The 144,179-nt window shown below is 37.6% G+C and overlaps 1 non-coding gene across 1 annotated transcript; it reads left to right on the top strand.

Annotated features, from left to right (window-relative positions):
* The first annotated feature begins 46,082 nt into the window (after positions 1-46,082).
* Positions 46,083-46,193, top strand: LOC116477516 (U6 spliceosomal RNA). Its single transcript, XR_004250488.1, has one exon. It is a non-coding gene; the product is annotated as a U6 spliceosomal RNA (small nuclear RNA).
* Positions 46,194-144,179: the final 97,986 nt, after the last annotated feature.

Below are 144,179 nucleotides of genomic sequence, written 5' to 3'. Positions count from 1 at the left end.
AACTCCAAAATTAAAATATGTTGTGCTTTCACAGTCATTTGCAGACAGAGTGAGAAATTATATGTGGTCGTGCACACACCTTCCTAGTCGAGATCAAATAAGAGATACTCAGGTACTCTGGCTTCTGGTTTCTGCTCTCATACTGTGTCCTTTTTTGCTGTTGTCAAGTTATTCACATTTGTGTGCTTTTTGTTGGTAATTCTACTTTTTAAAGTGGCCTGCTTGCATAGTGCTGAAGTGCTGCTTAGGGTTCCTTAGCTCAGAAAGGCTGGGACATAACTTACAGAGAAAACACATATGTTAGATAATATTCATTCTGGCATGAGTTACAGTATTGCTGGCTGTGGGTTCAAAGATAATGAATCAACAATATGTATTAATATTAAATAAAGGTATTTAAAAAGAAATATGTCTAAAACAAGGTTATGTATTGATCAGATGATGAAAATGTTGTGACCAGAGGCTTGCAGGGACCCAATTCTGTATTTCCCCTAGCAGCCATAGCTCAGTATTTGCTAATTCATGGTTTGCAGTTGCTTTATAGAACATAACTACCAGGAATAAGAAGAATTGACTGCACTTATTTCTCCTCCTCTACTTTGTGTTCCTGCCTGGCATGAAATGAGAGAGGGAGCAAATACATAAAACGCAGAAGAAATTTACCTTCATGAACTAAGATTCAGGCTTAATTCATGCAACACAAACATTCCAGCAGCAATCAGAGCAATGAAAGAAAAACTTTTGGGAGGAATGTTGCAGAACAAGGTGTAAGAAATGTTGAGACTGGGGAGTTATCCTCCTCCTCACTGACTGTGTTACAACTGAATGTTGTGTGTAACTCGAGAGTCATGTTTCAAGTAAGTATTTGCTTGATTGTCTCACCTCAAAGACCACATGTTTCTTAAGGGCAAAGACTATACCTTATGACATTTGAGTTTTTGCAAGGCCACATCAAGATATAAGTAAAATCATCATCAAAATCTAGTCATTATTCATATTTCAATGACTCTTCTTCTGCCGCCTAAAATATTCTCACAATTATTCCTGGGAATCCTGGAGGATATTACACATGAGCTCATGGATACTTCTGGCTCATTAGATTTACCACCAGACCTAATTTTTTCACTGTTGCTTCTTTGGCGTTGATTCTTTCTCCATGTGTACCACCATGTCTACTGACGCTGTATCATTTTCACACATCACTGCTGATTCTGCTGGTTACCGACACTATGTCGCTTTGCTTGGGCAGCGTCATCTCCACTCCCAGCACTGTTGACGAATTGGCTGAATGACTGACTCTGCTGCTCCCTCTGTTCAACACCATTGCTCTGTTTTTCAGGTACTGCTCTCTCTAGCCAGACACCCTACCCATAAGAAACTTCTGTGTGTCAAGTTTGTGTGATTGTGATGACGTGGAATAGAATCCCCTTCTCATGTATTTTATACCTTACTTTAATAGAAAATCACCTCTTAAACCACAGTCTTATGAAGATTTCAGAAAAAGAAAATCCCTGCTTTTAATCATTTGCTTATACTAGAAATCTATGGGGAATTTATAGTGAGCAACTAATTGTCACACATCATGCTATACAAGGAATCTTTTTCAACTCTGTATTATGACACCTTGTTCTGGGTCCAAAATTGATTGTATGGTATTATGGCTAAGAGTGTAGATTCTGGCCAGGCCCCGTGGCTCACGCCTGTAATCCCAGCACTTTGGGAGGCCTAGGCGGGAGGATCACGAGTTCAGGAGATCAAGACCATCCTGGCTAACATGGTGAAACCCGGTCTCTACTAAAGATACAAAAAATTAGCCAGGCGTGGTGGCAGGCACCTGTAGTCCCAGCTAGTCGGGAGGCTGAGGCAGGAGAATGGCGTGAACCCGAGAGGCGGATCTTGCAGTGAGCCGAGATCACGCCACTGTACTCCAGCCTGGGCGACAGAGCGAGACTTCATCTCAAAAAAAAGTGTAGGTTCTAAGCCTTATTGACTGTGTTTGGACATGGACTTTATTATACAGTTGTTGAGTGAGCTTTGGCAAATTATTTAACCTCCTTGTGCCTCATATCCCATTGGTATAAAATCAATATTACAATATTACCAAACATATCACATTGTTTACATGAAATATATACAGTTATTTGTATATCAATTGTATTTCAATAAAGCCGGTAAAAAATTCAGCCACATAATATGTGTACTCCTATAAAAAGTGGTACCACCTGCAGAGATCCGTGGGATTAAATTTGCTTGCCTGTGTACATGGGCAGCATTTAAATCAAAATGACATTATTAAATACTCAACGAGTTTTAGTTATTAGTTTTCCTTTAGGATGTGTTCTCACTTCATGCAAATTGATGTGAATTAGATTTACCTCATCAGTTCCCAAGACATGCCTAGATATGTCTAAACGGTAGGTTTGGACACATACATCACTGATTCTTCCAGCACCTGGCAGCTAGCATATATTAAGTGCTCAGAATATGTATGCCAAATAAATGATAGGTACAGATATGCAGAAGGCATAAATAGGTGTAGAAAGATTATATGTCACTAATACACTAATATGTCATTAACACTAGTGATCTTAGTAGCAGAGCCAAGGGAATTCTATTCTGCCTAGTGACAAGCAAAGTGCCTGGCATATTGATGGTGCTCAATAAATATGTCTTAAATTTAAAATGATATCTAACACTTATTGAATAATTACCCATTCTGTGAACTGTTGAACATCTGTATCTCATTTAACTGTACTATATAGTTTGTTCTTTTTGCTATTTCCGTCTCGTTGATGAAGAAATTAAAGAGAAAGTGTGTGTAATCTCTCTTGACAGCAAGATGTCTCTTAAGATGACACGGCTAAAATAGGTAGGTGTGGGGAATCACAAGTTGACAATTTGCATATAACAATAGCATAGTCTTATACATTGTTAACAGGAAAAATGCGAATGAATGAATAAATAAATGAAAGTTTAATAAGGGTGTGAATGTTAAAACTTGAGCCCTTACGTCAACTTGTCTGGATTTGAATAACAACTCCCTTGTTAGTTAAATCATTATGAAAAACCATGTAATTTTACTGTTCTTGTTTCCATACCTTTCAAAAAAGGATAAACATATGTCATGTATGTTATAGGTTGCTATGGGTTTTAAAAGAAAAAAAAGGCAAAACACTTATCCAGTGCATGGTACATAGCACATGTTTTAAAAATAGCCACAATTCTCATTTTACTTGTTCTTGATTTTACTATGCTCATATTTCTTATTTTCATATGTTGTTTACTTACAGTCAAGGTGAAAAGATTAAATTACATTTATGATACATGTTTATTTTAAAGGTTACCCATTCAAACTAGTTATAAAATAGTTTGATAGTTAAGAATGTAGGTGTCAGTTCTTTGGAATGCAAGTCAATTGATTGTATAATTATTTAGAGAAATAGGGATTCTATTCAACTATTGTGGACACAAGTGTAACAACAGAATAAATACATACCTATACTGTTCAAACAGAGTTTGCTTTTGTAGGAGCTAGAAAAGATGAATCAGATTATTCTAAGAAATCTTTGTGTGAGAATAACAGCAAAGCCCTACAATGTTATTTGCTATGGTCATGTCTGTTCTTACAAAGGGACTTTAAATGACATAGTTTACAAAAATGGCTTAGGACAGAAATAATACACTTTCTCCTGAGAATTATACAGAACAAGAGAATATTTATTTCTCTGTTGTAACCACTTTGATCATTTCCCTTTACAATATAGACGTCAGCAAAGATGTCAACCTGAAGCAAATAGTTCAAGATACTTTCTGATTTGGAGTAGAAAGGCAACTGTTCCCAGATGTTCTGAATGTGGTCTGCACAAATGAACAGTTTCTTATGGCAGAAAGATTATTATAATAATTCCTGGTCTATAATTGTGAAATTGTGCCATAATTAATATGTTTTAGAAATATGAGTTCACATATACTTTGCTGATAGGCTTTTATATAAATGGATGTTCTAATTTAAATCTATACTTTAAATTGTGACTGAATTCTTAAAAACTGCAAGTCAACATAAGCCTGAAATTAAAGGCTCTCATTATACCTAATCATTGATCTCTCCAACATCACAGTCTTTTAAAATTTATATATAAATATACATGTTTCTTTAGACTACATTCATATTATTAATTGTCAGTTGTATTCAAATATTTTATTCCCACTACTCTAAGAGCACCTCAGGAAAGGGAACTTGCTTTATTCTTCTAAGATCTATTCCGTTGTTCGGCACATTTGAGATGTGTAATGTTAATTGAAAGAAAATCAATAATGTCACAGGTAATTTATGCTTAGTAAATTTATGAGAGTTGAGAAAAATTGAAATACTTATTAAAAATACTAAACATTGTTCATTATATTAGTTCATATATATTTTTATTTAAACATCTTAATTGTACAAGAAGTAGGAATATTCAGGAAGCTTACTGCATCCTATACTTTGGTAAAGGCACAGCTGGTTCTTCATGTCACTAATATGATAGTTTTTATGATAAATATGACAAAACATCTGTGTCTCTTAAGGCACGGATAGCTTCTCTTATAAATAACAGGCACTTCTAGGTGAATCAATACACCAGGAGGTCTATGCAGCTAATTTAAAGTAGTGATGAGTAATATGAAGAATGAGTAAAACAAAGTAAGGGAATAGAGAGTGAGTAGAATTGTAGTGGGCTTTCTCTTTTTAATAAGGTGGTCAGGGAAAGCCTCTATGAGGAAGAAATATTTAAGTAGAACCCTAAATGAAGACATGAACAGCAGGGTGACATATGAAAAGAGAGAACATTCTGGTGAAAGAAACGGAAGTTCAACTCTCTGAGGCAGGAAATGACTCTAATTTCTTAACAAATTTAGGAAATTTCAAGAAGGACAGTGTGATCCAGACAGAGTTAGCATAGCTAAAGCAGGAAGAAGTTTAGGTTAAAAGTTAAATAGTATGAGGCCTTGTAGCCTGCATTAGGAAGTTAGACATTGTTTTAAATGTGATAGAAAACCACCAAAATGTTTTGAGTATGGTAGCGAAGTGATGTTATTTAAGATTTTAAAAGACTACTTTAATGGCAGCATGGAGACTGAACTAGATTAGAATTAAACTATTAAGGTGGGCATTGATGTAGATGATGGAAGAGATGACAGCAGCTCAGACAAGGATGGCAGTGGCAACGATGAAGGAAAAATGTTTGATTCAGGACATACTTTGAAAGTTGATTCATCTATATATCCAAAAAATAGAATCAGCAGGCCAAAGAGATATCTGCACTCCCATGTCTATTGCAGCATAATTCACAATACACAAGAAATATAATCAACCTAAGTGTGCATCAGTGAATGAATGGATAAAGAAAATGTGGCATGAACACACATGGATTACTATTCAGTCCTAAACAAGAAAGAAATCCTATTATTTGCAACAATATAGATGAACCTGGAAGATATTATGTTAAGTGAAGTAAGCCAGCCACAGAAAGACAAACACAGTGTCTTTGGGGGATTGATTCTAGGACCATTATCTCACCCTGCGGTGTACAACCAAATCCATGCATATTCAAATTCAGTGTTGACCCTGAGGAACCCGTGTATACCAAAAGTCAGCCCTACTTATGTTCATGTTTTGCATCCATCGATTACTGTATCTGAGTTTGGTTGAAACAAGTCTGCATATAAATGGACCTGCACAGTTCACACCCATATTATTCAAGGGTCAACTGTATAGCATGCTATCATTTACATGTGGAATCTAAAAGTCAAACTCATAGAAGCAGAAAGTAGAATGGTGGTTACCAGGGATTGGGGGAGGAAGAAATGGGGAGATATTTGTCAAGAGATACAAAATTTTAGTAAGACAAAAGGAGTAAGTTCAAGAGACCTTTTTTACAACATGGTAATTATAGTTAATAACAATGTATTTTATACTCGGAAATTGCTGAGAGTAAATTTTAAGTGTCTTCATTACAAAAAAGATTATATTAATATGTGAGGTAATGTACATGTTAATTAGCTTGATTTAGCCATTCCATGCTATATACATATTTCAAAACATCATGATATGTACCAGAAATATGTACGATTATTATTTGTCAGTTAAAAATACATTTTTAAAAAGTTAATTTGTCAAAATATATTAATTGGGCTCAGGATAAAAGTGGAAAAAAAGAATGAAGGGTGACTTCCAGGTTTGAGCAATTGGATAAATGGTGAATGGTAAGATAGAATAAACTGGAGCAGAAATTTGTTTACAGAGAAAAGTAATGTTTTGGCTATGTTAAGACTCTATAGAGGAGATGTTGGCAGGTATTTAGTTGTAAGCTTCTTGAGTTCAGTGATTATTATATACATCAGTCTACGTGTGTGTGTGTGTGTGTGTGTGTGTGTGTGTGTGTGTGTGTGAAGTTCTCACTCTGTCACTCAGGCTGGAGTGCTGTGGCGTGATCATGGATCACTGCATCCTCAACTTCCTGGGATCAAGTGATCTTCAACTTCCCAAGTAGCAGGGACTACAGATGTGTGCAACTTTGCCCAGATAATTTTTGTGTATTTGTAGAGACGGGATTTCACCATGTTGCCCAGGCTGGTCTGGAACTTCTGAGCTGAAGCAATTGGCCTGCCTCAGCCTCCCAAAGTGCTGGGATTACAGGTGTGAACTGCCAAGAAAGAAAGAAAGAAAGAAAGAAAGAAAGAAAGAAAGAAAGAAAGAGGAAGGAAGGAAGGAGGGAGGGAGGGAGAGAAGGAAGGGAGGGAGGGAAGGAAGGAAAAGAGAGAGGAAGAAAGAAAGCAAGAGAGAAAGGAAAAGAAAGAAAAATAAAGGAAAAAAGAGAAGAAAGAAAAAAGAAAGAGAAAGAAAGAAACAAAGAAAAAACAAAGAAAGAGAAAGAGGGAAGGAGGGAGGGAAGAAAGAGAGGAGAAATAGAAAAAAGAAAGGTTATTGGAAAACAGCATGAGCTGCTGAGCATTTAGAAATATGAAGAGATACTCCAGCAAAAAACATAAAGTAGTAGTAAGAAAGGAAGGAGGAGAAAAATACATGTAATGATACATATAATAAGTCAAGTGAAACAAAATTTCAATAAGGTTGCTAGAAAATTTTCAAATACTTCTGAGTCGTAATAAGATAGAGACTGAGAATTGACCATTAAATTTGACAAATAGTTATTATTGATGATTATTACAATAGTGAATTATGGTTGCAATCTTCTTGGAGTAGAACCAAGCACGAGGTGATAAACTGATACAAAAAGTATTGAATATTCTGTTCATAAGTTTTATATAAAGATAAATATAGAAATAAAACAGCAGTTGTGAAAAGACGTCAAGCCACAAAAGATGCTTTATGGTGCTGTGTTTTTGGGATTACCTTCTTTTTATAAATTTTGGATTTTCTCAAGATTAGATTTTCTTCCTTCAGTACCATGAATACATATGTTAGCATCTTTAGAAATTCCCACTCTGGACCTTGAGTCTATGTGGTAGTTTTTCTCAACATCACACCTCTCTAAAGCCTACATATATCTATCAATAATTATCTTTTCCTGCCTGACACCTCAGTGAAGCTCTCTTTCATTATTCCACCCATTACAACCATGCTATTATGTGAAAACTTTTTATACTTTTAAAAATCTTTTTTTATCCTTATTAACATACTGAATTGTATTATCACCTACTTGCTGGCATGTTCACTATATCTAGATCCTTAATGCTGTGGGCTTCAAAGTCAAATTGCCGGTGTTCAAAGTCTAGTTCTGATATTACCATTTGTGACATCTTTGACAAGTCTTTTATGCTTTCTAAGTCTCAGTTTTACATACACAATTTAAGGAAAATAATAGTAAGCATATCCCAAACTTATTTTGAGAATTTCACAAGACGCTATGAAAACTACTGGCACAATGTAAATTTCAGTAAGTGCTATTTTTTACTATTTTATATATTTACTTCCTTACATTATTATAAATTCTTAGTTCCCTGATAACTGGATAATGCTTTGTGCTTAACAAATGGCAGTTGAATGGAAATAAAATGTACCCACACGTTCATTCATAGAATTCATTCAACAACTATCTTTTGGGTGTTTATATCTTCCATTCACTGTTGTGAACACTTTATAAACATCAATGAGCAACACCACCACCAACAAAAATAACAACAACAATAACAACAACAACAAAATCCCCCTGTGGCTTTGCTAGAGTATCAGCAAGAGGAAAGAAAAGAAAGAAAGAAAGAAAGAAAGAAGGAAGGAAGGAAGGAAGGAAGGAAGGAAGGAAGGAAGGAAGGAAGAAGGAAGGAAGGAAGGAAGGAAGGAAGGAAGGAAGGAAGGAAGGAAAGAAAGAAAAGAAAGAAAGAAAGAAAGAAAGAAGAAAGAAAGAGAGAGAGAGAGAGAGAGAAAGAAAGAAAGAAAGAAAGAAAGAAAGAAAGAAAAAGAAAGAAAGAAAGGAGAGAGAGAAAGAAAGAAAGAAAAAAGAAAGAAAGAAAGAAAGAGAGAGAAAAAGAAAGACGAAAGAAAGAGAGAGAAAGAAAGAGAGAGAGAAAGAAAGAAAGAAAGAAAAAGAAAGAAAGAAAGAGAGAGAGAAAGAAAGAAAGAAAAAGAAAGAAAGAAAGAGAGAAAAAGACGAAAGAAAGAAAGAAAGAAGAAAGAAAAGAAAGAAAGAAAGAATTTTGAAAGAAAGAAGGAAAGAAAGAGAAGGAGTGGGGGAGGGAGGGAGGAACGGAGGGAGGAAGGAAGGAAAGAAGAAGGAAGGAAGGAAGGAAGGAAGGAAGGAAGGAAGGAAGGAAGGAAGAAGGAAGGAAGGAAGGAAGGAAGGAAGGAAGGAAGGAAGGAAGGAAGGAAGGAAGGAAGGGAATGTTAAAGAATGTAATGCGGGAGGCTGAGGCAGGAGAATCGCTTGAACCTGGGAGGCAGAGGTTGCAGTCAGCCGGGATTGTGCCATTGCACTCCAGCCTGGCGACAGAGCAAGACTCCATCTCAACAACAACAACAAAAAAAGAATGTAATCACTTACTCACAATTTCCAAATGCAGAATCTTAAAAAGATAGAAGATTGGGGCAAACCCTGATGAAATTAAAATGAGGCTCTTTATCCCACAATTGCAGGGTGCTGAAGTTCCGTATAACATGCAATATGCACCTGTATTGCCTTTATAACATGTAAGAAGTTCTGATGTCCAAATTATATCTGGCCTCAAAGATTGCAGTTAATTGAATGTGGACTTGTATTATATGATGAAACTTTCAACTGAGTCATTACAGAGTTACTATTTAAAAAAATGTTTATTGGGATGTTCATTTAAACAAACAATTGAAATGTAGCAAAGGTCTGTGTGACAAAGGAAGCAACTGAGCTTTGATTTTGGAAAATTTAAATCTAGAAGTTATGATGGGGCAAAAAAGCATGATTTGTGTTTTAGATTTTAGAAAGCATTTGCAGATACTTTTATTAGAACAAAATCATAAACCAATTTATTCTGGATATTTGTTAAGAAATATAAATACAAAACCCAATAATATTTCTTTGTAGGGCCACTTTTTTAAGAATAAATGTTCTTAACACAAAATACATATTCTGGTGCAGAGCGGAATTGAAAAGGATTCCATACGGAAAAGATTTACTTCAGAAATTAGAGAACACCTGTAGTGACAATGGCTGCTATCCTAACCCAGGAACAGTTTTTATTCACATAACTCAGATTGTGAAAGAAGGTCTTACTTTTCCTTACAACACTAAAAAAGACTGCCACCTGCGTCTCACCGCATATCTGTAAATAACAGATTGCACCAATTATGTTAGTGTTCTGTTGCTGTGCATTAAAATAAAATGTAGCAATAGGAAAGATTTATAGGCAAATGCCTCCTTTAGAATTCTAAAGCTGATAAGCAGAGAAGTATGAATTATTAAACCGAATAGAAGCTTTATGGAAAGGCTTGTAATCAAGCTTTGCTTGCACAGAACAAGAAACCTGTGACTAATTTCAAATAATGTTGTTTGCCTAACAAAATGGGACATTTAAAGGTCATCTCTATAATGAAAATCTGATTTCAAAGAAAGGAAACACTGTTACTTTAGTCTTATATTTCATTTAGAACAGACATCATATTGAATAAAATACAGCACAGTGTCACTGGAAGTTAAATGTTTCTGATGATAGTTTCAAATGACTTTAAATAGTTGATATGCAGTAACTGGAGAAAACCTAAAGGTTAAACCTTAAAATTGTAAGCAAAGTTTGGATGGCCAAAGTTCAATAAGCACAAGTTTTTACCTTAATTTTTAGTATAACCATACTAATTTCCAAACATTTGTGTTATTAACTTGGCATGGTTGACTCCTCTGCTCTGCAAATTTCTTGTAGGAAAAATAAATTGAGGCAGTTTATTAATATTGGAAATAGAAAAGGCATTCAAAATAGTACAATGTGAGATTTCATATAAATTTAAGCACTATATTAGGTTACACTTACTAAGAGAAAAACTTTTTCTCCTTTTTTTTATCATGCTACAACTTAACTCTAAGTCAAAATATGTGTAAGAGATAAAATGTAAAGTAAATTATTTGTTTAGTACTCTCATTTATTTTCTTTCTTTCTTTTCTTTTTTTTTTTTTTTTTGAGACGGAGTCGCTCTCTTTTGCCCAGGCTGGAGTGCAGTGGAGCAATCTCGGCTCACTGCAAGCTCCACCTCCCGGGTTCACGCCATTCTCCTGGCTCAGCCTCCTGAGCTGCTGGGACTACAGGCTCCCGTTTCCACGCCCGGCTAATTTTTTGTATTGTTAGTAGAAACGGGGTTTCACCGTGTTAACCAGGATGGTTTCGATCTCCTGACCTCATGATCCGCCTGCCTCAGCCTCCCAAAGTGCTGTGATTACAGGTGTGAGCCACTGCGCCCGGCCGAGAAGAGGTGTACTTCTAACGTTCACATCTGAACATAAACACCATATAGATTATCTGGTTTACTCTCCTTTATTTCATGGACTCCATTAGTTCTGGTATTTATTTATATCATTATAGTTCTTAGTTTCAGAATATCATAAAGTAACAATAAAAATGGATTTGTTGAGAAGTACTGAACTAATAAATAAGAATTGCATTATTATCCACAAAGATAGCTGAAAATGTTGCTGTAAGAGTTGGTACCAAAATTATTCTTGGAATTTTTGCTTTTGAAATCCAGCTACTGTGGTACAAGCTCAAGCCATGAGCTTGATAATGGGAGATAATATAATGGAGAACTAAAATCTTCCATTCTCATACGAGCCCATATGAGTCTTTAAACAACCATCTATATTCACCCAGAGCCATGTTATTAAACCATTCGCTTAGAGCCCAATGGGACTGCAACCTTAAACAAGAGTGACTATACCCGTCAGTGTTGAACAGAAACCTCAAGAAAAGGCCGGGAACAGTGGTTTATGCCTGTAATCCCAGGACTTTGGGAGGCCAAGGCGAGTGGATCACGAGGTCAGGAGATCGAGACCATCCTGGCCAACACAGTGAAACCCCGTCTCTACTAAAAATACAAAAAAAAAAAAAAAAATTAGCCGGGCGTGATGGCGGGCGCCTGTTGTCCTGTAGTCCAGCTACTCGGGAGGCTGAGGCAGGAGAACGGCATGAACCCCGGAGGTGGAGGTTGCAGTGAGCCAAGATCGCGCCACTGCACTCCAGCCTGGGCGACAGAGCGAGACTCCATCTCAAAAGAAAAAAAAAAGAAAAGAAAAGAAACCCTAAGAAAAAAATGGCTAGATGATTTCAGACAATCAAGAGACTCTTGAAAATAAATGAATTATTTGTTTTGTAAATCTGTGAAGTTTTGAGGTAGTCTATCATGCAGCAATAAATAACTAAACCATACGCATTTAAGGTAACACATTATTATATATATATATTCAGGGTATTGCTACATCCCTCAGACTTGATGTATATTTAGCAAAGGTTTTTATGAAGTTAAAATAAATGTATATTCTGCAGTTGTGTGCTATGTTCTGTATCTGTTAATGAAGTCACTTGAGAAAATCGGGTTTTTCAGATCTTATGAATTCTTTCTACTTTTTTTTGTTGCTCATTCACTTACTGACAGAGGTGTGATAAAGTCTCCCATTTTGATGAGAGACTTGTAGATTTGCTACTTCTGTTTATTCTTGCTTTACAATGATAATACTATGTTAATAGTTGCATAATATTTGTGATTGTTACATTTTCCTGGTTTATCGGCCTCTATATTATTTTGAAGTATTCCTCTTCATCTCCAGGAGTAATTCATGCCCTATGGTTTATTTTGTTTGATATTTATATACCTCCTCTGTATTTCTTTTTTTTTAATTCATTGCATGACAAATGTTCTATACTTTCATTTTCCATGTTCCTTTTCCCTTAACTTAAAATGTCTTTCTTCCACACAGAATATAGTTTTTCTTCATAAAAAATCATTCTGATGGTGGGACACGGTGGCTCATGCCTGTAATCCCAGCACTTTGGGAGGCCAAGGCAGGCGGATCACAAGGTCAGGAGTTCATGACCAGCCTGGCCAATATGGTGAAACCCCGTCTCTACTAAAATACAAAATTAGCCAGGCATAGTGGCACATGGCTATAATCTTAGCTACTCGGGAGGCTGAGGCAGAAGAATTGCTTGAACCCGGGAGGTGGGGGTTGCAGTGAGCCAAGTTGTGCCACTGCACTCCAGCCTGGGCGATAGAGCAAGACTGTGTTTCAAAACAAAACAAAACAAAACAAAACAAAACAAAACAAAACAAAACAAAAAAATCATTCTGATAGTCTGTGACTTTATAATGGAAGTTTTACTTTATTTACATTTGATGTAAATTGATCCAATTTGTTTTCTACATGTTGTATGTCCTTCCCTTTTTCTTTTTATCAGTCAAGTTTCAGTAGGGTTTCATTGTCTCATCTATAGGGTTATTTATTACAAAATATTTTTATTATTTGTTTAATGGTTTCATGAACAAATGCACCTTAACTTAGTAGTATCCAATATAAATAACTAATATATCACATCCCAGATGATTGTCCGGCCTTATAATACATTAACTTCTTTTACTTCCTCCTGCCTTGGGTGTTCTTTGTTCACATATTCATTTCTACACTGATTTTGACCTACATAACAAACTACAATTACTGTTTCCTACTGTCAATATTTATTTAGATTTACTCATATCATTAGCATAGTTACCATTGCATTCTGTCCTTTCTACTTGACATAATTTTTCTCCTGTCTGAAGAACACTGTTTAATATTACTTTTTGTGTGGGATTGTTGATGATGAATTTCCTTTTCATTTTTGTTGACTAGAGATACTTCTATTTGTCTTCACTTGTGAATAACATTTTTACTGAATATAGATTTCTAGACCAGTAGTTTTTTACATCAATTTTGCTAAGATGTATTATTTTTTCTTCTTCAGTGGTTAGTAAGTTGATCATTATGCTTTTGTTCACCTAAAGATAATCTTTTTTCTCATTCTTAAAGATTTTATTTTTGTCTTAGAGTTTTAACAGTGTTACTACAATGTGCATTAAGTTTAGTTTTATCTGTATTTATCCTACATGAAGTTTGTTGTGCTTCTTAAATGTGTGGCTTAATATCTTTCATCAACTTAGGAATATTCTTAGTGATTATCTTTTTGAATATGAATTGTTTCTATTTTTTTCTAATCTACTTTTGGTAATTCTTGTGTTATTTTATGCATCCCATATGTCTCTTGCCTTTCTTTTTGTTTATCTATCAGTTTTCTTTCTCTCTGTGTTTCAGTCTAGACAGTTTTCCAGTGCATTGGTAATCTCTTCCTTTTATTCTAATACACTAATAAACCTATTATTTTTTAATTTAATGGCATTCATGTATTTTGTTCTAAAATTTACATTATATTGACCAGATTATTGAAATACACACACAGAGTTTTATATATATTGTTATATATGTATATATTTTCCCCAGCAATCTGGTACATTTCTCCATCTCATCATTCATATTCTTGACATATTAATCACAATTATATTAAAGTTTATGTTTTAAAATTTCAATATCTGAGTTGCTTCTAAACTATGTTATCTGTTTTTCAAATCTTTTGTTTTTTTACCCTTAGAATACCTGATAACGTTTCACTGTGTGTCAGGCATCGTGTTTTAAACTATTATAGATGCTTTGAATGATATCTTTCTCCAGGAAACATTCACTCATTTTCTTTCAGACTTCTAGAGTAAAGAAAAAAAAAAAGGCTCACCTTAATCCATAATGGATGAAGCTAACTAGAAGTTGCATTTATATTCAATGCTTGATCTATTTTAGGTCTACCCCACACCAACTTGCCAGGTCTCACCACGTCCTGAACTCCAATTTATTGTCAGAACCACTAAATATTCAGCATTGTAAGATTGTCAAAATATCCATTTAGTGTTTCAGCTACTTTTTACCAGGTTTCTTAGTATTTGTCACAGTTTACATTAAGAGTTTTGAAATCATCTGAGGAAAAGTCCAGGTAGAGCATCATATTTAACCTCTATGCATCTCTTCTCTGCAAAATCTTGACTGCACAAGTCTTGACTGCTAACAAAGCCATGCCCAAATCCCATTTTCTTTTCTCCATGTTTTTAAGAATTTGCAGAAAGCTCTACTGGTTTCTTGACATCAGAGTAGATGTGCTCTGCTGAGCTATTTAGTCTCTCACTAGATGCCACTTAAGACTTGGAAAAGGTCCCAAGAGGAAAAGTAAGGTGCAGGTTATTGGTCTATTCTCAATAAGTTTCCCATCTTTCTGGGGTTATGGACTCTCTTGTCTTAGATGCCACAGGAGCCCTTGAAACCTTCATATGCATGTTAAGTTTTTTTTATTTTAAATTTTGTTTTATCTTTCTTCAAATTTCCTTATGTACAACAACAGCATTGCCCAAGGAAAATACATACCAACATAGCTAAAAGAGGAAATTTTGAGACTCTGTATTAAATTGAAGAAATCTCTTCATACATATAATTTTACAAAAATCAATTTAAGTATCCAGAATACAGCATCATTATAAGAACTCAATATTTCTCCCTGATTTTCTATCAAATGCTGTTCGATTACGTAATGCCTTAAAATGAGGGTTTTTTTTCATTTTTAACAATAATACATTATTTCTTTTCATTGAGACTCTTATTATCTGCAACTCCATTTTTTTCTTTATGAATATAATTAGATGAGGGGATTGGAGTATTTTCTAGAATGAATCTAAGCCAAAAGTCTATATTTAACTTACTAACACAATGTATATTTATAAAGGGACAAACTAAGTGACCAATAGAACAGAATAAAGTGCTTCAAAGGATCTCAAATACACTTGTGCCATAGAGAACATTGGCACATGGTACAGATAGTATGGCCAGTCACTGGCAACATAAGGGACTGCTTAACACATAAAGCTGGAAATAACACCAGAGGACTACCTGTGTTATAAAACTTGAAATAAGAAAAACTAAATAAAAACACAAAAGTTACAGTAAAAGCTCATTTTAGGGTGGACAGTAAAACTGGATAGGTGCAGTTCCAACAGGTATAGGTAAGTTTTTTGGAGTATTCTAGCTGTCAGTTTGAGTGGTGGATATGAGAAATTATCTTTATTTAACTGAATAATTGGATAAATTAATGGTAAAAATGCATCATGAATGTTCCAATAGTGATAATGTGTTAAGTTATGATTAATTCAATCTGTGCAACCAAGCTACATGATAAAAAGCAAGAACAATTGAATGACAATTGTCATCCAGTACTCTAACTCTCTCTCTTTACTGCAGCAAGTGGCTTAATTGCTGCAATCCTGACAATGTCACAGGACATCTAGTATTTATATATGTTGTAAAAAATGCATAGTTTAAAAATTAAGAGTAGTCCTAATTAGAAGATCTAGAATCCATCTTCTATGACCTCCAAAAGCATTAGACAACATAACTGAGTTTGTAAATTTTGCTAGCAGTAAGATGTAGCTTTCTGACAAGCCTGTCAATAGCATCAGTAGCTTCATATTAAATCAATGTCCATTGCCTATAAGAAGGATTTAATTTATGTTTCAATCTTGGCAGTTAAGATTTGATCAGTACATTCTAGTGGATGAAGAATGAGGCTCTCTTTATTTTCTTTTTCCACCATAGAGAAACATCATAAAAGCTTTGGGAAAAGGTATTAAGGAAAAAAAAAAAAAAAGCTACGACAGTTCCCTCATGGTTTTCGTAGTCAAGGATTTATTTATAATAAAACATTCACAATTTTGCAAATGAGTACATAGACATTTTAGTATTTTTTCATTTAGAAAGTGCAAAATGGGGCCAAGTGTGGTGGCTCACGCCTGTAATCCTAGCACTTCGGGAGGCCGAGGCAGGCAGATTGCCTGAGCTCAGGAGTTAGAGACCAGGTCAGGCAACACGGTGAGACCCCATCTCTACTAAAATATAAAAAAAAATTATCCAGGTGTGGCAGCGGCTTGCACCTGTAGTCCCAGCTACTCTGGAGGCTGAGGCAGGAGAATTGCTTGAACTCGGGAGGCAGAGGTTGCAGTGAGCCCAGATTGCACCACTGCACTCCAGCCTGGGTGACAAAGCAAGACTACATCTCCAAAAAAAAAAAAAAAAAAAAAAAAAAAAAAAATTGCAAAATGACCAAAACTCCTACATAATTAGGATAACCTTTGCCTTAGTCCGTTCTGGCTGCTGTAACAAAATACCTTAGACTGGTAATTTATAAATCATAGAAATGTATTGCTTACCATTCCAGAGACTGGGGAGTCCAAGATAAAGTCTCTATCAAATTTAGTGTCTAGTGAAGTTGCTCTTTGTTTCACAGATTGCACCTCTTGTTGCCTCCTGCATGGTAGAAGGACACAGCCTCCCTCAAGCCTTTTTTATTAGATCACTAATCTGGTTCATAAGGGTGAAGCATTCATAACCTAATCACTTCCCCAAAGTCCCTAACTCTTAATAATACTATATTACTATAGTATATTAATGAACTCCTGAGCTCAGGCAATCTGCCCACCTCGGCCTCCCAAAGTGCTAGGATTACAGGCGTGAGTCACCACACCTGGCCCCATTTTGCACTTTCTAAATAAAAAAATACTAAAATGTCTATGTACTCATTTGCAAAATTGTGAATGTTTTATTATAAACAATTCCTTGACTATGAAAACCATGAGGGAACTGTCCTAGTTTTTTTTTTTTTTTTTTTCCTTAATACCTTTTCCCAAAGCTTTTATGATGTTTCTCTATGGTGGTAAAAGAATAAAGAGAGCCTCATTCTTCATTCACTAGAATGTACTGATCAAATCTTAACTGCCAAGATTGAAACATAAATTAAATCCTTCTTATTGGCAATGAACATTGATTTAATATGAAGCTATCAATTCGGTTCTAACATACGAATTTTTGCAGACACCAACATGTAGACCACAGCAAGTTTGAAGTAAATCTATACTATAAAAATCATCATATTAAGATAGATATGAAATGTTAGAGCACTTATGAGAGTGACATATAAGTTTATTCAATGTAAAAATATGTTTAATCAATATATTGATACTTAGAACCCCAAAGTATTGAATACAGTCTCTGGCAACTTTTGTAACTAGAGTAAATGAAAGTGGTTCTGCAAGAGAAATTATAAATGTCAGTGCTCAGGCACTATTGTCTGTTTGTATATCAATATTAATTTTATTAATATGAATAACTCTTATCAACCTTTCAGAAATGGAAGAAAAATTGACTCATATTATTAATGAGCTAATACATCAATATATGCACACACATACACAGAAATAATTAATAAAAATATATAACTTCACAAACCAAAATATAGGACTGTATATGTCACTAAGAGAGGAAACAAAGATATTCATACATTCAAAACACTTACCTAACATTATGCTTTGGCTTACATAAGGCAGTTTAAAGTGGGAATTCTTAATGTATTTTGGGACATAGTTTTGATCAGAAATACTGCAAACACTTTCAGTATCTTGGATAGAAACTTGTTTAGGGCTTTAAAAACAATTTAAAAATCACCTAAGAACAACAACTGAATATATGATTTTTAAAAAAAAAAATTGTTAGCAGTATTGCATTTATTTTTGGTTTAGAAATACATATTTCTAACTCCAAGTGAAATAGTTTCCTGAAAAAATAAGTTAATCTGTATGTATTTCAAAATGCATTTATTTTTAGGATTAATGACATAGTATTTTATTAAGCTTTTTTAAATGGGCAAAAAAATTTAAGGTTTCTAGGGCTTTTGTTGTACATATTAGGTTTTATCTCTCCTAATTTTTGGTTTAAAGGTTGTGGGAAGTTATATGTATTCAAATAATAAATGGCCATCAAAATCCATAAAATTAATAATCATTTACTTACTGACCAAGCATAAATAATAGAAAAATATGAACTATAACCAGTTCATAAAAACTGCTATGAATTAATCTTCCCTTCCCTTGCATTCTATTTTGTGTTTATTCATAATAAGAGTTTCAGCCTTATTTGTGTCAACTATATCCCCCATCTATCTAGATATAGTAGATAGGCATTCCAAATCCCATCCTGAGTTAACTCCAAATGATTCTTATCAATCAGGGATTAATAAAGTACTCTGGAATTCTCAGAGGGAAGATTTTCTTCATTTATACCTTTGTATATTTGTCCATTTGTCCATCACAATTTCTGCTATGTAAGGCCTTGGGTATCTGATTATGGATTTGATGAGGAAGCTATTGAATTATTACTAATTATTGTTGGACTCATATTTAAAAAGCTCTGGATCAAATAGGACTTTACCAAATTACTATTTTTAAGTATAAATATTTAAAAATTACATTTTTAATTTATTATATATATATATGTATTTGGAGGCCAAGACAGGCAGATCATGAGGTCAGGAGATTGAGACCATCCTGGCTAACACAGTGAAACCCCGTCTCTACTAAAAATACAAATAATTAGTCGGGCATGGTGGCAGTCACCTGTAGTACCAGCTACTGGGGAGGCTGAGGCAGGAGAATGACGTGAACCCAGGAGGCGGAGCTTGCAGTGAGCCGAGATCGTACCACTGCTCTCCAGCCTGGGCGACAGAGCAAGACTCTGTCTCAATAATAATAATAATAATAATAATAATAATAATATACATATGTAATAAGCAATATTTGCAATATATATGTAATATGCAATATTACATGGTTGTGTGATTAAGCAATTTAATTTCATTTATATAAAATATTCTGTTTAAGAAAATAAATTTTCTTTCAACTATTTTCAAAGAAATTTTGGATCTCTTTCAGTTGATGAATATTGTAATAAAGTAAATTATATTGAATAATGTGCATTATAATAGTAAGTAATTCTCATATTTAAAAAAATTGAACCTACAAAGACATTCCAATGGCTACTATTCATTTTGAGGTCCATATACTATTCTTTTAAATAAATGTATTGTTCTAAAACCTAAATCACTATGTTTCAGTTTTTAGCCCCAAAATACAGTTGAGTAGATGGTAGAAAGGATGTTAAGACCAAGAGGAATAACTTTTAGTTGACGCCTCCTAGAATTGACCAGGTTTGTGATTCTACTCTATAATGAATGTCACTAAGAAACCTCATACAATATACACCTTTAGGTAATAGTTTGCTCTGAGTAAGAAACTTTGTTTAGACTTTCTGGCAAGATGGCTGAATAGGAACAGCTCCAGTCTGCAGCTCCCAGCAAGACCAACGCAGAAGGTGGGTGGTTTCTGCATTTCCAACTGAGGTAGCCGGTTCATCTCACTGGGACTGGTTAGAAAGTGAGTGCAACCCACGGAGGGTGAGCAGAAGCAGGGTGGGGCATTGCCTCACCTAGGAAGTGCAAGGGGCCAGGAACTCCCTCCCCTATCCAAGGGAAGCTGTGAGGCAGTGTGCCATGAGGAACTGTGCTATATGGCCCAGATACTATGGTTTTCCCATGGTTTTTGCAATCCATAGACCAGGAGATTCCCTCGTGTGCCTGCACCACCAGGGCCCTGGGTTACAAACACAAAATTGGGCAGCTGTTTGGGCAGACACTGAGCTAGCTGCAGGAGTTTTTTTTTTTCCTTTTTTGCACTCCAGGGGTGCCTGGAAACCCAGCGAGACAGAACCATTCACTCATCTGGAAAAGGGGCTGAAGCCAGGGAGCCAAGTGGTCTTGCTCAGAGGGTCCCATTCCCATGGAGCCCAGCAAGCTAAGAACCACTAGCTTGAAATTCTTGCTGACAGTACAGCAGTCTGAAGTTAACCTGGGACAATCGAGCTTGGTGGGAGGAGGGGTGTCCACCATTACTGAGGCTTTAGTAGGTGGTTTTCCCCTCACCATGTTAACTCTGATTGTGCAGAACTCACCACAGTGTGGCCAAACACCTGGGGCCAGACTGCCTCTCTAGATTCCTCCTCACTGGGCAGGGCATCTCTGAAAGAAGGGCAGCAGCCCCAGTAAAGGACTTGTAGAAAAAATTCCCATCTCCCTGCTACAGAGCACCTGGGGGAAGGGGCGGCTGTGGGCACAGCTTCAGCAGACTTAAATGATCCTGCGTGCCTGCTCTGAAGAGAGCAGCAGATCTCCCAGCACAGCTCTTGAGCTCTGCTAAGGGACAGACTGCCTCCTCAAGTGGGTCCCTGACCTCTGTAGCTCTTAACTGGGAGACACCTCTCAGCAAGGATCAACAGACACCTCATACAGGAAAGTTCCAGCTGGCATCAGGAGGGTGCCCCTCTGGGATGAAGCTTCCAGATGAAGGAACAGGCAGCAATCTTTGCTGTTCTACAGCCCCCGCTGGTGATACCCAGGCAAACAGGGTTTGGAGTGGACCTCCAGCAAATACCAGCAGAGCTGTGGAAGAGGGGCCTGACTGTTAGAAGGAAAACTAACAAACAGAAAGCAATAACATCAATCTCAATGAAAAAGATGCCCACAGAAAAACCCCATCCAAAAGCCATCAGCATCAAAGATCAAAGGTAGATAAATCCACGAAGATCAGGAAAAATCAGCACTAAAATGCTGAAAATTCCAAAAACCAGAATCTCTCTTCTACAAACGATCACAACTCCTCTCCAGCAGGGGCACAAAACTGGACAGAGAAAGGCTTTGACAAATTGAGAGAAATAGGCTTAAGAAGGTGAGCAATAACAAACTTCTCTGAGCTAAAGGAGCATGTTGTAACCCCATGCAAGGAAGCTAAGAACCTTGATAAAAGGTTACAGGAATTGCCAACTAGATTAACCACTTTAGAGAAGAACATAAATAACCTGATGGAGCTGAAAAACACAGTGCAAGAACTTCGTGTAGCATACACAACTATCAATAGCCAAACTGATCAAGGGGAAGAAAGGATATGAGAGATTGAAGATCAACTTAATAAAATAAACCATGAAGACAAGATTAGAGAAAAAAGAATGAAAAAGAATGAATAAAGACTCCAAGAAATATGAAACTATGTGAAAAGGCCAAATGTACAATTGATTGGTGTACCTGAAAGTGACAGGAAGAATGGAACCAAGTTGGAAAACATACTGCAGGATATTATCCAGGAGAACTTCCCCAACCTAGCGAGACAGGCCAACGTTCAAATTCAGGAAATAAGAGAACACCACCAAGATACTCCTCAAGAAGAGCAACCCCAAGACACATAATCATCAGATTCTCCAAGGTTGAAATGAAGGAAAAAATGGTAAGGGCAGCCAGAGAGAAACGTCAGGTTACCTACAAAGGGAAGCCCATCCAACTAACAGTGGATGTCTCTGCAGAAACCCTATAAGCCAGAAGAGAGTATGGGCCAATATTCAACCTTCATAAAGAAAAGAATTTTCAACCCAGAATTCCATATCCAGTCAAAGTAAGCTTCACAAGCAAAGAAGAAATAAAGTCCTTTACAAAAAAGCACATGCTAAGGGATTTTGTTACCACCAGGCCTGCCTCACAAGAACTCCCAAAGGAAACACTAAATATGGAAAGGAAAAGCCAGTACCAGCCACTGCAAAAACATATCAAAGTATAAAGACCAATGACACTACGAAGAAACTGCATCAACTAATGTATAAAATAAACAGCTAGCATCATGTTGACAGGATGAAATGTACATATACAATATTTACATTCAACGTAAATGAGCTAAATGCCTCAATTAAAAGACACAGGCTGGGAAATTGGATAAAGAGTCAAGACCCATCAGTGTGCTGTATTCAGGAGAACCATCTCATGTGCAAAGACACACATGGGCTCAAAACAAAAGGATGAAGGAATATTAACCAAGCAAGTGGAAAGCAAAAATAAGCAGGGGTTGCATAGTCTCTGATAAAACAGTCTCTGATAAATCCTAGTCTCTGATAACACAGATTTTAAACCAACAAAGATAAAAAAAGACAAAAAGGCATTACATAATGGTAAAGGAATCAATGCAACAAGAAGAACTAACTATTCTAAATATATATGCACCCAATACAGGAGCACCCAGATTCATAAAGCAAGTTCTTAGAGACCTACCAAGAGACTTAGACTCCCACACAATAATTGTGGGAGACTTTAACACCCCACTGTAAATATTAGACAGATCAATGAGACACAAAATTAACAAGGATATTCAGGACTTGAACTCAGCTCTGGACCAAGCAGACCTAATAGACATCTACAGAACTCTCCACCCCAAATCAACAGAATATACATTCTTCTCAGCATCACATAGCACTTATTATAAAATCGACCACATAATTGAAAGTAAAACACTCCTCAGCAAATGGAAATCATAAACAGTCTCTCAGACCACAGTGCAATCAAATTAGAACTCAAGATTAAGAAACTCACTCAAAACTGCACAACTACAGGCAAACTGAACAACCTGCTCCTAAATGACTACTGGGTAAATAATGAAATTAAAGAAGAAATAAATAAGCTCTTTGAAACCAATGAGAACAAAGACACAACGTACCAGCATCTCTGGGACACAGCTAAAGTAGTGTTTAGAAGGATATTTATGGCACTAAACCCCCACAGCAGAAAGTGGGAAAGATCTACAATCGACAACCTAACTTCACAATTAAAAGAACTAGAAAAACAAGAGCAAACAAATTCAAAAGCTAGCAGAAGACAAGAAATAACTAAGATCAGAGCAGAGCTCCAGGAGATAGAGACATGAAAAACCCTCCAAAAATCAATGAATCCAGGAGTTGGTGTTTTGAAAAGATTAACAAAATAGACTGTTAGCCAGACTAATAAAGAAGAAAGGAAAGAAGAATCAAATGTACATAATAAAAAATGATACAGGGGGTATCACCACTTTTCCCACAGAAATACAAACTACCATCAGAGAATATTATAAACACCTCTATGCAAATAAACTAGAAAATCTAGAAGAAATGGATAAAGTCCTGGACATACACACCCTCCCAAAGGTAAACCAGGAAGAAGTCGAATCCCTAAATAGACCAAGAATAAGTTCCGAAATTGAGGCAGTAATTAAGAGCTGATTATGCTACCAAAACAGATATATAGACCAATTGAGCAGAACAGAGGCTGCAGAAATAACACCACACATCTACAACCATCTGATCTTTGACAAACCTGACAAAATCAAGCAATGGAGAAAGGATTCCCTGTTTAATAAATGGTGCTGGGAAAACTGGCTAGCCATATACAGAGACCTGAAACTGAACACCTTCCTAACATCTTATACAAAAATTAACTCAAGATGGATTAAAGGCTCAAACCTAAAACCATAAACCACAGAAGAAAACCTAGGCAATACCATTCAGGACATAGGCATGGGAAAAGACTTCATGACTAAAACACCAAAAGCAATGGCAACAAAAGCCAAAATGGACAAATGTGATCTAATGAAATCAAAGAGCTTCTGCACGGCGAAAGAAACTATTATCAGAGTGAACAGGCAACCTACAGAATGGGAGAAAATTTTTGCAATCTATCCATCTGACAAAGGTCTAATGTCCAGAATCTACAAGGAACTTAAACAAATTTACAAGAAAAAACAAACAACCCCATCATAAAGTGGGCAAAGGATATGAACAAACACATGGCAAAAGAAGACATTTATGTGGCCAACAAACATGAAAAAAAGTTCATCATCACTGGTCATTAGAGAAATGCAAAGCAAAACCACAGTGAGATACAATCTCATGCCAGTTAGAATGGCTATCATTAAAAAGTCAGGAAATAACAGATGCTGAGAGGATGTGGAGAAACAGGAATGCTTTTATACTGTTGGTGGGAGTGTGAATTAGTTCAACCATTCTGGAAGACAGTGTGGTGATTCCTCAAGGATCTTTAACCAGAAATACCATTTGACCCAGCAATCACATTACTTGGTATATACCCAAAGGATTATAAATCATTCTACTATAAAGACACATCTGCACCTATGTTTACTGCAGTGCTATTCACAATAGCAAAGACTTGGAACCAACCCAAATGCCCATCAATGATAGACTGCATGAAGAAAATGCGGCACATATACACCATGGAATACTATGCAGCCATAAAGAAGAATGAGTTCATGTCCTTTGCAGGAACATGGATGAAGCTGGGAACCATCATTCTCAGCAAACTAACACAGGAACAGAAAACCAAACACTGCATGTTCTCATTCATAAGTGGGAGTTCAACAATCAGAACACAGGGACACAGGGAGGGCAACATCACACAGCAGGGCCTGTCAGGGGGTGTGGGCCAAGGGGAGGGAGAGCATTAGGACAAATGCATAACACATGCGGGGCTTAAAACCTAGATGACGGGTTGATGGGTGCAGCAAACCACTATGGCACATGTATACCTATTTAACAAACCTGCACGTTCTGCACATGTATCCCAGAATTTAAAGTTTCATAAAAGAAAAATTTTTTTGTTTAAAATTCTGACTTCATTTGGTACACCCCGACTCTTAGAGTGACCATGTATCAATTAAAATGCATCCATCTTCTAAACAGAAACTGCTTCGAAGATCTTTTATCATTCTTCGAAAAAGAATGCATGAGTCACTGATTACAAAGCATTCCTCAGCTTTTCCCAGTTCCTTTTATCTTGTGAGGAGATTAATAGCCATCCTTGAGACACCAGGTGCTTTCTATTTATCAAAGAGAAGCCAGTGGCTGGTAGCTCCCCTAGAGGACTAAGAGAAGATGTACACAGATCTGCTTGGTTGATAATCTGAAGGAGGCAAAGCAACGCCTTCCACAGTCGGATGAGTCTCTAAAGACTGTGATGATTTTTTTCTCACTTTGGTTAATACATTTATCAAATATTTAATCATAAGCTGATCATTATTTTGTGTGTTTATGTTCCAAAACAGCATCAATCCTGCAGCCAGACCTGCCTCACATCACTTTCATGAGAAACTATATATGAGAAACTATAAAAACATTGTTTTTAGCAGTGTTTGTTACTTTCCTCATATTAAAAAAAATAAATTAATTCCTTATCTTCAAGATTGTGCAATCTCAAAAAAGTGGTGAACATTAGAGAAATAATTGATCTATATTTTATGACCAACTTCCTGCTTGAAATTTATTTATAATGCTTGTGCCGTAATCACTCTAAAACTTATTTGTCAAAAACAAACTCATTGTCTCCCGCTCCAAAAGTTTGCTTCTCCTTCTGCCTTCTGGTCTCAGATGATAAAATAACTTTACAGTCAATTGTTGGAAATAAGAATCCTAGCCATCTTGACTTGTATCTTTGCTTGAATTTTTCTCAAGTGTTACATTAAAAATTGAATACCAACATTATCTAATACCATTTCTGAAATGCCTCATGGATTCAGCCACTACAGCACTTATCACACCTCCTTTCTAGGACCTCAGTATCTTTTCTTCAGGGCTTCCCAACCTGAGTATTGATTCCTTCAGCTCTTGGAATTTGAAAGTATGGTAGGGGCATGTTAGGGGTCTGAACACAATCTCATATGTTTGTGTTGGCAGTAAGTAACATCAGGCTTTTGTGGCCGACCACACAGAGCATCTCCAAATAGATGTAGTGACATCAGCTACACAGTACATCATTGATTATTACACACAGGAAAGACAGATGTTTTCAAGTGCTCAAGAGGCAGAATTTAAAGTCAAATACATGCCAAGCTTGATGGTAGGATGGCTCCGTAAGGACAGGCAAGAATCCTTTCAGAAACAATTATAGGCAATGACCTCCAGAGTCCAAAGTGTCCTTTCTGGGCACTGCTGTGTGTGCAAATGCTATTTATGTGCTTCATAGGGCTTCTCAGACATGAAATCAATGCTTTTTAAATCATTCTTCTATCCCTGGGTAGATAGGAACATTAGTGAGTAAAGTGTATATAATTAAAATATTCACAGGGAAGACTGAGAAAATGTATTTATTAGGTGATATCCATAAACAAATAATTTAAAAATGCCATTTCATATGTTTCTCTAGACACCATTTCCTTAGTGTCTCTCATTTTAAGGATGTCTTCATCTCATTTTTCACATATCTTATACCCTGCCTCTTTTCTCCCACTTCAGGGTGTTCCGGAGAATTAAAATTCTTCCTATCCTTCTCTTTCTTCTATTCAAATTAACTCCTACTATACCCAATCCTTGAAATATGACAATACACTGAATCTTCTAACCTAAGTACCTATTAGGTTATTCTGCCACAAAAGGTCTCATTAGGAATAATTCGATTTATAATATTTTAAACTCATTTTCATATTGCTTCCCCGCTTCAGGAGCCACTCAAACTTGTTCTTCTTCCTCCGTTCAACCTTTCCTAATTATTTCCAAGAAAAGGCCATTTCACTTTTTTGTTGTGGATAAACTCACCTTTCACTGTATTAAGGACTTTAGTTCATTAATTAAGCCTACTTTGTCTGTTACCATTCTGATTAGTATATAATCATGTTATGGGATATTTTATCTTAACAGAAACAATTTTTTTTCATATAGTTCTATCTCCAGCTATTACAGTTTTCTCTCTGCTTTTCTTCAAACAAAAGTCCAGTAACTCCCTCTTATTTTGGGGGATATATTCTAAGACCCTCAGTGGATGCCTGAAACCACAGATAGCATGGAACCCTATGTATATCATTTTTTTCATAAATATACATACCTCTCATTAAGTTTAATCAGCAGACGCAACCTACGCAGTAATTTTTACATTTTTTAGTTTAAACCAATTCCTGAATCTGTGTACTGTCTCTAATTTGAAGTAAATGGCTTTGTGTTTCTTGTTTCAGGGACTTCCTGCTGAAGTTGTCATATAGCCTCAATGCATTCTGACATAACACATACTGTCAATTGAAACACGTTTCTGTTTATGTCTTCCATCCAGAAATTTAATGCCTTTTCCATCTTAACTAAGCACTTATGCACTGTTGCCATAACTTTTGCAGTTTGAGGTGGAACAGCAATACTAGCACAAATTCCTTTTACCTTCTTCACAGTTTCACAGATAGAAGATGCATTTCTTACTATAGATCTTAGCAACCTCAACATATGACTTCTTTTATTTCCATTAAGTCAAAAATTTTTACATTTTCACTTAAAGAAAGCATTCTCTTTGGAGAAAGAATTCAAAAGCTATTTAGCCATGGAATTCAATCTTCATGTAAACTATAATTTGGAAGAAGATTTTAAGTTTAAATTAAGTGTTTTAGTTATTGTTTTACATAAACTAGTATGTTTATTGGGGCACTATTCACAATAGCAAAGACTTGGAACCAGCCCAAATGTCCAACAATGATAGACTGGATTAAGAAAATGTGGCACATATACACCATGGAATACTATGCAGCCATAAAAAATGATGAGTTCATGTCCTTTGTAGGGACATGGATGAAGCTGGAAACCATCATTCTGAGCAAACTATTGCAAGGACAAAAAACCAAACACCACATGTTCTGACTCGTAGGTGGGAACTGAACAATTAGAACACATGGACACAGGAAGGGGAACATCACACACCAGGGCCTGTTGTGGGGTGGTGGGAGTCGGGAGGGGTAGCATTAGGAGATATACCTAATGTTAAATGATGAGTTACTGGGTTCAGCACACCAACATGGCAGAGTATACATATGTAACTAACCTGCACTTTGTGCACATGTACCCTAAAACTTAAAATATAAAAAAAAAATTACAGGATGTTGTTGCCAAAAATTTAATGAGAAAATATAAGAGGATAGTAGAGAAACGTCTTCACCTCTCATTCTTGACAGTAAATTTGTTACAATTCCATAATCCTGCAATTACATTGGAGAAACTAAAAGCTGGAATTAGATAGATTAATCTGTACTGAGGTAAAAGTTAATTATAGTATTTTATAAATTCTCATATATGGAGGACTTATCAATAAATTTGTATTTCATATGTTATTATAATAATTCCTGGAACATGTAAATACACCATTCATGGAAAAGAATGTAAGATAAGGTCAAAATTTTAATAGATTCAGAGTAAATCAGTTTATCATATATTTTTATTATTAGTATTTGAAATTAAATTCCATCCTATGTATATACTATAACAATATATTCAATGTCATTTAAAACTATATGTGGAATTACATAGTAGGAGTCCAGCTTCCTTGACTGAGAATATAGATATTCCCAAAAGATATATTATTCCAGTATATACAATGAATTTATATTAAATAATTTGAATAGATTTTATGAAAGACTTTTGGGTGAGAATTACTCAAACATTATTATATTAAAAAATTCTTGTTTCTGTGGTGTCTGATGTAAGAAAACTCTTTCCCAGATAATTTCCAGACCCAAGCAGCTAGTGGAAAATTGTCACTGGATGTACAATCACCAGCCTTAGACCTTAGTTTGATTGACTGGAGAGTATTAACTGAAGTAGGCATCTGTTATGGATAGTGGGTAAGGCAGGACTGGGAAAAAACTGAGAATGACAATCACCTTGTGGGTTTAACAGTATTATATTCATTTTAGAGTTTATAAAGAGATTAGACACCAAGGTCTCAAATATTTAAATGACTTATTTAAAGTTAAACGACAGCGAGATTATCAATTTTAGCTTTGAAACAACATCGTTTTATTCTAAATTTAATATAGCTGCCTCTTGACGTTGTATTTATGAATATTGAAACAAAATGTTAGCTCATTCTGGTTTGTACTGTAAAATGTTGAATGTGAGAAATGCAAATACCTTTGTAAAAATGCAACTAAAATCTTAATTTTGATTCTTCCTATCTTCTTAAGATAGAAAATTTTTCTTAAAACGTATATGTTCAGAGATATGTTCTAATTTTCTTCATTTTGTAGTCAGGGCATAATTTGTTAGCACTACTTTCACATTTTAGTGTACTTTTTTTCAGAGTGATCAAAAACTTTCTTTACAAAGCACCAACAATGAACAAATTTTTTCTAGAAGAAAGCTAGTTTAGAAATGCAGAGGATAATGGATTAATGATTCAAAAAGAAGTCTTTGAAAACAAATTTTTTACCTACCTACTCAAGTTCCCCTTGCTGAGAATAAATTTTTTGAATAAATAGCATGTCATGTCTGGATCTAACTGGAATTAAGGAAGATTTTCTAAGAGTTTCTTTACTTCTTGACTCTTCTTTATCCTAAGAAAATATCTTTTATATATAAAGATGAATCCAGCTGATTCCCTGTCATTTGATTTAATTTTAGCCCTTCAGTCACAAGCAATGCCCAGTGAACTGCAGATTCTCATCAGTTCAGAACAAGGCCACACATGGAGACAAAGCATGATGAATAGTCTGTTACTATAACCCAGAGGAGATGACCTTGGCATTGGTGAGACCCAAATTAGTATCAAAGCTCATATTTCATTGAATATCCTCTCTCATAGCCACAGCTTTGACCAGATGTATGGAAGCTAAGAAAACAACCTCTTACCTTTAGCAAATATGAACTCGGTCATAAAACTTTTACAAATAATTGAATTATATAAAAGAGCTTATTCTAAGGTTATTTTTCTTTCTTTTTTCCCTTCTTTTAGGACTCAGATCCTAAACAATTTCATTGTAATATTAACAATTACATGATTCATGGTACATGATTTTAGGTTTCTTGGTTGTTACATAACAGAAATTTAGAAGTTTTTGTAAATAGACTCCATTATATTTCAAGTGATTTTTACTTAATGATTTTTTTAAACAAATTCAGACAAACAATACTTAACTGGCTTCTAGAAAATTGTTCTCATTGATATATCAGTACCTTTCATTTACCTTTTAAATAAGTCCTCGAGAAATAAACTCAGGACAATTTTAGTTTGCGTGTGTGTGTGTGTGTGTGTGTGTGCGCGCACATATGTGTGTTCCTTCCCAAAACCGTCTTTGTGGACAGTCCAATTCTAAAATGTAATTGGAATTCTGGAATATTGTTGCATGACATTCTGCTGAAATTTGACTACTGAATCCATTTATACAACCCCTTTAGATAATGTATGCATATTTTCCTTTTTCAAATAGAAAGAAGTAAATGTGATGTGAGTACTGTTTCAAATAATAGTACCAGAAGTTTTTTGAAAAGGTCAATTTTGCTGATACAATTTTGGAGTCTATTATGAATAAATTGCCCTTTCTCATATATCTTCATTACATGTTATGCTTCCTAATTTCCACCATTTCCCCCCAAATTTGAATAAAGTAGAGCTATTCAAAATATTGGCTAATAAAAGGAAATACACTCCATTTATTAACTAGAAAAGTAAGTTCCTTTACTAAATTTAAGTTAGATGATATACCAATATATTATGAAAATTGGTTCTGTTAATTTTTCCTTTCAAATTATTTTCTCTATTACAAGTTCTACACCTTTAAGAAAGATTTTTAATGATGAAAAAAATTACAAAGCAGCTTAATAAAGCTTCTGTCTTGGCTTGGCTTGTGCTGCTATAACAGAATACCACAAACTGAGTGATTTATAAAGAACATAATTTTATTTAGAGGCTGGCATCTCACAAGGGCTGTCCTGCTGCCTCATCCCATGGCGGAAGGGGGAGGGGCAAAAAAGAATGAGACAAAGAGCAAGAGGTGACCAAACCCATATTTTAAAATAAGAAAACCATTCCCATAATAATGGCATTATTCTATTCATGCAGGTGGTGCCCCCATGACCCAAACGTCTCCCATTAGTTCTCATCCCCTAATGCCATCACATTGGGAATCAAGTTTCCAGTACATAAATTTGTTACTGAAACACCTGGCATTTTGTCTAGGTTCTGCTGCTCACTGCACAAAAAGCAAATCACAGAGACAAGTATCGCCAAGGAAGAAGGCTTTAATCAGGTGCTACAGCTGAGGTGATGAGAGATCAGTCTCACATCCGTCTCCCTGACCAACTAAAACTAGGGGTTTATATAGCAGGGAAGAAATGTAGCAGTGTTTTGTAAAAAGAGGAACTAGAAAAGGGCAAAAAGGCAATCATGATGAATGAGGGATCCTGCATCTCATTGTCTGAATGCAGTGATCTGGTGAGTTTCAGTTCTTTGAGTCTTTTCTTTGAGAGGCCCTAAGGTGGTTTCCTGAGGAAGGAACTCAGATAAAACAAATGTAAGGTTCAAGCTTTAAGACAAGAAGGGTCAATTTCAATGTTTATTTGAAAAACTATCTATGTGACTACTGGGTCAGTTTCAGAACTTTGGGGGACACATTCAAACCATAGCAACTTCCAGTGAGGAATTACACTTGCTCAAAACTATCACTGTGAGGTGGGGTTCAATTTATCCAAAGCCATTCCCCAGAGGCTGGATTCTGAACGAGATAGCCTCTTACAGAACATCAGGGAAACCCACTATAAAATAGTTTTTAAAGTAATTAACCCTATAGAGTTCTGACATGGAATATCAAGACTGGAAACAACTACAATGCTTGCATCCCAGCTGATTACATCAAGTCTGGAACCTACACTCTCATAAATATTGAACAGTAAGTCAGTAGAATAGGGCTCAAGACCAGTATTATGCTCAACTGTTCTGATTATGGATTCCAGTCACTGCCCACATCAAAGGAGGGAATGGCTCTTCCCCAATCACACACGACAAAGGGGAAGTCTCTCATGGTGTCTAATGTCTAGCCCTGTATTCCGTTCCATAATGCGCTGGGTAGTGGGAGACCTGCACATGGGAGATGTGTATATTTGATACAGGCAATTGCCTTTGTTGACATAAAAATTTCATTCCATGCAATTTCTTAATTCTAAAATTTCATGGAGAATATGTTTAGTTTTTTAAGTTTGATTTTAAAGTTTGTATTCTCCATAGTTCTAGAGCAAGGGTTTTCTAGCAATGTAAAGAAAAATATTTTCGTACGATATCAAAATATTTTGTAATCACTGTAATCTCCATTGTCAACCATGCATTCTGTGATAGATAATAAAAGAATGTTGTTTTAGATAACTAAATAGTCTGATAACGTGTTACCTAATCCATGAGTAAATATATTAAAATAACATCTGAAAAAAATCTATTGTTTAATAACTTGTGAGGAAAACAAGAGTTGAAAAAAATGTTGATGACTCAGAATCCATCAACATAAATCATTGGCACAAAAGAAAAAGATTAAACTTTCAAACAATTAAGAATTATGTTTCAAGCCTATACCATTTTATCATGATTTCTTAACCTCATGCTTCTGTATCTAATAAATTTGGATTTGACAATCCTCTTTCTATATAGACCACTGTTCTTAACAACAACAGCAAAAATTCTGTGAGCTTCAAAATTTGAGTCATTTTGAATTGAAACAGACCCTTCATTAATTTGTCCATTTATAAATATTCGCACACATTTATACTATGGAAAGCACCATTCTACACTTTTTTTTTTTTTTTTGAGACAGAGTCTCACTCTTGTAGCCCAGGCTGGAGTGCAGTGGCGTGATCTCAGCTCACTGCAGCCTCCGCCTCCTGGGTTCAAGCAATTCTCCTGACTCAGCCTCCTGAGTAGCTGGGATTACAGGCACCCGCTGTCATGCCTGGCTAATTTTTGTACTTTTAGTAGAGACAGGGTTTCGCCGTGTTGGTTAGTCTGGTCTCCAATTCCTGACCTCAGGTGATCTGCCCACCTCGGCCTCCCAAAGTGTTGTGATTACAGGCGTGAGCCACCATGCCTGGCCCATTCTACACTATTAAAGGCACACAAAGAATCTAATGTGCATACTTACTTAAAGAAGACCAGGGAAATGGTTTACAGACAGTGATCACAGCTTTATTTGGTATGTAATCAATTTAGAGTTTCTGTATAGAATTTTAAAATATTAATTAGAGTAAAATAGGATATGTTAGGATACCAGATTATGAGATGAGACAGATGGATAAAAAAGAGATTTGGATAGGATAAGGTAGTGAGAAGAGACGAGAAGAGAAAACAAGAGGAGAGGATAGGAGAAGGGAGGAGAGGAGAGAAGACCCATGGGATATGTGTATTTTGCAATAGCCAGTTGTTTTGCTGACATACTAATAAGGCTTATTCTCATTCCTTGCAGTTTCTTAATTCCAAAATGTCACAATTTTTATTGTGCTCTGTAATAACAGGTATACTGTTGTAAGACTAGAAGACAGTAGACCAGAGTAGCCTGAATGGTAAAGGTGAGAATAAGAATGCATACTCTGGATTACTCTATAAAATGTATTCCTTACTGAAAGTGTTAGTCAAAAAGTATGAAAGCTATAGTTGTGGTGCAAACTAGATGAATGCAAATAATTATGACATGAAGAAAATAGTAAATGTTTAAAGAGTCAAAATATGAGGATTCAGAGATGGGAAAAGATTACTTCACTTGGGGAAATGTGATGATCATTCAAGTACCCTTGGTAGCATTTCTCTGAAATAGGAAAGACAATTTCTTCAGAGAATTAAGGGGAGGAGGCAGTGAGATAGTTTCAATGGAATAGGAAATGATCACCCTATAAATATTCCTTTAAAAAGACGTTATTTCCTACAAACATCAATAATAGCAAATACATACATAGAATTAAGATCAAAGATTTGATAAAATGTATTTCTTTACATTTTAAGTCCACTTTGTAATAATAATGCCATAAATAAAAATAATTATCACTTTTCACTCCCTAGTATGTCTACAATATCATCCTAGATACTTTGTGTAATTCATTCTGTACAAAACCATTATGAGGTAGGTATTTCCTGTAACTCCCACTTCAGGTGATGAAAATTAACTCTGAAAGCTTGGGAAACTTACCTCTCGGTCATTCATGTAGCATGTGGATGAGTGGGTACAGATTTTATATGCAACTATATTTCTCCCAAGCTGCTGTTCTGAACCACCACATTCTTCTACTCTTGGAAAGTATAGGGATAATTGACTAGAGAAAAAAAATATTTCTAAGTACATACAGATGCGTTAATACAGTGATCTTTCAGTTATAAAGAAACTAGAATATGTGAGAACTGCCTACTCTAAAGAATCTCACAGTAACTAATCTACTCCTATCTTTTTATAGGTTTTCCAACTTGGTTCAAACTAATGTGAACTTTCTGGATCAGATCCAGTAATCCACAATGCACATACAATATGAGGAATAGTAGCTTAACCTCACTTTTCTCTAGATGGATTTCTGGGTATGAGTTTCAAGTCTTTTGGCATCAAATACTAAAACCTCCAGTAATCCCAATGCAGATGTGCAACAAGACAATTTTAGCTACAGCCTCATGCATAAAATATAGCTCAATTTTTATAAAAAAAAGTTTGGAAGAAACATATTGGGATATCTATTTACATTTTAATGGGATATGGGTCTGGGGCTACATTTTCCATCTTATGGAACTAGTTTCCTAGTAAAGTATTTTGAATCCTGCTGACATTTTGCCTTAGTGCCTCTCAATCATTTAAATATAACATTTTAGTTTACATAATCTTCCAACATATTTAATTTTGTTCCGAATCTCAAAAATTAGCCCCTAGAGTATAAGTGAAACATGTAAATATGCATCTTATAAAATGCCAGAAATAAAGGATCAATGCCAATAGAATGAGAAAAGCATATTAATAATTTTCACAACTACTTACAGAGCAGTCTGTAAAAAGCAGCCTGACAGAAGCTCAGCCATTTCTCTGACACTATGATCCTTGAATCTGGGGGAGATTTAAAGTAATGAGGTCGCCACTATTTTTTAATATGCTCCACTCCAGTTAGAGCCTTGGGTTTTTTCTTCAATGTGACATAAACCTATAAAATTCTCTTTCATTCAATCCTGCTCCTTTTTATCTAGGTGACACCTATGAATTAAAAAAATAATTTGTGCAATATGCATCTGTATAACTTTTCTAAAACAGTTGAAGCCTCACTGTGCATGTCCTCCTTCCTCAGCATTTTCTCTTTACACCTTTCAGAGAAATTCACAATCTTGAATCTGTTTTTATCATTACCAACATATCTTTATAATTGTCCTACCTGTGCGTTGTTTTGAATGTTTTGATAATATTTTAATGGCATTATTTTATACATATATATTCATATCTATAAAAATTAACTCACTGTTCTTTTCAGCAACAACTTTTGAGCAATTTTCAGCAATGAACTTAAGCATTTACATTGAATTGACTTATTTTAATTTTTGTATAGTGTATTAGTGCAAAAACATTCCTATATTGTTAAGTTGTTCTCTTCTTAAATAAACATTTAAACTTTTTCTAGTTTTATAATAATGTAAATGTCATTCTTGTGCATGTTTCCTTGTTCACGTATGTGGAAAGTTAGTGAATAAACAAAGAGAAATGGCTGAATTAAAGATTATTTGAATATACGAGTTGATTAGATATTGCTATGCCTGTATTTCTCCCCAGTGTATTTAAGCCAATTTACTTAGCTTCAGTCAATGGATGAGCATATTGGATTTTTTTATTTTTCATTTCAGGTGATGTTTGCAAAAAGTTTGTTTCTCTTTTACTTATATGGTGTTTTATGTTTTGTAGCACTTTTGATCTGTTCTGAATACTAATCTATGTTCAGTTATAGGCATTGTAATATTTTCTTCCAAATTTGTCTCTAAAACTAAATGATAAAGTCTTATGACAGAGTTCTTTTTTCTTGATATTGTTTGAATGTATTCAAATCAGGAATCTTTTTAAAAGTTTTATTGTGAAATAATTTTAGATTTTCACAAGAATTGTAAAGACCTTGCAGAGTTCCTATAGATCTTCACTCAGCTTTCTATACTGTAAATATCTTAACTAACCAGGGTACATTTTTCAAAACTAAGAAATTAATATTGGTCAAATGCCATTAACTAACCTACAGACTTGATTCCACCAAATTTTTTACTAATTCTATTTTTCTTTGCCAGGATACCATGTTGCATTAAGTCATCTTGTCATAGTCTTCTTCAATCTGTGACATTTTCTCATCCTATTCATGTTATTTATAACCTTAACATTTTTGAAGGGTAATTATTAAGATTTTGTAGAATATTTTTCAATTTGGGTTTGTCTGAAGTTTTCTCATGGTGAGACTGAGTATATGGATTTTGAGAAAACTGTCCTACTCATTGCATCAAACCAGGGGTATATGATATTTATGACTTAGAAACTTTGATCATCAGTGAAAGTAGAGGTTGTTAGGCATCTCTGCTTTAAAGTCAACATTTTACCTCTTCATACTCTATACCTTAGAAATTGTATTCTTTTTAAATTTTTACTTTGCTTGTGTTTCTTTAGAAAAAGTTGCCTATACTGATATGATAAAATATTATTATAGTTTTGCTCTCTCTGTTTATTAAACTACATGAAATTGGTGTTTGCTATTGATGAGAGTTATAGACCCAGTACATTCTCAAAAGAGATAATCAATTTTTCCATCAGTATTAATTTCTCTTTTTCTTCCTTTCTGATCTGCAAGTGTATTTCTGCTGTGTATGAAGTTTCCATAGGAATGTGGATATTTCTTTCTTGGATTTCAGTTATGTTTAATTGGGAAATGTCTATACCCCTCCAAGATGTTGACAGGGTGGTAACTAATATGATTTTATAGTAAGTTTTCTCATGTTGTGGAACAAGTTCCTCCATCATGTGCGTTTTAAAAATTGCCTTTGTTATATTCAGTCCTTTGCCCATGCAAATCAGTATTAGAAAGACCTGATAAACTGATTTCATTGGCAGATTAAGTTAAGGAGAATAAAGGCTTTTCTAATTTTTTTAATCTTATTTATAAGTGTAGCAAATTCCTTCTATTGATGTCATTTTCTTAATTATTTCATTTCTATCTATATTTTAATTAAAATCAATAATATTATAGGCTTTATGATTTTTTTAGATTTATTAATACTTTATATTTTGCTGTTATTATAACAACAAAATATGTCACATTTTTTAAAAAATTTAAAAATATTTTTAAAATATTTGCTGCTAGTGCAGAGGAATGCATTTGATATACTAATGTTTATTGTACATTTGGCAAACATGTTAAATTGTCTTAATAATTTAAATAGATTGTTTGCATACTGTCTTGAGTTTTTTACTTTGACAGTTATATCATCTATGAAAAATAATAATTTCTTTAACTCTGTAATTTACCTTCTGCTTATTTTATTTTTATTATTATAATGACTAGATATCCAGGGAATTTTTACATAGAAACTGAAATGGTGTGCATCTTTGATTTGTTCTAGATTTTAAGTGGAAAGCTTTTAACATTTAATAACTATATTTAATATATTATGTAGATTTTGAAAATAATTTTTATTAGAATAAAAATGTTTCTGTTTTATATAATATGGTTAAGATTTTAAAATTCGTTAGGTGTTCAATTTGATCAAATACTTTAATAAAATAACTATTCCTCATTGTTCTCCCATTTTGATGAAAAACTCTAATAAATTTTTTTTTTTTTTTTTTTTTTTTGAGACGGAGTCTCGCTCTGTCACCCAGGCTGGAGTGCAGTGGCACGATCTCGGCTTACTGCAACCTCCGCCTCCTGGGTTCAAGCAGTTCCCTGCCTCAGCCTTCCGAGTAGCTGGGATTACAGGCACCTGCCACCATGCCCGGCTAATTTTTTCTATTTTTAGTACGGACAAGATTTCACCATCTTGGCCAGGCTGGTCTTGACCTCCTGACCTGATGATGCACCCACCTCAGCCTCCTAAAGTGCTGGGAATACAGCCATGAGCCACTGTGCCTGGCCAAATTTTCTTATTTAAACACAGCATAATCATGATCCATTACTTTTATATCCCTTACTAGACAGGTTTTTAATATTTATTTAGAATTTTGCGTGTATTTTATAAATGAAATTGATCTATAATTTTCCTTTTTATACTGTCATTACCTAATTTTGATATTAAAGCTGTAATCACCTCATAAAGGAGAGTTTTTCTTTTATGATGGGTTGTGTTCTGGTACATCCTGTACAAGTCTGAAAAAAAGGACCATCTTAAATTAGATCCCTGAATAAAAAATATTATTGGCCTGGTATATTTTTGGCTAGATAACTGCACTATGAATTAGTTTTAAAAGAGTTATATAGCCATTCAGGCTTAATTTTTATTCCAAATAGGATTGGTAATTTTCATTTTTTTTTTCTAGAAACTTGTTTCCTTTTTATTCTTTGGCTGAATTCTGAATGCATGCATATAGCAGAGGAGAGGCAATTGCTTCTTGGCCTTTTGGCTGAAGTCAAGTGGAGGAGAGACAATATATCAATGCTAATTGCTGAGTTTCTCCAGGAAATAAAATATGTAATAATTATTTGAGATATATTCAAAAATCCATGTTTAATCACTGAAACCTGTAATTATGTTATCTAATATGACAAAGGGATGTTGCAGATGTGATTAGGCAGATTGAGGTAATTATTGTGGATTATCTGGGTGGCTCTAATATAATCACAACATGTCCTATTAGAGAGACATGAAGGGAGTGAGAGTAGTGACAACAAAAGCAAGAGATTGACTCAGGGTTTTCTTCAACCTCCTCAGCCTAATGTGGGAATATAGATTGGATTATCAAAAAAAAAATCTGTGAATAAATCTCTTGTTTATTGAGAAATCCTAGTGACATATTTGCAGGAAACTATAAAGGTCTGGGGGAATGGGGGAGTGGGGGAATGTTGTACCAGCAGAAGCACTGCCAGATTGGACTAAGAGGGAAAGGCAGAGGGCGTCGGGGGAAGAGAGAGAGAGAGAGAACCTTCTAAGCCATCAGATCTCGTAAGAATTCACTGTTACAAAAACAGCAAGGAAGAAAATCTACCTCCATGATCCAATCACCTCCCAACAGGTCCCACCCTCAAAGGTGGGGATTACAATTTGAGATGAGATTTGGATGGGGACATGAGCCAAACCATATCATTTCACCCCTGACCCCTCCAAAACCTCACATCCTTTTTACATTTCAAAATCAATCATGCCTTCCAAACAGTTGCTCCAATCTTAACTCATTCCAGCATTAACTCAAAAGTCCAAGTCCAAAGTCTCATCTGAGACAAGGGAATTCCCTTCCACTTATGAGCCTGTAAAATTAAAAACAAGTTAGTTATTTACAAGACACAATGGGGGTACAGACAGTGGGTAAATGTTCCCATTGCAAAAGGGAGAAATTGACCAAAACAAAGGGGCAACAGGCCCCATGCAAGTCAGAAACCCAGCAGGGCAGACCTTAAAACTTAAGGCTCCAAAATAATCTCCTTTGACTCCATGTCTCACATCCAGGGCATGCTGATGCAATAGGTGGGCTCCCAAGCTATTGGGCAGCTCTGCTGCTGCAACTCTGCAGGGTACAGCCCCTGAAACTTCTTTCACAGGCTGCTGTTGAATGCCTGGAGCTTTCCCAGGCACACAGTGCAAGCTGTCAATGGATCTACCATTCTAGGGTCTGGAGGATGATGGTCCTCTTCTCACAGCTCTACTAGGCAGTGCCTCAGTGGGGACTCTGTGTGGGGGCTCCAATCCCACATTTCCCTCCTGCACTGCCCTAGCAGAGGTTCTCCATGAGGGCACTGCTACTGCAGCAGACTTCTGCCTGAGCATACAGTTGTTTCCATACATACTCTGATATGTAGACACAGGTTTCCAAACCTCAATTTTTGCCATCTGTGCATCCACATGCCCAATACCATGTGGAAATTTCCAAGGCTTGGGGTTTGCACCCTCTGAAGCCACAGCCTGAGCTATACTTTGTCCTATTTTAGCCATGAGTAGAGCTGGAGCACTGGGAACACAGGGCTCTATATCCCAAAGTTTCACAGAGCAGTGGGGGCCCTGATCCCAGCCCACAAAACCATTTTTCCCTCTTAGGCCTCTGGGCTTGTGATGGGAGGGCCTTCCATTAAGATTGCTGAAATGCCCTGGAGACATTTTCCCAATGTCTTGGCTAATAACAACAGGTTCCTCATTACTTTGTGCATATTTATGCAGCCAGCTTCAATTTCTCCCCAGGAAGTGGGTTTTTAGTTTTTGTCACATAGTCAGGCTTTGAACTTTCCAAACTTTTATATTCCGCTTCCCTTTTAAACATAAGTTCCAATTTCAGATCATATCATTGTGACTGTATGCATTCAGAAACAGCCAGGTCACATCTTGAATGCTTTGCTGCTTAGAAATGTATGCTTCCAGATACCCTAAATTATCTCTCTCAAGTTCAGAGTTTCACAGATCTCTAGGGCAGGAGCTAAATGCCATCAGTCTCTTTGCTCAAGCATGGCAACCATGGCCTTTGCTCCAGTTCCCAATATGTTCCTCATCTCCATCTGAGACCACCTCAGCCTGGACTTCATTATCCACATCACTGTCAACATTTTAGTCAAAACCATTCAAGAAGTCTCTAGGAAGTTCCAAACTTTCCCAAATCTTCCTGTCTTTTTCTGAACCCTGAAAACTGCTCCAACCACTCTGCTATAAAGAACTACATGAGACTAAGTAATTTATTAAGAAAAGATATTTAATTGACTTACAGTTCAATTAAACCTGGAGGACAGCAGACATCTTCTCACAGACCACTAGGCAGTGCCCCAGTAGGGACTCTGTGTGGTGACTCGTACCCCACATTTCCCTGCTGTACTACCCTCAAAGAGGTACTGCAAAGAGCCCCGCCCATGCAGCAAACTTCTGCTTGGATACCCAGGCATTTCAATACATCCTCTCAAATCTAGGCAAAGGTTCCCAAACCTCAGTTCTTGACTTCTGTGCACTCATAGGCTCAACACCACATGAAAGCTGTCAAAGTTGGGGACTTGCATCCTCAGAAGCCATGGGCTAAGCTGTACTTTGGCCCTTTTTAGCAATGATGGGAGCGGCTAGGACATAGGGCACCAACTTCCTAGGCTGCAGACAGTACAGGGACCCTGGGCCCAACCCATGAAACCACTTTTTCCTCCTAGGCCTTCAGGCTTGTGATGGGAAGGACTGCTGTGAAGACCTCTGACATGCCCTGGAGATATTCTCCTCATTGTCTTGGAGATTAACATTCAGCTCCTCATTACTTATGCAAATTTATGCAGCTGGCTTGAATTTCTCCTCAGAAAATGGGATTTCTTTTTCTATCACATTGTCAGGCTGCAAATTTTCCTATTTTCCTAACTTTTATGCTCTGCTTCCTTTATAAAACAGAATGCCTTTAACAGCACCCAAGTCACTTCTCATATGCTTTGCTGCTTATAAATTTCTTCTACCAGTTGCCCTTAATCATTTCTCTCAAGTTCAAAATTCCACAAATCTCTAGGACAGGGGTAAAATGCTGCCAGTCTGTAGGCTAGAACATAAGAGGATTCACCCTTGCTCCAGTTCCCATCCCACCTCTTGCATTGGTATGACCTGGATATGAGTCATGGAGTCAAAGGAGATCATTTTGGAGCTTTAAGATTTGACCGCCCTGAGCGCAGTGGTTCATGCCTGTAATCCCAGCACTTTGGGATGCCAAGGTGGGTGGATCACGAGGTCAGGAGATTGAGACCATCCTGGCTAACATGGTGAAACCCTGTCTCTACTAAAAATACAAAAAAATTAGTCGGGCATGGTGGTGGGCACCTATAGTCCCAGCTGCTTGGGAGGCTGAGGCAGGAGAATGGTGTGAACCCAGGAGGCGGAGCTTGCAGTGAGCCGAGATTGAGCCACTGCACTCCGGGCTGGGCAACAGAGTGAGACTTCATCTCAAAATTTGACTGCCCAACTAGATTTTTAGACTTGCGTGGAGCCGGTAGCCCTTTGTTTTGGCCAATTTCTTCCATTTGGAATGGCTGTATTTACGCAATGCCTGTACCCCCATTGTATCTAGGAAGTAACTAACCTGTTTTTTATTTTACAGGCTCATAGGTGGAAGAGACTTGCCTTGTCTTGGAGTAGACTTTGGACTGAGGAGTTTTGAGTTAATGCTGAAATGAGTTAAGACTTTGGGGGAAAGGCATGATTGGTTTTGAAATGTGAGGACATGAGATTTGAGAGTGGCCAGGGGCAGAATTATATGGTTTGGCTGTGTCCCCACCCAAATCTCATCTTGAATTCCCATGTGTTGTGGGAGGGACCCAGTGGGAGGTAATTGAATTATGGGGGCAGGTCTTTCCTGTGCTGTTCTCAGGATAGTAAATAAGTCTCACAAGATCTGATGGTTTTAAAATGGGGAGTTTCCCTGCACAAGCTCTTCTGTAGTCTGCCACCATGTGAGACATGCCTTTCACCTTCTGCCATGATTGTGAGGCCTCACCTGCCTCACAATCATCTGGAACTGTAAGTCCATTTAACCTCATTCTTTTGTAAATTGCCAGTCTCAGGTGTGTCTTTATCAGCAGCGTGAAATTGGACTAATACACATGCTTTGTGCTTAAAAATTACTAAAATTTTACTTTAGCTCAAAGAAAGAGGGCAAGGAAGGGTGCAGCAGGAAATAAAATCTGAGAATTAAAAGGCTGAGGCAGATCCTGAAGAACTTTTGGGGTCATTTACATGGATATTGGCTTTTAATCTGCACAACTTAAAAAATATTAGACATTTTTGGGCAGGAATAACACAGTGAAACTTCCATTTAAAAACACAACTTTCAACTGCTATGTTGAAAAAAGACTGTAGAAGAGAATGAAAAGATCATGGAAACCAAGCCAAAAATTATTGCTAAAATTTAAGTGAGAGGGTGACTTGGGCTAGTGTGATAATGGTGGAGTTGGTAAGAACTAGCCAAATTTTTTGTATTTTTAAATAAGATTTTTTTATGAGCATGATGTGGAGTAGGAGCAAAGAGAGGAATCAAGAATAATCACAACATCTTTGGTCTGAGCCAAATAATTGATCTGATATTTACTGACTTTAGAATGAGTACATAAGATGCAGATTTAAAGAGAAAAATCAGAATTTCATTTCCAAACCTTTTACTTTTCTAGATAGATATCTAAGTGTGGTTATCAAATATGTAGTGGTAGACTAGAATTTAGCAATGTGATCTAGGCTGGAAACAATTTTTAATCCTTAAAACAGCATTTTCCAAAGTGTATTCCGTAAGTGTCTATTTCTGCAGCAGGTTAATAAGTACTAAACACACAGTTTATTTAATCAACTTTTTTTTTTTTTTTTTTTTTGAGACAGAGTCTCGCTGTCGCCCAGGCTGGAGTGCAGTGGTGCGATCTCGGCTCACTGCAGGCTCCGCCCCCCAGGGTTCACGCCATTCTCCTGCCTCAGCCTCCCGAGTAGCTGGGACTACAGGCGCCTGCCACCTCGCCCAGCTAATTTTTTGTATTTTTAGTAGAGACAGGGTTTCACTGTGTTAGCCAGGATGGTCTTGATCTCCTGACCTCCTGATCCGCCCGCCTCAGCCTCCCAAAGTGCTGGGATTACAGGCGTGAGCTACCGCGCCCAGCCTTAATCAATATTTTTTAGAAATGTTGAGTTACTATAAACAGGTTTCCTTACTTTAGTACTGCTCAGAATCATTAATATAATAATATAATTTTGATATCTAATGATGATAACATAGTATATAGAGTTTTCCAAATGGTTCTATCTAAAATATATCTTTTCTAGAAAAATTTGGGATAATTGTTTGAAAGAAACATTTTATGTAAAACGATGACAACCACCCTTGGCCTTATTTAACAAATGAAACAATTAAGTTTTTAAAACTTGAATAGTTATTCAGGGTTATATAGCTGGCCTTCAAACCCATGTTGATCTTTCTTACTGTTTAATTGAACTCATGAAAAAGAAAAGGGTGGCAATATACTCAAGTGTGATTTCATTCCACATACAGATAAGCAGAGTAAACCAGACAAAATTTCCCAGGACTTGGTAAAAGAGGCCTAATGGAGAAAATAAAACTGCAGGGGCTTAGTAGATGCAAGACAAAGTATCCTGTTTGATTCTATTTCGTTCTGACTAGAATTATTTTAATTAATAATGGCTGTATAATCCAGAGGCTTGTAGAGAGCTTGGAATATATTTTTGCACCAGTATGGATTTTTTTTCTAGCATTTATAGACTGTATGGGTTATTGAAAACTTTTCCTAATTCAAGGTACTCTGTATATCTTTAATCACAATATTTCTGAGATGTCTGTCAACAAGGTGACTTTCCTCCAGTTAGAAGGGAATCAGAGGGGTGGAAGAGTGGTGGATAGTGTTAAACACAAAAAGGAATAAAATATTGGGAGGCCGAGGCAGGCAGATCACCTGAGGTCGGGAGGTCGAGACCAGCCTGACCAATATGGAGAAACCCCATCTCTACTAAAAACACAAAATTAGCCGGGTGTGGTGGTGCATACCTGTAGTCTCAGCTACTTGAGAGGCTGAGACAGGAGAATCGTTTGAATCCGGGGGGCAGAGGTTGCAGTGAGCCGAGATTGCACCATTGCACTCTGGCCTGGGCAACAAAGTGAAACTCAGTCTCAAAAAAAAAAAAAAAAAAAATAGGAATAAAGTAGTCAGTCAATACAAAGCAAATGTGAGGAAATTACTATTCTTTTTAACAATTTTGAAATGTTTAAAATTAGTATCATCTCAAGTTTTGGTCAAATTAATATATCTGACCTGTGACCCCATGGAAGTATAAGGTGGTAGTCATCACGGTGGGCTGAAATTTGAACCCCCAGTGACTTTAGCTTTTGCTAACAACCAATTCTTTAGATTTTAATATTGAATTCTGAACTTCGGAATATTTGCTAGTAATGTGTTGAGTGATTAAGGATTATAAAATTTGCTATTAGTAAGCTAATACTTTTCACATTATTATCATGTCCTGATGGCTTTAATTCCATGTTCTACAAAGAAGATTACCTGCCATGCAATATTTGGCAAGGTTACAAACCTCTCTCTCTCTCTCTTTTTTTTTTTTTAAGGCAGAGTCTCGCTCTGTCGCCCAGCTGGAGTGCAGTGGTGCAATCTTGGCTCACTGCCGCTCTGCCTCCCAGGTTCAAGGCCATTCTCCTGCCTCAGCCTCCCGAGTAGCTGGGACTATAGGCGCCTGCCACCAAGCCTGGCTAATTTTTTGTATTTTTAGTAGAGACGGGGTTTCACTGTGTTAGTCGGGATGGTCTCGATCTCCTGACCTTGTGATCCACCCACCTTGGCCTCCCAAAGTGCTGGGATTACAGGCATGAGCCACCGCACCCGGCCAAGTTTACAAATCTATGTCTGTGCATATGCCAATACAAGTAACAGAAACACTGGAAATTTCATTTTGTTGTTTGAGTTATAGAAAGTAATATCTACAAAAATTATACAATACTGTACTGATACCTCAGCCTGTGAAGACTCTTCAGGATATTCAGGGTAAATTTTACATTCTCCAGTTATCTATTTCCTAATGCTGTAAATTCATATTGTCACTACTACTATAGTGACAAAGCATGTGTAAGGAATCCACCCTAAAAATATACATATAAAACAAACTTAACAACGAGTACACTTATATGAGGTAATGGATATTGACTCATGAAGGGAAAGAGTTCTTTAATAGGCAGTCTAGTGATGCAAGTAAGAGTATAAGTTTTGATATCAGGAATGCATGAGTCAAAATTCTGGCTTTATAATTTATTATCTGAGTGTTCTAGGGTCAGTTATCAGAACTCTGTAAGCATTAAATCTCTGATATGTAAGTCCAGATACAAATCACTGCCTTATAGAGTGTTAGAGTTATTGCTTACTTTAGTAGCAAGCACATATACTAAAATTGTGATAATACAGAGAAGATTTGCATGGCCCCTGTGCAACAACAACACACAAACTTGTGAAGCATTCTATGTTTCACAAATTGAAAAAAGGCACAGACAAAGAGAGAATTCTAAAAAGAGCAAGATAAAAGCTTCAAGTCACCTGTGAGGGAATCTGTATTAGACTATGAGAGGATTTTGCAGAAAAAAAAATCACAGACTGGGGGAATGGGTTGATATACTCAAAGGGTTGGGAAAAATAAATACATAAAACCCTTATCAATCCTGAATACTATACCCAGCAATACATTCAGAAATAAAAGAGAAATAAACCCTGTCCCAGAGAAACAAAAGCTGACATAATTTATCATCACTAGACTGGACTTAAAACAAATGCTTAAGGGAGATGTTAAACTGAAAAAAAGGGATAATTACTATCATGAAAACATAAAAATGTATAAACCCAATTGGTAGAGACAAATTCATAATCAAATCCAAAGTACTCTATTACTGTAATGGTGATGTGTTAATTTTTCAAATCTCTAGTACAAAGGTTAAAAGTCAAAATAATATACCTATGCCTACAGTTATAGTAAAAAATAACTACAGCTACAATAAGTTGTAAAATATAAAATATTAAAAGACATAAAATGTTCTCAACATAAGTAATCACCAGGGAAATGCAAATTAAAGCATTATGAGATATCATCTCATACCCATAAGGATGACTATTAATTAAAAAGGAAAAGATAAATGTTGGCAAGGGTGTGGAGATAAGGGAACCCTGGTACACTGTTGATGGGAATGTAGTTTGCTATAGCCATGATGGAAAGCAGTATGAAGGCTCCTAAAGAAGTTAAAAATAAAACTACTATATGACCTGGAAATCCATTTTCTGAATACATACACATAAGAGATAAAATAGACACATTGCAAATGTATCTGTACTCTCATGTTGATTGCAGGATTATTTACAATAGCAACACATGTAAACAATATAAATACCCATAGACAGACAAATGGATAAAGAAAATATCACAAACACACACATAAAGACACACACACACAGAAATAATCACCCCTAAAAAGAAGGAGGTCTACAACATGAATGGAACTACTATAGATGACATTATGCTAGGTGAAATAAGCCAGACAGAGAAAGAAAATTATTGCATAATCTTACTTATATGAGGAATTTTTTTTAAATAAAAAGAGCTCAAATATGCAAGGACGATAAAGCAGTGGTTACCAGAAGTGAAGGGTATAGGAAGGAAATAGGGAGATATATGTCAACGAATACAGAATAACAGATGTATAGGAAATGTAGAGTGTTAGCCTGTGTTCATGCTGTTGATACAGACATACTGGAGACTGGGCTATTTACAAAAGAAAAAGATTTCATTGGACTCACAGTTCCATGCAGATGGGGAGGCCTCACAATCATGGCAGAAGGCAAGGAGGAGCAAGTCACATCTTATGTGGATGGTGGCAGGCAAAAAGAGAGCTTGTGCAGAGAAACTCCCATTTTTCACACCATCAGATCTCGTGAGACCCATTCACTATCACAAGAACAGCAAGGGAAAGACCCACCCCCATAATTCAGTAATTCTCCACCAAATCCCTCCCACAACACTTGGAAATTATAGGAGCCATAAGATGAGATTTGGGTGGGACACAGAGCCAAACTACATCATTCCACCCCAGTCCCTCCCAAATCTCACATCTTCACATTTCAAAACAAATCATGCCTTCCTAGTGGTCCCCTAAAGTCTCAACTCATTTCAGCATTAACTCAAAAGTCTACAGTTTAAAGTCTCATCTGGGAAAAGACAAGTCCCTCCCACCTATGAGCCTGTAAAATCAAAAACAAGTTAGTTACTTCCTAGATACAATGTGGGTACAAGAATTGGGTAAATACAGCCATTCCAAATGGAAGAAATTGGCCAAAACAAAGGGGCTACAGGCCCCATGCAAGTCCAAAATACAGAAGGGCAGTACAATCTTAAAGCTCCAAAGTGAACTCCTTTGACTCCATGTCTCACATCCGGGTCGCACTGAAGCAAGAGGTGGGTTCCCATGGTTTTGGACAGCTCCACCTCTGTGGCTTTGCAGGGTACAGCCTCCCTCCCGGCTGCCTTCATGGGCTGCCCTTGAGTGTCTGAGGCTTTTCTAGGCTCATGGTGCAAGCTGTTGACGGATCTACCATTCTGGGGTCTGGAGGACAGTGGTCCTTTTCTCACAGCTCCACTAGGTGGTCCTCCAGTAAGGACTCTATGTGGGGGCTCCCACCCCACATTTTCCTTCTGTACTGCCCTAGCAGAGGTTCTCCATGAGGGTCCTGCCCCTACAGCAAACATCTGCCTGGGCATCCAGGCATTTCCATACGTCTTCTGAAATCTAGGCAGAGGTTCACAAACCTCAATTCTTGACTTCTGTGCACCTGCAGGCTCAACACTATGTGGAAGCTGCCAAGGCTTGAGACTCGCACCCTCTTAAGCCATGGCCTAAGCTCTACATTGGTCCCTTTCAGCCATAGCTGGAGTGGCTGGGATGCAGGGCACCAAGTCGCTAGGCTGCACACAACATGGGGACCCTGGCCCTGGCCCACAAAACCACTTTTTCGTCGTAGGCCTTCGGGCCTGTGATGGGAGAGGCTTCTGTGAAGACCTCTGACATGCTCTGGAGAAATTTTCCCCATTGTCTTGGGAATTAACATTCAGCTCCTCATTACTTAAGCAAATTTCTGCAGCTGGCATGAATTTCACCTCAGAAAACGGGATTTTCTTTTCTATTGCATTGTCAGGCTGCAAATTTTCCAAACTTTTATGTTGTGTTTCACTTTTAAAACTGAATGCCTTTAACAGCACCCAAGTCACTTCTTGAACACTTTGCTGCTTAGAAATTTCTTCCACCAGATACCCTAAATCATCTCTCTGAAGTTCAAAGTTCCACTAATCTCTAGGACAGGCACAAAATGCCACCAGTCTCTTTGCTACAACATAACAAGAATTACTTTTGCTACAGCTCCCAACATGATTCTCATCTCCATCTGAGACCACCTCAGCCTGGACCTTATTGTTCATATCACTATCAACATTTTTGTCAAAGACATTCAACAAGTCTCTAGGAAGTCCCAAACTTTCTCACATTTTCCTGTCTTCTTCTGAGCCCTTCAAACTGTTCCAACCTCTGCCTATTACCCAATTCCAAAGGCACTTCCACATTTTCAGGTATCTTTTCAGCAATGCCCCACTCTCCTGGCACCAATTTACTGTATTAGTCTATTTTCACACTGCTGATAAAGACATACCTGAGACTAGGCAATTTACAAAAGAAAGAGTTTTAATTGGACTCACAGTTACATGTGGATAGGGAGGCCTCACAATCAGGATAGAAGGCAAGGAGGAGCAAGTCACATCTTAACATGGATGACTGCAGGCAAAAAGAGAGCTTATGCAGAGATACTTGCTTTTTTAACATCATCATATCTCATGAGACCCATTCACTATCATGAGAACAGCATGGGAAAGACCTGCCCCCATGATTCAATAATCCTCCACCGAGTCCCTCCCACAATATTTAGGAATTATGGAAGCCACAAGATGAGATTTGGGTGGGTATACAAAGTCAGACCATATCAATGACCAAATCTAGAAATTTAATGTACAACATGAGAACTAATATTAACAAAATTGCATTTTTTTAAAAAAAGTTTTAGAGTGAAATTAAAGAACATAAATCATCTAAAGCACTTAGAACCTTACACAGGAAGCAACTAGTTGATGTCAGCTAAAGAAATCTTTTTTTCACCATAGTAAACTTGCTTGAGGTTCTTGTAGAGCTCTATTTGTTAATTTTTATCTGAAAGGAATCTAAGGTACTTAAAAGTAGTAAACTCATTAAAACTTCCATGTAAACAGCTGTTTAACACATCTTTTCCTAGTCTTGATAATTTCCCCTGTTGAGCCAAATATCAAATGGTTCAGATGCTCATAAAGTAAGGCCCACTCATAGTCACTTGCCTCTAGTTTTTAAAAAGTCCAACCTTCTACAGCTCTACTAGTGGACTGCACTGCCCAAAGTTATGCTTTATGGCATCTGTGTCTATCACAAATCATAACCTGCTACAGCAGCTTTCACTAGAGCTATTATTTTCTCTTCTGAAAGATAACTAGCAAAGAGTTAGAGAACAGAAGAAAATATAGGAGTATAACAAAATAAATTCAAGTTGATTTGGTACATTAAAGAATGAGAATCAAAAGTTAATTTTAATAACTATGAATCTGCTTTTCTTAATATGATAGGAAATAATTAATAATCATTTATTTCTGCCAGTTTCAGGGCAGTGCATAATGTTGTGTCCAGACATAAAGAACAAGTATATAAAAGCTTGCATTTGGAGAAAACAATAAGTAGGCAGAATCATGTTGGTTTATTTGTTAAACTATGTAGGTATTAATCCAATTCCCTGCTTAAGAATAAAAGCATAATAGATCTAAGCTAATATTCTAGAAGAAGATTACTACGACATTGAAAGTAAACTTACATGCTTAAGAGGAGACAGTCAAACCCTACAGAATGTACAGGGAACAACAGTTAAGACCAATACCTGTCCAGAGTCAAGGAAGATAAAGCAGGATCAAGAAAGGTAGAATAAAATGAGTGGCATAAGTCCAAGGCAATATTCTTTTAAAGAGAGAAAAAAAGGATAACCTCAATGGTTGAAGTATGTGGGTGAGATCAAGGAAATATATCATATTAGAGTTATAAATATCAAAAAATCTCTGTTAATGAAGAAAATGTACACATTACATCTATAAATGTTATATGATTGCTGATAAGCTAATAATCAGTTTTGGTCAACTGGTTTGATTTTACTGATAAGTAGGTATATATATATATGTGAGATGAGCTGGATGGTACAAAGACTATGACGAAGCAGAAACAGAAGAGGTATAATATGGAAAATATGCCTAAGAAAATCACTTCTAATCAATTACAAAAATTATTTGAGGTTTTTTGAAATTGATTAAAAGTTGCTAGAAATATTTCTTTGTTTTGACTTTATATATTCAAGTAAAAACAGTACAATTTTAAAAATTCTTTTTGAATTAATGATATCTGTATCAAATAATACTATACTTTCTTTAAAGGAAAGTTCCGTGTTATACTAATAACAAGGATAACAAGGCGATAATTGGTGTCATGATTTATATACAATTTAATAAAGGAAAAGGGCTTGATATGATTTTGATGTGTGTCCCCTACAATCTAAAGTTGAAACGTGACCTCCAATGTTGGAGGCGGACGTAGTGGCAATGGCAGCAGCCACTGCCATCAGGTGGCTGCAGCAGGGAGGCTTCCAGGGGCTGCATGCTCCATAGGGCCCACAGGAGCCGAGGGCAAGTGGGAGCCCTGTCCCTCCTGAGCTGGGGCGGGAGCTTTCCAGGTGCCACTGCAGCCACCAAAACCACAGCTGTAGACCAAGTCTTCCTGCTCCATGGAGCAGGCAGGAGCTCCATCCACTGGGCCGGGCTGCAGCTGCCCACATTGTAGGCAGCTCTCCCTGTGCTCTTGGTGGGGCCTGGAGCAGGAAGGATCCCTGCCCTCCCAGATGCAGCTGCAGCCATCAGATCCATGGCTGCAGAGCTGGGCTTCCCACTCCATGGAGCAGGCAGGAGCTGGGGACAAGCAGGAGCCCCGCCCTTTAGACTTGGTGGGGAGGGAGCTCTGCAGGTGCAACTGCAGCTCCTCTTTCAGACACAGAACCTGGGCATCTCTGCACCCTCAGACGCCCAGGAAGCCCCTGAACAATCCCAGCAGCTCAGGTTTGTCTGCTCCCGGTGCCTGGCCTCTTTCCACTCCAGATACACTGGCTCTAACTGGGACTCAGCCTAGGCACTGTCACTGCCTGGCTGTGTATGCATATGCTTGGGGCACTGCCCTGCAACCTTCCCCCCTCCAGAATTGGGGCGCCAATGAGCATGAGAGGGGAAACTGAGAGGGGAAGGAGGGTGGCTCAGTGCTAGCCTGCAGTTGCCCCTTAGTGCCAGCACCCTGGGCCCATGGACAGCCCCGAGGCAGACAGTCTCCTGGACGGAAGGGGGCAGGTCCCCAGTAATGCCTCACCTTCAGGCCAAGGAAGGCCTGAAGGCTGGTGGCCTGGCTGCCAATCCTGGCTACTTGAGTGGGGACTTGTGGTACCTTTTCCAGGCTGTCCCAATGCCACCCATGGACAAATTGGCATGCACTTCCTCCCCTCTTAGGTCTATAAAAGCCCTGTACTCAGCCAGAGCAGGGAGAGAACAGAGAGAGACAATGGGACTACTGTTAGGTAACATGGGGTACCTTAAAATGGCACCGTACCTTAAGATGGGGCCGGTTCCGGGTTCTTCTCCCCTCCTTGACCGGGCACTGTCTGAACCCACCAAAGGAGGGCCAATCAGAAGGAAGCATCTCCCGCCTTCCCTTGGGCCCGCCCCTAGCCCAATCCACATAGGCCCAAGGGATATAAAGCCCAGCACACCAGCAGCCCTCTCTCTCTTATCTTTCTTCTCCTTGCGTGGTGCCGCTCGATACCTCCAATAAAGATCTCTTGACCGTGACCGGTGTAGTTTGGTCTCTGCCTGGCCCCTTTCAACTATCAACTGCAGAGAGGAGCTACCCTCTCTACTAATAGCAGAAGATGATGGGGTGACCAACTGCAGAGAGGAGCTACCCTCTCTACTAATAGCAGAAGATGATGGGGTGACCAACTGCAGAGAGGAGCTACCTTCTCTACTGAGACAGTCAGAGACTTGCAGAGATGAGCTACCCTCTTTGCTGAGAGCTTCAGAGACCTGCAGAGACTTCAACTTCAGGACAACCAGCTGCAGAGAGGAATACCTATTTCAGGGCCTCCTCTCTGCTGAAAGCTGAACACTCAAACAGGACCACTTGCTTACAGAGAGGTGCTGCCCACTGCGGGTCTCCTCTGAGCTTTTCTAACACTCAGTAAAGCTCCTCTTCATTTTGTTCACCCTCCACTTGTCTGCATACCTCATTCTTCCTGGACAAAGGACAGAACTTGGGCAAAGATGCCACTGGCAACAGAGGTTTCTGGCCAGAAAATCAACACCTTAAAGATTCCAAAACAACAGGAGGTGTTTAAATCAATGGGGGAGATCCCTCATGAATATCTTGATTCTGGCCTCATGTTAATGAATAAGTTCTCTATTTGTTCATGCAAGAATTAGTTGTTTAAAAGAGTTTGGAACCTCTTCTCTCTCAATTCTTTTCTCACTGTGTGATATACCTGCTCCCTCTCTCTCTTCTGCCATGAGTACAAGTTTCCTGAGGCTTCACCAGAAGCCAAACAGATGCTGGTGCCTTGCTTGTACAGCCTACAGATCCATGAGCCAAATAAACCTGTTTTCTTTATAAATTACTAAGGTAGTCCTTTATAGCAATGCACAATGGACTAGCACAGGGTTTATGTGATGTAAAGGTTTTATTGAAACCTAATGTGTGTTGTTTTCTAGGGACTATGTAGATTAAGTGAAATGCCTGCAAGAATATTTGGTTAATATAAACCAATGTAAGAACTGAGAGGCAGGAAAATCGTTCTTAAAAATTGAAATATACTATGTAAGAAATATTTTCCATCGAGACTTATGTGAACTCTACCTGTGATTCACACACACTTCCACTACAACCTCAATATTGATCTAATAACATTTTTGTTAAAACAAATCACAAATCATTGCCGTTATTAAATTATTAGGGGTAGAAATCTAGCTAACTAAATTGTTGAATTATGCTAGGATTTAACCATCTCTATCAGATTACTATTGAATAAAGTAAATAATGTGTATGCCATTCATCAAGAGATGGCCAATGGCCTTCAAACAGGTAAGATATTAATCTTCCCATTATATATATATATATATATATATATTTTTTTTTTTTTTTTTTGAGACGGATTCTTGCTGTCACCCAGGCTGGAGTGCTGTGGCATGATCTTGGCTTACTGCAAGCTCCGCCTCCCGGGTTCTCGCCATTCTCCTGCCTCAGCCTCCCGAGTAGCTGGGACTACAGGCGCCCGCCACCATGCCCGGCTAAGATTTTTGTATTTTTAGTAGAGACGGGGTTTCACCATGTTAGCCAGCATGGTCTCAATCTCCTGACCTGTGATCTGCTCGCCTCGGCCTCCCAAAGTGCTGGGATTACAGGCATCAGCCACCGTGCCTGGCCCCATTTTATATTGAGGAAAGGAAGCCTTGGGAAGATTAATTGGTTTAACTCTTTCAGCCTGGCCAGGTGTGGTGGCTCACACCTGTAATCCCAACACTTTGGGAGGCCAAGGCAGGCGGATCATGAGGTAAGGAGTTTGAGACCAGCCTGACCAACATGGTGAAAACCCATCTCTGCTAAAAATACAAAATTAGCGGGGCATGATGGCATGCACCTGTAATCCCAGCTACTCAGGAGGCTGAGGCGAGAGAATTGCTTGAACCCAGGAGGCAGAGGTTGCACTGAGCCGAGATTGTGTCACTACACTCCAGCCTGGCCGACAAAGTGAGACTCTGTCTCAAGAAAAAAAAAAACCTTCAGCCTATGGGATTTGAATCTACATAGTGTTTCCAGATGTGGTGATCAGGTTAATCAAGCAGATTTCTTAAAGCATGGCAGCATGAGGTCAAATAAATTAATAGACACATGTAAAATAACAACATATAAAATTCCTTTCATTCTCTAATTTTTATTATCAAATTTTATGCAATCAAAACAACCAAATGGGGCTGGGTGCGGTGGGTGGCCAGGTATGGTGGCTCACGCCTGTAATCCCAGCACTTTGGGAGGCCAAGGCATGTGGATCACTGGAGATCAGGAGTTAAAGGCCAGTCTGGCCAACATGGTGAAACCCTATCTCTACGAAAAATACAAAAATTAGCTGGGCATGGTGGCACATACCTGTAATCTCAGCTGCTCAGGAGGCTGAGGCAGGAGAATTGCTTAAACCTGGGAGGCGGAGGTTGCACTGAACCAAGATCATGTCACTGCACTAGAGCCTGGGTGACAGAGCAAGACTACATCTAAAAAACAAACAAACAAACAAACAGAAATCCTACTGTAAGAGTTTTTATTTGTTATGGTCACAGGTTGATTGAAGTTAAAAGGAAATTTTATTTCTTAAGTTGTGATTGTCCATCTTGATTATTTTGACATACTGCTTCAGAGAAACAGAAACCAGTGTCAATTTTGAATAAGTTTTCCCACCACTGCAAATGCATATTGTTTCCTTATGACAGACATGTCATGAACAGCATGGGATTGGGATTGCTATCATCTATCCTTACACTGGGTGAGATGTTCCCAGAAAGAGAGAAGACATCATTACAAGACAAACCACCTGTCTTAAAATGCTGAGAAATATCAGTGAATTGGATACATGCTGATGGCCAATATTTGGTGAAGGAAGGAAAAAAGATAAACAAGCAGGGATGAAAAATAAAATAGGGAGAACATAATTTAGAAATATAGTAAAAAGAAAGAGGAGAAAGAAAGGAACAAAGAGAAGAAGATTAAGAAAAGACAGAGAAAATACAAAGGAAGAAAAAGAGGCAGAGAACAGAGGAGAAAAAGGAATCAGAAAAGAAGAGAGAAATTTAAAGAGAGTGAAATGTGAAATAGAGCTGAAAGCAGAAATAGAGTTTGAAGAATATTTTAGGAAACTCAGATTTGTTTTAAAAAGAAATGGGACACTGTGTCCTCTAAGACTGAAGACCATGAAGAACAATGTAAAGAAGCTTCAGGTACAGGTTTTCAATTCATGGTTTCAATTAAAAATAATAAGGTATAGTAAAAAAGCCCCAATTATTCATGATATTCCTTGGCTAAATCTGATATTAAGATTGAATGAGGTAACTCCAAAGCAAACTGCTCAGAAGAGTGCCTGACATCTAGTAAGTACTCAATAATTGCTGGATATTATTATTTTTTATGATCTAGTTTAGAGGTTTTTTCAGATTGTGACAAACCAAGGCAGAATATAATTCAGCCTAAATAAATTCCAGGCAATAATCTGCAAGTGAAACAATACTCTAAATACTCTTATAACCTGAAATGTATATTTTAATGCTGTACATTTTTCTCAAAAATCTTAGCGTTATAAGCATAAAGCAAGATTCTTAAATTATATTAATTTGTAATAGAAATTATGTGATTTTATTTCAAAATTACATAATATAGGGAATGAAATTGCTATTCTTAAATAAACATAAACTTCTAGGGTAACTTTAGTGGTAATTTTGAAGAAACAATTACAAAACATGTGAGCAAGACTAAGTGGCTTCCTACATACCTCTAATAGAAATTCCTCCTTGAATTTTACAGACTTCTTTAAGGAAATAAAATAATTTTTATTCTAAAAGAGTGTTTCTTGATAGGACTAGGGTTTATGTTTCTCATGCAGTTAAAGGAATATCTTCAGAGATAAAAATTATGCAGGTATTTTAATGACTTATTTTAAGCAGCATCATTCACATTTTGTGTGTATCAATTCAAAGAAACAGGTGCAAACATTTACTTGTCAATGATCAACAATTGGTGAGAGGGTTCTTCAAGCCTCATTTTCTTAAAGAATTTGAAAAATGGAAAGGGAAAAAAGAAACCAAAGTGAATTATTATTTGTCTTGTAATTACAGGAGAGTGAAATACATAAGATAATACAATTTTTTTATTTTTAAATTTTATTTTTAATTGCCTTGTAATAGTTATATATATTTATGGGGTACAATGTGATGTTTCAATACATGTTTACATTGTATAATGATCAAATCAGGTTATTTAGCATATTTATCACCTGAAACAGTTATCATTTCTTTGTGATAAGGACATTCAAAATGCACTCTTCTACCTATTTTGAAATACACAATAAAATACTATTAACCATGGTCACCACAGTGTGTACTAGAACACCGGATCTTATTCCTCCATCTGGCTGCAACATTGTACACATTGACCAATCTCTCCCCATTGCCAGTTCCCCCACTTCCTTTTCCAGTCTCCAATAACCACTATTCTACTATGTCTATGAAATTATTATTTTTCAGATTCTATATGTAAGTGAGATCATGTGGCATTTGTATTTCTGTACCTGGCTTATTTAGTAAACACAATGCCCTCCAGGTTCACCATGTTGCCAGAAATGGCAGGATTTCATTCATTTTTTATGGATGAATAGTATTCCTTTGTGTATGTATACCACATTGTCTTTATCTGTTTAACCATTATCTTGGCTATTGTGAATAGTGATGGAAGAAAACAGGGGAAACCCTTTATGACATTGGTCTGGGCAAGGATTTTTTGGATAAGGCCTCCACCAGAAAGGCAACAAAAGCAAAAACTGACAAATGAGATCACATCAAACTACAAAGCTTCTGCAAAGCAAAAAAAAAAACAAAAAACAAAACAATATATGGAGTAAGGAGAAAACCTACAGAATGGGAGGAAATATATGCCAACTATCCATCTGACAAGGAGTTAATATTCAGAATATAATTAACTCAATAGCAGAAAAACAAATAATCTGATTTAAAAATAGGCAAAAGACCTGAATAGACATTTTTTCAAAAGAAAACAAACAAATGACCAGTAGGGATGTCAGAACATTCTCAGCAGTAATCATCAGGGAAATGCAAATCAAAACCACAGTGAGATATCATCTCACTCAGAATGGTCATGAATAAAAAGAAAAAATAACAAATGCTGGCATAGATGTGGACAAAGTGGAACTCTTACACACTGTTGGTGGGAATGTTCATTAGTAAGGCCATTATAGAAAAAAAATAGAGAAGCACTTCAAATAATTAAAGATAGAGTTGTTTTATGATCCAACAATCACATTTCCTAGTACATATCAAAAGGAAATTAAATTAGTATGTCAGAGATATCTGTTCTCTCATGTTTAAAACAGATTTATTAATAATAAAATTGTCAGCAAGCAAAATTTAAGCCATTTACAGTGGAGAGCCACATTGATTCATTGTGGTTCAAAGCCCTTCAGAATTAAATGCATTACCTCTCCCATTAGAGTTCATTGAGACACACAGCTCTCATGTCTATGTTGCTCTAATTCTTGTGATAACCTAAAATTGAAAACGTTATGATTTTTATCCAACTCAATACAATTTCTAAGTCGGTGTTTTCTTATGTTCACCTATCAAGTTTCTTGGAACCACTTCTTATTCTGTTGGTACTTAGCAATAATTTTTATGTGTTCTGAATTATCAGGTGTGATATCAGTTTTGTCTACTCCAAAGGAAGGGAAATATGTCTATAGAGCCTGTGGGACCAACCGCTGTCTTAAAGATCATTCTGTTGATATCTAATTCTCACAGCAATCCTGAAAGGTGAGAATTTCAACCCATTTCACAAGTGAGGAAACTGAGTTTGGGGGTAGTAAGTTGCTAAAGTTCATGGAATCCATTCTATTATCGTGATTACGTAGGTGTTTTTTTTGTTGTTGTTGTTGTTGTTTTTTTTTTTTTTTTGAGACGGAGGTTTGCTTTTGTTGCCCAGGCTGGAGTATAATGGCACGATCTCAGCTCACTGCAACCTCTGCCTCTCGGCTTCAAGCAATTCTCCTGCCTCAGCCTCCTGAGTCTCTGGGATTACAGTCATGCCCCACCACACCCGGCTAATTTTGTACTTTTAGTAGAGACGGGGTTTCTCCATGTTGGTCAGGCTGGTCTCAAACTCCCGACCTCAGGTGATCTGCCCGCCTCGGCCTCCCAAGGTGCTGGGATTACAGGCATGAGCCACCGAACCTGGTCGATTTCCTAGTTCTTATGCTTTTAACAATACTACATTATGTTCTGAATCAGCAGAAGAGATCATGAATTAGCTTAGAGTTTTATTATTTAGGATTCAAGCTTCTTAGTCTTTCATATGTTTCAACTAATTATTAGCCCTTTTTCTTGGCCGTGTTACCATAATCACATTTCTCAGTTTAAAACTGGGGAAGGTTTTTGTAGTGTCTACAGTTTATTTTGAAATATATGACTTACTACTTATTCAAGTTTTATGTGGGCAATTTAGGTTAAGTGATAATCCAGAGCAACTAATATGCTATAAAGAAAGCAGTATCCACAAGCAATCCGTCATCCATTTATCAATGAAAATCCAACGTTTTGCTAATTACTATGAATCCTCAAAAATTGATTTTAAACAGTAAAAATAATAGTTTTTTGTTATGATGAGAGTATTAGAAATGGAATACCTCTGGTAAAATTAAAGATATTCAGGTTATTGTAGATTGGCTGAAAATATTTTGAAGGTGTCTATTAGTTTTGTCTATTTATCCATTATTGTAGATTGGCTGAAAATATTTTGAAGGCGTCTCCTAGTTTGTGTCTCCTAACACAGGATAAGAATTCAGTAAACCTCCGCCAGGCACGGTGGCTGAGGCCTGTAATCCCAGCTCTTTGGTAGGCCAAGGCTGGTGGATCACGAGATCAGGAGATTGAGACTATACTGGCTAACATGGTGAAACCCCGTCTGGACTAAAAATACGAAAAATTAGCCGGGCATGGTGGTGGGCGCCAGTAGTCCCAGCTACTCAGGAGGCTGAGGCAGGAGAATGGCGTGAACCCGGGAGGCAGAGTTTGCAGTGAGCTGAGGTCGCGCCACTGCACTCCAGCCTGGGTGACAGAGCAAGACTCTGTCTCAAAAGAAAAAAAAAAAGAATAAATTCAGTAAACCTCCATTCTTTTACTCTCAAGGATGTATCACAACGTTTGATTCCTAACTAAACATATTGTTCACCTGTGGAAGATTCCTGCCTGCTAGATGCTAACTATACATCACAAAACATCGTCTATGGAGATTTCTTCCATCTGCCACAAGGACAGAGCACCCGAAAGGACAAAATGAGGAGACTTCACCCAGCACTTTGTTAATATTTATTTTGTAAATGTTTGCTTTAATCAGACAATTTATTCTTTAGGCTTACACTTTTAACCTGGAGGTGTGGGGAGCATGAGTACACTTCATTCACCTAAAATATTGTTGGTGCTTACTAATTATCTCTTGAAAATAACTTCATAGAAGTACAGACTCAAGTTGCCTTAAGGCAGTTTGCAACAGTTTGTGCAATGACCCATATGATACTTTCAATATATTTAGAAGCAGGAAGCAAACGCTAAAAAGTCTTTTGGTTTTAGAGAGAAATTCATTTTTTTTCTTGTGTTAAGCACCACAGAGTTTACTATTTAACTGTCAATTTTGTGTTTTCTTTTTCTTTTTTTCAAACCTTTTGTTTTTAATGGCACTCTCATTGGCATAATTCCCTATTATACAGACACACTTATACCTTATAAAGTAATTTACTGACCGAAGGATTCCTTATCACTTCTGCTTCCTTACAGCAGGGCTGAAGTTTTCTAATGATGACAACATGGAGAGGAAAAACATCGTGCAGTTAATGTTGCACAGCAGCTTCTAGTAAGTGAAGAAAAGAGCCTTCAGATAATTTAAATATTTGAGGGATTTAATGAACGTTTGCTACTGATGTCTCCTTGAATAGTTTTTTGGGAAGCCTGTGTGCATAACAAAATTAGTAGGAAATTAAGAAAAATAAAAAAGGAAGCATTTATTGTACAATGATTTTTAATAGCCATTTACAGCCCCATGAATAAGATTTAGTAGATGTTGTTAGAGATACCAGGAAATCCTTACACTAAATTCTATAGGCTCAGCTTTTGATTCATAAAGACATTGCAAAATGTGTTAGATTAAGTCAGATCAGTGGACCAATATGCCTTAATTGACATCTTTAATGTATACATACCTCCATTGTTCCATATATTACTTCAGAAAAGTCCTAAAATCGTTATTATGAAATGCATCACCCTTAATGATGAAAGGTGAAAATTTAAATCAGCACCTTACTGGTTTCAAACTAAGTTTATTCACTAACCCAGAACTGTAAATTGTCCCCTTTCTAGCTGGAATCCTAGCTCCCTAGCAATTCACCGTATTGATTTCTTAGTCACAAAATCTGGTTGCATGAAACTGTGTGCCCAGTGGCAACTGGCAGAGACACTACCACTGGCTATATTGTAATGAATACATCCTGAGCGACTATATTTTCTATGATACTAATAAGTGAGTTGTATAAATGAGCAAATGAGCAAGTGAATAATAATACCATCAACATTCTCTTTGATTTGTCTTGTGAGAGATAAAAAGCTTATCATTGTGGTAGAGCTTGGATTACCTTTCCAAATGTTTTACCTTAAACTGTACTTGTACTCACTAAAACATACCCATTCCTACACATCAAATCCAGACAGCCCCAAAATACATCTCTACAGTGTATTATTAGCTACTTGACATTTCCTTACACCAAAATACAGTCTGCTGCAAATCTGGAAATTTCTCAGTAAAATACAAATTATTTATAAGAAATGTTAAATAAAACTGTTCATATTGCTTAATCTAAAAATGACAATTTTTACATGTGTAGAACATGCTGTAGAGCAAATCTACAAATTAAAAATATGAGAGAAAACATATAAAAATAGTCATAAAAGGCCAAATGTGGTGCCTTACACCTGTAACCCCAGCACTTTGAGAGGACAAGGTGGGCAAATTGCTTGAACCCAGGAGTTCCAGACCAGCCTGGACAACACGGTGAAACCCTGTCTCTACAATAAATGTAACAATAACAACAAAAATTAGCTTGGTGTGGTGGTGTACACCTGTGGCCCCAGCTACTTGGGAAGCTAAGGTGGGAGGACCACTTAAGGCCAGGAGGTTGAGGCTGCAGTGAGCTGTAATTGTGCCACTGTATTCCAGCCTGGACAAAACAGTGAGACCCTATCTCAAAAGAAAGGGCCATCAATATGTAAAGCTTTATTCTAATGTAAAATATGATAATTATAATTTGATTATACCTAACCCTCATATATTCTTTAATCAAGTCCCATGCAAGGGAAAACTGCCCAATAATTAAAGGCACCATATTTTTAAGACTGTTTTAAAAAGAATATGTACATTAAATTCATTGGATCCCGCTTGTAGTCATTCATATTTATTCTTGATTATTTATCAGGCATGGGTTTCCTACCAACTTCCAAGATGGTTCAATATTCCGTTTCTTTATCAGTATGCATGTGACATGATGGTACAGATACATTCTGAGCTTTTTCAGGTAAAAGAGTTATGATGACCAAATATAATAAAGTTATAGCAGAAAGAATAATGTGCTCAGTGTCAGAAGGCCTAGATTTAGGTCCTGAACTTTTTGTTTTCTGTGTGTGTGAATGAATGGTGATGAGGGTGATCACTTTATTTACCTGAGCCTCAATTTTCTTGTTTGTTAGTTGTAAATAATGATGCTAAACTCATTTTCATGCAGAAAAAAATTATGTACGTCAAAATGCTTTGGAATTTGTAATATATAAATATTATATATTACTATTAATTGTATTCTCCAGTCTCAGCATATATTGGAAAAGTTTAGAATAAATCAATGTCATTTAAGTCATATGTTGTATCAGATTTATTTCAGGCCAATAGAAGTAATCACTGAGTGCTCCATATGTGCCACACACCAAGCTAAATACTTTACATGGATGATCTTAGTCAAAACTCATTAAAAACCTTTAAGAAAAGTATTATCATAATTCCATTTATATTGTCACAGCAAGCTTAATTCATTAACCCAAATGTTGAACTAACATATTAAAATATTAAAATAAATTGAACCTTTTATTTATTTATTTATTTATTTTGAGATGGAGTCTTGCTCTGTCACCCAGGCTGAAGTGCAGTGGCGCGATCTTGGCTCACTGCAAGCTCCACCTCCTGGTGAGAGGTGAAGCCAGCTGGACTTGCTGGATCGAGTGGGGACTTGGAGAACTTTTCTGCCTAGCTAGAGGATTATAAACGCACCAATCAGCACTCTGTGTCTAGCTAAAGGATTGTAAATGCACCAATCAGCACCTTGTAAAAATGCACCAATCAGCACTCTGTGTCTCGCTAAAGGATTGTAAATGCACCAATCAGCACTCTGTAGAATGGACCAATCAGCACCCTGTAAAATGGACCAATCAGCGCTCTGCAAAATGGACCAATCAGCAGGATGTAGGCAGGGCCAAATAAAGGAATAAAAGTTTGCCACCTAAGCCAGCAGCGGCAACCCCCTGGGTCCCCCTCCCTGCTGTGGAAGCTTTGTTGTTTTACTCTTCACAATAAATCTCGCTGCTACTCTTTGGGTCCACACTACCTTTATGAGCTGTAACACTCACCAAGAGGGTCTGTGGCTTCATTCCTGAAGTCAGCAAGACCACGAACCCACCGGGAGGAACAAACAATATGGATATGCCACCTTTAAGAGCTATAACACTCACTGTGAAGATCTGCAGCTTCACTCCTGAAGTCAGCAAGACCATGAAACCACTGAAAGGAAGAAACTCCAGACACATCTGAACATCTGAAGGAACAAACTCAGGACACACCATCTATAAGAGCTGTAACACTCACCATGAAGGTCCGCGGCTTTGTTCTTGAAGTCAGCGAGACCAAGAACCCACCAGAAGGAATAAAGTCCAGACACACTGGGTTCACGCCATTGTCCTGTGTCAGCCTCCCACGTAGCTGGGACTACAGGCGCCTGCCACCACACTGGGCTAATTTTGTTTTTGTATGTTTAGGAGAGACGGGGTTCCACCTTGTTAGCCAGCATGGTCTCAATCTCCTTACCTAGTGATCTGCCCACCTTGGCCTCCCAAAGTGCTGAGATTACAAGTGTGAGCCACCGCGCCCAGCCCTTTTTTTTTTTTTTAATATGCATAGGCTAAGATGTTGAAGTACTTTGACAGCCAGATAAAAGGAAGTAAATATTTATGTGTGGTAATGACTATCTTCAGAAATAAGACACTTTAGAAACACAAAATAAAAATGATTTATTTGACGCAAAACATGCAAACAAATAAAAAGAGAATTCCAGTTTCTGATATTTAATTTGAAATGCAGTTATTGCAAAATCACATCTGAGGGGTTGCATGGCCCTTAGAGGTTACTTGTCCAATGCCTTCTGTTTTCAGCTCATAGCTCCATCACCTTTGAAACATTCTCCCGAAATAAGCTTCTAGATCACTCATTTTCAGCTGCTATGTTTCTCTCCACCATACATGATAAGATATTCACAGGCATAATAAACACACATAGACTCAAGAGCTGAGGCAATGAAAAGAAAAAGTTATGAGTTATATGCAATTCTTGCCAAGATTATTAAAATACTCCTTTTACATCTAAGTGATAGCTATATCTTTATATAAAAACGCTATATTTTATTTATTTTAAAAAGAAAGCCTTCTGAATTTTAGTGATTCAAACTATAATTGTAGCAATTTCCCTCCAACACAACAGTCTGTTATGATGCTAATTTTAAGAATCTCTGTCCCAGCCTACATGTGTGCGAGTCAAGTGTCAGGGTATATTAGTTTGCTTTTGGTTCCAAGTGACACAAAGCTTCCACTCAAACTCACATAGAAACAAACTGGAAATTTACTTGCTGATGTAGTCACTACGTTCAGAGATATGGCTTATTTCAGGTATTATTTGATCCAGAGGTGCACCATGGCATCAGGCCTCCAGTTTCTTTCTTATGTTATTCTTGCCTGTCTTTCCTCTTTCCTCTACCCTCATCCTCATATTGCCTTCTCCTCGCACTCTGTAGCAAGCATATTTTCAATAGTTTCAGACATTCTACTATCATACATATTGACCGTATTGTCATATTGATGAAAAAGTAGAGCACATTTGTCACAAAAGTTCCAGAACAGATCCTGAGACTGATTCTGTTACTTGCCAAACATAAGCCAATAACTATACACATGAATGAAATGCATTGATTGCCTAATTTTTTTTTTTTTTGTGATGGAGTCTCACACTGTCGCCCAAGCTGGAGTTCAGTGGCAAGATCTTGGCTCACTGCAACTTTTGCCTACTGGGTTCAAGCAATTCTCCTGTCTCAGCCTCCTGAGTAGCTGGGACTACAGGCACCTGCCACCACATGTGGCTAATTTTTGTATTTTTAGTAGAGACGGGGTTTCACCGTTATGTTCAGGTTGGTCTCAAACTCCTGACCTCAGGTGATCCCCCAGCCTCGGCCTCCCAAAGTGCTGGGATTACAGGCCTGAGCCACCGCACCCTGCAGACTGCTTAATCTTGATTACATGTTACACCTGGAGGAGTAAGTTGACATCCTGGTAACCACATAGATCTTCTCCAAAACATAGAGGCTATTGGAAGAAGAAAAAGAAAGTCAGTGCTGGTTATATGAACAGAAAAGTCCACTCTTAAGAACTCAGTCTCTTGGAAAGAAAGTCTTTCTCTTTTAAGCAGCCTGATATAAAGTCCTTTTCTTCTTAAATGTAATTGTTTGCCCATGGATTCCACTCATTAGTTCATGTTTTGTCTCTGCAAATCCACAGAACAAGTTAAATCCTTGGTATACACTGAGTATGGTTGATGGATTAGGCAATTTAAGCTACTGTAATAAAATATCATAGAACACGTAGGTTATACACATCAGAAATTTGTTTCTCATAGTTCCAGAGGCTGGAAGACCAAGATTAAGACACTAGCAGAGTCTGGTGTCTTAATATGTCTGGTGAGGACCCATTCCTCAAAGATAGTGCCTTCTCATTGTGACCTCACATGTTGGAAGGGGTAGCTAGCTCCCTGGAGTTTCCTTTATCAGGGAATTAATCCCAGTCATGAGGGTTTTACCTACATGACCTAATTACCTCCCCAAAGCCCCACTTCCTAATACCATTATCTCAGGGGTTAGGATTTTAGCATGTGAATTTTGAGGGGACACACATATTTACACCACAGTAGTTGTAATTTACTGATAGGATATCTTACTCTCATAGTTTACTTTGTGAATAAACCTCCCTAGAATAGTAAAGGCTTAGCATCATGTATATTTGGTGCACTTAAATAAGAATATCCAAGGAAAATAAATACTATATGAATATTCTACTTATGTCCTTATTTCCAAGGAAAACTAGCAATTTATGAGGTCCTATCTTGACATTACATAGAAAGAGGGTACTTATGAAATAAATATTAATCAAAATGCATTCAGTATTCTCTAGCTTATGGGACAGATTATAATGTGACTGGCACCTTTATTTCTGGATTGGGAAAAGTAGACTTTAGCTTATTTAATGCCAGATTAACAGAGGTTCATTGGAGCAGATTAACTCCTTGAACCTTGAGTACAATCATCTTAGGCCTTAGTTTTTCACAACAGGCAGTCAGAGAAAGTGTTGTCAGTTCTCTTTTCAATTTATTGAAAGGCCTTTCCACTCTGCAAGAGTCTAGAGATGTAACTAGATCCTTACCTCTTTCTAGGACTACAAAATGGCATTCCGTTGCGGTTAATCTTTTAAGATTCCTTTATCAGTTTAATCATTCTCTTAAAAGGGCTGTGCCTTTCTCACACGAGGTTCTGTCTCATTATTCATGGAAAGAAACTATAGTTTCCTTTTCTATGGTAGAAGAGGAATTGATCTTAAAGGAAGCAAGAAACAGAGGTAAAGCTGAGGAGGCTTCTTAGAATGTTGCTATTAATTACATTGGATGTTAACCCCAGCAAAGTATTTAGAATTACACTAGTGATTTTTCTTCATCCCAAACTTGACAAATGAATTGATAGATGTGTCATGAAGAATTTCCTTCCTGGTTAACAGATGGCATGTTCCAATTAGATGTTAGAACATTTTGAATTGTGATAGGCCTACTGGAAGGAAAATCTGTGGTGCCTCAACCATAAAAAAACTAAGTTCTTTTTTTGAATGAAATGCCATTTTTCATTCCTAGTATGGGTATAACTAGTGATCAAACCTGTCCTTGTGCGCACATATATTTATACACACAAACTACATACTTTTAATTAAATTACTAACTCATCATAGGAAAGATTCATGTATTCCATTATACAAAACATGGCATTTACTGAGAACAACATTGAAAAATTAAATCATTTAATAACTTATCAGGGAAGGAAGAAACAGTACAAAGGTGAGTTCTAGGCGTCTAAACTATCATCATTGGAAACATTAATTGACACCAAGAGGACAACTTAACTTTTAAAAATTGTTAGTTCAACTCAGAATAGGCTGTTAATGGCATTGAGTTGGCAGTTTATTGTAATTAGATTAGAATATGACTGTTTTTAAAAAGTATATAGCTGCGATTTTTGTATTGTCTATTTTAAAATATTCATTTTTAAAAGACTAGGTAAGATTATGACTATCTTTATTGAATGAATAATTAACAGAGACATTAAAGTTCCAGAGTCCTAAAAATGGTCTTTATTATTTCTTCCTAATAGGAACAGTGAAATATATATCATAATGAAATTAATGTGTCAGACTCCTGATGAAATAACATTCTTTACATTTGTGGGTGCTTAAGACTCAGAATACACAATTTAGACACTTTGCAACCACAAATAAGCATTTTGTCTAATAACATGAATTAAAAGGTGTTTACAAGAAACTATTTTCAATATAATGAAACTAAAGGTACACTACTGTGATTTTTAGCTAGCTAAAACGGAAAATAACTTTTCTTTTGAACTTAGTGTTATGAGTTGAATAATGTCCTACAAGCAGACATATTGATGTCCTAATATCTAGTGCCTCAGAATATAATCGTATTTGTAAATAGGGTGGTTGCAGATGTAATTGTTAAGATGAGGTCATACTGGAACAGGATGAGCCCTTAATCCAATATGAATTGTCTCCTTATAAGACAATGTGAAGACATAGAGGGAGAATGTGACGACAGAGATTGGAGTTTTAAAGCTGCAAGCTGACAGACTTCTTGGATTGTTGGTTACACCAGAGCTAGGAGAAAGGCATGAAAGAGAGTCTTTCCTAGAGCCTGCAATAGAGAACGGCCCTTGCCACAGAGTTTATCATACTTTGTTATGGCAGCCCTAGGAAACGAATGCAGATTTTAAAGCAATGGAAATTTGTTCCTGAGATTTGAATTCCAAAATCAAGGTCTCAATGGGGTCATCCTTCCTCCAAAGCCTTTAGGGAAGGGTCCTCCTTTTCCCCTTCCAGCTTCTCGTAGCCCAGACATTTCTTGGGTTTTGGCATCATAACTCCAACCTCTGCCTCCATCTTCACATAGTTATCTTTCCTCTTTGTCTTTGTGTCTTCATATGGTGTTCCCCCTGTGTCTGTTCTCGTATAAGGACACCAATTACATTACATTAGGGCCCACCTTAGTTGAATATAAGCTTATTAAAATTTAATTCTATCTACAAAGACTACTTGCAGGGAAGCTCATATTCACAGGTTCCTAGGGTAGGACTTTGACATACATTTTTGTGGGCCAAAATTCAATCCATAACACATAAGCAAAGAAAGGTAAGGTTAAAATAGAATTTTAATATGTTAACTTTTAATTATCCATCTAATTTAAGTGTATGCTCTTCACCACCTTTTTAGATGGTAGCACAGTATAGAACCTATGTCATACTTCGTAAAATATAAGATTAAATTGATAGCTATTGAAGCATTAGTTTATTTACCATTTGAAAGATAAAAAGAGACACTGCCAATTAAACTTTGATACAGTGTTTTCCCAGAATTTAAGTTCTATATTTATTAAAGCCTTTGTCTAGACTTAAGTAGTCATCATTTTTTATACATTACCTTTGAATAACATCAAAGGAAAATAAAAGCAAAATAATTGGTTACACAATTCTAAAACTTCTACACTCCCAGCACCTTTGAATTTTATTTGAATTAATTAAAGATTCAAATACTTCTTTTTTATATTTTTTTCACACAAAATAACTTTCTGGTTATCAAAAGTATTGGCAAGACAGCATCACTAACCTATTTCGGGACTTCTACTATACATCGGATCACCACCTCCCTTCCTATTTCCAGCATCACTAACCTATTTCGGGACTTCTACTATACATCGGATCACCACCTCCCTTCCTATTTCCAGCATCACTAACCTATTTCGAGACTTCTACTATACATCGGATCACCACCTCCCTTCCTATTTCCACAGCCCCATTTAATGCCTGGGTTGACTCTACAATTATCTTTCAATCCAGTGATAAGTATTCTTAAGTTTAATGCTGACACTATCTGATGGTCAGGAATTCATGGAAAGTAACAACTACAATAGCAATTTTAAGACACCATCACATGAAGGAGGCATTCCAATTTCAGAGACTTTAGAAAGTGAAAATAAAAGTGTTCCTATGAAACAAATAAATTAAGTTTATTAACATATATAGCGACCAAAAAATCAGCATTTCAAGCAGTAATCTATTATTCGGATAATTATTCCACTTAGAAACTTTCCTAAATATTTAGCTAAACTTTGACCTGGTAGCTTTAATTCTTTTTCTAATTCTGCAGCTTGCTATCTCACCAAAGCCACTTAATAGATTTTCTAAGATAAAGCCCTCCAAATATTTTAAACAAGGTACTCAATGTCTACCCTCTACTCCCAAGAGTCTTCTCTCTGCTTAAGCATACTCATTTATTCAAAAACATTCATTATATCATTTATTAAACAAATACTTAGTGAATGGGTCATACATTACAGGTACCATTTTAAACATTGGGGAAGCAAGTCTTGACACAAGTGTGCCAGTGTGTGCACATGCATACAAGCATGCATGTAAGTGCTTACATGCATCTCTTTGGAAGAACTGAGGTGGCTGGTTGTACTGATGTTAGGGTTAGAAGGGATGGAAAGTTAAGGAAGAGAGAGGACCAAGTTTAAAGTTCCTAAGACATGAAAATGTTTGGTGTTGTAGAAAACCAGATAGAAGGCCTATAGCACATTCTCACAAATTAGGATTTAATTCTAAGACCAATAGGATGCCAGCCACTATTGATATACGTTAAGTATGTGACATAACTTTAAATCAACAGCCTGTCCTGTCTTTATCCTGTAAAAGCTCTGTAACAGTGAAACAGTGAAAGAACTAACTATTATGTTACCTTCGTTTTGGGTAATCGGCCTTTACTTATTCCTGCATGTAGGCTAGGGTAGTTTTAGAGCACTGAGATGATATGCAAAAACAGCAATCATGTAGTTTTTTAAAACTCACTATGGGATTAAAGGGAAATTAGGTAAGCAACTAACTATGTTTTGTTAAAGATTTATAGGAGCATCATGATTTGACCAAGGACAAATGATTTCCCAATCTTTTCAGACATTTGCTGGTGCCCAGATGTGGGCAGTTGTTGGTCATCTCTTGACTGCAACTCTCTCTTCTTCCCCTGCCCTTAACATAAAAAGAGCCTGAAATGTGTACTGACCTAAGATGATATTGTAGGATGCTAGTTCACCACCTTCTCATTTTTCTGGCTGTCTGAATAAACCTGCTTGTCTTCCCACCAACTCTTATCTCTTGTGCTTGGCTTTGAAGTGGCAAATCACAGAACCTAGGTTCAATTACAATTTAATGGCATACAACGTGGGACTGTGTGGCTTGAGTTTTCCAGCCTGCTGTGTGTCCAATGGACCAAGCAATTGACCACAGCAGCGTGCCAGGGCTTAACCATTCATGCTATGGGGCAAATCAAAAACCATTCATGAGTGCCCACTGCTCATGACTAGGGACATATCAGCAGCTGTTAAGAACATTTTGCCTTAGGAATTCTCCCTTCCTTCCCCTTCGTGTCATCAGCTGCCTGCAATGCCTTGTTGGTATAAGGAAATGTGGTGTCTGGCGGAGTCCACAGGCTCCAAGACTGGGTAAATCACTGTAGTTTGCACAACTGGCAAGTGTCTTTCCTTCCACTTAGGCTTTTCCTTAGAATAAACCACTCTGTGTATTTGATTGGGGTATCTTGTTGCAGAAAGGAATAGTTGTTGGACTATTACCTAATTTGAGAATTGGTCGTTTGCATTTATGTCGGTTGTTTTTGTGGGACCTGGACTTACACGTTTAAAAACATGGGCAAGTTTAAAGGCATGTCAGGTTTTCTGGGACTCCAACTGGTTACATATTATGGCCTACATTTATACACATTTAAAAACTAATAGACAAATTATAGTAAGAAAAATTCAGAGCTCAAATAGTTAATCTGCAATTGTAGTTAAGTAGAGTCTTCCAAATATCTCTATTTCTCTTTCCTTTTCTGCCTACTTTAAATCCACTGTTATTAAGCTACTAGTGTTGAGATAAAACTCAATAATTCAATGTTACTTGAAAATTTTGTTTTTCTTATATAGTTCATCCAGTTCTAGCTAATATATAAACATTAAAAACTAAAACTAAAAAAAAAAAAGGTAAAAGAGGTTTTAAAATCAAACTGCCATAGAAACTATTTTACCCAGAATTTTAGTCCACAGTCTTCACTTGATTACCTATAATGGCAAACCAAGTTTAGACATATAAACAGGTCCCAATTTTGACAGAAATACCATTTGGATCCAGCTATCTCATGTAAACCTGTGAGTTGCTATCTCATGGCTAGAGTTCCAAGGGGAAAAAAAATTCAAGTCCGTATTTGTGTGTGTATATATGCATTTAGGTATGTTTATATTATATATATGTATTATTTTATTTGCTGTCTCTACATAGTAACAAATTGACATACAAATAAAACAGCACATATAAATTAAGTAAATAAGTCCAAATGCTTTGCAAATTCACAAGACTTTAGTGAATCTTTAATAAATAAGATGGTTTTAAAATTATTGGTAAAATAAAAATTTAGAAAATATATTCAAAATTGCTAGCATACATTTTTGTCTGTGTTAAGTATTTTATATTTGCCTCTGCTAGATATTTCAAGGAGTCAAGGTTTGGCACAAAGATTACAAGATTATAAACCCAGCCAAAACCAGAATAATCTTTGTGTGATCTTTTTTACAAGCAAGAATAATTTAAAATTGTGGTTCAATGAAAACAACTGAATCTTCTGAGTTACTGGCAAAATGCCTATGTGTTTAACTTTAAGGTTCTTAGGGAAACAATTGATGATCACAGGCTTTTAAAATGGTTAACAGAGAAATAATTAAATAATGGCTAGCTTTGTCTAATATCTCAGTTTTCAGAGAAATTCTAGGGAAACTATTCAAAAAATTGAGTACATGTAAATGGGATTAATGCTTGTAGGTAACTTTTTATGTAATTTAAGATCTTAAAATTATTTTGAATTGAATAATAAATACTCATTGTATGTCAGGGTCATTTCCAATTAAAAAAGGGTTATAAAGTTGAGAAACCTGTTTTCAAAAATTTTGGCATTGTTTCATCTATAAAATGCTACCATCTCATAAACACTTCAGAATTTCTTACTTCCTAGGTTTTTATCAACAGTTAAGATTACTAAGAATAATAATTCTAAGTAATATATAATTCTGTAAGTTATGTTCTTATTGAGAAAAAGAATAAAGGTATATAATTTGAAAGTTATATAAAAGTTATTTGAAAAATAAGGTAAAAGAGGGCCGGGCACGGTGGCTCACACCTGTAATCCTAGCACTTTGGGAGGCCAAGGCGGGTGGATCATGTGGTCAGCAGATCGAGACCATCCTGGCTAACATGGTGAAACCCCATCTCTACTAAAAATACAAAAAATTAGCCGGGCCTGGTGGTGGGCGCCTGTAGTCCCAGCTACTCGGGAGGCTGAGGAAGGAGAATGGTGTGAACCTGGGAGGCAGAGCTTGCAGTGGGCGGAGATCATGCCACTGCACTCCAGCCTGGGCAAAAGAGCAAGACTCCATCTTGAAAAAAAGAGAAAAAGAAGGTAAACGTGAACCAGAAAGTAGGAAAGTGAGATGTGAAAAGAGCTGCAGCAATAAAGATGTAGTTTTGGTAAGAAAGGTTATAAAGAAAAGAGAATAATTTTGTATGAAAGGGAATCTTGTATGGTAAATTTTTCTGCTAAATAAAACGACTAGTTATTTTAAAAAGAGGAAATATAGGATGAATCAAAAACATCCAACCAAGTTGTAGTTGGTCTTTATAAGTCATATTATGGTTCACGGAAGGTATTTTAAGAAAGAAATGTTGTATATGATTAAGCTGCTTATAATTAAAGGAAAATTATTTATGATCGTATTATTACATTGTAATATGTTAAAACAAGGTTTCTTAAGGTATTGATTTACTCTTAACAAAATTATAAGAACTTTTAATTTTTAATTTTGTAACTTAATTCTTTTGAAAACTTCTCAGATTCATATATCAGAAGTTCAACTTTTGTGTGTCTCTTTGCTTTCAGCTTTTTCACCCCTTCAGAAAACCTAAGATTACAACTGTTTTCTTCAATGCTTTTGTCAGTTCCTGCAACTTTTTTCCTCTGGTGCTAACTATTGTGGCCTGATGCTGAAATATTTTATCCTGAAGGACTAGAAAAATCAATGTTTTCCTCCATTATAACTTGATTCTATACTCTTGCTTTTGTTAGTATGTCTAAAGTTTTCAATCTAATCAGAAAACTCATGTAGTTACAAAGTCATGTATTTCCCTGTGATATTCATAACCTTAAACACACTTTTCCTATACCTGATTAAATTTGAGTACTCATTTCATCAGGTTTGACTTCTATGTTATCTAAATAGGCTTTTCATAAGTAGAAGCACTCACACTGCAGAAAGTTTTCTATTGCCTTTTTTATAACCAGCTTAAAAAACAAGATTTTACATTTTACCAAGATAATTACTGCATTGTCTTTATTAGGTTTTTGATTACTTAGGAAAACTGAGATTTAAAATGTTTATGGTTTTTGCATTCATGTAACTTTCTGCATGGACTTTAAGACCTTTTAACTATAACTCAGCTAAATGAGTGACTATTGTTTTACAATAACCTATGATTGTTTTAATTAAATGTTTTTGGCCTTTTAGTGTCTTTGATTAACATCTTCAAAACCAAAATTCTAAACTAAGCCTTTGACTTATTACAAAGCTAGAAAAATTAATCACTGCAAGTTTGTAGACTATTTTTATAACTTCCAGTCAGGACATGGACTCCAGTATCACACTACCTCCAGCCCCTTGAAAGGGTCTTTATCAGGTGCTATTAATGAATCCTGTGCTGTCATCTAAAAAGGCACAGACTGCTGCTAAATCTTGAATGTTGCCACCAAAATTAACCAAAGCCGCATCTTCAGGGCCAGGAAAGAGTGACAATCAAAATAAACTGCTTTAATGAGACACAGGGACAGAACTATATGTAAAAACATGAAGACTTGTTTAATAATTTTGCTTCTATCTAAATTCTTTATGCTAAAAAAATGAAATGGTTAGCTACCTGTGAGCTTCCTTTTCCTGTCTTATCAAAACAAGGCAGGGCTTATGACCTTTTTGTTTAAAATGTTGCCAATTCTTTGTGGTTTTTGCATTCTACAATCAAGAAAACAGTTTTTTTTTCTTTTTGAACTATTTATAGCTTACAGAAATTGAATAAAACAACAAAGATTGTCTTTCTCTTTCTACCTAATATCTTCAGAATTTTAAAACTGTTCTATTCTACTGGGCTAATCTGTTTTGTATTGCCAACATGCTGCTGTTAAAGCTATACAATATTAATCACCCTCCTTTTAAGCCCAGGAACAATCTCAGAAGAGGTGGGTGCATGAGATTGCAAGGGCCAGTTTTATGGGATAAAATTAGTTAAGACACTCCAAATCAAATATGGGCACAAAGGTGCCTAAACAGCTGATGGCTCAACACATAGAACTAAGTCAATTTTATAATCTTGCTTTTTGGCTTTTGGTTCTTGGCTCTTATGTTAGTTTAAAACATTCTAAGGATTAATGAGCACCTGGCCACCTCCATTCTGATTTGGATTAGAATGATTCATTGTCTATCAGTCTTTTGACTCTAAGTCAGTTAGTAATAGGAGTTCCAACAGTGGGGGGGGCTGGGATGGACCAGGGCAATGATATGGAACAAATTAAAGGTTGGTCATTGATACTGTCTCTGGCATATGCTGACAAAAAACAAGGAAGATATAAACTAAAAAAATAAAATCCTAAGACCCCACAGATGACATGGGTCCCTCGCTTTTCCAAAGAAAGATGAAACCTTAAAAACTTAATTCCCAGTTATGTCAGGCATGGTAGCTCACACTTGTAATCTTAACACTTTGGGAGGCTGAGCTGGGTGGATCACTTGAAGCCAGGAGTTTGAGACAAGCCTGGCCAACATGGTGAGATCTTGTCTCTACTAAAAATACAAAACTTTGCTGAGCATTGGTTAGCACATGCCTGTGGTCCCAGCTACTTGGGATACTGAGGCACAAGAATTGCTTGAAGCCAGGAGGCGAAGGTTGCAGTGAGCTGAGATCACAACACTGCACTCCAGCCTAGGAAACAGAGCAAGACACGGTCTCAAAAACTAAAGCAAAAACAACAAAACAAACAAACAAACAAACAAACTTTGATCCCATCCATGATGGGGTGGGAGGTTAGACATGCCTTATTCTACTCGTTTCCTTCTATGGTTTAGGCACAGCAACTGACCAGCATTATTGTTAAAACAGAGATTATAAGACTGACAGAACAGACTTTTTATGAAAATAAGATAGCAAATTATAAACAAAACTTAAGTCCACACAGGCAAGGGTTAAGACACACACCCCTATGCTTAAACAACAAACTATGTTCTAACAGCCGGGAGGTTTTTCTTTTTTCTCTAGCCGGTAAACAAGCACTGGCTTCATACTAAGCAACATTAAAAAAATTTTCAGCTTCACCAGATCCTGACTAACTGACCCCAAGCCTCTCCCTGTTCCACCAGTGAAAAACTACAGCTTTTATTAAATAAGAGACTGATTACAGTAACTTTCTCCTAATATAAAGACCACTGACCATAAACTGGTTCAAAGTGGCTTATAGAAATTTTGCATTTATGTGCCTTTGTGTCTTATATATATGGCTGAATTGTAATACATATAAATGTTAAGTCTCCAAGGTGAATATGGGTTGCATGTTATATACATGCTTGTTCAGTATATATGTGTCAAGACTACTTTTATAAATATTCATAGCTTCGCCTATAACCTGTTAAATATATATGCTTAGTCAACCTGTCATCATATTCCCACAGGAGCCCTTGGTATATAATTGACAGTGAGGATATTAGTCTGTTCTCACACTGCTAATAAAGACAAACCTGAGACTGGTAATTTATAAAGAAAATGAGGGTTAATGGGCCCATAGTTCCAAATAGCTGGGGAGGCCTCAAAATCACTGCAGAAGGCAAAGGAGGAGCAAAGGCATGCCTTACATGATGGCAGGCAAGAGCTTGTGCAAGAGAATCCCCATTTATAAAACCATCAGATCTCATGAGATTTATTCACCACCATGAGAACAGTATGGGGCAAACTCCCCATGATTCAATTATCTCCACCTGGCCCCACCCTTGACATGTGGAGATTATTATAACTCAAGTAAGATCTGGGTGGGGACATATCCAAACCATATCATTTGGCCCTGCCTCCTCTCAATCTTATGTCCTCACATTTCAAAACCAATCATGCCTTCCCAACAGTCCCCCAAGTCTTGAGTCATTCCAGCATTAACAGTCTGAAGTCTCATCTGAGACAATGAAAGTCCATTCAGCCTATGAGCCTGTAAAATCAAAAGCAAGTTATTCACTTCCTAGATACAATGGGGATGCAGGAATTGGGTAAATACACCCATTCCAAATGGGATAAATTGGCCAAAACAAAGAAACTACAGGCCCCATGCAAGTCTGCAATCCAATGGAGCAGTCAAATCTTTTTTTTTTTTTTTTTTTTAGATGGAGTCTCACTCTGTCACCCAGGCTGGAGTGCAGTGGTGCCATCTTGGCTCACTGCAAGCTCCATCTCCTGGGCTCACTCCATTCTCCTGCCTCAACCTCCCGAGTAGCTGGGACTACAGACACCTGCAACCACGCCTGGCTAATTTTTTGTATTTTTAGTAGAGATGAGGTTTCACCATGTTAGCCAGGATGGTCTTGATCTCCTGACCTCGTGATCTGCCTGCCTTGGCCTCGCAAAGTGCTGGGATTACAGGCGTGAGCCACCACACCTGGCCGGGGCAGTCAAATCTTAAAGCTCCAAAATTATTTCCTTTGACTCTATGTCTCATATCCAGGTCATTCTGATGCAAGAGGGGGGGCTCCCATAGCCTTGGGCAGCCCCACTCCTGTGGCTTTACAGGGTATGGCCACCCTCTCAGATGCTTTCATGGGCTGGTGTTGAGCACCTGTGGCTTTTCTGGGTGCACAGTGCAAGCTGTCAGTGGATCCATAATTTTGGGATCTAGAGGATGGTGGCCTTCTTCTCACCACTCCATTAGGCAGTGCCCCAGTGGGGACTATGTGTAGGGGCTCTGACCCCACATTTCCTTCTGCACTGCCCTAGCAGAGGTTCTCCATGAGGGCTCCACCCCTGCAGAAGACTTCTGCCTTGGCATCCAGGTGTTTCCATACATCCTTTGAAATCTAGGCAGAGGTTCCCAAACCTCAAATCTTGACTTCTGTGCACCTGCACTGCAAGCCCAACACCATGTGTAAGCCCCCAAGGCTTGGGGCTTACATCTTCTGAAGCAATAACCTAGGTCTACAATGGTCCCTTTTAACCATGCCTGACATACAGGGCACCAAGTCCCAAGAAGGCACAAAGCAGCAAGGCCCTGGGCCCAGTCCACAAAATCATTTTTTTCTCCTAGGCCTCCAGGCCTGTGATGGGAGAGACTGCCATGAAGACCTCCAAAATGACCCAGAGACATTTTCCCCATTATCTTGGAGATTAACAGTTTGCTTGTCACTATTTATGCAAATTTCTACAGCCAGCTTGAAGTTCTCCTCAGAAAGTGGGTTTTTCTTTTCTATCACATCACCAGGGTACAAATTTTTCTGAACTTTTATGCTCTGCTTCCCTTTTAAACATAAGTTTCAATTCCCAAGCATATTTTTGTGAATACATAAAACTGAATGCTCTTAACGGCACCTAAGTCACCTCTTGAATGCTTTGCTGCTTAGAAATTTCTTCTGCCAGATGCCCTAAATTATCTCCCTCAAGTTCAAAGTTCCATAAATCTCTGGGGCAGGGGCAAAATGCTGCCAGTTTCTTTAATAAAACATTGAAGAGTTACCTTTACTCCAGTTCCCAACAAGTTCCTCATCTCCATCTGAGACCACCTCAGCCTGGATTTTATTGCCTGTATCGCTATCAGCATTTTGGCCAAAACCATTCAATGAGTCTCTAGGAAGTTTTAAACTTTCCCACATCGTCCTGTCTTCTTCTGAACCCTTCAAACTGTTCCAACCTCTGCCCATTACCCAGTTTAAATGTCCCTTTCACATTTTTGGGTATCCTTATAGCAGCATTCCACTCTACTGTATTAACTTACTGTATTAGTCTGTTCTGATGCTGCTAATAAAGACATACCCGAGACTGGATAATTTATACAGGAAAGAGATTTAATGGACTCAAAGTTTCACATGGCTGGGGAGGCCTCACAATCATGGCAGAAGGCAAAGGAGAAGCAAAGGCATATCTTATATGGTAGCAGGCATGTGCAGGGGAACTCACATTTATAAAACCATCAAATCTCATGAGACTTATTCACTACCATGAGAACAGCATGGGGGAACTGCTCCTATGATTCAATTATCTCCACCTGGCCCCACCCTTGACATGTGGGGATTACTATAATTCAAGGTGAGATTTGAGTGGGGATACAGCCAAACCATATCAGTGGGAAACAAACTGATTGACTTTCTTATTGACATAGGTGTTATGTATTCTGTAGTTAATGCTTGCCTATACCCTGATTTGATAAAGACTATAATAGATCCAGGAATGCCAGGGAAAACTGTGACTTACTTCTTTCCACAATCTTTAGATTGTCATTTTGGAGAACACAATTGATGAAAAAAACTGGTAAGTCATGTCCTAAAAAAGAAGGTATTGTCAAAATACGTCAAGAAACTAATCTGACTTGGGATAAGGTGTTTCCAGTTGCTCTGTTGTGCATTAGAACAGCTCTCCAAAATAGGCTCAAATTGAGTCTCTTTGAAATATTATATGGTAGGTCATTCCAGGATTCTACCCTGGTGGGAAAACCAACTGAGGTGTTAAGAAAGTTAACAATTGCCAAATATGTTAAGACACAGGGCAGTATACTAACTTCTGTTCATGTTTGCTTCTTGCAAGACCACTCATCCCATAGATGTGGCCCTACATCCTTTTTGACTGGGAAATTGAGTCTTCATAAACATTTAGAAAAAAACAAGAATCTGGCATCTAGCTGGTATTCAGGTCCTTGATTTCATTCCACAGTTGCCCCTATTGATTTTTTGAAGCAGGAAGTAGGCAGATGAAAGACAACATCCCATTTCCAAGGTACTACAAGACAGTGAAATGAGCCTTTGGACAGTGGGGAATTGTAACAGTGAATTTGCAAAGGAACTAGCATAACTAACTCCATTTTTAAGGGTCCTTTGCCCATTCCTGCACATAGGCTAGTATAATTTCAGAACACTGAGATAATATGCAAAAACAGCAGTCATGTAGTTTTTAAAATAAACTCTGGGATTAAAGAGAAAGTATGTAAGCAACTCACTGTTTTTTTTTTAAAGATTTACAGGAGCATTGTAACCTGACCAAGGACAAAGAAGTTCCTAATCTCAGATCCTCACGGGTGCTCAGATGTGTGTGGTCATTGATCACCTCTTGATTACAACCTCTTTCTCTTCCCCCTTCCCTTAACAAAAACTGAGCCTGAAATGTGTATTGACTTAAGAAGCTATGTTAGTACACTAGTCCGCCATTTTCATGGCTTGAGGAATAAACCTGCTTTTCCTTCCACCAACTCTCATCTCTTGTGTTTGGCTTTCAAGTGGCAAGCAGCCAAATCTGGGTTAGGTTACACTTAGATCCTCCTTTGCATCTCTTCAGAAACACTGAGGTGTTGAACTGATTATAGGGTGAGAAGGGATGGAATGTTCAGGGAGAGAAAGGAGCAAGTTCAAATTTTCTGAGACACAAAGGTGCTTGTTGTGCTTGAAAACCAGAGAGAAGGCATTGTGGCATATGCTCACAATTTAGAATTTAATTCTAAGACCAGTAGGATGCCAACCATTATTGATGGGTGTTAAGTATGTGTCACAGCTTTAAATCACCTGCCTGGCTTGTCTTTATCCTGTAAAAGCTCTTGAATTGTCAATGATCTTTTTTTAAATGTAACATTCCAAATATCAGTGCAGTACTGCCAGGTTTTTTCTGGGCATAGCAACACAGAATGTGATTCTCACCATCTTACATTTACAATGTTGAAATTGTGAGATAAATCTTTTTCTATTTAATTTTTTGTAGTTTGCCATAGTAGATACTTAAGATAATTTTGGATTCTGATTCTTTTATGTTTTGAAACCCAGTCAATTTCTCCCGTCAGCTTCTTACTACCTGCTGATGTTTCTCATTGACATTTTAAATCACTGATTACCAAAAAAAAAAGTTGAATGAGATATTTTTAAGGTCAAGTTCTAGAGATGTCACTTTAAAGATTCCAGTGTACTAACATTGATCAATAATTGAATATTTTTTTTGGCAAGGCCATTCAAAAAGTTGAAAATTCATCAATTTATATTACAACAAAGTCACTTCCTTTCACCTCTTTTTCAAAGACATCGTAAGGACAATTGATGGATTTTACCACATTGTATAATTATGTTAATTTATTTTAATACTCTTTTATGTCTTCTTTACTAAGATGTGAATCTACTAAACATTTTTTAAACTTTTTGATACAACTAATTCTAGGGGAGAAATGTATCATCTCAGGGAACATCTTCAAAGGAAGCTTCCTTAAAATTGAGTTATTCCTTCTGATAGTCTAGAACTGAATTCTTACTTGTGACAGTCACAAAGATACGCTACTCAAATCTCTTCATGAGATCTTTCTGTAAGGAATCAGCCTGCAGGCTGAGACAAGTATTTCCCAAACACTGAGGTCATGTTCCTCAGCCATTAACTAATCATTAGTAGGGTCTAGAACTTCACTGTTTTTGCTTAGCAAAGGACTTGGGAAATCTTCATTTGAGTATTCCCTATCATTATGCCCCAAATGTTCTCAGAGCTAGACTATACTCTGAGGCTCCTTCTGTATAAACTTCTCTCTTTCCATCATTTCTTTAACAGGTGTCAGCCCTGCATTGAGGCTTGAAGTTTCTCTCTGACTACCAATTGCTTGCCTACATTTATCTTTCACAAAAAATTCCTTATAAAAGTTATCTTTCACATCAAATTCTATCCTGCTGTGTGCAAGATAGAACTCAGACTGATACAAGTATCTTCTAAAAGCCTATCACAATTTAGACTACCATACCTCCCAGATATGCTTACTCAAATCATTGCTAGAAGGGTAAGCTTCTCCTCCATTCAACTGTCTTTCAGACATTTACTCCCATTCTTTCCTCTTAATGTGACCAACTAATTCAAATAATTTCCCCACACATTCCCTTTCTTCACAGCCCTTCCATTGTGTCCTCTGGATTCCCTAAAAGGTGATGATACAATTTTCCTACATTGCAACTGCTTCTCAAATATTTATATCATCTCTTTTACTGAAATGCAGCTGCTGTCAGACAGCACCCCTTTCTCTACTGACACCTGAAGTACTGGCTAATTTTTTACATAAATTGACAGGGAAATTATATATATTGTTCACCACTTAAATTTTAGAACACCAACTTTCTACCCCCTTGAAAAAATCCTGCTTGCCTGATATTTGCAACAATCAGAGATACCCAGCTTCTCCCTTCCTTCTCTACAGACTTCCTGGTCTCATCCTTTGGTGAGTAACCCTACTGATTCAAATAAACTTCAGTTTTTAAAATGGTTCAAACTGGTTCACAGTTTTTCTTTCTCTGTGAACTCCCGTAATTATCAGTGGAGCCATAGTTATCTGTCTCAATCGATTTTGTATTGCTATAAGGGAATACCTGAGGCTGAGTACCTTCTAAAGAAGGGCTTATTTTGTTCATGATTCTGATGGCTAAAAAGTTCCAGATTGGGAATCTGGATCTGGTGAGGGCCTCAAGCTTCATCCACTCATTGGGAAACATGAAGGGGAGCTGGCTTGTACAGAGATCACATGGAGAGAAAGCGAGAGATAGGGAAGAGCAATATATTAGGCTTTATAACAACCAGCTCTTGGCAGGAACGAATATAGTAGAACTCACTCAATACACCCCCTGGAAGGCATTACTATACTCAGGAGGGATCCACCTCCATGACCCAGACAGCTCCCATTAAGCCTCACCTACAACAGTAGATATGAAATTTGAACATGAGGTTTGGCAGAGACAAACCTTCAAACCACAGCCAACATCTTTGTAAATGATCTCACCAATACTCTGATCTCAGGTTATTCATCTCTTTATCATTAATCTTCAATGATCTTCTCTCCTCCTCTTCCCCAAACATCGTATGTCATAGTCAATTCCAATGACACTTTTTAGGATTTACTAGCACCAAATTCTAAGTATTGTCAAATTATTGAATGTATGCCTTCTATTCTGGCACCATAATTCCCTGTCTTCCTCTCTACTTACTCAAATAACTCCACTTAAATATTTTTGAACATGTAATGACCTTCACATTACGTTATTGATTTCTATCTATCAAGAAATGCCTATCTTCACTTTTCATTTTATCCAGGTTAATCTGTGATTCATCATTTTGACCACAACCTAATAACATAACCTGGCAGACTGGATTTACTTTAAAATTATAATTCCATGTTTCAAACAAACACTCAACACAACTTGGCAATCCCAGTGCCATGTTTCTTAAGAAAGTTTACATTTCCTACCAGATTCTCCCAATTTCTACTCTCCATCTTTATATCAAATGATGACATTAATGTATGTTTTGATTAGATTAAAATATATGAAAGACATATCATTAGCTTTCCTTTCTTAATTAAACAATTGACTTTGCCAATCTTTACCTTTATCCATCTGATATGGTTTGGCTGTGTATTCCCACCCAAATCTCATGATGAATTTTAATTCCCAGTGTTGGGGGAAGACCTGGTGGGAGGTGATTGAATCATGGGGGTAGATTTCCCCCTTGCTGTTCTTATGACAGTGAGTGAATTATCGGGGGATCTGATGGTTTAAAAGTGTGTAGCACTTCCTCCTTCACTCTCTGTCTCTCCTGCTCTGCCATAGTAAGGTATGCTTTCTTCCTCTTTGCCTTCTGCCCTGATTGCAAGTTTCCTGAGGCCTCTCAGCCATGCTTCCTGTATAGCCTGTGGAACTGTGAGTCAATTAAACCTCCTTTCTTCACATATTGCCCAGTATCAGGTAATTCTTTATAACAGTGTGAGAATGGACTAATACATCCTCCTTTCGTTTCTAAGGATATATTTCTTCAATCAAAGACCACTTGCTCAATCTACAGTCTTTATCTCATTCCCTCTTGCCTTTTTAAATATTTTTGAATTTTTTTTTTTTTTGGAGACGGAGTCTCACTCTGTCACCCAGGCTGAAGTGCAGTGGCGTGATCTCGGCTCACTGCAAGCTCCACCTGCCGGGTTCATGCCATTCTCCTGCCTCAGCCTCCTGAGTAGCCGGGACTACAAGCGCCTGCCACTATGGCCAGCTAATTTTTTTGTATTTTTAGTAGAGACGGGGTTTCACTGTGCTAGCCAGGATGGTCTGGGTCTCCTGACCTCATGATCCGCCCGTCTCGGCCTCCCAAAGTGCTGGGATTACAGGCATGAGCCACGGCGCCCGGCCAATATTTTTGAATCTTAATTGGTTTTTGTTTGTTTGCTTTGAGATACAGTCTTGCTCTGTCACAAATCATGGCTCACTGCAACATCCTCCTCCTGGGTTCAAGAAATTCTCCTGCCTCAGCCTCCCGAGTAGCTGGGACTACAGGCATGTGACACCATGCCTGGCTAATTTTTTATTATTAGTAGAGATGGGGTTTCTCCATGTTGGTCAGGCTGGTCTCGAACTGCCTACCTCAAGTTATCCACTCGCCTTGGCCTCCCAAAATGCTGGGATTACCGGTGTGAGCCACCATGCACAGTCGAATCTTAAATTTATTAATATCTATTAGTCTCTCTATCCTTTACAATATTTTAATCAGCACGGAAATGTATGCTAATATCTGTCATTCTAAAAGCAAAACAATGAAAGAAAATCACTATTTGGTAAATACTTGTTTCCCGTTACTATCCAAGTTTTCTACTTTCCTTTAGTGTCAAAGTTTTCAAGAGTTTTATACATACTCTGTACAAAATCCCATACCCCATTACTTCTTGACAAGCTGCAGGGAAGCTTATACTCTCACAAATAGAATGAAATAGCTCTTCATTTTACCAATGATTTCTAGGTTTTTAAAGTCAGGTAGTGAGGCAGGAATATTGGGTACATAAGCAAGTATGTTGGCAGACCTACCTGATTCTTCTGAATGAATGAAATGAAGTTCTTACTTTCCATACCCTAATGTCATAGATGCCAAGTTTAGTGAGGTGGCAGCTATAGTATTTCAGGATGAGTCTGGGCATTTTATCTGGTTAATTTCTTTAGGGATGTTACACAACCAAGCTCAATTCTGTTATCTTCACGAAGACACTGTAAACTACATAATGTTTTTAAATAAATATCTTTTGGCTTAAACTAACTAGAGAAAATTTACTTGTCTTCAACTGAGAGCCCTTAGTATTAGAGTTTTCAAGATATTACACTCTCCTGAGTGCTTTCTTATAACTGTAGTCATGTTTGGTCTCCTTCCAAATCTCTTTCTTCTCCCTCACCAGAACTATAAATGCTAGAACTCCTCATGGTGTTTTTATGATTTTTCTTTTTCCTATAGGAAAACCATTATTTTTGTGGTTATTTTGGCCTTTAATATGCCCTTGTATTCATTCTCCATATGGTCTGAACATTTAAATCAAACTCCTCTGAGCTCCAATTTCATGTAACAGAATGCTGTTTCAGAATTTCCCTGAAGCCTCAAATTTAAGAAAAATAGCTAATAATTATCTCCATATACCAGAAATATGCTAGATAATATTCTGCAACCATGTTTCACGACATAATGCCAGACTATTTAATAGATACTATACTAATTACTATATTAGTCTACTATATGTATAGTAATTACTAATACATTATATGTAATAGATTAAATACTATTAAATAGTATTTAGTAGAATGATTCATTGAAAAAGGAAAGACTCAGTTATGAATTGCAGCCACAAGAGAAAAAGGTCAAAACCTCCCCTCTCTTCCGTGTTGAAAATTAAAGAAAAGAAAATAATTTCTCCCTCTTCATAACAAGCATTTGTCAAAAGGAGAGGCTGAAATGGCGGTCTGGGCTGTATGTTTGCTAAACTATGACATAATGAGGAATCATTGCCATCAGAGTAGTAAGGAGCTCTTGAAAGAGGTGACTATGGATCCTGTGGAGTTTGGAGATACATGTGAACATAGAATTGGAGACTGCTTCTCTTATAAGCTATTATTAAGAAAGGAAAAAAAAACATGAGAGCAAGAGAGCAGGGCAAATACAGAGTTCAGAAGTTGGCAAGCTGGCTGTCTACTTTTTGGAGTAATGAAGTTAATTTTTTGTGAGTCAAGTGGATGGGACAAATTTAAACCATAAAGAAACATTCACAAGAAAATGGCTGTTGGGGCAAACAATAGAAATTTTTAATAAATAGAAACTTTAGGTTGAATGACCAATTGTAGAAAGTGCAAAGTATATCACCATCATCAAGAAAATACAGTTTATAAGATCCTGTAGGCCATATCCTCCCATTCCCCTCCAACCCCACAAAAACTTCCCATATCTGTCTTATGGAAAAAAAAACAGACCTTGAGTGTCAGCTAGACAGAAGGTACTGATGATGACATTACAATGGCAGAGGCCAATGGGAAACTTATTTTCCTTAATTTTTCTAATTGCCTCTTTCCTTGATTTAATCCTAGAGAATCCTGCAAAAATAGGGTGAAGTAATAAAGGGAGAAAAAAATCACCACATCCTCCTTACCCACTTTGGGTGAAACCTGAGCTTGAGAAGAGGAGATACTTTGAATGGAACAGATAAAGCTTTTTTGACTTGGTGAACTTTTATAATTAATTAATTACTTTTATTATTAATTAATTCTGAATCAAATAATTTAATATAAAAAATATAATTATAATGTAATTGTATTTAATCATAGTTTATAAGTAGACTTAGTTAATTATAACAACATATTTTGAACTATATGATAAGAAATATACATTATACTAATAATAGTATAACCACTGGCAATGACCTAAAGTGATGAAGGAAAAAAAATGATCTAAGAACAGTGTATCTGGTGAAAATATTCCTCAAATATGAAGGAGAAATAAACACTTTCTCAGATCAAACAAAAGCTGAGGGATTTTATTAACACCAGACCTGTCTAACAAGAAATGCTAAAGGGAGTCCTTCAATCTGAAAGCAAAGGACATTAATGAGCAATAAGAAATCATATAAAGGTAAAAAATTCATTGGTACAGTGTACTTAATTGTGGCATATAAACTACCCATATCTTAATTAGAAAAACTAAAAGATGAAATTATCAAAAATAATAGCTACAATAACTTTTCAAGATATAGACAGTACAAACAGATATAAACAGAAGCAACAAGAAGTTAAAAAGCAGGGGACAAAGTTAAGGTATAGGGTTTTTATTCATTTTCTCTTTGCTTTGGTTTTGTTTGTTTCCGTAATCAGCATTAAGTTGTCATCAGTTAAAAAAATGGATATGAGATATGATTTGCAAGCCTCATGGTAATCTCAAATCTAAAAACATACAATGAATAGACAGAAAATAAAAAGCTAGAAGTTAATATACCACCAAAGAAAATCACCTTAAATATAATGAAGATAAGAAGAAAGGAAAGAAGACCAGAAAACAAATAACAAAATGACAAGAGTAAGTCCTTAATTATCAATAATTACACTGAATTTAAATGGACTAAACTCTCCAATCTAAAAACATAAAGTGGCTGAATGGACAAAAAAGTGAGACCCAACAATCTAGTGTTTACAAGAAACACTACACCTATCAAGACAAATACAGACTGAAAATATAAAGAGATGGAAAAAGATATTGCATAAAAATGGAAAGCTGGGCCTAGTGTGGTGGCTCACGCCTATAATCCCAGCACTTTGGGAGGCTGAGGCAGGCAGATCACGAGGTCAGGAGATCGAGACCATCCTGGCTAACATGGTGAAACATCGTCTCTCTACTAAAAATATAAAAAATTAGCCGGGCGTGATGGCGGGCGCCTGTGGTCCCAGCTACTCAGGAGGCTAAGGCAGGAGGATGGCATGAACTGGGGAGGCAGAGCTTGCAGTGAGCTGAGATCGCACCACCGCACTCCAGCCTGGGTGACAGAGGGAAACTCCATCACAAAAAACAAAAACAAAAACAAAAAAGAAAGCAAAAAATAGCAGGAATAGCTATATGTATATCAGAAAAACACAGAAAAATAGATTGTAAGAAAAAACTATAAAAGGAGACAAAGAAGGTCATTATATAATGATAAAGGGGTCAATTCAGCAAGAGGATATAACTGTAAATATATATGCACTCAAAACTGGAGCACCCAGATATACAAAGTAAATATTATCAGAGCTAAACAGAAAGATAGACCCCAATGCAATAATAGTTGGAGAATTCAACATCCCATTTTCAGCACTGGACAGATTATCCAGACATAACAGTAAGAAAGAAACATTGGACTTAATCTGAGCTATAGACCAAATGGGCATAATAGTTTTTTTTTTTTTTGAGACGGAGTCTTGCTCTGTTGCCCAGGCTGGAGTGCAGTGGTGTGATCTTGGCTCACTGCAAACTCCGCCTCCCGGGTTCACACCATTCTCCTGCCTCAGCCTCCTGAGTAGCTGGGACTTCAGGTGCCCACCACCATGCCTGGCTAATTTTTTTGTATCTTTAGTAGAGACAGGGTTTCACCATGTTAGCCAGGAGGTCTCAATCTCCTGATCTTGTGATCCACCTGCCTTGGCCTCCCAAAGTGCTGGGATTACAGGCGTGAGCCACTGCACCCCGCCAAGGCATAACCAGTATTTACAGAAAATTTTATCCAATGGTTGCAGAATACACATTCTTCTCCTCAGCACATGAGTAATTCTTAAAGTTATACCATATGTTAGGTCACAAAAAAGTCTTAAAAATTTTTTTAAATTGAAATAATATCAAGTATCTTCTCTGACCACGATAGACTAAAGCTGGAAATCAATAATAGGAGGAATAGTGGAACCTATACAAACACATGGAAATTAAACCATATGCTCCTGAATTACCAGTAAGTCAATGAAGAAATTAAGAAGGAAATTGAAATGGAAACAAATGATAATCAAAGCAAAATATATCCAAAATATCCCAGATCCCAGGGGATACAGTGAAAACAATAGTAAAAGGGAAGTTTATAGTTATAAGCATATACATCAAAAAAGTAGACAAACTTTAAATAAACAACATAAAAATTTATCTTCTAGAACTGCATGAGCAAACCAAACCCAAAATTAGCAGATCAAATAATAAATAAATAAAGATCAAAGCAGACGTAAGTAAAATTGAAACAAAGAACATGATACAAAAGATCAATGGAACAAAAAGTTGTTTTTTTGAAAACAATCAAAACTGACAAACCTTTAGCCTGACCGAATAAGAAAAAAGAAAGAAGATCCAGATAAATAAAATCAGAGATGAAAAAGGAGACATTACACCCAATACTGCAGAAATTAAAAGAATCATCGGAGCCTACTACGAGCAACTATAAATCAATAAATTAGAAAATCGAATGGAGATGGATACATTCCTAGCATATGCAACCTACCAAGACTGAACCATGAAGATATTCAAAACCTTAACAGACCAGTAAAAAGTAATACAATCTGAGCCATTAAAAAAAAAGTTTCCCAGGAGAGTAATGTGCAGAGCCTGATGGTTTCACTGCTGAATTTTACTGAACATTTAAACTAAAGAAAAGCTAAAACCCATCCTACACAAAACTATTCTGAAAAAGAGAGAGGCATGAAACTCATTCTATGAGGCCGGTAAAAAAAAAAACAGATAAAGACACATTAAAAAAAGAAAACTACCAGTCAATATCCCTGATGAACATTGATGTAAAAATCCTCAAGAAAATACAAACAAACCAAATTCAACAATAACTTAAAAAAGTCATTCATCATGACCAAGTAGGACTTATCTCAGGAATGCAAGGATAGTTCAATATCTGTAAATTAATCAGTGTGATACATAATGTCAACAAAATGAAAGATGAAAACCATACATTCATTTCAGTTGATGCAGAAAAAGCGGTTGATAAAATTCAAAATCTCTTCATAATTAAAAAAAACCCTCAAAAAGTGGGGAATAGAAGAAACATAACTCGACATAATGATAGCCATATGTGACAGATCCATAGCCAGTACCATACTGAATGGGGAAAACTCAAAGCCTTTTTTCTAAGATCTGGAATATGACAAGAACACCCATTTTCACCCTGTTATCCAATATAGTACTGGAAGTCCTAGCTAGAGCAATCAGACGAGAGAATAAAATAAAGGACATCTAAAATGTAAAAGATTAAGTCAAATTATCCTTGTCTGCAGATATATGATCTTATATCTAGAAAACCCCAAAGACTCCACCAATAAAGAAACTTATGAGAACTGATAAATTCAGTAAAGTTGCAGGATACAAAATAAACATAGAAAAACAATAGCATTTCCATATACCAACAGCAAACAATCTGAAACAGAAATAAAAAAGTAATCCCACTTTATATTTATGTATCAGTAGATTGAGGAGATCTGCATTCCTATGTTCATTGCGGCACCATTCACAATAGCCAAGATTTGGAAGCAACCTGTGTTCATCAATAGATGAATGGATAAAAAAAATGTGGTACACATATACAACCAAGTACCATTCAGCTTTAAGAAAGAATTAGATCCTGTCATTTCCAACAATGTGGATAAAACTGAAGGTCTTTATGTTAGGAGAAATAAGCTATGCACAGAAATATAAACTTCTCATGTTTTCACTTATTTGTGGGAGCCAAAAATTAAAACAATTGAACTCATAGTAACAGAGAGTAGAAAGATGATTACCAAAGTCTGGGAAGGATAGTGGGTTAGGCTGGGGGTGTAAGTGGGGATAGTTAATGGGAACAAAACCATAGTTAGATAAGATCTAGTATTTCATAGTACAACAGGGTGACTGTAGTCAACAATTATTTTATAAAAGAGTATAATTGAAATGTTTGCATCATGGAGAAAGAATAGATGCTTGAAGTGATGAATACCCATTTACTCTGGAGTGATTATTATGTATTGTATGCCTGTATCAAAATCTATCACATACCCCATAAATATATGCATCTATTATGTACCAAGAAAAAATTAAAAATTAAATTTTTTGTTAAAAACTAATTGTATAGGCTGGGCGTGGTGGCTCACGCCTGCAATCCCATCACTTTAGGAGGCTGAGGAGGGCGGATCATGAAGTTGGGGGTTTGAGACCAGCCTGACTAACATGGTGAAACCATGTCTCTACTAAAAATACAAAAATTAGCCGGGCATGGTGGTGCATGCCTATAATCCCAGCTACTCAGGAGGCTGAGGAAGGGGAATCATTTGAACCTGGGAGGCGGAGGTTGCAGTGAGCAGAGATCACACCACCACACTTCAGCCTGGGTGACAGAGCGAGACTCTGTCTCAAAAATAATGATAATAATAATTGTATAAAACATATACTTTCAGTATAAAATGTATACACTATTATACTATGTATACATAGAATATGTACTATAGGTATAAAATATATGATATATAAATTATACTTTAAAATTTTACCATTTTATATCTGAAAATGAATGGAATACTCTGGGATTTGCCAAGATGTTCTGAGATCAAGGAGCAGCAAGTATTTTCTTAAAAGCCCTTGTTTGTAGGCTAGAGTTGGAGACAAATTAAAAGTGTTTACTGATTATAAGGTCAGATTTTCCCATTCTGCAGAATAAATTTTTTTTTTCTTTGAGATGGAGTCTGGCTCTGTCACTTAGGCTGGAGTGCAGTGGCACAATCTCAGCTCACTGCAAGCTCTGCCTCCTGGGTTCATGCCATTCTCCTTCCTCAGCCTCCCGAGTAACTGGGACTACAGGCGTCCGCCACCATGCCCGGCTAATTTTTTTGTATTTTTAGTAGAGATGGGGTTTTACCATGTTAGCCAGGATGGTCTTGCTCTCCTGACCTCGTGATCCGCCTGCCTCGGCCTCCTAAAGTGCTGGGACTACAGGCTTGAGCCACGGCACTCGGCCATAAATTTTATTATAATTATGTATGTATAGGCAAAAGCATAGTATATGTAGGATTTCAAATATTCCTTGTTCCTGGCATCACCAGGAGTATCGGAACCTATCTCCCACAGATACGGGTGGGTACTATAATTTAATGCAGGGACTGACTCAGAGTTAATATTAATTAATATTTATTCAATGGAGGCCAGGAGCATTGGCTCATGCCTGTAATCCCAGCATGTTGGGAAGCTGAGGCAGGTGGATCACTTGAGGTCAGGAGGTCAGGAGTTCAAGACAAGGCTGTCCAACATGGAGAAACTCTTGTGTCTACTAAAAACACAAAAATTAGCTGGGTGTGGTGGTGCATGCTTATAATCCCAGCTACTCAGGAGGCTGAGGCATGAGAATTTCTTGAACCTGGGAGGTGGAGGTTGCAGTGAGCCAAGGTCACGCCACTGCACTCCAGGCTGGGCAGTGGGAGTGAAAAAAAAATTCAGTGGCTGCTTAAGGGAAAAAAGGTGACAAGTAGTATTTTTCTGTAATTGCTCCCTAATTATTTCATTTTTCATTGATATAAGTTTATGGGGTACAAGTGCAGTTGTGTTACATGCATAGTGGTCAAGTCAGAGTTTTGCATGTATCCCTCACCTGAATACTGTACATTGTATCCATTAAGTAATTTCTCCCCATCCCTCCTTACCACCCCTGCACCCTTCCAAGCCTAACTGTCTATCATTCCATACTCTATGTCCATGTGTACACATTATTTACCTCCCACTTATAAGTAAGAACCTGTGGCACTTGTCTTCCTATGTCTGGCATGTTTCGCTTAAGACAGTTACCTCCAGTTTCATCCAGGTTGCTGCATGTAACATGACTTTACTCGTTTTTATTGCTGAATAGTATTTCATTTTGTATATATACCACATTTTGTAATCTAATCATTTGTTGATAAACATTAGGTTTATTCTATCCATTTAGCAATGCAGTATACACTTTTATATGAGATACATATCAACTTAGCAACATTTTGTATAGTGAATTCCCAACTATTGCCCTATCCTCAACCAAACTGATTCTTAAATATCAACTTCTGGAAAGTCTTTAAGGGCCACTGTTATGTAAACGTGACATGTTCTAATGGCACTACTGCAAACGTAGCAATAACTACATTCCTTTTATAGTGTACATCCTGAAATAGTTAAGTAAGAGGAAGGTCCAGGCAGACGTTTCTGTTAAGAAATGTCAAGATTTATAGATTATAACTGTAGAGGCAACTTTTTCATAGCCTTGACATAGCTTTGACATAAACTTTGTCATTATGAGCTTTGGAAGCTTTTGATACAGTCCATTCTTCATGTTAACAACTGGAAGAGAAGACTGAAAACATCATCTTCCTACAATTCATCAGATATCATTTAGAATCATACTACTAAAGACTAGCATGAGAATTCTCTTACTGTGGGAGATTGATGATTGCCATAAATTGTGGATATTTGTCCCTTTGAGAGTTGGGGCCTAACTCTCTACCCCTTGGTCTCTGTAAAGCTTTCTTCTGTTTTCACAAACGGATAAGTTACACAGTAACATTGCACCAGTTTTCAAGTATGAGCCATAAAGGTTTGACAGCTTCCACTTTCTGTTTTTTGGAACACTTACTCTTAGAAGCCCGTCACCTGGTAAGAAAGCAACTGCTCTGGGACCTCTGGACTGTGAGAAGAGATAATCAGGCCATGTAGATTCTCTGGAGGATAAGATGTCTTCTGGAGAATTGGAGAGGCAAAGGAGGCTAAATATTCAGATGTGGAGAAGAAGCCGCTTTCAATATAGATTCTCTATTTCTTTTTTTTTTTCTTGAGACGGAGTCTGGCTCTGTCGCCCAGGCTGGAGTGCAGTGGCGCGATCTCAGCTCACTGCAAGCCCCGCCTCCTGGGTTCACGCCATTCTCCTGCCTCGGCCTCCCGAGTAGCTGGGACTACAGGCGCCGACACCACGCCTTGCCAATTTTTTGTATTTTTAGTAGAGACGGGGTTTCACCGTGTTAGCCAGGATGGTCTTGATCTCCTGACCTCGTGATCCACCCATCTCGGCCTCCCGAAATGCTGGGATTACAGGAGTGGGCCACCGTGCCTGGTCATAGATTCTCTATTTCTAATTATTCTAGTTGACACTGCTTAAGTCAAACTGCCTTAGACGAGTTCTGCAATTCTTTACCATCAAAATTAGGAAGAAAAATCAAAGTGATTGTTTTAAGCCACTAAGAATTGAGGTAGTTTCTCACTAATCAATAGATAACAAAATAATTATAAAACAACCTAAAGATAACTTCAGAGAGTGACAACTTTTCTCACTCTCAGATTTATTTTGTCCTATAGCTATCTTCTTTATTTATTTATTTATTTATTTATTTATTTATTTATTTATTTATTTTTAGTGAGCTATGTTTAAAACCTCATGACTTAGAGACAGACCTGGGCTTTCAGATGACTGTTAAAATTGCTAGAACCACAAGGGCATAGCTAGACAGCAGTGTTTATGTCACCTTAGCTCTTTAACAACGAAGTGGCTTTTTTTTGCAATAGAAAGGAATAACAATGAGTGGTGGGCTTAAAGTTGCACATTAACAGACGATTATAAAAAGCTTACTTAGCTGTGAAGGCAGAGCATACTTGGGTAATAATTTGACATAAATATTTTCAGTTAAGAATCTCGGCCAGGAGCAGTGGCTCACGCCTGCAATCCCAGCACTTTGGGAGGCCGAAGTGGGTGGATCACGAGGTCAGGAGATCAAGACCATCCTGGCTAACACAGTGAAACCCTGTCTCTACTAAAAATACAAAAAATTAGCCAGGCGTGGTGGCAGGCGCCTGTAGTCCCAGTTACTCAGGAGGCTGAGACAGGAGAATGGCATGAACCCGGGAGGCAGAGGCTGCAGTGAGCTGAGATCGTGCCACTGCACTCCAGCCTGGGCGACAGAGTGAGACTCCATCTCAAAAAAAAAAAAAAAAAATCTCCACAGAGCACTGCCGTGGTACCTGTCACCCACAGTGTCTTGGTGTTTGGCTGGGTTCAGTGGCTCACACCTATAATCCCAGCATTTTGGGAGGCTGAGGTGGAGGATTTCTTGAGGCTAAAGTTAAAGACCAGCCTTGACAATATAGTGAGACCTCATCTCTACAAAATATAAAAAAATTAGCTGGGTGTGGTGGCACATGCCTGTATTCTCAGCTACTCAGGAAGCTAGCTATCTTCTTAAATACTCCAGTTGTGAATAATTGGCCTGCAGATATTTTAATTGTAAATGCTTCCATTTCTATAAAATGATGATTGTTTAGGTTGCTAATGCAAATTAGGCAGTTGCTTATAAAATGAAGATAAAGAGAATGACTATTTCAGAGTGTTTTATGATTTTTAGATGTGAAAAAGGAAGATGTGATAAATAGACTCACATTGTATTTGGATGTGAATTTTAAACAAAGCTAATTTTATACATAACAGTTGTTCCAGAAAGATTCTATTTACAGAGTTTATGTGGTTAGCAAGAAACTCTCTCTCCTTTATAAGCTTACCCAATGAAAAGATGCAGTTACAGTCATACTTAACCAGCTATTATTATCAGTAATACATACTGCATTAATATTTGTAAAATAAATAAAAACTCTTCCTTTTGAATTTTAATTTTAAGAAGGGTTAAGTGGATAGTCGTTACTAAGTGAGGACTGCTAGAAATCAATAAATTTGAATTTCCAAATGTGTATGTCAATTAAAACCTTAGTAAGAACAGAAAAAACCTTTGAAATGAGGTAGGATTGTTAGTAAAATTGCCTTGCTCGGTGTTCTGCCGTGTCCTATTTACTTGAGATCAGCCTTCCAGGATGCAAGTTAAGAATAGAGATGGGTTGCCTGGATGCAAAGGAGAATAAGAAAAAACAGCAACAACATCTAAAATATAAGACTGCGGATATCACACTAAGTTTGTGTATAGCAGTGGTTTGAAAGGAGAGAGAAGAATCTGTAAGTTAGGCTTTCTCTGAGTGTTTGGAATACTCTTCAGACTTTATATTATCTTCTGGAAGGATATTGCGTAGATTAGGTAGTAGCCATATCATTCACATCCATCCCTTTCGGGGAAAAAGTGTTCTATCATCACAGAAGTGTGATTTTGGGGAGAAGAATCTTTAACATATGAAAGCAGATTACTTTTAGATTTTTGATTTGTCCATGAAGAACTCTAATAGGGGCACTGGTGCTGCAAAATTGAGACTCTCACATAAGTCACTTCAATACCATCCTCACTTACCCTGGGAATGGCTGTAACATTACTCAATAAATCATTTTCTGCTAAGAAGCAAAACACTTAGAAGGCTATTACAGTAGCTTCAGGTATTCAGTGGCAAGGAAAAGATCAACAAGACTATGTAAACTGTATATATAAAAAATGATTTATACCCCAAACCCCTCCAAATTCCAAACTTTACACATTGTGAAATACAGTTAGTGTTTTTTGTTTGTTTGTTTGTTTAACTGAAAATAAGAGCATAGCTATTCACTAGGAGATGCCAGGTCTGCAGTTTCAAAAACTCAACAAAGATAAGACACAGCATTTTTAATGCCAAGGGGGATTTAGAGGGAGATTTTTGATGAGAGAGGAGTCACCCTACTCAAGGTGTCTTTGTGGGAGACGGCCTTAGTAAACAGCAATGAAGAAGCACCACCTCTCAACGGATATTAGGTCACTGATATGGCATGAATCATTCAACCAAGGTTTCCAAAGTCCCTGCTACCCTGGGGTTGTAGGAATTCATGGTGAATAGGAAATGAAATAAGGTTCATGTCTGTTTCTTCCTGTAATGCCTTATAGACCTTTTTTTTCCAGTAGTTTTAAGCAATATTTGCTGGGAGCTATGCAAGCAAAGCAGAAACTGCTGCTGCTCATATAATTGTTTTCTTCGTGAATAAAGACATTTTCTTTCCTGAGGTTGTCAATTCTACATCTTTCAAAAGCACAGTAATGACATAGAGAATAATAAAATAGTTTTTCCTGATGCAGAAAATGAAAAGAAAACAACTAATAAAATGGGGAAACAGCAGTGTTTCATTACATTTCTTACTTTTGTATGAGTCTTTTAAGTTTTACACGTGGTATCACTTAATTCAATTAAATAACTTAGCCAAGCTGAGATACAGCCTGTAGCATTTTAACATTTACCCACCAATCAGATTCAGAACACCAAGATTAGCCCTGGATTGTTGTCAATCTTGGGTACGTGGAGAGATTGATAATTTCTGGTACACAAAAATCCCATGGAGTCACCAGTAAAACTTAGAGATTTAGGTGTATTAAAAGTATATCAGGTCAGCTTTATACACCATTTGGCTTAACAGAGTCTAAAGATAGGGGTGGGAGGTGGGGAGAACAGATGTTTCATAATAAGAGGTGGCCAACCTCTCGGAAGTCTTGTCCTTCTTTCAATTTATCCTAGATTTAAAGAGCGTAAGTCATGCTACATGAGTTCATGGGTTTCATCTCTGAAATCTTAGCATGAATATCTTTTAATAAATATTTATCTAGCACATTTGAGCAATTACAGTTAACAACCAGGGAAAAGAAAATTTGCCAAGAAATAGAAAATTAGATTGGATAACTTATAACAAATTATAATTTGACTGTTCCTAATATAGGAATTTCTAATTGAATGATGGTGTCTTTTTCATTTATACTCTACCAAATTCCTTTTACTCATGAGTCAGTGGTCTAGCACCTCCATATTTCACTTTTTACATGGGATGCAATAACCTCAATAAAATGACCATATTTTTAGTCTACTAAAATAAAGTCAAGTTTAGATAAATGAAGTAAAGATACCAAATCCTAATATATCCCCAAAGAGGGATTATATTAGTTCTAGTATTTAAAAAGCAGATTTGTGGGGTTCTGAATTCAACTCATGTCTCAGATTCAACTAATGTCTAAATTCAGTTGGTGACTCAGATTTAACAAGTTAATATATTTAATTGTCAAACGATTGTGGATCTTTTATAAGAGACATGAGAATATTGTCATGGTGATGGTTATTTTATAGAACAACGAAAGTTGGGAAATAGGAATTTTGGCTACTTTCCCAAAGTACTCCAAAATAGGATGAAAAAGCTGTAGGTGGTTTCACTTCTTTAACAACTACAGGATTTCCCTTTAAAGGATTTTCACCTTCAAAAATAGAACTAAATGCCTAATCTCTGAGCATAAATAGGACGCAGCTTGATATCACAAGTCAATTCTAATTTTACACAAAAACATAGTGGGATATAATACAAAACAGATGATGTTAGGAATGAAGGGCTGATATAACTGTAAATATAATATTTATATCATAATATTAATGAGAATTGATTATAAGTGGACTATCCTAAATGGCTTTCAAGGATCTTGATCATAAGTGATGTAATCTCCTGGTTTTGTAGGGATATGCTCCTTAGCTAGAAGTGAGTGATCAGAACATCTACTAGAACATTCTCTGCATTAACACCTCTCATGGTTCCCATTCTTCTCTGGTATGCAATTGCATCTTCTGAAAAACGGAAGAAAACAATTTGCTTCATAGAAACAGGCATGGCCAGGTGGTTTGAGTCCTTTAAAAATATAGAGTGAGGGATTCCATCATCCTACAATAAAAAACCTAAGATAGGCCCTGTCATGCATAAATCCAGGTGGCAGAAGCTTACTTTCTAGTTTGCCTGAGTGGATTGATTTTGCACAAAATTTGCTATAATTCCAAGTGGTAATAGCTACTCTGTAGGTGCAGAGGAAGAGAAGTCCAAGATTATTTCCTGGAAGAAAAAAAGACTGAAGAGATAATAGGCCTCTGAACACCACACAAATCAACAGAATGGAAAAGGACCCAAGGGGAGAGTTACCTCCATGCAATTGTTTGCAGAGTGATTATCAAGCCCTGGTATCTGGAGCTTAGAACGATTACTGAATTTCTTAGAATTCAACATAGAGCTGAACTGAAATTTGCAGGTTGATTTACTGAGGAAGTTCCCTGAAATCCTTACCAACTTAAGTTGTGGGAGCTTCAGACAAAGCTCCTTGTCCCTTCTCTTACCTCCTTGTTTAGAGTTTTCTTTCAGTTCCTCACTTTTCAATGCAGTATGTAGATGCCTCAACGTGCTGGAAAAATTACTTCTTTTTTTATTATTATACTTTAAGTTCTGAGATACATATACAGAACGTGCATGTTTGTTATGTAGGTATAGATGTGCCGTAGTGGTTTGCTGCACCCATCAACCAGTCATCTACATTACGTATTTCTCCTAATGCTATCTCTCCCCTTGCCCCGTACCCCCCAACAGGACCCAGTGTGTGATGTTTCTCTCCCTGTGTCCACGTATTCTCATTGTTCAGCTCCCACTTATGAGTGAGAACACGCAATGTTTGGTTTTTCTGTTCCTGTGTTAGTTTGCTGAGAATGATGGTTTCTAGCTTCATCCATGTCCCTGAAAAATACATGAACTCATCCTTTTTTATGGCTGCATAGTATTCCAGGGTGTATATGTGCCACATTTTCTTTATCCAATCTATCATTCATGGGCATTTGGGTTGGTTCCAAGTCTTTACTATCGGGAATAGTGTTGTAATAAACATACGTGCATGTGTCTTTATAGTAGAATGATTTATAATCCTTTGGGTATATACCCAGTAATGAGATTCTTGGGTCAAATGGTATTTCTGGTTCCAGATCCTTGACCACACTGTCTCCCACAATGGTTGAATTAATTTGCACTCCCACCAACATTGTAAAAGCATTCCTATTTCTCCACATCCTCTCCAGCAACTGTTGTTTCCTGACTTTTTAATGATTGCCATTCTAACTGGTGTGAGATGGTAGCTCACTGTGGTTTTGCTTTGCATTTCTCTAATGACCAGTGATGATGTGCTTTTTTTTCAAATGTTTGTTGGCTGCATAAATGTCTTCTTTTGAGAAGTACCTGAACAGACACTTTTTGATGGGGTTGTTTGTTTTTTTCTTGTAAATTTGTTTAAGTCCCTTGTAGATTCTGGATATTAGCCCTTTGTCAGATGGATAGACTGTAAAAATTTTCTCCCATTCTGTAGGTTGCCTGTTCACTCCGATGATAGTTTCTTTTACTGTGCAGAAGCTTTTAAGTTTAATTAGATCCCATTTGTCAATTTTGGCTTTTGTTGCCATAGCTTTTGGTGTTTTGCCCATGCCTATGTCCTGAATGGTATTGCCTAGGTTTTCTTCTAGGGTTTTTATGGTTTTAGGCCTTATGTTTAAGTCTTTAATCCATCTTGAGTTAATTGTTGCATAAGGTGTAAGGAAAGGGTCCAGTTTCAGCTTTCTGCATATGGCTAGCCAGTTTTCCCACACCACTTATTAAATAGGGAATCCTTTTCCCATTGCTTGTTTTTGTCAGGTTTGTCAGGGATCAGACGGTTGTAGGATGATGGTTGGTGTTATTTCTGAAGCCTCTGTTCTGTTCCATTGGTCTATATCTTTGTTTTGGTACCAGTACCATGCTGTTTTGGTTACTGTAGCCTTATAGTATAGTTTGAAGTCAGATAGTGTGATGCCTCCAGCTTTGTTCTTTTTGCTTAGGATTGTCTTGGCTATATGTGCTCTTTTTAGGTTCCATATGAAACTTAAAGTAATTTAGTTCTAATTCTGTAAAGAAAGTCAATAGCCGCTTGATGGGCATAGCATTGAATCTATAAATTACTTTGGGCCATATGGCCATTTTCACAATATTGATTCTTCCTATCCATGAGAATGGAATGTTTTCCTATTTGTTTGTGTTTTCTCTTATTTCCTTGAGCAGTGGTTTGTAATTCTCTTTGAAGAGGTCCTTCACATCCCTTGTTAGTTGTATTCCTAAGTATTTTATTTTCTTTGTAGCAATTATGAATGGGAGTTCACTCATGATTTGGCTCTCTGTTTGTCTATTATTAGTGTATAGGAATGCTCGTGATTTTTGCACATTGATTTTGTATCCTGAGACTTTGCTGAAGTTGCTTATCAGCTTAAGGAGATTTTGGGCTGAGATGATGGGGTTTTCTAAATATACAATCATGTCATCTGCAAACACGGATAATTTGACTTTATCTCTTCCTATTTGAATACTTTTATTTCTTTCCCTTGCCTGACTGTCCTGGCCAGAACTTCCAGTACTATATTGAATAGGAGTGGTGAGAGAGAGCATCCTTGTCATGTGCCAGTTTTCAAAGGGAATGCATCCAGTTTTGCTCATTCATTATGATATTGGCTGTAGGTTTGTCATAAATAGCTCTTATTATTTTGAGGTATGTTCCATCAATACCTAGTTTATTGAGAGTTTATAGCATGAAGTGGTGTTGAATTTTATCAAAGGCCTTTTCTGCATCTATTGAGATAATCATTTGTTTTTGTCAATGGTTCTGTTTATGTGATGGATTATGTTTATTGATTTGCATATGTTGAACCAGCCTTGCATCCCAGGGATGAAACCAACTTGATCATGGTGGATAAGCTTTTTGACGTGCTGCTGGATTTGATTTGCCAGCATTTTATTGAGGATTTTCGCATAGATGTTCATCAGGGATGCTGGCCTGAAGTTTTCTTTTTTCTTTTTTTTCTTTGTTCTTTTTTTTTTTTTTTTTTTTGAGACAGAGTCTCACTCTGTTGCTCAGGTTGGAGTGCAGTGGCACGATCTTGGCTCACTGCAAACTCCACCTCCCAGGTTCACGCCATTCTCCTGCCTCAGCCTCCCAAGTAGCTGGGACTACAGGCACCCGCCACCACGCCTGGCTAATTTTTTTTGTATTTTTAGTAGAGATGGGGTTTCGCTGTGTTAGCCAGCATGGTCTTGATTTCCTGACCTCATGATCTGCCTGCCTCAGCCTACCAAAGTGCTAGGATTACAGGCGTGAGCCACCATGCCTGGCTAAAGTTTTCTTTTTTTGTTGTGTCTCTGCCAGATTTTGGTATCAGGATGATGCTGGCCTCATAAAATGAGTTAGGGACTTTTTCTATTGTTTGGAATAGTTTCAGAAGGAGTGGTAACAGCTCCTCTTTGTACCTCCTGCAGAATTCGGCTGTGAATCCATCTGATCTTGAGCATTTTTTGGTTGGTAGGCTGTTAATTACTGCCTCAATTTCAGAACTTGTTATTGTTCTATTCAGGGATTTGCCATCTCCCTGGTTTAGTCTTGGGAGGGTGTATGTGTCCAGGAATTTATCCATTTCTTCTAGATTTTCCAGTTTATTTGTGTAGTAGTGTTCATAGTATTCTCTGATAGTAGTTTGTATTTTTGTGGGATCGGTGGAGATATCCTCTTTATCATTTTTTATTGTGTCTATTTGGGTCTTCTCTCTTTTCTTCTTTATTAGTCTGGGTAGTGGTCTAGCTATTTTGTTAATCTTTTCAAAACACCAGCTCATGGATTCACTGATTTTTTTTGAAGAGTTTTTCATGTCTCTATCTCTTCAGTTCTGCTCTGATCTTAGTTATTTCTTGCCTTCTGCTAGCTTTGAATTTGTTTGCTCTTGCTTCTCTAGTTCTTTTAATTGTGATGTTGGGGTGCCTATTTTAGATCTTTCTCACTTTCTCCTGCGGGCATTCAGTGCTATAAATATCTGTACAGACCATCGAAACTATGAAGAAACTGCATCAACTAACGGACAAAATAACCAGCTAGCATCGTAATGACAGGATCAAATTCATACATAACAATATTAACCTTAAATGTAAATACTAACCTTAAATGTAAATGGGCTAAAGACCCCAATTAAAAGACACAGACTGGCAAATTGGATAAAGAGTCAAGACCCATCTGTGTGCTGTATTCAGGAGACCAATCTCACATGTAAAGATACACATAGGCTCAAAATAAAGGGACAGAGGAATATTTACCAAGCAAATGGAAAGCAAAAACAAAAAACCAAGGGTTATAATTCTAGTCCCTGATAAAACAGACTTTAAAACAACAAAGATCAAAAAAGACAAAGAACGGCATTACATAATGCTAAAGGGATCAATGCAACAAGAAAACTGTCCTAAATATATATGCGCCCAATACAGGAGCACCCAGATTCATAAAGCAAGTTCTTTGAGACCTACAAAGAGATGTAGACTCCCACCCAATAATAGTGGGAGACTTTGACACCCACATCAATATTAGACAGATCAACAAGACAGAAAATTAACAAGGATATTCAGGACTTGAACTCAGCTCAGAACCAAGCAGACCTAATAGACATCCACAGAACTCTCCACCCCAAATCAACAGAATATACATTCTTCTTAGAAGCACATCACACTTATTCTAAAGTTGGCCACATAATTGAAATAAAACACTTCTCAGCAAACTCCAAAAAGAAATGGAAATCATAACAAACAGTCTCTCAGATCACAGTATAATCAAATTAGAACTCAGGATTAAGAAACTCACTCAAAACCACATAACTACATGGAAACTGAACAACCTGATCCTGAATGACTACCGGGTAAACAACAAAATTAAGGCAGAAATAAGTAAGTTCTTTGAAACCAATGAGAACAAAGACACAATGTACCAAAATCTCTGGGACACAAATGAAGCAGTGTTTAGAGGGAGAAATTACTCCTTGAATAGTTTAAGATCTCTTTGTGATTTGTAGAGATAGTAGATTTTTGTTTGTTTGTTTTTTGAGACAGAGTCTCACTCTGTCACCCAGGCTAGAGTGCAGTGGCACCATCTCGGCTCACTACAACCTTCGCCTCCTGGGTTCAAGTGATTCTCCTGTCTCAGTCTCCCTAGTAGTGAGGATTACAGGCATATGCCACCACACCAGGCTAATTTTTGTATTTTTAATAGAGAGGGGGTTTCACCATGTTGGCCAGGCTGTTCTCGAACTCCTGAAGTCAGGTGATCCACCCACCTGAACCTCCCAAAGTCTTGGGATTTCAGGCGTGAGCCACTCCACCCAGCCAGAAAAACTTTGGAAGAAGACATAATTTCAGATCCAGAGGACTATTTTGAAGACCACCAGTCATGATTAATCCTGGGAGTTCTCTTTGGATTGCCTTATAAGGAGGTAGTTGGGAAATATGGCTTTCTCTCTTCCAGCAGGAGAGTCTAAAACTTCCCACATTACCTAAGGCTTTCCTTTTTCTTCAATAAGAGGAGGCACATTCAAACTCAATGTCCCATTTGTTCAGGGGCCTTCAAGTTCTCCAGATGCTAGACCTCTGGTTTCTATATTGAATCCTGTACACCCTTGGAAGCAAATATCAGGTTGACTGGCTACTGGACTCAAACTGTGTCTGTGACTCCCAAACCCTTGGATGATGTGTCTCACTCTTAGTCTACAAAAAGCAGAGAAAGTGAGAGGTAGAGCAACATCTTCTACTGGGGTCCATCTCAATGATAGGTTCAGCAAGCCTAAGCATGCCTTTTCATGGGATGCCAAGAAAAGAGGAACCCCTATATCCTTTTAGGTCTTTCTGACTCTGAGCCCAGAGTATACTGAGTAATGGCCTGAGTATCAAATTTAAAAAGATACTCACTAGTTCAAATTCTGAGAGTCTGCCTTGGTTTCTTTTAAAAGGATTCATAAAACAGAAGAATAAAAGGATTATAATACAAATGTCAAACCACACAAAACTATTCAAAATTAGGAGGCCTATTTGACCCAATAATTCCTCTTCTGAAATTGACCTTATTAGGAAGAAATAGATTTATGTAAAAGAAAAAGGGAGAGGCTGACTACAATTTTCACAAAATACAAACTGGAAAAATATCACTTTTTAAAAATAAAAATGAATTAGAAATATCTAATTTATATCATTATTTCGGCTTCAGCCATATAGCAAACACCTCTGATTACTGAAGATAAAGGGCTGGGTAATTATGATAATAGAATAAAGAATATCTGGCTGGGTGCAGTGGCTCAATGCCTGTAATCCTGGCACTTTGGGAGGCCGAGGTGGATGGATCATGAGGTCAGGAGATCGAGACCATCCTGGCTAACACAGTGAAAACACCATCTCTACTAAAAATACAAAAAATTAGCTGGGCATGGTGGCGACTGCCTGTAGTCTCAGCTACTCAGGAGGCTGAGGAAGGAGAATGGCGTGAACCCGGGAGGCGGAGCTTGCAGTGAGCTGAGATTGCACCACTGCACTCCAGCCTGGGCGACACAGCGAGACTTCGTCTCAAAAAAAAAAAAAAAAAGAATATCTGGTATATATATGTGTGTGTGTGTGCATGTGTGTGTATGTATGTGTTTGTATTTATATGTGTATATATATAAATACATATGTATAACATTATATTAATGAAAAGCAAAAGACAAATTTACGTATCTACTACTAAGTATTTTATGAAATATCTATTTAATGAAAGCAAAAAAACAGTGTAAATACACCAAAGTGTTAACGATGGCATTTCTGAAATTGTTATATATAACTCTTTTTAATTTTTATTTTCTTAAAAAGACATAGTCTTGCTCTGTCACTCAGGCTGGAGTGCAGTCATGATCATAGCTCACTACAACCACAAACTCCTGGGCTCAAGTAATCCTCCCACCTCAGCCTCATGAGTAAATAGGACTACACAAATGGGCCACGATGCTTGGCTAATTTTTAGATATTTTTTACAGATGGGATCTCACTGTGTTGCCCAAGCTGGTCTCGAACTCCTGGCCTCATGCAATATTCCAGCCTTGACTTCCCAATGTGCTGGGATTATATGCATGAGCCACTGTGACTGGCCTACTATGTATAGCTATTAATTCTGCTTTTTTGTTGTTTTCCAAATTTCTGGTAATAACATTCTTTCCTTTCTAACTAAAAATTTAATTGAAAAATGTTTTAAATAGAAAAACATATGCTTTGTTGTATTTATTTATTTACCTCCACCTCTGTGGATAGCTCATTCGAGTATGATATTGACAGAATAGCCTAATAGCTGAGCATATTTTCTTTTTACCTTGCAGCCTAGATTCAGATTCCATCTCTGCTTGACATTAGCCATGTAACCTTGTGAAAATTAAATTGGTTTCACAGTGCCTTCATATACTCATTTGTGAAAGCGAAAAGGGTATCTAAATATTAAACATGTAGCCTTGGAAAAGTTTATTGACCACAGACTTCTCAACTGAAAATAATGAAAATAAAAGTATCTAAATTGTTGAGTTCCAGAAAATGATTGAGTTAATGTGAATAAAGCAATTAGCTTCTGGCGCATAGTAAACTCTCAGTTTTTATTTTGAGACGGGCAGGTTGCTCAGGCTGTTATGCAGTGACACACACACGGTTCACTGCAGCCTCCACCTCTAGGACTCAAGCCATCCATGCACCTCAGCTTCCTGAGTAGCTGGGACTACAAACTCACACCACCACACTCAGCTAATTTTTGCATTTTTTTTTGTAGAGATGGGGTCTCACCATGTTGCCCAGGCTGGTCTTGAACTGATAAGTTCAAGTAATCCTCCTGCCTTGGCCTCCCAAAGTGCCACGATAGCAGGCGTGAACCACCACACCTAGACCCCCAATACATGTTAACTCTCACTTTTGCTGTCAAATTTTAGAATATATATTAACCTATGTCATGTGTAATATTTAGATACAAATAACTTCATCATGCAAGAATATTTAGATAATGCTAACAATTCAAATGATTTTATGCCAAAATTTGGTACTATAACTTTCTTCTTCAGGTTTAATTGCCAGAAGTGAGTTTTTACACCAAGTTTTCACCTACAGTGCTGTGCCACAGTGTAGCACCAAAAAAGGGCTACTATGATTTCAAAGTATATTTTCTTGCCTGTGCATGATAGTATCTAAAATCAGGAAAAATATTTTCTTAATATTTACAGAAATAAAAAATCTTCTATAACATTGATAGAAGCAATCTACTTTCATCCAAAAATGAGTCTTGAACATATAGAACCTTGTATTAGTCTGTTTTCACACTGCTATAAAGAACTACCTGAGACTGGGTCATTAATAAAAACTAGAGGTTTAATTGACTCATAGTTTTGCATGGCTGGGAGGCCTCAGGAAACTTACAATCATGGCAGAAGGTGAAGGGGAAGCAAGGTATGTCTTACGTGGTGGCAGGAGAGAGAGGGAAAGAGGGAGGGAGGGACAGGGGGGATAGAGAGAGAGAGAGGAAGTGCCACACTTTCAAGCCATCAGATCTTGTCAGAACTCACAAGAACAGCATGGGGAAAACTGCCCCGTGATCCAGTCACCTCCCACCAGGTCCCTCCCTCAACATGTGGAGATTGTAATTTGAGATGAGATTTGGGTGGAGACACAGAGCCAAATCTTATCAAACCTCCTTAAATATTTGTAGAATGAATGGAAGCAAGATTTCTTATTTGCTCTTCACACCAGCATTGCAAGATAAATATTTCAAATTAATGTAATGGGGAAAATGAAAGGGTAGCATGATTCCAAAATTCCAACTGAACCTTTGCAGACACCCTGTGTGACTCTCACTTTGAAGCTTCCTGCCCTGCTCTAGCCATGTTGTGGGCACACGATCTAGAAAAATCAATCAATTTCTCCTCTGGGAATTTTAATTTTAAGAGAAGTTAATATCCAGAAAGAGGTGTATGGAATCCAACAATAATAGTGACTTCAACCCACTATCAATGTGGAGAGTAGCTGTTGCTACCTATGCACACCTGGATATAATTCAAGGACAAAAGGGCATTCACACTGTACTTTATTTATTCTATCTTCTTGAACAGATAATCTGCAAGTCTTGATCACTGTGATTGAAGTTATCCAGTCTATTATTTCTTTCTGTATAACATGGAGAATACTTCTATAATATAATTTTAATGCTATGGGTGGGAAGAGAGTATCCTGAGTCTTCCTAGAGACTCAGATATTGTCAATCCATATTGCCTGCACATGACTTTAATGTGCAGGTAAAGTTTCTGTAGCAGGATCCTTTTGAACTCTCAATAAACTATGAACAGAATGAATTTTATGAGATCAGGAGATCAGGCATCCCCTGTGCTTGGCCAAACTTCAAATTCAGACCAAGGTTGTTAATTCAAAATGTAATATTGGTTTCTTATTCTTTTCTTTAAAATAACTTTTATAAAACTATGCTGTTCTTGTAAAAGTCTGTATGTAAAGAACTTTTAAAAGAATTTCAGAAGTGGGTTTTCATCACATCATGAGAATGTATTTATCAGAATATGAATGCTAAAACATGCCCCCTTCTCAAAAATCGTCAATCCATAAAAAAGTTAAAGAAGAGGGCTTCGTATTCATTTGCCTGTCCTCATTCAATGTGTCTACTTCAATCACCTGATTTTTCTTTTCTTTGATTCTCATCTGCTCCTCTTTCTCTATATTCCCACCTCACTTCTTTATGTAGCATGAATATATTGTTCTCTTGTTTTACTCTCAAGTGTCTCTGCTCTTCCTCTCTTGTGTGATTACTAAGCTGCACAAGCAGGACTGAAATATAGTAAAAATGACTTAATAAGGATTTCCTATTCAGGAAAATTTGTCTTCAGTGGTGTTTGATGATTTCTCCTGAGAAAAAAAGGCATTCACAGTCTTACCCTAATCATCTCTGAGCAAAACATTTCAAATTGGCCAAGCAGCTGCAAAATGAGAGCTGGAAACAGACATGAACAAAAAGATTTCCTGCAGTGGTAAACACTATGATGCTTTTATATTGATGACACTCTGGAGGCAATTCCTGCATTTCTAGCAAAGGCCATTTAAAGTGCAGGTTAACAATAAAAACCGAGCCCTTTTAAGACAGCATGCATGAATAACATGTTGGTTTGTATTCATCAATTTCTTTTAAGATTTTTCTATTTTTATAAACAGAAATAATATAGCTTGTGTCATTTGAAATTCCTACGCAATATAATAAACTGTCTTAAAAATAGAGTATTGCAGCTGGGTGCAGTGGCTCACACCTGTAATCCCAGCACTTTGGGAGGCTGAGGTGGGTGGATCACAGGGTCAGGAGTTCGAGACCAGCCTGGCCAATATGGTGAAACCCCATCTCTACTAAAAATACAAAAATTAGCGGGGCGTGGTGGCGGGTGCCTGTAGTTCTAGCTACTTGGGAGGGTGAGACAGGAGAATTGCTTGAACTTGGGAGATGGAGGTTGCAGTGAGCCGAGATCACGCCAATGCATTCCAGCCTGGGTGACAGAGCGAAATTCTGTCTCAAAAATATATATATATATATTGGAATTGGATTTGCAAGGGAATAAAAATTTATGTTACAAGAAGTTCTAACTGATGTATCAGAGAGAACAAAATACGCTAAAAATACTTCATGAAATGTTTACCAACTATTATTCCAATGAGAAGTAAAAGAATATATAACTCTCCCAGGATCTGGCCAGGTAACCTTAAATGATTCACTACACTATGAAAAAAAAAAAAAAAAAAAAAAAATGCCTTTAAATTTAAAATTTCAAATGAATTTTCTTTCTATTATTTAGCAGAATTCACATTTAATATTTTAAAATTATGTATTAAATAACTTAGTTTTTTTTTCTCTAATCTTTGAGGGAAAAAAAATTACCCCCAGATGTACCATTGTATACCATTTGGTTGCATGCATTCTCCTGGGATGCTAAATAATGACCCAGTTTAAGAAGCACAGGCCAAAGATGTCTTCTCAAGCAACTGAAGGTAAAAAACATATTGTTATTTCGGACAGGATACAGTGGATCCTCCACATACTAGATTACTGAATGTGTCTTAAAAGATGCTCATTCATTCGGTTAGTCAGACATTATTTATGAAGTGCTTCTTACGGGTTGCATTCTGTGGAAGAGACTGGTAAGACAATCAATGAAGTTGCTTCATGGTGCTTGCATTTTATGGAGACTTGTAGGCAAATAAGAAGCTAGATGAACAAATAAAGAAGCCACCCAACCAGCCCACCAATAAGATAGTTACAGATTGCAACTAGGTAATGGCAGAAATATACATGGTGATGAGATATAATTCCGTGAAGAAATCAATTTTAATAACACAACCTGAGAAAGTCTCTTTGGGAAGGCAATGATTATGGTGTTGAAAGACAAAATTATAACAAATTTAGTCATGGATCTAACTGGCCTTTATTGCTGGGGCAACCTCCATTCTACCAAACAGAATGAAAGCTCTCTTTGGATAGTGGCAGAACAGTGGGTTTCATAAGGTGAAATCAAGGAAACTGTAGAAAAAAAATTGATTTGTTAACATCAGGCTACTTAAGGTTACTTTTTTTGCAAGGGTTAAAGCAAAGGGGACTTCCTTATTATATTGACTCAGGAAGAATGGAATCTCCTGTGTTGAGGAAGAAACTGGTCTGTTTGTTTGTTTTTTGTTTTTTGTTTTGTTTTTTATTTTTGAGACAGAGTCTCACTCTATTGCCCAGGCTGGAGTGCAATGGTGCTATCTCAGCTCACTGCAACCTCCACCACTGGGTTCAAGCAATTCTCCTGCCTCAGCCTCCTGAGTAGCTGAGATTACAGGCATCCACCACTGCACACGGCTAATTTTTGCATTTTTAGTAGAGATGGGTTTTTACCATGTTGGCCAGGCTGGTCTTGAACTCCTGACCTCAGGTGATCCACCCTTGCTGGTCTCCCGAAGTGCTGGGATTACAGGCGTGAGCCAATGCACCTGGCCAGAACTGGTCTGTTTTGAGATTTATCTGTTTCCTCAAAGTCGCAATTTGGTTATTTGGCATTTGGAATGAGTGACTCCATTTTATTTCGGTCTGGTCTGTCGGGCTTAAGGCAGAAGCTCAGTCCGAAACAATGGATGTTATAATTTTTGTTTAACAGTGGTAAAATCTGAAAGGAAAGAACCAAGTGTGCAAACCAGTGAATCCTAATCATATTTCTTATGGGTGAAAAAGGTAGTTAAAAAGCTAGAGATACTTTTTAAGTAGCTGATTATTGGATCTCCTTTGCCTCTGAGTTTAGAAGGTAGCCAGAGCTGGTCTTGGCTATGACTGCTTTTCTTGGTTTCTACATGCAAAGCTAGGCTTTTGATGACTGTCATTTTATAGGTGCCACGCTTTCTGGAGGGGTGCATCTTAAGATATCAGTTCTGTAAACTTTCACAATAGTCTAATAGATTTTAGATATTAATTTTATTAGCATAGGTTTTATCAGAGAGTTCATAATTCAGAATCTCCTTATACTTGGTTTTGGTATGTACAGATCCTTATGCATGTTTTTCCAAGAAATCCTTATGCATGTTTTTCCTTATGCATGTATTTCTTGAAAAGAAATAGTGAATTTGCACCATCTACATGAAATAATTCTTTTTTAATTATACTAGCAAAGAGGTAAGGATGCACATCCTTTCTACTTTATGCAGTTTTAGTAACAGAACAATTGTGATTGAATCCAAATATGGAGGCCAGTTTGCCTCCTAAAGGCCTTTTCCTGCCATAATTCCGGCTCCTCACCTTCCTGCATCAACTTAACCTGAGCGACCTAATGTAAGTAATAATCCACCTGCAGCCTCTGGGAACACAATATAAAAATTATTTCCTAGCCTGATACAAAACTTCATAACAACCTAAGGAAAGTATAATATCTATTAAATATTATCAAATCCAACCACATTGATGCTTTGGTGGGAATTGAGACTATTATCACACTCTTAATTCTGCTAATAATTTTAGCAATGCATTATAACAGAATGCTCTATAAAATTTTACCTTTTATGTCTTATGTCAAAATGATATATTTCTTTTCATTCTATAAAGCTGCAATTCTGGTATTATTTAGCTAAGAATACCTGATAAAGAAAGTCACCTTTTTGAGATGTTAAATTATTTCTACTCATTCTCCTTGCAAGACAAAATTATCCCAATCTGCAAAATCTGCTGTGTGGTTTTGACCAAATGTCCACAAATGATTCTCATCATATTGTTATCAGCAATAATGCATAAAAAGCACAATTTTGTGTATGCCTTATAATTTACAGTTCTCTCAAGAGAAACATTCTTCCTATAAATATTTCTTAAGTAGTTTATATTCCATGAATAAATGTTGAGTTTAAAGAAGAAAGTACTGTTATTTGTTCAATTATTGTATATTGTCTGAAACAGTCTTTACTAGGTGGACTAGTTTACCAACACCTAGTATTGTGTTCAGTTAGACAACTTAGTGGATACTTGCTTTTATCTAAGTCAGTACATTCCATCGTTATCAAGTACATTCGGGTGTTTCTAAAGCACATTCAATTCAGGGCATGTAACCTAAACGGTGATAGTTTATTGGGTTGCTTTATGATTATTAAAATCAATGTTACAGAAAAAATTTTGACATAAACTACTTTCAATAAAAGGGTTTACTTAAATCATCAGCTGTCTATAGCTAATGGGTTGGTGACCAGCTTAATTTCTGCATTGGGAGAGGTTTAAGAGATGTGCTCTACAATTAACTTAAGGAGTCAGAATTGCTTTATCAAAACAGTGGATTTAGCTTAGGAAAATTATACATTATATGTAGACATTTCTTGATAATAACATTATGTGCAATGAAATGATTTTCAGTAACATAACAATTTTCTGTTGTTTAAGGCTAATTACTGAGCTTTAAGGATAAGCATTCATTTTCTCTCTACTGCTGTCATTATTATTTTCATAAAAATGTATAAATTTCTCCGGGTGTGCCATTATTTATAATTAAGTATTTTTAAAAAGAAGACTCAGATGAAGTTTAAAAGATGAATAATTTCTTTAGAAAATTGCTTTTTAGGTTTCTGTCAGAGTTTGTGTATTCCATGCAGTGTGACATTTTTGGTACATACCTAGTACAAGCACAAAGCTTATGCATTTTAAAAGTTTACTTAAAAAATTTTTCCTCCAAGTAACTCTTAGTGTTTTCAGAAAGAATTCCAGGAAAGATTCTACAAACTTTCATTGCTAGAGTAAATGGAAAGCAATAAATAATCCAGTGGAGCAGGAAAATTCAATGCGATTATTATTATTATTATTATTATTATTTCTTGTTGTATTCCACTTTATCTACCAACTGATAGCTGAGTCAAGGTTTTATAGAAACCTGGGATTCCTGGATTGGATAAATCTACTTGATCAATACAACTAAAGTATGTTCAAATGTTTAGTATTTCTACTTTTGGAAAAAAAAAAAGATACAGCTCAACCAAGCAACATGAGGTGATTGTCAAATTTTCACAAAGAAGTTATCAAAAATTTTGCAAATTTTAACCTGAGATTTTAGTAAGAAAGTACTTTGCTGAAAAGGGAAATCTGAAATCAGTAAAAGAAAAAGAAATTATTGAACAGTTTGTCTTAGTATTTTTCCAAATTCCTTATTCGTTATTCCAGCAGCTAGCTTGGCTAGGATAGATTCATTAAAAGCAAATATTTTCTTCAAAGACTTGGAACTCACTACTAACATAAATATTCATCTTCAAATTTAACTTTTTAGAAGTATACACCTTGCCATTTCCATCGTAAGTTCAAATATGCCTTTCTATTTTAAATAGAACAACAGCTGCTTTTTGTTTTTTGTTGTTGTTGTTGTTGTTGTTGTTGTTTGCGTTGGTAAAAACAAAAGGAAGTTGGAAGGAGAAAAAACAGAGAAAGGAAGTAATTTGGTAGAACTAAAAAGAGATGAGGCCTCTAGTGAAGACTCTCTTGCACTTTTGTATAAAATCTTGTGACATGCTAGAAATACACACCCATCAAATTTGTTTTCCTAGTAGTAATTTTAGGTTCTCTGTCAATGTTTAACGCCGTTATAATAATTTTTTCATTGAAAACTTTATACCAGTTGCCCAAATATGCCCCAACTTGAATTTCCTCTTAACAGATTTCTTTGCATTATATAAAACTATTCTGGGAATGAAGATCTGGAACACAGAAAATGAGAAAAGGACAAAAGACACGTTAAACAAGAAAAAAATTAAGAAAGATCCATATTTATTTTAATATTCAAATACTATTTATCTCTACAGCTTATCATGCAACCTAAAAGAAAAGGAAGCTAAGGATATAAAGCCCCCTGAAAATCCCAAAACTTTCTTGTCATTTTCCAACAGGAATTATCTAGAAAGAGATGAAAACTGACTTAAGATTGAAAAGCAATATGAATATAAATAAATATACTGTTTGAATACAATTCTACAATAAGTTTCAAGCTAAAATATCATCAAACATTCAAGCATATGGAAAGATTAACAGTATAAGTATTTCCTTAAAATTTGTCTTTCTAAATATTATTGTAACACAGATATGTTAGCCCTTAACTGTGCCTTAAAAAGAAAAAGTATAATTTTAAACTGACCTATTAAGAAAATATGTATCCTTCATTAAATTGAGTTTTTGATATTATGATATTTTATTTTTTAATGTAAAATAATCAGAGCATTTAGATAACGATTGTATAACAACAGAATACTCACGGTACTTATTTAAGTTGTACTGTACATTGAGATCTCTTGTGATAATATAATAGAAGTGATAAATACACATCTCTGATTGAAAGAATCAGCTTCCTTCACCAGAAAATTAATTTAGTCATAATCAGTGATCTATAAACTGAGTTTATTGACTTCAGGTTTTTAAGGCAAGATATCAAATAACATTATAGTTCTCAACTACTACAATAAAATGTCCTTATGAATTTAAAATACTTCATAGGTTTTCAGTAAAACTATTATTCATAAAATTTCAATCCCTACCATAAACTACATGATTCTTTATGATCATGGCTTTTATCTAATCCTTTAAGCTTATCCACTGTTTCTTTTCTTTTTGTTCATTATGCTATGGTTCCTGGGTTTCCTTCAGTTCTTTATATACTCTTGGCCTGGATTATTCCTCCCCAACTCTTCCTAATTCTTCATCTCTCTCTCTCTCTCTCTCACACACACACACACACACACACACACACACACATTATGTGCTATTGGCATGGCTGGCCTCTTTTTCTCATCTCTTTGATTTTAGCATTAATAACATATACAACCTAGTATCTATTTTCTTCCTTTCTCTATCCATCCATTGCATATTTTGTTTGTAAGTGGAATTAGACAGTTTTGAGAGAAGAGGTGCCAAAGGAAAAAACAGAGGCCAGAATCAGTATAAAGTGCCTGTCTTACAGTAGGTCTCTTAAGCAACTTTTGAGAATCACAGAGAAAGGTGATTGGGGTAGAAATTGTGGAACAATTCCAGAGGACCTTTATGGGACCCTAGGCACAAGCAGAGCTGCTTTGGGAGACCTGGTAACAAATTGAAGCACAAGCTATAGAGTCACAATCACTCCTCAAACAAAAATCCCAATATGCACACATGCACATCTTCACAGATGCCAACACACTTCTAGTAGCCCAAAGATTGAGAACTTCGGAACTCTAGGAACAGGAGCCTAAACAAGAACTTTGATACTTGGACTATCTTAAGCTTCTCTAAATAGCTTTCTAGAGAATTGGTGGGTATGTATGAGTTGAAGCAGGAGTTTTATTATGGCTTTTACCAAGGGATAATTGGAACTGGCAGACTCAAATGTGAACATTTGAGTATATGTGAACATTGAGCATTTATTTTGGAAATTGCAGAAAACATTTTTGGCGGGGGAGTGATAGTGACTCTTTGCCTCTTTCTGGATGAGGACTCACAAACCAGTAGATATTTGGCCTATAAAAAATTATACATGATTATTAGCCATCACACTTTTCTTGCCATTTATTATGTTTCAAGCAAATTAATGTTGAATTGTCTGATAAATTTAGATAGCATGACTCAAAACACATGTATCATTTAAGTAAGAATTGCTCCTAAAATTTGTATTAATACCTGTAAGCATATTTATGAAAACAAAACAAACAAACACACAAATGAGTAAATATGGCTTCCAAAACTGTGCTCATGGAAGACATAGATTCCTGGAACAGCTTGCATGTTTCGCTTGTGACAGCTACATGAACTGGTGTCAAGCATGGGGATTGTCCCTTACCGCAGATAACATAGAAATCAAATTGTTTATCTCATTAGACCGTGCTAATATGCTGCATTCCCATAATTAGAATTACTTTATCTCTCATATTTTATCCAAAGCGAACCTACAAGTTGCATTCTTGTGGCAATATAAGCATAAAAGTCAAATATGCTACCCAAAAAGCTGTACAATTTCACATATGCTGAGGAATCTTACTCTCTGGTGAATGCTCAGAGAAGCAAACTTAAAACTGTTCTTCACAAAACAGATTATGAAAAGTTAATGAGGTTAGGCTTATTATTTCACAATATATTAGTATTCTTTTATAACGTATACCAATACAATATCTAAATTTTCATTATATACAATGGGTCAAATTCTATTAGAATACAAATGTATTTTTGAAGACTGATTTTCGGAGTAATATATTTTCTCCTATAAAAGTCATATTAAAAATGCATTGCTGATTAATATATTCAACCCAGAGTTCTTCTTAATGTGTTCTTATTAACAGATATAATACATTTTAAAAACCTCATGATTTTAAAAATGTAAAATGATAGATGCTAGATTAAATGACTCTAAATAGGTAGGATTGTTATTACAAGCTTTATTTGATCTTTAATATAGCAGTGGGCTCCATCCAACTTGGAAAGATAGTTTTCATTATTCTAAGAATTATCTAGCTGCTGAAAAACTATGTGAGAATTATTATAGTATTAAACAGATTCTCACAAACATTTTTTAAGACCTTTTTGAATATTGTGTTAGTACATTCTCACACTGCTATGAAGAACTCCTGAGACTGGGTAATTTATGAAAAAGAAAAAACAGGTTTAATTGACTCAGAGTTCTGCAGGCTGTACAGGAAGCATGGCTGGGAGGCCTCAGGAAACTTTCAGTCATGGTGGAAGGGGAAGGGGAAGGGGAAGCAAGCATGTCTTACTAGGGCAGAGTAGGAGAGAGAGAGAGTAGGTGGAAGTGCCACACGCTTTTAAACCATCAGATCTCATGAGAACTCACTCACTGTCATGAGAGCAGCAAGGGGGAAATCTGTCCACATGATCCAGTAACCTCCTACTAGTTTCCTCCCCTAACACTAGGGATTAAAATTCACAATGAGATTTCAGTGGGGAACAGAGCAAAACCAAATCAAACACTTTGTATTTTCAGCCAATTCTACTCGCTATAGTATCGTTCTTTGAAAATTATTGTATTTTGTGTAAAGGTACACAGTTATTTATTATAATAAATAATTTTTAGGATCCAAACAGTGGAATCAAGTTCATATCACTTTATTATATAATGTTTACTCTTCTTATCTATACACTTAATTGTTTTTCACTCTATATTAAGTAGATTTACAGAATATCCTCTTAGAACTGTAAATGGATTTTTAGTAAACTAAAAAATCACTGTGTTAAGATTTTCCCTCACAATTTGGTCAGCCTGTTAATAAAGAAAACACATAATGAGGCTTAACAGTCTGTGGAGGAAGCACAGTAACCAAGAATAAAAATTACAGAATGTGAGAGAACAAGGCAATTTCAATGGGTGTAGAGGAGTAGTAGGAGCTAGAAGACTAGGTACTATTAAATCAAATTCAGCCTAAAGCTGCCTCCTTACATATTTTAGGCTCAGCCTAAAGGTTTTACTGTACACTGTGAACTATAACAAGTGAAAGTTTAAACAGAACATAGCCTGCACTTGTGCCAATCACCGAGTTTTGGCCAAATATAGCCAACTGCTCAAATAAGGCAAATGCCATCTGTAACTGATCCAGGTATTTCTGTACCTCACTTCCATTTTCTGTACCTCACGTCCACTTTCCTTATGTCACTTTCCTTTTACTGTCCATAAATCTTCCACCACATGGTTGCACTGCAGTCTCCGAGTCTAGGCTGTCTCAGGTGGCTGCCCAATTGGCGAGTCGCTCTTTGCTTAATTAAACTCTTTTAACTTTAATCCAGCTGAAGTTTTTATTTTATCAGTATGTTTACAAGGTGGAGGTTTTTCTTTTATCAGGTTGTTTATAGAACTGGAAGGATACTGTACAGTGAAGAACAGGTGAGGTGGATAGGAGACATAGAATCAAGGAGGTGTTGGTCAGGCTGGAGGTGCTCTCCCTCTGAAAATTGTAGCTTTTGTATTTCTTAAAGCAAACAGAGTTAAGTTGCTGTTGATCAACTGTTCAAGTACCTTAGTGATCAAACAATGGAGTATCACAGTGGCTGCACAAAATCATTTAAAGAAAATCAGGCCATATCAGATTTCGCAAATGTAATATAAAGAGTTTTGATTATTTTTTGGTGAGAATTCCTTCAATGTTAAATTATAAGTTCTATCACCTGGAAGATCAATGTTTCCCTTAACCTTTTAATTATTCTTCTCTTATCTTCAATCTATTTTCTTGAATTGTTTTCTCAAATTAAAATGCCACATCTGTCCAAATAATTGAAGATACGAAGGCACTAGGTTTTAGATAAAGCTGGGATGATAGTTTACCTATCATTTCCAGGACACTCTCATGTTTTGCTTTGCTTCTTGCTTGTTTTTTTGACTAATGTGTAAAATCGGGCCAATGTCTCCAGGGAAAATCCTATAATGACTTACGAGTGATAAGTGAGAGCTCACAGCTTATCATTTCTAGGAGAAACACTGAAATACAGAAACCCTTCAGGCTGAAGTCTTTCAGAGTTTTAACGTGCAAAATTCCTTCCCTAGAATATCCACTAGGATCAAATTAAATGTTGTTAATCACTCTACTTTAGGAGAAACTTTTCAGTTATATATTTGCTCTTCTTTAAATTAAAAAAAAAACAGAGCATCAAACGAAAAATTCTGCAGATTCCTTTTGTCCTTTTTTACTACTTTTTATGTATTTTTTTTGGATAGTAAGTTTTTTTTTAATTTTATTATTATTGTACTTTAAGTTTTAGGGTACCTGTGCACAACGTGCAGGTTCGTTACATATGTATACATGTGCCATGTTGGTGTGCTACACCCATTAACTCGTCATTTACATTTCGTATATCTCCGAATGCTATCCCTCCCCCCTCCCCCCACCCCACAACAGGGCCCGGGGTGTGATGTTCCCCTTCCTGTGTCCATGAGTTCTCATTGTTCAATTCCCACATATGAGTGAGAACATGCAGTTTTTGGTTTTTTGTCCTTGCGATAGTTTGCTGAGAATGATGGTTTCCAGCTTCATCTATGTCCCCACAAAGGACATGCACTCATCATTTTTTATGGCTGCATAGTATTCCATGGTATATATGTGCCACATTTTCTTAATCCAGTCTATCATTGTTGGACATTTGGGTTGGTTCCAAGTCTTTGCTATTGTGAATAGTGCCGCAATAAACATACGTGTGCATGTGTCTTTATAGCAGCATGATTTATAATCCTTTGGGTATATATTCAGTAATGGGATGGCTGGGTCAAATGGTATTTCTAGTTCTAGTTCTAGTTCTAGATATCGCCACACTGACTTCCACAATGGTTGAACTAGTTTACAGTCCCACCAACAGTGTAAAAGTGTTCCTATTCCTCCCCATCCTCTCCAACACCTGTTGTTTCCTGACTTTTTAATGATGGCCATTCTAACTGATGTGAGGTGGTATCTCATTGTGGTTTTGATTTGCATTTCTCTGATGGCCAGTGATGATGAGCATTTTTTCATGCATCTTTTGGCTGCATAAATATCTTCTTTTGAGAAGTGTCTGTTCATATCCTTTGCCCACTTCTTGATGGGGTTGTTTGTTTTTTTCTTGTAAGTTTGTTTGAGTTCTTTGTAGATTCTGGATATTAGTCCTTTGTCAGATGAGTAGATTGCAAAAATTTTCTCCCATTCTGTAGGTTGCCTGTTCACTTTGATGATAGTTTCTTTTGCTGTGCAGAAGCTTTTCAGTTTGATTAGATCCCATTTGTGAATTTTGGCTTTTGTTGCCATTGCTTTTGGTGTTTTAGACATGAAGCCCTTGCCCATGCCTATGTCCTGAATGGTATTGCCTAGGTTTTCTTCTAGGGTTTTTATGGTTTTAGGTCTAGCATTTAAGTCTTTAATCCACCTTGAATTAATTTTTGTATAAGGTGTAAGGAAGGGATCCAGTTTCAGCTTTCTACATATGGCTAGCCAGTTTTCCCAGCACTATTTATTAAATAGGGAATCCTTTCCCCATTTCTTGCTTTTGTCAGATTTGTCAAAGATCAGATATTTTTAGACAAATAACCCTGATGAACACTGATGCAAAAATCCTCAATAAAATACTGCCAAACCAAATCCAGCAACACATCAAAAAGCTTATCCACCATGATCAAGTGGGCTTCATCCCTGGGATGCAAGGCTGGTTCAATATACACAAATCAATAAACGTAATCCAACATATAAACAGAACCAACAGCAAAAACCACATAATTATCTCAATAGATGCAGAAAAGGCCTTTGACAAAATTCAACAGCACTTCATGCTAAAAACTCTCAATAAATTAGGTATTGATGGGACGTATCTCAAAATAATAAGAGCTATCTATGACAAACCCACAGCCAATATCATACTGAATGGGCAAAAATTGGAAGCATTCCCTTTGAAAACTGGCACAAGACAGGGATGCCCTCTCTCACCACTCCTATTCAACATAGTGTTGGAAGTTCTGGCCAGGGCAATCAGGCAGGAGAAGGAAATAAAGGGTATTCAATTAGGAAAAGAGAAAGTCAAATTGTCCCTGTTTGCAGATGACATGATTGTATATCTAGAAAACCCCATCATCTCAGCCCAAAATCTCCTTAAGCTGATAGGCAACTTCAGCAAAGTCTCAGGATACAAAATCAATGTGCAAAAATCACAAGCATTCTTATACACCTATAATAGATAAACAGAGAGCCAAATCGTGAGTGAACTCCCATTCACAATTGCTACAAAGAGAATAAAATACCTAGGAATCCAACTTACAAGGGACATGAAGGACCTCTTCAAGGCAACTACAAACCACTGCTCAATGAAATAAAAGAGGATACAAACAAATGGAAGAACATTCCATGCTCATGGGTAGGAAGAATCAATATTGTGATAATGGCCATACTGCCCAAGGCAATTTATAGATTCAATGCCATCCCCATCAAGCTACCATTGACTTTCTTCACAGAATTGGAAAAAACTACTTTAAAGTTCATATGGAACCAAAAAAGAGCTCACATGGCCAAGTCAATCCTAAGCCAAAAGAACAAAGCTGGAGGCATCACACTACCTGACTTCAAACTATACTACAAGGCTACGGTAACCAAAACAGCATGGTACTGGTACCAAAACAGAGATATAGACCAACGGAACAAAACAGAGCCCTCAGAAATAATGCCACAGATCTACAACTATGTGATCTTTTTTTTTTTTTTTTTTTGAGACAGAGTCTCACTCTGTCGCTTTTTTTTTTTTTTTTTTGAGACAGAGTCTCACTCTGTCGCCCAGGCTGGAGTGCAGTGGCACGATCTCGGCTTACTGCAACCTCTGCCTCCTGGGTTCATGCCATTCTCCTGCCTCAGCCTCCCAAAGTGCTGGGATTACAGGTGTGAGCCACCATGCCTGGCCCAAAATATGGCATTTCTAATACAGGTGGTCAGCAGTTACAATTTGATGCCAAGCAAAAAAAAAAAAAAAAAAAAAAAATCTAGAAGACAGGCCCTTCCTAGAGGGAAAAAAAAGAGTTAAGTGAGGTGGAAATTTTTTTCTACAATTAAGTAATAGTATCAGATAAGTAACAGGTTTATTTTTTGATGGCTGCTTTTGTGTTTTTTTGTTTTTTGCCCCACTGTGTTAAAACGTCATTAAAACACCATATGAAATCTTCAATTTTCTTCAAGAAAGAACATGTGCCAGCTGGTTCCGCATGATGTCTCTCTATATAAATTACACTGAGCTCAGCTCTGAAAAGTTTAAACCATGAGTAGTGGCTGAGAGAAAAAAAGAACTTTTGGGCAAGTGCGTACGTTACCTACCGCAAAAGCTGACCAGGGAAGTGTAGCCAAGTACTCCAAGACAGAGTCCATTATCCCATGTAAGAAGAGGGAAACTGAAACCCTTTCCATGTTTTGGTGTGTGGCAATAAAGATGTTTTGGCTTCCTGGAAATAGCATGGCAGACCATAATAGTCAAGAGGAGAGGACTACCTTTTTTTAAACTGTTTTAAAAACACTGCTGGTGTTTCCTGCAGCATGTGTAACATCAGATTGAGATCTTGTATAGACATCAGTGGTCACTTTATCCTCACTCCACTGCTTTCTAGCAATGAAGAATGTGGCCATTTGTAAATTTGTTTGTCTGTTTGTTTGTTTTTTGAGATGGAGCCTCGCTCTGTCGCCCAGGTTGGAGTGCAGTCGCGCGATCTCAGCTCACTGCAAGCTTCGCCTCCCAGGTTCACGTCATTCTCCTGCCTCAGCTTCCCAAGTAGCTGGGACTACAGGAGCCCACCACTATGCCTGGCTAATTTTTGGTATTTTTTTTTTAGCAGAGACAGGGTTTCACCCTGTTAGCCAGCCTGGTCTCATTCTTCCGACCTCGTGATCCACCCGCCTTGTCCTACCAAAGTGCTAGTGTATCCGGAATTGGTGGGTTCTTGGTCTCACTGACTTCAGGAATGAAGCCGCAGACCCTCGGGGTGAGTGTTACAGCTCTTAAGGTGGCGCGTCTGGAGTTTGTTCCTTCTGATGTTCAGATGTGTTTGGAGTTTCTTCCTTCTGGTGGGTTCGTGGTCTCGCTGGCTCAGGAGTGAAGCTGCAGACCTTTGTGGTGAGTGTTACAGTTCTCAAGGCAGTGCATCTGGAGTTGTTCTTTCCTCTCGGTGGGTTCACGGTCTCGCTGGCTTCAGGAGTGAAGCTGCAGACCTTCGTGGTGAGTGTTACAGCTCATAAAGGCAGTGTGGACCCAAAGAGTGAGCAGCAGCAAGATTTATTGCAAAAAGCGAAAGAACAAAGCTCCCACAGTGTGGAAGGGGACCCAGGTTGCCACTACTGGCTTGGGCAGCGTGCTTTTATTCTCTTATCTGGCCCCATCCACATCCTGCTGATTGGCCCATTTTACAGAGAGCTGATTGGTCTGTTTTGACAGGGTGCTGATTGGTGCGTTTACAATCCCTGAGCTAGACACAAAAGTTCTCCACCTCCCCACTAGATTAGCTAGATACAGAGTGTGGACACAAAGGTTCTCCAAGTCCCCACCAGAGTAGCTAGATACAGACTGTCGATTGGTGCATTCACAAACCCTGAGCTAGACACAGGGTGCTGATTGGTGTATTTACAAACCTTGAGCTAGATACAGAGTGCCGATTGGCATATTTACAATCCCTTAGCTAGACATAAAGGTTCTCCAAGTCCCCACCAGACTCAGGAAGCCAGCTGGTTTCACCCAGTGGATCGCACACCGGGGCCACAGGTGGAGCTGCCTGCCAGGGCCACTCTGTGCGCCTGCACTCCTCAGCCCTTGGGTGGTCGACGGGACCAGGCGCCGTGGAGCAGGGGGCAGTGCTGGGGTCGGGGAGGCTCCGGTGGTGCAGGAGCCCATGGCGGGTGGGGGTGGGGGAGGCTCAGGCATGGCAGGCTGCAGGTCCTGAGCTGTGCCCCGCAGGAAGGCAGCTAAGGCCTAGAGAGAAATCGAGCACAGCGCCAGTGGGCCGGCACTGCTGGGGCACCCAGCACACCCTCCGCAGCCACTGTCCCGGGTGCTAAGCTCCTCATTGCCCGGGGGGACAGGGCCGGCCAGCCGCTCTGAGTGCGGGCCCACCAAGCCCACACCCATCCAGAACTCCAGCTGGCCCGCAAGCGCCACACGCAGCCCTGGTTCCTGCTCATGCCTCTCCCTCCACACCTCCCTGAAAGCTGAGGGAGCCGGCTCTGGCCTTGGCCAGCCCAGAAAGGGGCTCCCACAGTGCAGTGGTGGGCTGAAGGGCTCCTCAAGCACAGCCAGAATGGGCACCAAGGCCGAGGAGGCTCCCAGAGCGAGTGAGGGCTGCGAGGGCTGCCAGCACGCTGTCACCTCTCACTAGGATTACAGGCATGAGCCACGATGCCCAGCCTGTAAATTGTTTTAAGCATAATTCTACTTATTGCAAAAACAAAGGAAATAATAAGAGGTTATCTCTGTGTCTAAACACCTGAAGCATCATCAAAATGGTATTTTCCTAAAAACTCTTTTACAAAAATAATGTTATACAAAAAATATTAAAGGTGGCAGAGTAAAACTGTTTTTTTTTTGCTTCCAGTTTGTTTTATAATATTTATTAATAGAAGAATAATTTTAAATACATGGGCATATATATAATGCATTTATTCAGAGCAAAGTTTCTCCTTTACCTCTGCTGATTTCATTTGAGTTTATAGTTACTGCCCATTATGTTCAGCATCTGCTTTATTAAATGAATCAATAAATCAGTTACTACCATAGAGCATGAGCTAGGAAAAGAGCAAAAATTCTAAAGCTTAGGGTTGTGCATATAAATCCTACTGGTAAATTCTAATATAATTTAGTAGAAAGAGCACTGCACTAAACTGAGAGTCAAGGGACTTGAATTTTTTAGATTAACACCTGTCATGGACTTATTTGCAAGTCATTTTCAAGAAAAATAGGAATAAAAGCAGTTATATATAAATAGTTTCCATTCTTTTTTTATGCAACAGTATCTCTTCATTTTTTCTCTAAGGAAATGAAACAAATCTCTGTTATATGAATCAGGATCTTTGGAAGAAGATCCAGGGATGAGTAACCTGCTAGTTTTCCTTTGACCCTATCTTCTACTCCTCCATAAGACTTCACAACTCATTTTAAAGTATCACCTGAGGCAAATCCATGGGTTCCTATACATTAAAATTATTTTGTGAAAACCACTGTCAACATGTAAAATATATTCTACATCTAATTTTAATTATTATTTGAATGTTTAACCTAAAATATTTGTCTCTGTTTGTTTGTTTTTGAGACAGTGTCTAACTCTGTCATCCAGTCTGGAGTGCAGTGGTATGACCTCAGCTCACTGCAGCCTCAACCTCTCGGACCCAGGTTATCCTTCCACCTCAGGCTCCCAAGTAGCTGGGGCAACAGGCGTGAACCACCACACCCTGCTAATTATATATATATATGTGTATATGCACACACACACGTATATATAGTATATATGCATATGTATGTGTGTGTGTATATATGTGTGTGTGTGTGTGTGTGTATGTTTTTTTCTTTTTTTTTTGTCAAGACGGGGTTTTGCCGTGTTGTCCAGGCTGGTCTCGAGCTCCTGGGCTCAGCCTCCCAACATGCTGGGATTACAGGCATGAGCCACCACACCTGGTTGAGATATTTGTCTATCTGATATTCTATCTGGATGTTTATTCATATACCACATTTTTGATTCATACACCACATTTTTGATTCATACATTAGAAAATACTAGAGATGGAAATAATGTACAAATCAAAATGTGGTATAGAAATATATTCTTTCCATCTTATTAACTGACCCCTACATTAGAACAGGGGGGGTATATGGACTCTGTTCAGATCAATTCTGCATCTCCTTTGCACCTTGGTAGATACAGCTAGCAGTGAGATGTGAAGAGAGGTCATAGTTGACCCCAGGAAACCTCTTTAGAGTCCTTACTCAGGCCGGGTGCGGCGGTTCATGTCTGTAATCCCAGCCCTTTGGGAGGCAAAGGTGGAAGGATTGATTGAGCTCACGAGTTTGAGACCAGCCTGGGCAGCATAGTAAGACCCTGTCTCTATAAACAATTTTTTTTACAAAATTAGCTGGGAATAGTGGCTTGTACCTATAGTTCCAGCTACTCAACAGGGTGGGAGAATCACCTGAGCCCAGAAGGCTGAAGCTGCACTGAGCCATGATTGCACCACTGCACTCTAAACTAGGTGACAAAACAAGACCCTGTCCAAAAAAAAAAGAGTTACTACTTTTTTACTCAACTCTAAGTCTTGTTCTTGCTGATGTGAAGTGGAAGCGATGGTCAGAAATGCCATAGTCATCTTGGGACATGAAGTGACTTTGAAGATTGGTGGCATACACTGAGGAACAACCAGCAGATAGAAGGAGACCAGGGCCTATTAATAGTGAAGCAGACACACCTCATACCAGCAGCAGACTGCCTACATCTAGACTCCTCTTGCTTATGAAATAAATACAATTTTATCTTGTTTAAGCCTCTGACATAAAAAATCAGCCCAACTTAATTCTGATACTTACATTTATAGACCAAAAATGTCTAGAATTGCAATGGCTACTTTTGCCTTATTGCTGTTGATATACCCTACACTGCTATGAAAAGGGTCTAAATAACTTTAAAAAATGGCCATGAGAAATGCATGAACTCACATAGAAGAAATAAAAAAATCCTGAGCAAATGAGAACAGCTCGTGAGCTACATGGGATAGTGGATAAACACACTGATAAAAAAGAAGGAAGGCACAATAGTAGTTCACAGGTGGATTTGTCTATTTTTCGAGAAAGAAAAAATGACACCCAGGTTTGAAAGCTCACTGGGCAATTTTCTCTGTTTTTCTCCCCTAGGCATGCACATAATGTTTCTAATTCTCAATTTATCATTTATAAAGTGAAGATTACATGATTACTCACCTCACACAATTATATTATAATTCAACGACGTATTTCTCTACAGAACATTTTAATCCACTCATGTAGTAAAGTGCCCAATAAATTCAGGCCATATCTATTCTGATAATCACCAATACACTGTCTTCCATTAGTAACCAGAGTCTGTGCATCAGTTTCCTTATTTAATAAGGTTGGGAATAGATGAGTCTTTTTTGCTTTTTTTATTGTGGTAGAAACACTTATGAATATAGCTTATTGACAAATTTTTAAACATACCATACAGTATTAACTATAGATAGACGCATTATGGTACAGAAGATCTCTAGAATTTATTCATCTCACATCAATAAGACTTTATACCCATTGGACAGCAACTTCCATTTCTCCCTTTTCCCAGTTCCTACTACTTCTACTTTCTTTTTTTTGAGTTTAAATATTTTAGATAAATAAATGGAATCCTTCTGTGACTAGCTCATTTTAGTTAGCAAAATGTCCTCCAGATTCTTCCACATTTTTACATATGGCAGTCTTTCATTCCTTTTAAAGGCTGAATAATATTCCATTGTGTAGATATGGCACATTTTAAAAAATTCATTCATCTGTTGATGGGTCTTTGGGTTGTTTCCATATTTTGGTGTCTATTGTTAAGAATGCTGCTATAAATGTGGGAGAGTAGATTTCTCTTCAGGATCCTTATTTCAGTACTTTTGGGTGTATAGTAAGAGAGGTGATTGCTAGATTATATGCTAGTTCTATTTTTAACTTTTTAAGAAACCTCTGTACTATTTTACATAGTGGCTGTACCATTTTACATTCCCATTAACATTGTGAAAGGCATCCAATTTCTCCACACTTCCAGGTTTCTCAACACCATTCGTTGAAGAAACTATTTTCTCCATTTTGTTTTCTTGGCACTCTTGTGCAGGAGCATTTAACCACCTGTGTGTGGATTTATTTCTGTGCTTTCCATTCTGTTCAATTTTTCTATATATCTGTTCTTCTGCCATACGATTGCTTTCATTACGGTAGATTTGGAAATCAAGAACTATGATCCCTTCAGCTTTGTTCTTGGCTATTCAATGTATTTTGTGGGTCCATATAAATGTTAGGGATTTTTTTTCTCTTTTTCTGTAAAAATGCCAATGAGATTTTGATAAGGATAGCATTAAATCTGTAGGTTGCTTTGGGTAATATGGACATTTTAATAATATTGTTTCCCAGTTTATGAATATGGAATGCCTTTCTGTCACAGTGGGTAGCTAGTCATGTATGAACATGGCAGGAGAGGGCTCCCTCCCTCCTACAAACAAACCAGGAGTGTTGGGTGACCATCAGGTGATGGTCAGGCAGTTGTTAACTGTCTGGCTAAAGTAATAATTGGTCACAGCTGGCACCAAGGAAAGGCCTGCTCTTAAAAGAAAACACCTGAAGCTGGTTATCAGTGATAGCCAATAAAATCTCAGGAGTCGGGCTTATAGGGAGAAGTAAAGCAAAACTCCAGAGGTATGCCAACATTTAAAACCCCAAGTCAAAGGGTCAAGCTGCATACTGGATTTCTCAAGTCGCCTGCCTGGCCGTCTTTCAAGTTTACTTTACTTCCTTTCATTCCTGCTCTAAAGCTTTTTAATAAACTTTCACTCCTGCTCTAAAACTTGCTCCTCTCTCTCCTGCATTATGCCTCTCAGTTCTCAGTTGAATTCTTTCTGAGGGGGCAAAAATGGAGGCTGCTGCTGACTCACACGGTTGTGGACTCACTGCAGGTAACATTTCCATATATTTTTGTTGTCTCTAATTTCTTTCATCAATGCTTTATAGTTTTCATTGTGCATGCTTTTCATCTCCTTGGTTAATTTTACTGTTAATTATTTTATAATTTTGTATGCGAGTTCCATATGCTGCTACTTTACTGAATTTGCTTACTTTAGTTTTAATGGTGTTTTGTGGAGTATTTAGGGTTTTCCACATACAAGATTATGTCATCTGTAGAGGGAATTTATTCTATATCTTTTTCTAATTTGTTTGGTTTTTATTCCTTTTGTTTTTTCTTAACTCCTCTGGATGGGAAGGAATTCCAGTATTATATTGCATAAACATGACAAGAGTTAGCATCCTTGCTTTTTTTCCTGAACTTAGAGGAAAAGCTTTTAATTTTTCACTCTTGTGAATAATGTTAGCTGTGAGTTTCTTATATACGGTCTGTAGTATTTTGAGGTAAATTTTTTCTGTATCAAATTCATTGAGATTGTTAACACGGAAAGAGTGTTGCATCATTGAGACTTGTTAACATGGAAGAGTGTTGCATTTTGTCAAATTTTTTTCAGCATTTATTGAGATAATCATGTGACTATCCTTTATCAACATGGTGTATTACATTAGTTGATTTGCATATGTTGTGTCATTTTTGTATCCCAGGGAAAAATCCCACTTTGTCATTGTATATGATCCTTTTCATTTGTCCTAAATTGGTTTACTAGAACTCTCTTAAGGATATTTTTTCCACATTTATCAGGGTTATTAGATTGTGCTTTTCTTGTAGTGTATTTGTCTGGCTTTGGTAACACTAGACTCATAAAATTATGAGTTTAGTTTTCCCTCTCATTCAGTCTTTTGGAAGAGTTTGAGAATAATTGGTGTTAATTAGCCTTTAAGTATTTACCAGACTATGCCAGTGAAACCATCGTGTCCTGGGTTTTGTTTTGTTGAGAGGTTTTAATGACTGATTTAATCCCTTTACTCATTATTTGTCCATTCTGATTTTCTATTTCCTTATGATCAGTCTTGGTAGGTTTTTTGTTTCTGGGAATTTATTCATTTTTTCCTAGATTATTCAATTTGTTGGCATATGATTGTTCACAGCAGTCTCTTATGATCCTTTCAATTTCTGTGGAATCAGTTGTCTCCTCTGTCATTGCTGATCTTATTTATTTGAATCATCGCTCTCCCTTTTTAAATTCTAGCTAAATATGTTTATACTCTTTTCTATTCTCTATTTCATTTATTTCTACTGTAATATATATATTACTTTCCTTTCACTGACTTTGACCTGAGTTTGTTCCCCATTTTTCAGTTCCTTCAGGTGAAACATTGTTTTTTTGAAATGTTTCTTTTTAAATGTAGGAATTTATTGCTATAAATATGTCTCTTAATCCTAGTTGTGCTGCATTCTACAAATTTAGCTATGCTGTGGTTTTATTTGTCTCCATGTATTTTCTGATTGCCATTTTTATCTCCAATTTGACCCTCTGGTTACTCAAGAGTGTGTTGTTTAGTGCCCACGTATTTTTAATTTTCTATTTTTCTTTCTGTTATTGACTTTTAGTTATTGACTTTTAGTTTCATTTCACTGTGGTTGGAAAACATACTTTGTATGTTATTAATCTTATTACATTTGGTAATACTTGTTTTATGATCTAACATGTGATCTATCCTGGAGAATGTTTTGTGTGTGCTGTGAAAAACATGTATTCTGCTGCTGTTGGGGGAATGTTCCATGTATGCCTGTTGGGTCCATTTGGTCTGTAATGTGGTTCAGGTCTGCTGCCTTAATTTCTTGTGCTGGGATATCTACTCATTATTTAAAGTGGAGTTTGTTAGGTTCTAACTGAGGTCCCAGGAGAGTCAGTGGGTGAGTGGTGGGTAGCTGAAGAAATACTCGAAGAATAGTTGACAGTTTTGACATGGCTTTACTCTTTCTCTGGGTGCAAGTAAACCATAAGTGTAGTGTTAGCAGGGTAATTATATCTTTTACAGACAGTTAGTGGCCCTGAGCCAAGCACAAGTTCACATGGATGATCACCTAATGTGCCTCACATTGCGTACTTACATAATGTGTGGGGATGTGTGCCTGCACTCCAAACCGCTGAGTTGTCTTGTACCAGAAAGCTGCCTCGACCTACTCCTGATAAAGCATAGCCATTTCCCTTGTACTCCACCCCATAGGCTAAGGGTCTCCTCTGGGCAGGGACGTGTGCTCATAGGGCAGAGCCCTGAATCCATTACCCACAACAACAACAGAGACAGCAACAGCTCACTGCTAGGATCCCAGCTATGGTACTTATGACTATTAGGGCCCAGCATAGGCCAGAGCCTATGGACGCCCACCATCTCTGCAGGGGGGTCATCAGTAAGGCTCTCAAATGCCTTATTCTCCCACGACACCCCTTGCAGGGCTGTTGTTATGTTCTGCCAATTATCAAGGATAAAACTATAACATTGTGTTCCTAAAAGGGTACAAGTGCCTCCTTGGGCAGCAGTTATTATGTCTAAAGCCATTCAGTTTTGCAACACCACATTTCTGATCTGATCAATCTCATCTGTTAACAGGATGAGGGCCACTTGGGTGTATTTCAGAGCCTGGGTGGTGTACTCTATAAGAGCAGTGACTTGTGTTTCTACAGTTATGATGCCCGCTCCAGGGATAGTCATTCCCAAGGGGTAGAACCACCAGGGTGCTCACTGCATTTGCAAAACCGAGAGCATACCACCTCCCGGGTATGCAGGCATCTGGGCAACATGGGGATAACAGTGGCAGGTACATAAGTCTACCCCCAGGTACAACATCCAGTCCAGTCTGCTGGTAGGTAAGGCCACCCTGTGTCGCCACAAACCTGTAAACTCCCAGGGGGCACAAACTCCATTGAGGCCTGACCTTGGTGAGGCCACTTATTCCACCATACCTTTGGTTGGTGACATGTGTTATGTTTACACAGTCCATGATGGGTACCCATCCTACAGTGATGTTACCTCAATGTTTCTCTATTCACCCTGGTGCCTTGGCTGGGGGTGCTACATGCTCCCCCACTCACCAGCCTCACCCATCATAAACACTATGGGCCAGCCAGAGGGCGGGTGTGCCATAAGTCTTGCAAGGTCTTTTGTCCAAAGCTTGCTGCATTGCGTTCCATGTGTTGGCCATGGGATTGCAGGTCTCCAGCCATGTCCAGTTCTCTGCAAATGCCGAACGTATGTGCCAAGGCAAGCCATCTGCAGCTGCTGCTGGAAGGGCGGTGCAGATCCAACAGATGGAAACATTGGTCACCTAAACCTAGGTGTGGGTCCAGTCCAAAATGCAGTTGGAACATGTTAAACTATGATCGAAATGACAGAGCAGGCATAGGTACTAACAGGTAAATCATGTCCCTCAGACAAAATGCAGGTTAACCTTTCATCCTGGATAACAATGCACCTGCCAAAGGCTTTTGCCTCATCGATGATACCACACCTTCTCAGCTCCCCATGGTCCCTTTGAGTCCTGTATCCATGCCAAAGTCATGGAGGAGCTTCTAATAGGCCACACAGACAGTACATATGTCCCCTAGAGGAGGGGTCCTTCCCTGGCCATTCCCCTACAAACAATCAAGTGTGGGGGCCATGTAATGAACACTCAAAGAGTGACATGAAGTGATACTGTAGGCCCTTCTCCCAGGGAGCTATGATGGCCAGCTGCCAGCAGTGGGGGGCTTGAAGGGTCCATGGCCACACCCAAGTTTTCTGTTCCCTTGCCTTCAGGGGTGTTTGGGAAGGCAAAAACAGGTTACCATTCATCCCCATACCTGGTTGGAGGAGGTCATCCTTGGTACGTATCTGCAACTGAATGGGGGCAGCAGCCTAGTGTAACAAAGCCTCTACGGGGGCCCCTTTCCGTGGCCATTCATTCAAGGTTTGGAGCACCTGGAACTCCAGCCCTGCAAAGATGGAAAGTGACATGCAAGCATAACCCATTATTTAAGAGCCCATTATATCGTTCAATCATACCCACAGCTTGTGGGTTGTATGGCACATGGAATCTCCACTGTATGTCCATTTGTTGCACCCATTGTTGTACCTGTTGTCCAGTGAAATGTGTTCCCTTATCATTCTCAATGACCACACAGGGCACATAAGTGTTGCAGGGCCAGATGGTGTTCTGTTGGTTGGCCACCCTGCAAGGGAAGGTGAACAACAGGCCTGTGGCTATGTCCATAGCTGTTAGCACACGCGTATACCCTTGTGACTTTGGGAGTGGCCTGATGTAGTCTACTTGTCACCTGGTCAAGGGCACATGACCTATCATTACTTGTTGTATAACACTGGGCAGCTGCCTCCGTTTATGGTATGCCTGAGGACATGCTGGGCATTTCTGACAAGCCTCCCAAATGTCTTGGAAGGGCAGGGACAGACCCCAACACTTACTGACCTGTTGCATCAGCTTACCCCCTGCATGTCCCAGTTTCTGGTGTAGCCACAAGGCCACATCTTGTGTAGGTGCTGACTCTAACCATCAGACCTTGGCCAAGGCATCTGCCTCATCATTGGCGGGATGGCCAAAGGCATATGGCCTGACACATGGTAAATACTTACTTCTTTGTGATGAGCCCTTTCCCAGAGGTCTTGCCACATGACTTGGCCCCAAATGAGTCAGTGGCTGAGAAGCCACTTCTGTATGTGCCAGGTAGTTAACCACAAGGTTGAGCCTTGATAGACAGCCCAGCTAGTGGTACAGATGACCATAGGTATCACCTCGGTGATCGCTATCCATACTGCTCTAAGTTCAGACCATTGGCTACTTTGTCCACACCCAGTTTCAAACCACATGGTATCAGTACTAGGTTGGAATGTAACAGCAGTCCAGGCAGCAACAGCACCTCAGCTAGACTCATCTGTGTATCACGCCCCATCGGGAATGGGCGAATGCCCTTCTTTAAACAGTGAAGGCTCAGGGTCTAGGGGTGCCTCAGGCCCCATGGCCTTATCTTGCATTAGGATTACAGGCCCAACTCTGCTGCTAAGGGCCTTGTACTCAGTATGCTCTGCTACTTCAAGTAGGCACCCCACTTTACCAACATGGATGCCTACACCATCCCAGTCCGGGAGGTCGTTACCCATGAACGCACCCATCCCACTACTGGGTAAGTCGTCCACATGAAGACTGCAGCCCATCCTGTCACACTGTCACAAGGCTGAAGGGCAGCATGTACAACTGCAAGCTGTTTCTCTATCAAGGAATCCTGGAGCTCAGCTCCCTTCCATAGTTGGGACCAAAAGCCCACTGATGTTCTCAAGCACTCTGTGTGCTGCCACAGGCCCCAACCAAAACCATCTGTAGTCACATGCAGATCCAGCTCAAACAGGTGCCCCTGGTCAGTTACCCATAGGGCTTGTGCCTGTTGAATAACCTGCTTGGCTGCCAGAAAGCCTGTCTCAGCCACATCATCCTAATCCCAGGTAGCTCCCTACTTTTTAACCAATGCAACGGTTTTATCATTTGAGCTAAATGGGGAACAAATGCCCGCCAATATCCCAGGAGGCCCACAAAGTTTGTAACTGCTTCACCATAGTGGGCTGGAGAGATGCCTGAATTTTATCAATGATGGCCTCTGGGATGGCCTTTGTCTTACCTGACCAAATAACTCCCATGAATTTGGCAGATAATCCAGGCCCTTTGACCTTGGATTTGTTGATGCCCCAACTGTACGCTGCCAAATGTTGCCGCAAGAGGGGCACTGCCACTTCGAAATCTGCAAGAGAATCAGAGGTATACATAATATCAATATAATGAAATAGGCAGACTCCTCCTGGACATTGCCAGGGGGCTAAATCTGTGGCAACTAGACCATGACATATGGTGGGGCTGTGCACATAATCCTGCGGCAACACTGTAAAAGTCCATTGTCGCCCGTCCCACGTGAAGGCGAACTGTTCCTGGCTCTCTGGAGCGATGACTATGGAGAAAAATGCATTGGCCAAGTCCACTACCTAGTGGTACTCCCAGTTCCATCATCAAATAGTTCATCAAATCCATGATTTATGGTACAGCTGCATGCTGTACCATATCAGTTCCTGATAGTTCACCATCATCTGCTAAGTTCCATCAGGCTTTCTAACTGGCCACACTGGAGAATTGTAGGGGCTGTGGGTTCCATGCTTTCTCCAAATCTTGTAGAACTGTGCTGACCACAGCAAACTACTTGCTCCTTTTCTTTTCTCTTAGCTGCCTCCAAGCATTCAAACTATGCTGGTTCCATCAGCATTGTAGGTAAGACAAGACAAAAACGATTCGCTTGGGCAGTACACCAAACAGCTGGGGACATTGGGTACATGCACCACTCTCTCCTATGGGCTAAGTAGAAGTCATGGGCTGAGATGATCTCTGTAGGTGCTAAGCTGTGCCAGATTGAAGAAGGAGCTGATGTGAGCAGATGAAATTTCTTATTCTTTTTTTTTTTTTTGGAGACAGAGTCTCACTCTGTCTCCCAGGCTGGACTGCAGTGGCACGATCTCAGCTTACTGCAAGCTCCGCCTCCTGGGATCATGCCATTCTCCTGCCTTAGCCTCCTGCGTAGCTGGGACTACAGGTGCCCACCACCACGCCCAGCTAATTTTTTTGTATTTTTAGTAGAGACGGGGTTTCACCGTGTTAGCCAGGATGGTCTCAATCTCTTGACCTTGTGATCTGCCCGCCTCAGCCTCCCAAAGTGCTAGGATTACAGGTGTGAGCTACGGCACCTGGCTGCTTATTCTTATTAAATAGGCTGCTCCTGATTTTGTGCTCATTTGGCATACAACATTTTAACTGGGATCAACTTCTGATAAAATTATTTTGATCTACGTATTATTGTTAAACTGGTGTTTCTGTGGAAAAACAAGAGCTGGGTTCCTCTTCTATTTTGTTGGCTGTCAGTCCTAGATGACTTCTAATATTTCTGGACAAGTCAAAGATTCTTTGATTTAGAACAGTTGTAAATATGTTAGTAGTCTACACTGAGTCACCTCTCTTTTAGCTGCTTTCTAATTAGAATTTGAGGTACTCTAAAAATTTACAAATTTGAGATTTGTTGTGCTCTTGATTTAAAGTAGAGGTGAAGAGTTACATATTTCACATGAAGTTTGCATCAGATTACTTTATCTGAGCCACCCTTATTCTATGAGCTTTGGTGTTGTAAAGTTTTTCCTTTTTTTTTTTTTTGTTTTAGAAAAATATAATTGGAAACAGGAATAAATGATATTAGCGTATGGAGTTACTTGAAGGCAAGGGGCTGAGATGAGCAATACTCTTGAATATAGCCTACTAAAAAAAGAGCTATAAAGAGGAACTTAGAAGAATAATAAAGTATAACCTAAAAGTGTACTGGTCTGAGTCAGGATCAAAGAGGTGAAATGGCTCCCTGAACTACAATCTCCCTGATGATTGAGACTGCCTTGGAATTGTTCATTAACACATTCCCAGCAATTAGCACAACAGCTAGAAGGTAGTCGATCAACAAAACATATTTGATGAATGTTCACCAGCTTTTACAATACTAAGTTTAAGTGCCAGGGAGAACCAATGTCTCTGATTCTAAATCTAGAGCTTTATTTTATTTATCATTTGCACATTGTTTTAGCTCCACAGCTTACAACACTAAATATCTAGTGAGTGAATGAACAAATAAGTTAACTAGTAAATATCCCATTCTCTTTTCCTGACTATTCCACGGCACAGGCAGAAGAAAGACGAGATCATAAAGCAGAAAAAAGGACATAGCCATGTCTATTCCTTTCCTGCCTCCTCATCTCTTTCTCTGCCTCCACTCACCCCAACACCCACACACAGTTCAAGCCCAATCCAAAAACTTCTAAATCAGAGCATGCTGTGCAGGAACAACAATGAAGCATTTGGCCTTGGTATTTTTATTTTAATATGTGTACTTGCGAAGGACAAAAGAAAGGTCGGAAAGCAAACAATGCAGGAAGCAGTTGAAAAAAAAATAATTATAGGGGAAAGCAGGGCTCTCTCTGACAGTAGTGAATAAGGATGAACAAATGCTGAGCAGCTGTTGTCAAGGGGATTCATTTGAACCACAACTTGGAGGAGGGTACCAAAGCTTTTTTGTTGCTTAACACATTAAACATGCACAGAAAGGGATGAGAGTAAATCATGCTTCATTGCAGGAGTCCTATAATGTGCCATCAGGTGCTGCCTGAGTCAGACAAACTCTGAAAACCACCCAGAAAATGATGCAGGAAGTTAAAGAAATTCAATGATTCTTGTGCTTGATGGGGTGGGAAACCTTCACTACAGGAACAGGTTTTTAGCCAAAACACATCTATGTGGGAGTTCTGTGCAACATGATCTTGCAAAGGAGTAAAAAAAACTAGAAAAGAAAAGGACAGCCCTTGGAGAGGAGCAGACTAATTCAGAACAAAGATAAGGCTGTTTCAACCTCAAGCACTGAGCTGCTGGAAAGTACAGATTTTCTCCCAGGAATAGCCTGTCCCTCTCTCCGTCTGCAAAATGTTCAGTCTCCAGCAGGTTCTTAGTCCACTGTAGTGGTTCACTAACTGTTTGAAGCTCTACTATAAAAGACTGTATTTTTTTTCAAAAAAGGTGAGAATAGGAAATTTAGAAACTCCAAGCCTCGTTTCTCTCCCTCTCTCTCATTTTTAATAAACTCTGACTGCCCTTGTTTTGCCATAGCTTCACCCGTTATTTAAATAACATAACTTTTATCCTTTTCTTATTACTGAAACAATGCATATTCATAGAAAAGCAAAATAGAGTAGTGCCAGAAGCCAGTCTGCCTAAATTACTATTTCCACTATTGTACTTAATGCCTAGGTGACCTTGAGCATATAATTTAATCTTTCTTGGCCTCAGTTTCTTCAGCAGTGAAATAAGGATATTTCTTCAGCAGTGAAATAAGGATATTAATAATATCTAACTCATCATATTGCATGAGAATTAAATGAGTCAATTTATAAAAAGAATTTATAATAGTGCACTGGCACATGATAAATGCTAAGTGTCAGTAATTGCATAAAATACAAAAGACTATAATAATATTAATGTCATAATATACATATATAGAAAATAAAAATTATCCCTAATGCTATTCTAACCAGAGATAGTCATTGTAAAATTTTAGTATGTTGCATTTTGTACATTGTGTAAGTACCTTCTTCCGGTGTCAATACCACAAATACTATTGATTATAAAGACCATAACACAAAGATTACATATTTGATATCAAATTTAGATGTTATATCATTTATTTGTTATATAAACCCTATTAAGTTAGAAACACTATTAGCTCAGTTTTGCAAATAAACAAATTAAACATTATAGTATTTGGTAGGCAGATTCTAAAATAATCCTCGGTAACTCATACCATCTTCATAATTCCATTCTCTTAAATGTAGAAAGAAATATGAGATTTCTGTAATTAGGTTACTTTAATTAGGTCACTTTAGATAGCAAAGGCAAAGGGATCTTGTGAGTATAACCAATAATCCCAATCAGTTTTTTCTGAGTTAGTCAAAAGGAAGGATATGCTGGATAGGCCTAACATATGCAGTAAAGACATCGTCCTTTGGCCTTCAAGAAACAAAGTACCATAATATAGAGAGGGCTCATTGGCAGGGAATGACGGGTAGCCTCTAGGAGCTGAGGGTCTCACTCCTACAATTGCAAGAAACTTAATTATGCCAACTACCAAGGAGGTTGAAGGAGGACCTTAAGCTTCACATAAAAACACAGGCTGGGCCAGGCGTGGTGGCTCACACCTATAATCCCAGCACTTCGGGAGGCCGAGGTGGGCGGATCATGAGGTGAAGAGATTGAGACATCCTGGCCAACATGGTGAAACCCCGTCTCTACTAAAAATACAAAAATTAGCCAGTCGTGGTGGCAGGCGCCTGTAGTCCCAGGTACTTGGGAGGCTGAGGCAGGAGAATGGCATGAACTCGGGAGGCCAAGCTTACAGTGAGCCGAGATCGCGCCACTGCACTCCAGCCTGAGCGACAGAGCGAGATTCCATCTCAAAAAAAAAAAAAAGATGTTAATTTACTATACAGTCTACAAAGTTTAGAAAAACAGTACAAAAACATTAAAGCATAGGGAACACAATATAAGTAAGAAAGTAAGTGTATTCAGAAGTTATACTATAGGCTTTCCTTTAGACAGATGCACACACACACACACACACACATATATATGCTTCTATAGAAAGCCAATAGCCTAATGTTAGCTATTTAGCTTGTCTGACCTTTAGAAAAGCTGGTACAATAGGCCGGGAGCGGTGTAATCCCAGCACTTTGGGAGGCCGAGGCAGGTGGATCACGAGGACAAGAGATCAAGATCATCCTGGCTAACACCGTGAAACCCCTTCTCTCCTAAAAATACAAAAAATTAGCCGGACAGGGTTGCAGGCACCTGTAGTCCCAGTGATTTGGGAGGCTGAGGCAGGAGAATCACTTAAACCTGGGAGGCAGAGGTTGCAGTGAGCCGAGATTGCGCCACTGCACTCCAGCCTGGGACAGAGTGAGACTCCGTCTCAAAAAAAAAAAAAAAAAAAAAAAGAAAAGAAAAGGTGGTACAATAGATAGTCTTCAAACTAAGTATTACCTTGCATTTTCTTAGAAAATTATATAGGATCTAATTCACACAAATAGAAAGGCTGAATTAAAAAGCATGTGCATTTTTGAAACATATTCCTATTCCTAAAAACATTGATATGACTGACAGCCCCCTGGGATCCACATGAATATCGAGTTCATTTCCTGTCTAGAATATATTAGGTACTAAAATACATAGAAAGTTCTAAAAACTGTAAGAAAATAATTTTGTAAGATTCAGGACATATAACTATGATAAACTCTGCATCTGTACACAAAAATTCTTTAAAACCTTTCTATGGCAAATAGTGGAAGACCCAAAACATTATTTTTCTTTAAGAGCATCTACCAATCCCACAGCAAAGTGTGGCAGCCAATTAAACACCTTTACTAATTGTTGGAATGTTATCAGGCAGAAAGAATTTGTAGACAATCTGAAAATTCTATAAAACAAAAAGTCTAATCTCTGTACCTGTAAGAAATTTGAATCATTGATAGATTTTTCTAGCACTTATGTTCTTTGTTTTTGCTTTTTACTTGAGCAATGTAATTAAAGAGAGGGAAGGTCAGGGAAAGAATAGCCAGGCTGAATTACAGAAAAACAAAGAAACTTCCAGTTGAAACCAGATTATGAGCATACTTAGTTTCAAAATTGAAATCTACCATGTCTTAATAAGCAATAGTTTAGATAAGATAAAAACTTCTGACATTATGTTGAAAAGGTAGAGGATATAAAAATTATTACACAGAATCCAACGGCAGGAAATACATCTAAAACTTATGAAAAACAAGGCCAGCACTTTGGGAGGCCCGGGGGGGTTGGGGGTGTGGATCAGGAGGTCAAGAGTACAAGACCAGCCTTGCCAATATGGTGAAACCCTGTCTCTATTAATAATACAAAAATTAGATGGGCGTGATGGTGCATACCTGTAGAGCCCTCAATCCCAGCTACTCGGGAGTCTGAGGCAGGAGAATTACTTCAACCCGGGATGTGGAGGCTGCAGTGAGCTGAGATCAGCCACTGCACTCTAGCCTGGGTGACAGAGCAAGACTCTGTCTCAAAAAAAAAAAAAAGAAAAACAAAAAATTTTAATTGAAGAAGCAAAGGTCAAAATTACTTTTGTTATCTCAGGTCTTCTGCAATCCCTTATTTCACTGTATTCATTCTCTTTTTGGGTTCTTCTGTCCCTGTTTTGGGGTGCTATATCTAACACCCATGGCCTAGAGCTCTGTGATCACAGGTTTGCCTGATATGAACCAACTAGAGTTTCTGTGACACTCTTTCAAATTTCTAAGGGTGTTGAATTAATGCGATTTGAAGCAAGAGTATACTTGCACTTTTAAAGATGTGGTCAGGGGATTGAAAGTCACATTTTAGCCTCTACTAGGTAGGAGAGCAAACATTCTCACAAGGAGCAGAGATAAGTTATCCGGAATTCATATTCACACTTTAAATTATCTTTTAAAAACTTGTAAGCTCTGGCCGGGCGCCGTGGCTCATGCCTGTAATCCCAGCACTTTGGGAGGCCAAGGCGGGCGGATCTTCAGGTCAGGAGATCGAGACCATCCTGGCTAACACGGTTAAACCCCGTCTCTACTAAAAGTACAAAAAAAAAAAAAAAATTAGCCCGGCATGGTGGCCGGCGCCTGTAGTCCCAGCTTCTTGGGAGGCTGAGGCAGGAGAATGGCGTGAACCCGGGAGGCAGCGCTTGCATTGAGCCTAGATCGCACCACTGCACTCCAGCCTGGGCAACAGAGGGAGACTGTCTCAAAAAAAAAAAAAAAAAAAAAAATTATAAGCTCTGCATTTTACGGTTTTTTAAATTGCTTTAAATGGTTTGGAATTTGTTTCTTAATGGAGTAAAAGTGTGTTTTTTTTGGTGGAAGTATGTTTTTTTTGTTTCTTTTTGTTTTGTTTTTGTTTTTTGAGATGGAGCTTCGCTCTTGTCGCCCAGGCTGGAGTGCAATGGCGTGATCTCGGCTCACCGCAATCTCTGCCTCCTGGGTTCAAGCGATTATCCTGCCTTAGCCTCCAGAGTAGCTGGGATTACGGGCACCCACTACCACACCCAGCTAATTTTTTGTACTTTTAGTAGAGACCAGATTTCACCATGTTGATCAGGCTTGTCTCGAACGCCTGACTTCAGGTGATCTACCTGCCTCGGCCTCCCAAAGTGCTGTGATTACAGCCATGAGTTACTGCGCCTGGCCAATAAATATAGATTCTCAGGAAGTTGCAAATAAATGTATAGGGAAGTCCTGTGTACCTTTCTCCCAGCTTCCCAAAATGTTAACATCCTACACAGCTATGGTACAATATCAAATACAGAAAGGTGACATTGCTATAATCTACAAAGTTTACTCACAATTCACCAATTATGCATAATGACAGATGCGTTCATTTGTGTTTGTGCAAGTATATGCGTAGCTCTATGAAATTTTACAACATAAGTAGGCCTTTATAACTACGGCCATTCAAGATACTTTCCTTTTAGCCACACCCATCTCCAATACCTATTCCCAAACTCTAGCAACCAATAATATCTTCTGCATCATTATAATGATATTATTTTGTATTACAAAAAATGGAATAATGCATGTCATTTCGAAACTGGCTTTCTTTATTCAGCTTTTTTTTTTTTAGATTAACCTGAGTTGTGTGTATCAATAGCTTTGTCCTTTATATTGCCAAGTAATATTATATGGCATGGATGTACTAAAGTTTGTTTAACCATTCATCCATTATAGGGCATTTGAGAGTTTTCACTTTGGGGCCATTATGAATAGAGCTGCAGAACACATTAATTTATAAAATACTGCATGAAAATGTCTTCATTTTTCTAAAATATATGCCCAAGAGTGCAGTTTCTCTGTTGTATTGTCAGACTACATTTAGTTTTAAAAGTAACTTCCAGTTATTTCCAGAGTGGCTACATATTTTACATTCTTATCAGCAATTATGAGTAACTTAATATTTGTGCATTCTTGCCAGCCTTTGGTGTTATCGCAATTTTTAAAATTTTACCTATCGTATGAGTGTATAAGTGAAATCAGTTTTTTACTTTGTATTTCTCTAATGGGAAATGATGCTAAATATCTCTTCCTATATGTACTTGCTACTTGTATATCCTCTTTGTTGAAATGTCTGTGCATGTTTTTTGTCCATATTCGAAATGGATCATCCTTTTTTAACTGTTTAGTTTTGAGAATTCTTTATGTATAGTAGACACAAGGCCTTTGTTAAACATGTGCTGTAAATATTTTCTCCAAGTCTGTAGCTTATCATTTTGTCCTTTTAATTGGGTTTTTAAAAGACAAAACTCTTTTACTTCTGGTAAGGTGGAATTTATTAATTTTTACTTGTATGGCTTATGCTTCTGATATCAACACTAAAAACTCTTTGTCTACTTCAAAGGCCTGAGGATTTTCCCCTGTGTTCCTCAGCCTCATAAAATCATCTGTGAAATACCACTAACATCATACTTGATGGTGAAAGAGTAAATGTGTCCCGCTAAGATTAGGGATAAGGCAAGTATTCTGTTCTCACCTCTTGTATTCAACCTAGTACTAGAAATTCTAGCCAGGAAATGTCAAGAAAAAGAAATGAAATGCATAAAAATTAAAAATAAAATTGTCTCTATTTGCAAATGATATGGTTGTTTATGTAGAAAATCTCAGGAAATGTAAAAAAAAAAATAAGCAAACAACACTTCTGTAATACACTAGTCAGTTCCTAAAAATTTCAGGATATAAGATGAACACAAAAAAAATCAGTTGCATTTCTACATACCAACAATGAACAAGTAGAACCAAAATAAAAACAATACCACTTACAATAGTTCCAAAGAGAATTACATATATAAATCTAACAAAGCATGTATAAAATCTATATGATGAAAATTATAAAATGCTTACTAAAGAATTCAAAGAAGGCCTAAACATCTGGAGAAATATACTATGGTATAGATTTGAAGATACAATATAGGTGAGATGTCATTTCTCTCTGAAACGATCTGTTAGTTTAACGCAATTCTATTTTTTTTTTTTTTAGAATCTCACTCTGTCACCCAGGCTGGAGTGCAGTGGCACAATATCGGCTCACTGCAACCTCTGCCTCCTGGGTTCAAACGATTCCCCTACCTCAGCCTCCTGAGTAGCTGGGACTACAGGCACATGCCACCGCACCTGGCTAATTTTTTTGTATTTTTAGTAGAGACAGGGTTTCACTGTCTTAGCCAGGATGGTCTTGATCTCCTGACCTTGTGATCCACCGTCCTCAGCCTCCCAAAATGCTGGGATTACAGGTATGAACCACTGCACCCGGCCAGTTTAATGCAATTCTTGTCAAATCTCAGCAAGTATTTTATAGGCATATATAAGCTTTTTCCAAAATTTATATGGAAAGAGAATGTTCCAAAATTACCCAAAATATGTTTATTTATTTATTTTTTTTTTTTGAGACGGAGTCTTGCTCTGTGCCCCAGGCTGGAGTGCAGTGGCGCGATCTCGGCTCACTGCAAGCTCCGCCTCCCGGGTTCACGCATGGCCTCAGCCTCCCGGGTTCACTGCCTCAGCCTCCCGAGTAGCTGGGACTACAGGCGCCCGCCAACACACCCGGCTAATTTTTTGTATTTTTAGTAGAGACGGGGTTTCACCGTGTTAGCCAGGATGGTCTCGATCTCCTGACCTCGTGATCCGCCCGCCTCGGCCTCCCAAAGTGCTGGGATTACAGGCTTGACCGACCGCGCCCGGCCTAATATGTTTTTTTAAAAAACAAAGTATTAGGAATCATTCTTCCCAACGTTAAGATGTACTACGTAGGTGCAGTAATCAGGATAGTATGGTACTGGTAGGAGAATAGTTACACAAACCGAGATAATAGAATAGGAACCCAGAAATAAATCCACACAAATATACCAGATTAGTTTTTGACAAAGGAGCAAAAGCATTTCAGTGGAGGAAGAAGAGGCTTTCCATAAATGGTGTTAGAGCAGTGGGACATCTATCAGAAAAAATGAACCTTGCCCTGGACTTTACACCTTATACAAAAATCAAAAAGATTATAGACTTAAATGAAAATTGCAAAATTATATATGTTCTAGATAATTTGTTTTAATCATCATGCTTGCATGTAGATGAAGTTAAGAAATAAGAATAAATTCCTTTAAATAGAGTCAGAATTAGCCTGCTTTGAACAGGTGCATCATCATTTAAACATTGTAGAGAATGTTAATAAACCCCTTCATAAAAGAGGACAAATAGAATAAGTCCATTCTTTGATATTTGATACATGAATACTCCAGTCAGAGAAATTCTTATTATGACTCAGTGATAATTATCCCCTTACTTTTCCCTAATTCTTCTCAGAACTAGACAGTATGCAGGAACAGACCAGGGCCATGCCATGTAAATGGTCTGCTTTGCCACAATTAATCTATACATGAAAGATATGGAATGCCAGCTGCATCACAGTAGACTATCACTAGTAAACTAAACACTTTCTTCCCAGAAGTCTCTGTCCTTGCTGTGTTTGGTAAAATAAGCTGTTATATTTCGAGTTTCTGTATGTAGAGACTGTTCAAGAACTGTGGGTGAGTCTTGTCAATAGCCTAGAAACTGAAGCCCTCAAGTCTAGAGCTTCATAGCAACTGAATTCTCCCAACATCCACATCAGCTTGAAAGTGGATCCCTCACCATGGTAGACCAAGGAAAGATCATTGTCACAACCTTGGCTTCAATTTTCAGTTAAGACCCCAAAGCAGAAATCCAAGCAAAGCCATGTCCAGAT

The sequence above is a fragment of the Hylobates moloch genome, unplaced genomic scaffold (assembly GCF_009828535.3).
Source record: "Hylobates moloch isolate HMO894 unplaced genomic scaffold, HMol_V3 SCAFFOLD_11, whole genome shotgun sequence".
Classification (NCBI taxonomy): Eukaryota; Metazoa; Chordata; class Mammalia; order Primates; family Hylobatidae; genus Hylobates; species Hylobates moloch.
The sequence above is the reverse complement of the archived record's forward strand: the minus strand, read 5'-3'. Positions and strand labels throughout refer to the sequence as shown.